The following is a 121,896-nucleotide window of genomic DNA, read 5'->3' on the forward strand; positions in this document are numbered from 1 at the left end:
ATTAGATTTTATCTCGTCAATAACGTTAACACGTTTTTTTGTAGTACATGATGGGTCTGTAGGCATTATTTTTTTCCGTTCTTTTATTGTGTTTTTGTTATACTTTCATATTTATTCACGCATTATTTATTAAGTGCAATTTCCCTGCTAATTGCATTAGTTTGAGTACTATGTAATAGTTATATTTTGTGCGTAAGTCAAAGACGATTTTATGCTAAAAACGGACCATGCAAGATTACCGTTAATAACTCACAACCAAAATATTGTAACATACTCTCCACATTTTACATTTCGTGCAGATATTTTATTAGATAGTACTGTAGTAGGTAGGTATATAACATTTCTAGCGCAATATGTGATATGACGTTTAGATAATATGCGACCTTTAACATATTATCGCGTGCCTGTTTCAGATTAATACCGTAATATTTCCGAGTCAGACCAATTGCCATGCATCAGTGACAGCTATAGATCAAAGCATGTTTAGGGAGAAAGTGAGTATGTGGGCTGAGTACCTATATACCACGCGAAATTAGTATATAAGTACGAGTAATATAATATTGCATAAATATGATTCTTTCACAAAAGTCTCAAGTGGTCGATACGTGTAGCTTTTCGAGAGCTTTTTAAAACTAAAAAAAAATCGTTTAAAGTTAATATTTATCGATTGAAATGTACGAAAAAATGGATTTACAAAGTAATTTACAAATGGATTTCCGTTACAATATAACACTATAATAGTATAATATAATATAATATCATCATCATTATCGATATTTTGTATAATTAATACGTTATACATATTATATAATGCACATTTAAGATATATCATCCATATCTATTTAAAGGTATATTATAATGTTCTCAATAGATTTTCAAACTATAATGTAGAGTTTTAAGATTTTTCGAAGACTTTTGACAAAATTATTATCTATTGTTGTACACGACGTAGTTACCTAATTACATATATATATACATATATAAAAAAAAAACAAAAATTTAATATCATAAAACATAATATACTGATCGATTGTTTGTGATCCGTTTGTACTGTCTATACATTACAATAAGTCATATACATAGATACAAAATAACGATTACCTAAAATATAATAATATATTATGTATTATCGGTCGATGACAACTTGGTGGCTACATCACTATGAAACGCACCGTTGTTGGATTCACACTCTTCTTGCAGTTTTATACAAATATAATATATAAATAACATGTAGATATCAAACATATAAATTTATAAATAAATATACGTCTAATATTAAGATTTACGTTCGAAATTATGCCACAGTGTGTCTCTCGAACGCTGCGAGTTTTACATTGCAGCAAAACGCCATACGCGGCGGCGGCGTAAGTAACGCGTATTTCGCGCAATCAATGCACTTCCTACGTCGTCAACCACAGAAACGTAGAAAAATGTGCGCGTTTCGATATTATTATTATTATATTATTGTCGTGCGGGTAAAAAATGCAAAATAAATTTCCCATTGTATTCGCGGCGCGAAGACGCTCCGGCGTGGAAACATAATATTATAATAACAATGAGGTCCGAGACGACAAATTGAGATTTGACCCGACTCGTGTGCATATACAATATGTATCCACTACATTGTACGTATATCGTACAGCGTACACGCATAATATATTTTTTTGTTTCCGTATATATATATATATTGTATTAAGTACAAAGAAAGCGTATCGGAAATGTATTTATGCGAGCGCGCGTGTTATTGTACGTATATGTATATTATGTGTTGAACCGAGAACGTTCATTGTGGCGACGAAATTGTGTCGTCACGCACCGACTTAAAACGACCATTGATATCATAGACGACTGCGTATACGACCATTATCATTAATACATCGTACCGCACTACACTGAATGATATGACATTATCGTATGTAGAACTATATATACAGACTACTGATGTTATACCGACGTACGTCGTAAATGGAAGCATAGAATGTATAATAGGTATAGTGAAATCTCGATGACGTCTTTTACGGATATACCAGTATAAGTACAAATACTTGCAGTATATTATTATGATTGGTACTGTTCGACGTGATTTACAGAGGTGTAATTTTTTTTTTTTTAAATAAGTTATCCCGCAAAAATTGCTCTAAGACTCTGTTATGTCGACATATACTCGAACAAACGAAATTTAAAATACAAAAAGGCAAAATAAATTGAAAAATAATAATGAACAATTATTGGAAAAGGAAAAAATATATATAAATAATTAAATGTTTAAAAATCAAAGAACATCAAATACGCAGTTATAAATTATATTGAAATATCTCAGATACGCAGTATAAAATTTTGTATTTACCTATACTTTGTAATTAACCTAATTAAAAAAAAAAAATTAGATCTAATTTAGGTGATAAATTGACTCACTACGTATAGGTATATACATTATTGTATTACAATATTATTATACGAGTGTGTGGTTTTAGGGATGGACACTTTTAGACGATAACATACGTATAATAGCCCATTCGGACGGCGTAGACGATTTGTAAACGAGTGAAGAACAAATCGTCGTTTTAATTCGTAAGCTATTATTATTACATAAAAAGCTGTTAGATACCTAATAATATCATTTATGTAAAACGGTGTACTTAAAAACGAAAAAAAAAATTAAACGTCAACGTTACGTTACAATAACAATAAGAAAAAACAAACAATTTAAATTTTATAACCATACAATTGTATAGCGTTGTAGCATTCTGTATATTATATTATAATATAAACGTGTTTAATTATGTACACAATTGAGGAGGGCAAAGGGTCAAATTTTGAAGCGATTCAATCAGTCTAATACTTAAACGTCGTAAGTATGTAATAATTGCAATGACTAATGACAGTGGACACCGTCAATATAATAACAATAATAAAAATAAAACGGTTTTCATAAATCTCCATTTCACTATTAACACGTTAATGTCTTTTTTTTTTTTTGTTTCACGATTCCAGTGTAAAACAGGCAATGATTTATACTTACAAACCGGTAACGAAGACGCGTTGTAAAAAATAATTCAAATTAATTGACCGTCGTAACAATTAACGACATACCTATAATTTTTCGAGCTCGTTCACGACAATCTAATTAACCGTAAGTATAGTACCTATGTATACGGAATATTATGTATACGCGACGAGCCGATGTACACGCACAGCCGTTTAATAAAATGTATAATAGATATTTTATTCATAACATAATATTTTTAATCACCTAGTCTCTTGTGTTATTCAGAGACGAACGCTTTTTTAACTATTTAACGTATTATATGTATACGATCAATATCGTTCCATAATAAAATAATTATCACATATTATATTATTATGTACACGTTGTATAATATTATAAATTATATGGCTGTTTATCGCTGGCCGCAAGTGCAGTTTATATATTGTTTGTACAAATAAAAACAAAACGCGATAACATGTCTTACGGACTTACACACACGATGTTTACATACCTGTGTGTGTGTGTGTGTTGTGAGTAACAAAAAACTGCGTATATGATGGTCGGGAAGGTACCTAGTCGTAAAACTTTTGCAATTTTTAAAACGATGTCCGACGAGATAACTGCAGTCAAGAGTGCGAGACTCTTGTTTTCTACAAAATATATATTATTATTTCTCACGATGTTAATTGTTTTAGACGTAAACGTCGTCGTGTAATCTATATTACATAAGCTTACGGGAAGATTTTGTTGAAAAGAAATATTTCATATCTACCAAAATAAAATATAATATAGTATATACGATAGTACATAAGTATTTGTGAATAGGTACCATAATATGTACATAAGTTTATCTTCGGATCTTGTAGTCACCGCGATAAACTTAAGTTGTAAATAGTATATATATTATTAATTATTTTACACTGATATGAAGTACATACTTGCCATATTAAGTAATATTATATTTGGGATAAAAATTTTTTAATATTATCGTTTAAGGTTTTATAGGTATATGAAAACAAGGGTTTTAAATAAAAATTAAACCATTGTCCTTCGACTTAACCGTACAATATAACCACATTATTACTGTTTTTATTATTTAAGACTGACTACAACAAAATCATTGCGAATAATACATTGATTGGTTATATTAATATGTTTTAAGAAAATGCTTAGTTTTTTATTTTATTATGAATAATTGAAACTTTTTTACTTTTATACGCTTATAATATTATCTTAATAAAGTGCCGTTGTGGCTACTCTAAATCCAGACCTATGTATTTATATTTTAATTTTATAATATGGTAGTTATTGAAATTGTTTAGAAAAAAATTAGAACACTTACTATGATATGCGAAGGATACCTACTGTATTATAATACATAATATTTAACTTAAACGATAAAATGATTTTTCTCGGATCGAAATTTACAGCAATTTATCGAAATCATATTTTATACCTATATATATTAGATATAATAATATAATATGATCCCGATTAAAGCAGCGAGTAAATTATTCGACTCGAACGTAGGCGTGATGCGTGCACGGTTTACCTATTTCACTAACCTGACCTATCGCTGTACCAAAAATTATGTACCTATACTCTACAGGTATATAATCTTATTATAATCATTGTTTTTTAGTTTTTTTGATGAAATTCTATTAAACTGCGGAATATAATAATGTTGAGTAACAGTCTGAAAATTATTATCGTGATTATTTATGATGAAAATAGAATACGAAAATACAACGAATCCATTAGAGTCAAAAAGTTTGTTGAATTTTAGTGGGAAGGGACTTAAATGTTTATATATCAAGCGTTACATTAAATTAGTCAAACATATTTGCATAATCACATTCCCCAACTACTGTTGTTTTATTATATATTTATGTTTCTTTCATCATAAAATTTATATTACTATTGCTATGTATTAAAAAATAACAATACAAAAAACTAAAAATTACAGTTAATAATAAATAACATAATATTTCTATAAGTACTAAATTTTTCATAGGTATTTCATACTTTGAAAAAAGTAAAATATTTTTTTTATTTTTTTTGAGATGAAACAAATATTCGGACATTTTATATTTGACATCAAAATTTGTCATAAGACTGTCCAAAAATAGAACCCTCTAGAATTAATTTCATAATTTTAAATGCATTGCAAAGATCTCATCACCAACGATGTTCTAGAGTTCTAGACAACTAGATGCTATGGATTTAAAAATGAACAATTCTTATTATCAATTGCATTAGCATGAATTTGTAAATTAATATATTTGTATTACATAACACTAAGCAATCGTTGGAATGAGGCATTTTTTTGTATGATCAAGTCCAATAAGCCTCTCGTACTATCAATACCTATGGCATCACCGCACTAGAAACACACCTACCATACACTGGTTCTCGGTAAATACGCAGCTGGTAATTTTTTTTTTTTTTTTTAGTGCCCATGTCATTTTGCAAAACACCAAAACTCTTGCGTAGGTATATATTATATTATATAATAATAGTAAGGAGGTTTTCATATAATATATATTATGATATTTATAATATAAAAAATAGTATAATAATATGTATTATGTTTAGTTATTATTTAGTTTCGCAACGTCGTATCGTATATTATATAGCATACTATTCACTTCTTCTAAGTGAATTTATACAAAAACGGTGTTTTTGTTTTCGTAGTTTTTTTGGGAGAGGGTGGTTTCTTCAACCAATGTGCATTAAACGGTTTATGTACATAAATATTAATATAGTATTAACTATTGATATTGTAGAAATCGACAGCCTGATAGTTTTGTTAAGTGAATTTTTTTTAATAACTTAAAGAGGTCTATACCTAATGTATTACGAACTATGATCCGTGAACTCTAATATTTGCTCAAACTCCATGTTATACGAAACGAAACGCACACACGTACTCGGCGAATTCATACTAAAATAAAAAATCACGTTTTACACCGCACTCGCACATATTTTTTAAGTCTTACCACTGCGAACGTTTTCCCTATATCGTATTATATATTACATTATGATGTTATAATAAAACTTGGTCGCCGGCGAGTCATCGTCGCGCGAATATTAATAATGAAAAAAATTAGGGTTAATATTTTTTTATAATAATATATATATTATTATATCGCAGTTCTATATAATATATTATAATATAGTATGCGCGTATACATAATTTTTTATTATTAACCGAACGACGACGGTGCGATAATCGTTTTTTTTTCTCCCCGGTCGCGGAGAGCCGTTTGTCGCACTACACCGTTTGTAGACACCTATATATACAATATACATATTATATACCATTATGATAATATATTTTTGTAACGGCGACATTAAATGCTGTAACAGTGATCGTATAATATCGCACACACTCATTTAACGAACGCGCATTTGTCTAAAACTCGCACACACACGTTATTATTGTTAAAATCATATAATCATTCTAAATTTTAATATCACGTAAATTATATTATGTATTGTATAATAGGTATGTACTACGTATTATACTATCAGCCCGATATACATATAATATTATTATATACACGACGACTAATCGACCATAAATCCGCGAACAATATTAATATTATTTTTAATGGCCACCCGGGGGTGAAACGTATGCGTGTGGGGGTAGGTATATATGGGACGCGCTTTTTTTTCACTATAGTTCGTCCTGACCGTAATTTTTTTTGTTTTGTTTTGTTTGGTTATTATCATTATTATTTTTTTGTTTGTATATTATTGTCTACGCACCGCCCAATAGGTACACTATATATTATCATATACGACTTACTACGCATATTTAATATCATATACGCGGGGCATGACCGGGAGGGATGAAAAAACAAAAATAGCCCAGTCACCACCATAATGTAATATATAATATACATATATATATGTGTGTGTGTGTGTACCGTCGCGGGCGCCGGTGACAGCGGCAACGCATAAAAAATTAATAAAAAAAAAAAAACAGTTATTCATTGTGCAAAGGGTTGACGATGAGAACCCGGTCCTGTATATGCTATACGGTACTTGGTTCATTAGACCATATACTATTAAGTATATGTGTGTATGTATATAATAATAAATTATGCGTATAATGCGCGTACGGGGTGGTGTGAGAAAAAAAACCCCCGACCCGACCAGACCGGGCTGTCGCGCAAACCGGTCCGAGGGACGCGTTAGAATACAGTATGACGCGTAAAAAACGCGCGCGCGGTCAGAGCGGAATAAAAAATACCTAACCGAAAATAATAATAAAAAAATGTCCACCGTGTATGCGCACTTGGTTATAGCTTTTTTTGTTTTGTTTTGTTTTTTTTTCGTATTTTTTTTTCGTTACGTCCGCGTGATCACCGCGCACGGCCATTGTTTCGCAATCATGCAAATGATTTACACGGTCGATTTTTGACTTTTTTTTTTTCGCGCGCCCGACCCAAATCGGCGCGTAACGATCTCGTTGTTGGTTTAACGCGCGCGTTGGACAAAAAAAATATATCTAAACGAAACAGTGAAAAAAAAACCGACCAGAAAATTAGTACGTTTTGACTGCGATCCGCTGTGTGTATATGTGTGTGTGTGTGTGTATAACAATATAAATTATGCGATGTAATTTTTCAGTTAATTGTCGTGCGACAGGCGATTTGGTGGGTTATACAATATATAATAATATTATTTCCTACGTGAAAACGATATGCGAGCGACTGTAGTTGTTCGAGCCAGTCCTCATTGTTCCGCGTGTCGTTTATTACATTATCATAGTAATAATTATAATTATTATTATTATTTCGTACGTTGTGTTTACATTTTTTTGTTAAATCCAAACGGGCTTACACACTCGGCTATATAATAGGGCATCATTTGTTTTTTTTTTTATTTGTACAAATTGGTATTAGTTTTTTTTTTTTTTTACTTTTTAACATTTGTCAATTTAACGCAAATTATAACAACGTGTACATATTATACTACTACGAATACCGTATTTTACTAGTTTTTGAATTGTGATACTCTTTAAAAACTATATACAATTTAAATAATGTTTTTCCAGCGTACAAATAGTATCCTAACGATTTTAAAGAGAAGTATTGCACAGGTAATAAAAGCTTTATATATATTTTAAATTTTACTACGTTTATAACCTCGCATATGTGTCCTGAAAAGTTTAAAATATCTTCAATTTCGTACTGCGCAGAACTTGTAGTTCTAAAATAATCGTCTAGGATTTAAAAATAATCTTTAATATTAGACATAAAAAATCGATAAAAATATTGAATAAAAATTGAATCCAATATTTAAACTAACCATATTATTTTTCATTGTTTTTAATTTCGTTGATTTTTAGATTTCAATCAAACTAATTTATTCAAAAGATGTCTGTACTATTTTTTTTTAAAGAGATTAATACCAATACTAACCGGATTAATTATTACGTTAAATCTAATAATTATTACAACCATAATCAATATATACCTATATAATAAATCATAATATTTATTTCACTTTGTTACAAGTAAAATGTTTTTACAAATTCATACATTTTATCAATTTTTACAAATTTTCACAAATTTTTATTTCTTTGTTCTGATTCAAACATTTTTATTAATGGATTTTAAAATGTCTATGTATTTTAAAAAATGTCGTTGTTATTTTATTAAATCAAATCAAATTGCAGAGCAAAAATAACATTACATTTTACTTTTTATTTAATGAAAACAATGTACATAAAATTATGCAGTTTGCAGATAATATTTTTTTAGATGATACTGTTCAGTAAAAAAAAACACATCTGAAAGAATTTCGCTATTTATAGTGCCTATTAACACTTACAGTGTGTAAAATAAAATCCTTTAAGGGTTTCATGTTTGATGAATGAATGAATTAAATTGATAAACGGTGCATGTTTTTCATTTAAATGAAAAAAAAAAATAATAATCATAACATCATTTGTGCAAGCGTACATATTATATAATCGTATGGTTGCACTGGTTTTGACGGATAAACGAAAAAATTAGACGTAATATCGTGTGTATGTGTGTATATACTATAATATATATATATATATATATATATATTTCGTTTAACCAATAATAATATTTACTACAAGTGCACTTCGAAAAAATATTTTTGGGTGATTTTTTTTATGATTTCGAGGGTGGCGTATAAACGACGTTTAAACGGCATTTAATAGACCACTATACACGGTAGGTCCCCTCGATGTTTACATACACTGCACATATACGAACGGGGATAATGGAGAAAAAAATAGCGCGGTATAAAAAAATAAATATAATAGAAACAGTGCTGGTCAATATTACCTATATATACATACACAACAAACGTGCGGAGGACGACGTAAACCACACGTCATTATATACGTATATAATATATAATATAATAATAAAATGTATAAAATCGAACAAACAAACGTCTCGTCTGCACTCTGACTACAGCAGCAGTTCGACAATATTATAATAATATCCCTCGTATACAAAATTATTATGTATGGTCCGCACGACGAACGATCGTATATAACGCGCGGTATGGGTTGTTTTTTTTCATATATATATATATACATACATACAAACGTATAATATGCGTTTGCAGTGTATGTTTACCGTTCGTATTTTATACACACAAATAATGTACAGCAATGTGTACGTTTACAAAAACGCTTCCGTTTCGAGTGGACACAGACGGATTTTTTCCCTCGTTATGGGAAAGTAATAAAAAAAAACCGTACAACAACGGACGTTTTATACCTGTCGCGGCAGCTCGTATATGTACACCTAATATAAACACTGTTGCGTAAAAGACGTCTTAAGTTTCCAGCAAATCGTGTGTACGTATACACATGCACGAGAACGCGGCTCAAAACTTTGTGTGTCCCTTTTTGTCGGTCCGATAATAATAATATACACACTGTGTGTGTGTGTACACAGTGTTACGCAACGCGCCGTTGTTTACACCACCGACCCACACAAGCATATATGTATAGGTATTTATATTATGGTATATACCGTGAGAGTGTCCTGCCCGGTCCGTTGTTGCATCTGTTGAACTCGGCGGACACACACGCCGTACAGACGGACCATATGTGTGTGCCTACATATACGCGACAAACATCGCACCGGCACTATACCGTGTTCGATGTACCTATATATAATTTACGGTCACATCGCCGGTGCACTGGTAAAACGGTCGAAAAAGCTGACTTTATTTTTGGCCACGGCGTACGTTCAGAATAGACATTAATCGTTGACGGACCTGCTGTAGTAACGGTCCGTGTAAGTACACTATTATAATACGAGTCCCCGCCGCCGTCCTCGGGGCTCGAGAAACCCGCGATGGCCACAAAAACGACGACGTGATATCGGTTTGATTATTCGAAAGTTGTTGAAATATTATACACACTCGTTTTTAAATCGTTATTCTAGTTGTTCGTATATTGTTTTTGATAATATGCGGTAGGTAATCTCTCGAGATGAAAAAGTCATGCTCAAATTAAATTAGTACAATATACTTACAGACTACAATAAAATATGTGGTGTTTAATTAAAATTCGACTAAATAATATTGTCTTTAAATTGTAATTACCAATAATTGCATTGGTTAATCAAATAATATACACCTAGTCTTTTATTCAATGAAAAAGTTAAAGGTTAGATGTTTCATAGTTTTACGTTAATATTCTTTATTAGACTGAATACTGTTTTATTTATAGGAAGACATTAAAAAAAAACTACAGTACAAATATGTGTGAAACCTTCGAATAAGTAAAATAACTAAAAATTTGATGACATTTGAAAAAATGTGCAACGTTGACATTTTTCGATATGAGATGATAGATGTACAATCCACTGTGAAACGAATTTGTGTCAATCTAGACTGAATTTACAGCTCTCTAAGAAATATGCAAACGCATCAATTTCCATCCCTGGCTATATACTATTAAATCAATCGTACATTTGAGATATGGATAGAGTAAGATAGCGAAACATATATTTTTATATTTATCTGAAATAACGAAAAACAAATGTGATACTACCTATTTGCATTAGATCATTATTGACAATTTTACTACACCAAAAGGTTATAGGATTCAAAAATCAAATATAGGTTTTGGTCATCGAGAATATACTTAAGAGGTGTGGTATGTAATTTTACTTAGCAAATATGTTTTCCGATTTTACTTTCGATAATAAATAACTCAGATCAATTAAAAAACATTAGTAAGTGATATTGTGTTATTATAAGTTTAAGTATACAATTATTTTCAAACGTTAAAAAAACATTTTAAAAAAACTTGTATTTTTAAAAAATTAATTATTTATTGATATAATTATTAAGTTTTTGTGAGTAAACATAATACGTAATACTCTACTCAAAGCAATAAATAAAGTTAGTAATAATTAATTAATAAAATAATATATTAATTAATTGTATGTGTTGCAATTATTTTTTTATTTATTTATTTAAATATGATACCACATAGCCTTTAATTAATTTTTACCAGATGTTTTAGTTTTTTGTAAATGGATTTCATTATTTAATTAAGAACTAGTGAACTGGAGTGGCAATAAATAACAAAAAATGCTGTTATTTTTTCTCTCCCTTGTAATGGTTCTAAGAATCGTGCGAGAAAATCATTGGTTTTACTTCAAGATGTGTTTATTTCCCATAAAACACTCATTTGGTATTTTAAATCGCTCCATAAGTTTTATTATTCAATGTTTTCTTTACAAGCCATGCATTTTATTATGCGGTGGGACCAAGCATTTGACGTATGTGATTTTCTAAGTACTTAAAAATAGGTCAAATTGTCCATTCCTGAGTACATTCGCCGAAAATTTTGAAAAAGAATACTTAAAAACAAGTTGGTCTCCCGTAAAACAAATTCGATTATTACTCACCAAATTACTATCAATCCATAGTTAGGTCGACCAAATAATATACATCGAATTAAATTGTTAACAAATATTGCTCGTTTATATTGAGAAATATAAATAACACTTTTTACAGTGCACGTACATTATTATATTATTACGTATAATATCATAATCCACCTCAAATTCTCATCTTAAGTCTTAACGAGCTATGACCGTCAAACGTCTAAGTTTTTTTAATTCTATAAAATATAACGATGACCTATAGTAATATTATGCATAGTTGACATATCGTTTTCTTCGATAATAATAGTAATAACTGTTCAAAGAATATTATTAACTATGTGGGGATCGTTTCTAATTTTAGTTTATTGCAGCGAATAGTAGATATCGCCCATAAATATACAATATAAGTAGGTATATGTGTGTAGTTGGCCTACAATTATTTTTGTAATATATGCGACATACCCCATCGTAGTCTGGTACGGACGACGACGGCGATCCGCGGTCAGGCCGTTCCGGGTGACAATTCCGCGGCTGTGGGAAACGATGCGATTCTGCGAGGAAAAAAAATAGGGCCGGATGCAATAATAGTAATAATAATATACGGCGACAATACAAAGCGCGCGACGGTGATGCACACACACACACATACATACAGATGAGTTTTTATAGTGCCTCTGGGGGAAAGGCGAAAAAAATCTACTAATGGGGAACATTACACCCCAAAAAATAATATACGTTAAATTCGACCGGACGTTTTTATAATAAATATAATAATAATATATTATTCAAATGCGGCTGTTTATTCAAATAATAGATATTTATGCACACACACACACACGCGCGCGCGTATGACTGGCCGCTACCGGGAGGAAACCCCCGAAAAAAAAGGAGAGAAAAAAGTGTCGGGTGCAGCTGAGAAGGGAAACGACACCGTCGCCGCTGCACAATGCAGACGTTGACCTATAACCTGTACGGCCCGCGAGGTGGCGACCTTTGTGACCAGATGGTTTTTGCGCGAAACGGCAGTTTTTCGCCACAATAAAAGGCGATTGCCTATGACGATGACGTTATATTATTACACTACACACGCACACCATATTATATACATATTTTACTTCCGACCGACCGACCGTTTTCGACTAAAAACCGGAATTTGAATATTCGCGCAACGTCCGCGGACTAGGCGTGCGACTCTCAGGCTATTATATATTGTATTATCTCACCCCCTTTCGGCGTTTCCCGCAAACACTAACGGACCAGGTAAAGGCATTTATACTCATATAATTTATACGTAAATCTGTCACTATTACGGGCTATTTCAAACCGACTACCGTATATCACTAAGCTTATCTGAGCGCATACGGCAATGCGCTAGGCCAAATTCCAGCGATGACAGTGTATCTTTATACGTACCAATTCGTCCTGTTTTTCTAACCCATATATCTGTTTCTTCTTAAGATAAACTTTTGAAATTTAAAACACATTTGAAACTATATTAATAATGTTCATCGGTTTACGAACGATAATTTTACGTGATAACGTCATAAGAAAACATTTATGAAAAATTGTATACTTTTATGAATTTAATAGAATTATTATCACTGCATTATCATTATTTTGTATAATACAAAGAAAAAGCTACCAAAGGTTACATACATGTAATGTCACAACATTTTTTTTTATAATGACGCTTCGAGTTTCTTTATATATGGCTATTTGAAGAACACTTATAGAAAAATAAGTGTTGAATTATTTTAATTTTAAATTTAAATACAAACAATTTTATGAATTTTTAATTACAAAATTATTTGCAAATTTTCGCAATTTTGATATTTTCGTAAAAATTTGAACTATAAACGCTTATAAAAAAAATTATGACTAACAATTTTTGATTTTTTTTAACTACAATAAGGGCAACTCATAAAGAACCTTGTATTATTTTTATAAGTTTTTTTGGACATCCAAAATTTTTTTATCGACACTTCAATAATAAATCTCAGAAAAGTAAAAAATTTCGGTTGTTTCTAAAAGTAGCTCAATAAAAGTCAAAATATTTTGAAAATTTAATTGTTTATAGATAACACTAACACAAACATTTGGTGAAAATTCAAGTATTTATAATGATTAGTTTTTGAGTAAGTTACAACCATATAATTAATCGATTTGTTCGAAAACTGGTTTTGCGTAAAAATTCCCGTTTTTCCGTTATTTTATTTTTGTTTTTCTCGATTTTTTTAAAAACTGTTGGAAAATTGTTTACTTTTTACCTCTATAATGCACCAAGGATATTTACTTTGTCATCCACCTCCGAAGTTTGAAATTGAAGCATTATTTCGACAAGTTACGCTGTAGAAAGACACAAAAAAAATACACATCATTGTAAAATTAATAAATTCATTACTTCGTTCAGCATCTAAAACACTTCCTAAATAAAAGTAACAGAAGAAAAAATAGGTATAACTTCTATCTTTCTACATCCTATAGCTTTTTATAGATATTAATGTATCAATAATATTAAATCGTATTGTAATTTACATTATAATATACCAGTGGTGTCATGTAGGTTCAGTTAAAACGTGTTATGGTAATCACGTAAAATATGCATATAACATATAACATCATAATAGCTTATAGAAAAACAGTCGTTTTAACAAGTCAAAAAATAATACATTATATTTTCTATTACCAATGATTGCTAATATTATAATATTATAGTATAATATATTCGTCACTAATTATCCAGTAAACGGGACTACAGGAGCACTTGGAAATATTGCGTATTGTATTCAATAATACGTATACCTATAATATTATGTTCTGTATTATTTCTTTATTTAACCAATAAAACATATAATTTACTGACTGATGAACTATTGTCGGTTAATTTCCAAATGTTAGTCTTTTATTCGTATCTCGATAAATAATTCCAAGATATAATACAAAGTAATTCGATCAAACTCCCAACAATTATTATAATTATTCGAGCTTTTATAATCGAAAAGTTATAACGCTAAAAAAAAATAATTTGTTTTGAATACAACCCATTTGTACCAAAATAAAAAATGTATAATTTTTTCGATCGCTTATTTGCTCGTTACATAGACGATATTTGACAGATAACTTAGGGTGGCTAACACTCCCAAAGTTTTTATACTATTAGCAAATTTATATTCACTATATTATGGCATATTGACATTCGATAAATCTAGCACTCTCATACATTGAACTCGAATTATGGCTATACTGCGTTGTACAGTAATTTAAGTTAAAATAGTTATCGTTTAAATATATGTATATTTTCTTGATATTATAATATAATAGTTAAATACAATTTTTTATTTTCAAATAATTGTAAATAATACATTGCATCAGTTATTAAATTGTTTATAATTATATCATTGTTTCTGAATTAATAATTATTTTTGAATCGGATAAGTAGTCATATTGTCTTAAACTTAGGAGTATCTTCGTCATGTTACCATTCTACATAATTAAGGTGTAAAACATTATATTTTGTTTTAAATATATTTATATTTATTATTAAAATAAGTTAAAATTAAATACAAAAGCAAGTTTTAACTACTAATTTAAATTAAATCGATTAGGGCATTTTAATTTTTATACTTCACACTTTACCATACGTCTTAAGAAATTAATTAGCCTATAAGATTTACCATTTCTAGTTTGAAAAATCCACGACTATATCCGTGGTTCGATCTAATTAATATAATTATGTAGTGGGATATCATAAAATAAGATTTCGGACAAGTCTACCCACAGTAGTCGATACATTTTTAGTTAGGTTTTCAGTTAGTAACCTTATACTTTTACCGTAACACAATGTAAAATGCCAAGTAACACTTAAATTGCAAACTATACTATTAAATATTAAGATATTATATTTATATTTTTCCAGGGGAAATGCACGTGTAACTTATAAACTAATTATTTTATTTTTTTACGTTTTATAATATCATGCATTTGAATCTATTTGATCTTAAATTTTAAAAATTGTTCGTAATTTCGAAAATATAATAATATTATACTATATTCTAGTGACAGGTGCAGGTCGTATTTCATGGCAAAATAATCATCCTGTACATAATAATGCGGTCTTCTCGCGTTTCCTGCACAATAATATTATTATTATACACATATTATAATAGTGGCATAGCAATATAGTATAATAATATTCAAAGTGTATACGTATGTGTTATTTTTTCTTCGAGAAAACCACATGTCACCGCGACCATATACGCAACGACCACCGTACTATGCAGCCAACTATTACGGCCGCACGTAAACAGTATAAATATCATAATATATAATATAATAAATTGTCGCCTATATTATATTATTATGTATATCGTAACAACGCTTAAGCTCTTCTCCCACCACCGCCATAACTACCACCGCTGAGTTTTCACGACCAAATGGCATAAATGACCGCACTCGAGTATGTATATGCACTCACATAATATACGATATACCGTGTGTGCGTGCGTGTCTCCAGACTTTTCTCCGGGATTTATGAGCCCGAACAACCTGCCTCAGCGACGAGGGTCGTGAGATAGGCTCTATATTATCGTCTACACGACTAATATTCGTCGTCGTCGGGCCGACGCTGCAGCTGGAAGGGAGGACTCTGCGGCGCGAAAGACGGAGTGGATGTGGTGGATGTGTACATATATACATATGAGCAGGAAATGACGCGTATATATTATATTATTATCGTATATTTTGTGTAACGTTATAATGACCCGTTTAAGCGGTCCGGAGGGAAACAAAAAAATAATAATAATAACAAAAACGGAAACGGTTTGCGTCGGCAGAGATATAGTGACAATAAAATTACGAGCGTCGAAGATTATCAGTTGTTAACCATAATATACCAATTCTATGGATATAGTAAAACCGTCGCGGGGCCAATACACTCGGTGCGGTATACCTACGCCTCTCTATATTATAGTAAGATAATATTAATATATATGTATATAGAGAGAGAGGATAATAATATAACTACTGCAGTACTGCAGTGTACGTGTAAAGTTCGAAACCGTTAGAATTTGCATGAAAATTCCCGAACAAAGCTGGTCCGTTTGGATTTTTTCCCCGCATTTTATTGTTTTTTTTTTTTTTTTCGGCCGATCGCAATCTCCTTTTGTACGCGCGTTCGAGAGAGAGTCATGTGTCACCGACACGAGCCCACGACGCACAACAATAGTCCGACGTCGGAGCATTATTTTTATTCAAATCGGCATGTATAATATTATAATGTATATTATGCTATGAACGGGCGCACATTTCGTTTTTGACGCGGGACATTTGACGTGTGTATACCTACCTATATTATACTCGCACTGTGTGTTATCGATCAAATAAAATCGCAGGTTGGCTAGGGAATGGCCAGGGGACACACGCGCGCACACGTTAAACTCCTCTCGTATATAAAATATAAGCTTCATTGACCAAACATGTTTTACCGCGCCTGGTTACCCCACGGGCGGACGACGGCCGTTGTTTTTCCCGTGTTGACGCAGACGGACGTGCGATACCGGGTGCGGTATATATATATATATTATATTAAAATATTATTATAATGCCAGTTCACAGGGGTGTAAGACTGCCGCAGAATTAAATAATATAATATTTGGGTACTCGCAGGGTACCTATCGACAAATTTGACGGAAAAAAAAAACCAATAATAATAAAACGCGCGATAATTTATACATTCAAATCGTCGTTTTTCCGAGTCGATCGACGAGAGTTGTAGTATGTATTAAAATATCGGGTTTCACTACAACCGTCGTCGCTAGGACGTGGCGGTGGTCCTGGTGTTGGTGGCTGTATACCACCGATATTATGATAATATGGTTAGGGCGATTAACCACATTTTTTTTTCAACAGTTATCCCGCAAGGAAATCCGAATAAACTAAAACACCCCTGAAACAACCGCTCGCTGTACGTAATATGTAATATTGCGTTTCAGACGTCAATGTCATCGCTGTAATTATTAGGATTATATGTATATCTTCAGTGCTTTCCACGAAGGACGAAGTCGATACGAATATACATCGATAGGGTTTTCAAAGTAGGTATTTCTATATGCACTTTCTAACTGTAATTATACTATTATTATATATTATATAGTAGTGAATGATATTTTTTTTTTTAGTTTTTACTGTTTATAGCTTTTAAAAATAATTTAATTAATAATTTATTAAAAATTCAAATCTTTCGTTTTAATAATAAATCAAGCCTTTTATTTTATTTATTTTTTTTTAAAAGTGTTTTACTTAATAAATATTTATCTTTCATACGATAAAATTATAATCATCTATGAATTTAAATAATACATTTGTACAAGAGTATAAAATATGCTCAAAATATGACACAATGATACATATTATAATAATATAATAAAACTTATATTATATTGTATAATAATATAATATATACATCTAACATCTATATCCTGTTTCCAATCGTTAAGTGTCTCAAAATTTGAAAAATATATATATTAACTTGTAAGAAGCATAAGTGACTTAACCGAAATAATTGTATTGCGCATTTTAATTTTCCCTATATATAAATTATATTATGTTATTTCCGTTTGATTCTATCATTTGATTAAATCGATGGGCACATCAGATTTATAAAAATATGTTTTGTGCATTTGCTGGTTTTTACCATTATCATTCCTCCCTCATATTCATATTGTGAAAAAATTGGGGTATTTTATTATGCTCTTTGTTGGAAATAATAGCTATTGTAATACAGGCAATAGTCATGACCCATTGAAATCTACAAAGGCTATGGAGGGCTTACTAATTTTTTAAATGCGTTTCGGACAGTACAAAAAATATACAGGCTGTAATTTTAAATTCAAATCAGTATTTATAAAATGTATACATGTTAGTGTAATAAGAAATATACAGTCATAATTGTAATAAATTGAATTTAAATTACACTTTTTGTATAAGAAAATTATAATGTAAAATTTAAATTATTTCATAACTAACTGTGCCGATAGTTTATTATATAAAATATCTAATAGTTTTTAAATTGAAAATTCTCATAATATCTTCTATACAAATATCTGAATACACATTGGACATAGTATTAATATTGTAATCCAATCGTTCTATACCTGAATACTATTCATGGAAATAATTATACAAGTTATTCAACTTTTAAAATTGATTTTACTTCTATTCATTTTCCTTTTCTAGTTAGTTTAAGAAACTAAAAACGAAAATCGCTCTTTTTAAAAATTGATGTTAGAGACACAAAATGTATAGTTAATTTCAATAATATTATAATAATAATATTGATTTCTGATTGAAATAATAATTTAAAAATAAAAATCACATGTCTTAAAAATGTTGAAAGGAAAAAAAATATTTGAGTATCTACAATATAATGTGTGTAACTTTTGAAAAGCCGAAAGATGGTCTATACACCATCTGTTGACTGAGCTATTACAGCTGTGAAACAAACCGAACGTTCGAAAACGGCCATTGCGACGGTTAAGCGAAAAAAATGGGAAAATAGAATGGTAAGTAGCCAACTGTAGTACTAAATAAATAATTCCTACCTAATTGATTTAGCGTAAGCGCTATAAATGATAGGTACTCCTGAGATATTTAATCGTCCGAGTTTCCCAAAAACCATAAATATAAAATCAAACTGCCTCTTATATTTAAGTATAAGTACTTGCAGACAAATGTGAAACGTGCGTATAATATTATATATAAATATAATATGCTTGTTCAAAATTTATGCACACGCGAAAACCGTTCACGGGGACGAGGTCGCAAATAAATTAACGACGTCATTACACGCGCCTAAGTACGCCGCTAGTTTTGGGCCGTTTGATCAATAGGTAGCAATAACAAAACGCGCGCACGCGCAGCCACACAAACAAATGAATTACTAAAGCAGCTGAGTATTACAACTTATGATCCAAAATAAAAATAAAAATATATATTGTTATAAGAAAGCCTAATTAAATTACGAATGGTAATTTTATGTCACTGGCGCAATAGTTAGTTACTGATACACTGTAGCGGTAACCTGCAATATAGTGGCGTGTATCTTAAACTCGACCAAACGATGTTTACCTATATAATAATATTATAATATATTTTAACAATATTACGTTGACAGTTTTATATATATATACAACCGTATAATGTTATTTAGATTTATTTTTAAAATAAATAAATATAATACACCTACCTATTTCCACGTAAATAATAGACATAACAATTATAAATTATACATTTTTCTAAAATATTTAATAAAATGTTTCCTGTTAAACACACATATACGATATACAATGTATTCCATTCTGTAATATATTAATATATTTATTCAAATTTGAGATATTTTTATAAGTTCTTATTAAGTTTCAAAAATATACATGTTTTTTTACAAAAATGTTTAATTATTTGTATTTATTTAAGTTAAACATATTAAAATAAGTCAATCACTTACAAATTTTTCGAACTCGTTTGCTGGTATTCAATTTTTCCGATTTCATCAGTTTTAAACGCCAATAACAGATATCTTATATAGTACTGTATAACCGATAAAATATCAACACTTTTCACTCAAATTTTCATTATAGACTATAAACTTACAGTACAATAATAATATATTAGTGTAATATATCATTTTTTTAATTATTATTTACGATATCCCGGACTCGTTATCTATACACTCCGACAGCTTATACATAATGTTTTCTTTCTCCGCACACACGCTGCACGCTATACATAACATATATATTATATATGTATATAAATACATGCCAGCACAGTTCATTATAATAATATAAATGCACACTATACTGCAAGAAAGAAAAATATACCAATAATAATAATATTATAATGCACTCGAATAGTAATGCGGCGGAAACAATAGACGCTCCGCAGAGTGTTGTCGGAAATTAATTAATCAACGGTCGCCGGCCGCCGTGCCTATAAAATAATAATAATATATTTTTTAATCGCGTGGCGTATAATACGTGGCTAAGATTTTCGGGGGTCCCAATTTCCGGTACTCGTGTACCGTAATATTATTATTGTTGTTGAATTCCGTTCGGGAACAATACGTGAAAATTGGACTATAAACACCGAACTGACGACGGACTTACGCGATTCGAGTGCTGCACATCGGCAGGTAACAAAAGCAGAACGTCATAAAAGAAAAAAATATTAGCGACAGTTTAATAACAATAATATTATAATAACTGCAAGTCCGTGCGTGGGCTTATAATAAATGTCTTATTTTATTTTATTCCGGACTAGGATGTTGCATTATTTACGGGTATTGCATAGCACAATATATTATTATAATAGAATAATATGATTACGTCATTCGGATTTAAATGTAGGCCGAGATTTCCGTGAACGTTAATATTAAATTAATTTAATGGGTACCGGTGGTGGTGACCCATATCGTATCATCGTCATTATGGCCCATTTTACATCGTATCACAGTCCACAGAGCACCATATCCCATAAGCATTTAGTATGCGATAGTGACTATATTAAATTTTTTTAAATAATATTTTTACCTAATTTTATTTATTATTAATTATCTATTAAAATATGACGTATATCTTACGTGTATATTATTATACACGCGATGACGACATATCAGGATAGGTAAAACAATTTCCCCGAAGCGGTGACATCGCGTTGCATCCCAGTTTTTTATGATATATAATGTTTAGGTACGCGGGTAAAAGCGAGTTGGCGATACGGTCGAAAGAAATTTTTAAATGGAAAAATTCTTTCGGAGGAATTTTCATCAGCGATAAAATATTAATAACCATCGCCTGGAAAACTTCAACTTGGTCGATCTATATTCTACACTACGGTATATTATAATATTATCGTTTATCACACTCGCATAAACACAATATTATAATAATTTATACGCGCCATTGTCAAAGTCCAGCGGAATAATTCTATAAACGTTTACCTTTCATTTCGTACAGAATCTATACTGCAACAACGATTAAGTCGCACTTATTACAATTTGCGTGTAAGAATATTGCCATCTACTAAAAGTTGTTCGGAACTTTGACCTGATTACTACTCCCGGATACAAGACGAAATTCGGAACTTTTCAATTTGAACACTCGGAATAGTCTAAAAAGTACCTGATTCAAACACGTTTACGTTGATTATTATGTATTTTGTGGATAAACATATTTTTTTTAAGCGAAACACGTAATATGAAATTATAATAATATTATAATCTTTAAGTCATATATATTAGTCATTATCGAATAAAATTATGTTAGTTTAAAGTGTTAGTTTTTTTCTACATATAATGAGCCGATTACCGACTATTCAAAATCTAATTTTTATATTTTTAAATGCACTTATTATAAATCATGTTTTCAATTTTTTTGTATTACTCTGAGAGAAATGTCCTGTGGAGATACAAAATTCCATTTTTTCAATTAAGAACTCCCTTCTTAATTTAAAATGTAAATTATCAAGCGAATTTTCCATGTGATTTACTTTGCGTGTTATAAATATGTGAATATTACATTGATATATATTTTATGTACAATATAAAGCTAATAATTAGAAAGCAAACTTGCCAAGTCACGTGCGGGGTGTTAATTGCCGAGGTCATCCATCTCTAATTGTTATTATTACTATTATTGTTATTATTATTATTATTACTGTTAATTATTATTAGAAATGAGATATCACAAATTTGTCTTTGTTGTCCATATCGAATTCACGATCGGTGTGTTGATAAGAAACGCGCGTATCACTATATATTATTGAATTACGCAACCCGAAACGATACAATTGTGTCGATGTAAAACATTTTCATGGTGAAATCGCTGATCATCTTATCACACCTACTACCTGTGAGTTTTTTCTTTTATCTTTTCATGTTCACAGCGGTACTCGACCAAAAAACTTAAGATAGCAAAATCGTTATTTGTTATAATATATCATACATCCCGTTCTGCGATTACCAATTTCCAGCACTTAACATAAGTCATATTTCAGATCAACGACGGATCTACTGTATATATATATCTACAAAACTGTATATTATTACATTTAAATGCTATAGCGGTTAATGATATTTTAACTTGCAGACGAAATCGTTTGCACAACATCGATGAGGGAGCCAGTGAATTAATGCATACAATCTGTCGTATACAAATATACTTGCAATCAACTGCCTATACTCCTGTACAATACAAGAACGATACATTTCATTATCATTAAATTTAAAACCGAAAAAAATTTTCTAATATTATTATAAAGTATTTTAAAAACAACAAATATAATTTATAAAGATTGTAATGTCTTGTAATATAGATTATCTTCATTTAATGTGTTATACCTTATTATATTATTTTAATTTAATACAAAGCAGCCGAGTTAGGACTTAGGGCAATATACTATATATTTTTATATTTTTACCTAACCTTTGGAAACCCTTATAAATTACTAACCTATAAATATAAAAATATTTAATACTGTACAGTGTACAGTGATTTCAACAAGACCTTATTGGTAAGTTATCAGGCTTATTATAAAATTATACCTAACGATTTTTTCGTATATTTATTTTTTACTAAAAAATATTTATAAATTTTTAAAAGAATAAAAAAACATTAGTACGTTTTTTTTTTTTTTTTTTGATTGGTCAAAATTGATCAAAAACAAATTGATCAATCAATCAATCACATTGATTTTTATTATCATTGTTTAATATACGGTCATCTGTTAAGAACACGTAATTTAGATTTGGTTATAACTTAGGCGCTGTGGTCGTATACGTTAAACAGTTTATGTCGTATAATATCATGATATGCGTAAATGATAATAATATAATATGCATAAAATCACGACAACGATAATGATGGCGACAACGACGCCGTTTAAACGTCAAGTATCTTCAAAAGCGTCTAACGTGGTATAAAAAGACCACGCATCAAAATCTACTTAAACGATTCAAATTATGGCACTTACTCCGCCTATAACTTTGGGTAATATACCTATATTATAGCATGCCTTGCCGGTATATAATTTATGGCCTAAATAATGAGTCGGACGCATGACTTATACATTATACAACATATTATAATGAATGAGTATAATGAAGAAAGAGGGTGCTTTTTGGGGGCTTAGCACAACAACCCAAATCACGAGTAAAATAATTATTTCCTGTTTTTATGTTAGGTATTAATTGATTATTTTCATATAGAACTTCAGAACAATAAAGTCGATTTTACCTCTATTTATTTGTATTTAATTTCAGTGCATAAACCTACATATTACTACTGGACCTCGCCGAAAGGGCATCAGACTTACGTGTGAGAGTACAAACTTACGATTCATGACTCATCGTCGTTGCTTTAAAACTTAACTTATTGTCAACACACTATATTACCCCCTCACGTTTTACATTCAAAACTATCGCAGGGTATTGAAACTCTTTGCTTATAATATGTATATCATAATGTCTTGTCCGGCTTTATCTCCACAACCTTGTACAAAGAGGCGATATCCACAGCATTTTGCCGATCGTTTTTTTCGCGTCCAGGTGATGGTGAGAACATAATATAGCCACTCGAACCACTCCAAATATAATGGACCACCGTAACATGGCAATTGAACCACGCACGCTATATTACATATTTTATATACCTACATATCTAAATAATATATACCTATACGGGTAAGAAGACTATATACGCGACGACGACGGTCGATGATGCGATGTCGACGACGATAATCATCGAGACTCGGTGAAGAACACGCGACGTGCAGCCGTCGTCGTCTTCGGCTGTAGAATATTTAAAATAAAATATGTAAGTACAATAATGTATAATATTATTATGTTATCGCGTTCAAAAGAAATCCGCTCGAGTGTCCGCACCACGACCGTTATAATATCATTATTATCATATCCTCAGCTCATACTACAGTCGCCGGCCGTCGAGTGCCCTGCGCCTACACAGCGTAATATTATTGTATATATATATCGTATATTTTTACATCGAGTTTATACCGAGACCGTTCTGTATATATTATAACTTAACCTATACGTATATAGGTACACTCGCACATAACGCACGATGCCCCGAATGTGCGCCAAAAACACGTACGTTCCATTGTTGTCGTTTGACGTGCGTTTGACGAGCTCGTAAAATACCGTCTGCGACGTTGACCGTACACGAGAGAGTGAGAGAGATGTATTATTGTGTATGCATCATGGACCGGTGACCAGCTTCCATCATTATGATAAATATTATATTATACGCGAGTATAGGTACCGATTTCTCGACGTGGGATCGTGCGCGGATGTGTGTTGATAATCATATGATATTATATGTCTCTTATAGAAATCTATAACGGCGACTACGCGTATATTTTTGTCGTAACGGCCGCGCCCATTTCAATGTTTCATATTATTAAGCGAGCATAATAATGTATAATATTATGTCGTACAAACGCGTACAGTATTATATTATACGAGCATTTCGAGACGATTAAACAATTTATTATTCAGAAATTTATATTAACCACCGTTGAATTATTATTTATTGTGTTTATTATAATATAGTAAACCGCTATACAATAATAATGTAATTGTGTATAGTGTAGATTAATTACATCAAACTTATAAAGTTTTGATTTATATACCAGCAATTCCAACGTGAATTCGAATTGAATTAACAAACCCTTTCCGTCGGAACGTAAGGTTTGTTTAAAACCAAAATAAATAAATAAAACAAATACAAAATATCAGTTTAAATTTAGATATTCGTTGTTCAAACATGATTTAATAATTATAAGACCAAGTCGCTGGCCATGTTTCAGTTATAAGTTATACCTAACCCACTACTATTATCATACTTATTATTTTCGGTGTGAATTGTCTTATGACAATCATCGTAAATCATGACACAATATAATATGTTATAGGTGTATAGGTAATTTATCTACCTAAATGTATTGTCTGTTTGTGTGTAAAAAAATAACTAACTTTTTAATAAAATAAAATACTATTTAAATGTCACAATATGAAATAATAATATTACAGATATTATAAGATATATAATTAACTATTTCGCAAAATGTAATATCTTATTGTCAATCATCGCTGCATTTAAATATTATAAACATCAACGTGTATAACTACATTTTTTTCTTATCGTTCATCGTACACGACTAAACACAGTTAAAAAGTTTAATTTTAACAATTTAAAATTGCAATTTATTACTTTATTTTATTTTTATTTTCTGCGGTTCTGCTGAATAAATTTCCGACATATGTCCTTGACACTTTATGTGTTCAAGAAAAAATATTTTCTCTATTATGTACTTTTAACCTATATAAACTTAATAATAATAATAATATAATGTACGTCAAAAAAAAAAGTTTAAATATAGATCTCGTTTTGTTAGGATTTTTTTTTCTTTTAAATATGTTAACGATAGTAATATTATTATAATACATGAAAAGTATGACTAATAAAAATACATTGGTAAAGTAATATTAAATACAAAGATAATAAGATATTTTTAAATTGTTCATCATACGAATTTGACAGTTATGTTTTCTAAATATTATAAGAATTTAAATATTTAATAGGTAAGTTAAACAATACATTTTTAAAAATTTAAATTAATTGTCAATAATCTCACGTTTGAGCAATTCTTCATAAAATATTTTGGTACTTTTAGATTTTATTTTTACATTTTTAATAAGTCTCATGCAGTAAATGATTATCACTTATCAGTATAATAAATGTTGTCTAAAACAGTATAATAGTTTAACGCTATAACTATAATAGTATGTAATAGTATAATACCATATAGAATAGTCCTTAATGTAAAGGTATTTAAAGAGTTAAGGTAGGTTAGATTGAGTTTATTCAATACTATTCTAAACAGTTTGTTTAGGACTATGCTATCAACTTTAAACCAGCGTCAATATTTTGCAACTCATATTATAACAATAAATTTGTAACGCCAATTTTGGGACTTATAAGACCCTTCCTACCATTTTCCAGAAAATTCGGTTTTAATTACAAAACAAAATTTTAAAATTTCAATTTTAACCCTTCCACGTTAAAACAAAATCCTTTCTTTTATATACATACTTAAACAGATTTTAAAATCAAATTTGGAACCGAAAATTTAAATTTTTATGTGAAAAATAATAATGTTAGTTAAAAATTACTTATTATTATCTACTCAGTTAATTCGAAATCCTGGAACTCAGTTGTATAGTGAAATATATGGTTCATACCAAGTATGTAGTTGATACAACTATGAGCATATTCTTTAACAAAAAACTTGTTTTAAACTGTTTAGGTACCATAATATGAACCCAACATTTTGAAATCTGTTAAAGTATGTGTATAATAGGGAACATTTAGTCTTAACATAAAAGGGTTGACATTTAAATTTTAAAATTTGGTTTTGCAATAGAAATCAAGTTTTCTAGAATATGATGGGAGAGGGGTGTTTCAAACCCTGAAATTGACGTTTTTAATTGTTGCAATTGAGTTGCAAAATGTTGGCGCTAGTTTGAAGTCGATAGCATAAAGTGGGGGTGCCAATTTCACAGACGTTGATTTTACCTCTGCAGTGACAATATAATTATACACACGGGCTTATTTTCAATTTTGACAAATGGCAATCAATATTAAATGTATATCAATTAGTAAATGATAAAGCGCCAATTCATTATTACCTACCTGTTAATCACGTCGTACTCTATATATAATAACAACACTAAAATAAAAATCGTTGACAGTGTAACGATGTGTATTTATTGTTAATATCACTGAAATTATTAGTATACACAGTAGAAATATGGTTCCGAGTGAAGCCGTTTTCGTTCTTTGACAACAAAATATTTGCACCATTGCAAAATACGTAAATAATAATAAATTAATCATAATTATTATTATTGCGTTCTTTCTATTTGCGATCAAGTTGTACACAATAATAATATAAAACGAAGGATATAATCGTACACTAATAATATAGTATAAATCATTTAGAAATTATGCTATTTTACTGTACCGGGGACTTAACCAAGAATCTCCACACGGAAACGCCACATTTGAAAATTGTGATTAAAACACAGTTATACGTATGAAATTTTCAGTCAAACCGAAATCATCGCTATTATTCTTATTAAACGTAAATTGATATTTTCTGTATTCAGTAAAAATTGAGTAACTTTATACTTGAAAAAAAAAGTTTTATTTTCAATAAAACGAAAATAAAATACTTATTAATCACCTATTATTAAAGTATCTAATAGTGTCAGTATCGTGTTATTCCATATACCTGCAAAATTGCAGGTACTGTTGTAGATTGTATTTTACAATATCAGGTCGACAAATAGTTAATAATACATCAAAAATTCAATTTTACCAATATCTATGTATCACTCTAACTCGTGAATGTATTGATTATTGGTAAAAAATATGCTTCATAAAAGTTTTAAAATTGTTTGCTGATAATCTATATAATATGTCTAGCTTTAATATAATTGTCAGTTAATCTTATTTTTATATAGTGCATTAAACTAGCTAATTTTGATGATATATAAAAAAAAAATCACGAACAAGTCAACTCGACAAACCTTATTAAATCGATCAAAACACTACGTATATCATATTATTATACGTAGACAAGGACAGGGACCTTCTCCGAGAACCTATATAATATTATATTATTATTATACCCAAATAGTAAACCACGGGTTTACCATTCCCCCCTTTCCAACCATTAATGGTCGGTTACGTTTATCGCGAAATGTTTTAGAACCGTAAGAATTATTTATCGACGTGCACGTATAATATTTTATGTTTAGTTGCGTAATATTATACATATTATTATTATTACGTCCCTCGGAGAGGCGCTTGAAACGTTTTATTATTTTTTCCTCGGAAAGATTATATTGCGCGCAAGTGTGTGTATAGGTATTATAATATATTGTATTATATTATTCATACGACAACGGCGTGTCCATCACCTTCGGTAATATTCACACACAGCACGAACAACGCATATTGATGCACATCGATGTGCATATTTTATATAGGTAGGTATGTATAATATTATACGCACGTCCGTGTGTGAGTGTGTTACTCGTCGTATTGAAAAGTCCGGACAGAAGACAGACAGACAGACAGACCGCCGGGTCGAGAGTGTTGGGTTGTGTAGGGGGGGTTTAGGTGTTCGGGTGGGCGATTTTCATGCACAAATTCAGTGTGTATATATACCTTCGACGTAATGACACCATTATTTGCGATTTTTTTTTCTTTTTGACAAGGATCACGACACGGTCCATTGTGCCCCGCGGGCGACGTTAAATAACAAAAATATATCGTCGTGGGATCTTGACCCCTCCGCGGCCCGGGACCGGGACCCGTCAAATATGCCCCGATGCTGCCACAGTCCCACCCCCGTCCGTCTCGGGGGCACCCGTCAAACTCGTCTCGGATTACGCGACGCGTCCATTGAGATTATTTGGAAAGGTGTGATCGTCTTCGATTGTGTATACGCAATTTTTTTTTTTTTTTCATCCGTTTAAAACGCGTCCGATTATAATAACTCACACACACGTACGCACACACCTCGGTAATACGGTTTTTTATCATTATTATTATTGTACACACCTACGAACCATTATTAAAATACACCGCGTATATACATTATGTTATTATACCTGAACGCATAGTGTAGCGCGTTTTTTCCATACAAATAGTTTCGATTCAATACACGCTATAATACAACACATGGCCATCGTATCGAATTACATCACAATATTTTTTTATATATCATTCGCACCGATGTCCTTTAACTATATTATACACATAATAGCACCCAGGTAAACGTATTTTTTTGTCTTCTTATTTTTTTTTTTTTTGCTCCTCTTCTTCATCCAGTGCTGAGACATCAGTGATGAGCAGAACGATAGTACACATTGCACACGTCATGCATACATATATATTGTAGTCGTATAGCGTTTAATGTAATTTATCCTAACGGGTTAGTAATATCGATCTTGATATATATACCTATGTATATATTTTAATTTTAGTATAGTACGTATAGCTGTGAGTATATGCAAGGCTCCACAAGGGGGGAGGAGGTGATGGACCGTGGGTACAGGGGCCTGGCTATTTGAAATTTTAGTAGAAATACTTGTTTTATATTAAATAATATTGTAAAGTAACATTTTATGAAATATATATATATATATATATATATAATATACATTTAGTCATTGGTTAATGATACCTAGTTAATTTGATATTTAACCATTGATTACGCTGAGCTCAAAGCCCGCAAAATAAAATTTTAACTTAAAAAAATATATTAAATATAAAGTAAAATATATTTGTTTTTTTTTTTTTTTAATTTAAATAATATTTTAATAAAAAATAGAAAAGAAATTATTATATGTTGAAATGCTTATAAATCTTGATTTTTTTATAACTTACTAGCTAAACCGATAAATGTTGTTCTGTCTTAACAATAAATATTGAATTTGAATTGATATAATTAAAAAACAAAAATTGTTGTATATATAGATGGTAAATTGTATTTTTGAAAGTTTTATAAAGGGCCTGGACAAACATTTAGTCCGAAATTGTATGTGGGGGGCCCTGAGTATATGTATGTAGATTGGATAATATATTAAATATGATACTAAAATTATATATGATATAGCTACAACTATTAAAAAACTTATCAGTAATACTATCGTGAAGGTACACCTACATACATATATTTATATATATTTATATTTCCTAGACGAAAATCACACATCAACGTACATACTTTAGCATGTTAGATTAACTTAATCGTATAATTTATAAATATTATAAAATTATAATAATCCACACGAATTAATGAATTGCTTTTAATCGCATCGTTCAAGAGGATTTTTTTAACTGTATACAGTTAAACTATCATACGTACTATAGAGTTTTCCTCAATATTTAATAAATTTAATAAATTTATTGGGTTGGCTGCCCGTGGTAAGAAAACACTATCTGAAAAATAGACAAACTTTATTGCTGTATTATTTTACATCCTTCGATTGCTGCGATAAACAGTGGCGCAAATCTAGAGGAGCAGGAGGGACACTGCACCCCTTTTCATACTGTTATCTCATAATGTAAATTATATTTTCTATTTTTATTTGAATATTTGATACATTTTATTATTATTTATAAATAAGTGAGCACAGCGAAAATTTTTTTTTTAATAGGTGGGTATTGAATACTTTTGTTTTGCCCTCCCATAATTAGGAATTATAATTTACGCCTCTGACTATAAACGATGGTTGAATATCGTACATATTAATGATACTTAAGCTAATATTTAAGTGAGATATATATGGATAAAATATTTTAACAACTTTAATATTCCTAAAGTACATTAATAATCAATAGTAAAATATTGTATTTCAATATTTTTAAACTATATAACTGTATCGTGTAAAGTTATTATTCATTGTAATAGTATATTTATTCTAGTTAAACATAGTACTAATAGCCACATCACCGATTTGATGAAAAAAAAATTCTCAGTTGTTTTTGATTCTAAATTATCCACGCTATTTACGATTAATGTATATAACACAGAAAGCATAGAATATACTTCAAAGGCTAGAGAATAATAGCACGTACCTATGTACCATAGCTATAAGTATGTCAGGGAAATCATTTGTTTCATGTGACTTCTGACAGGCAAAAAATGCATTATGTGCTAAAACTGCTATTTGGAGAATTTTAAACTATCCGAATTGGTTAGAATAGTCACATCAGTAGGTATATGGTTTTGTTTCTCGTTTTTTTCATAGCCATTTATGGGTACTTATAATACTCGAGCGTAACACATCTTTGAGATTTAAATAAGGAATTAAAAAAAAAAATAAATAGGTATAAAGAACATATACGCGCTTATTGTTGTTGACACGGTTTCGGATGATAAGGAGTTTAGTGTCGCAACGGTTTCCACCGATTAGGTCATTTACCTGGAAACACGACAAAGAGTTAAGTGGCCGACAAGAGCAGATAAGAAAACTATCGCTCGTGTTTGTCCTCCGAAAGGGTGTGTGTGACTTTGACAAAACCTGGTTCCCGGTGTACACTGGGAGGTATATATAATATGTAGAATCACATTCTCGTAATATTGAGAAATGTTATTGAAAAAATTTCCAAAAAAAAAAAAAAAACAAAAACAATAAGACGGCCAGATAGGGACGACTGTGGTGATGGGCGAGAGAGGCGAGGAAAGCCGTAAAAAATACCGACTCGCAATCGGACGACGGCTTGGAGAGTTAAACACGGACGTCACAGCTGCTCTGCCCCGTTGTTCTATAGGGGAGGGTTGAAGGTTACAGGATTATCTTGGGGGGCACGTGCGTTTGCGTCTTGGCGAGATCGGCCGGTGTGATTTCTGTTTTCGTCACCGTGCGATTCGTCGGAGAAAAGAATAAGGTTAAAAAAATTTCGTATGCGTAAATGCGGAGTGATACGCGTCTTACACACACATAAATATATATATATATATAAACATCATATTATTATATAATAATAATAGTCAAATACAATAGGCACGTATAGCCGGTAATGGTAAACCTTGTACACATATATATATATATACGTAATATACTTAATGTTATAATATATATTATTATATCCTTTTGGCAAATGTTTACGACGGCCCTCCTGTTGCAAGCTGCCATCGTCACCGCTGCAGTGTCTTGGAATCCGAACGGCCGATTATGAGGCCACCCGCTGTCGACGTGACTGCGATAATGCTCGCACAAGCACCTATATATCGTGGCCTAAGTATAAATAAATATAATAAAAAATTTAAAAAAAAAAAAAACGTCATAATAATATCAAATATTGTAGGCACATATATATATATATATATAATAATATGAGGAGTATAAAAAAAAAAAATTACGTGTGTGTAATCTCACTCTTCGCTCGTCGTCGTATATCTCGCGCGCGCGCGTGTGTGTGTGCGTGGACTCGGGCGCGTGTTTGTTTACTTCCGCCGGTGTTTTTCACCTGTCCCCTCGCCAGTATCGCCGCCCCCGCCTCACACCTCACAGCGACACTAAAGCGCGCACACGGTTGAACCCGTAAAAAACAATATAATACACGACATATATTAATACGTATGTGTGTGTGTGTTATTATATCTACGTTCTACGGTAAATATTGACCGGAGCTTATCGCGTGCACCGTATATATATATAATATTATAATATCGTGTACAATATAATGAGAAGCGTCTGTGTGTAATTATTACACAAGTGCGAGCGCGTGCGTTACGATGGGAATACCGCTGCTCAGAAATCCCATGTCGTGGCTGTACAGATAACGACGACGACGACGACGACGAAGACCATAAGCGCGGCGATTGTTACCGAAGGCTTGTAATAATAATAATAATAATATGTAGTTCACGTCGTAATCGTTCGTGATTATAATATTGTAATAATAACATGATATTATACTATGAAGGTACGGGTGGTACGGACGAAAAAAAAGGGTACACGTGTGAGGCTCTATATAGAGTCGGATAATGCTGGTGCTGCTGCTGCAGTCGGTTTGACGAAGTAATACATATGACGATGGTGTACCTATATAATATAATATATTATGTTATGTATGAGAAAGCACTTGGTTCGTTTTGACTACCGATTAAACAAATGTTAAAAAAAAAAATCAAAAATATAATAATTTCAAACCCTATACGTTTTAGGGTAAAATTTATTAATTTATTTGTTTTTTAATCGTAGTGAGGTCCTTTTTGAGATTTTCCATAACACGCAACTTGTTTTTAAAATCTCTCTTCCGGAAAGTATTTTTGAGATTTTTTTAAGTTAGTGTTAGTAGTAGTTACACGTTAATAGTGCAATATTAATTATTAGATATTACACAACGAAGGATTTTGATTATTAAACGTATCTTATAACATTATAACTCTTAATTTATATTTTTAATTTTTTTGATCAGAAACATAATCATTTTCTAAAAACATCAAGAAAGTAAGTGTGGTATGTGAAGAATAGGAGTCGTGACGTCCTGTCATCATCATCGTATTATCGTAACGTTAATAAGGTTGGCAATAAGCATTTTTTTTTTTTTACAAATGTTCCTATTTCTTTAATTCAAAAACTGAAATTGACATAAAATAAAAATAAAAAATATATATAATTGTCACTCATTTTAATTCTTTAACTAAAAATATTTTGAATCAGAAATACTTCTGTATATTATGTCAGTGGGCAAATTATTAATATATGTGAACATTTAAAATAGTTCATACGGTTTATTTTCAATTCTAAACTGCTAATTTAATAAACCAATAAAAATGTACAGTGTACAACTTCACTACCTAATTCCTATCATCCTATCAATACACTTCACGTGTGTCTACCGACATTGGTGTATATTATGACTACTTACAAGTTACAGTCTACAGCAACGAATTATATCGCCATGAGTGTAAGACTTATTTTAATGGCATGCCGATAATTAATTTAGTGCCAATTATTTGAAGCCATAATAAAAATAGAATATAAATTATAATACATTTATTATCTTGTGTTTTTTTTTTTATTATTATTCTAGAGTGTAAAGTTTCAAATACCGATAATCGATTTCAAAGAATGTTATTGAGTCAATTATTTTTCAAAATACAACAGCTGGGGGGGAGAGAGTTGTAGGGTTCAAGAAGAAGTTCAATGTGTTACATTAAAATAATATGTTTATGAATGACGAGGTCAGTGTTATATTTATGGACTGAACTTTCGTTTTAATATAGGTACTCCGACCGGGTGTATTGATAATGGAATATAAAAGGAAAAGGTCATATTAAGTTATCGTAAGACACATTTTTACTATTGCTATTATTGAATTGAAAAAACATGATTAAATTACTTTGAAATTTTTAGTTTTCTCTTTTTGCTTTCTACTTTTACTGTAATTTTAACAAATTATAATAAATACATTTAAAAATATATAATATGCTACATTGTTGTTTGATACAACATAAATGATAAAATTTATTTGATTTACATCAATTTTTTTTACCTATTAATTATTCTATGGACTGTTGGCTGAATAAATGTGTATACAAGAATTAAAATATACAAAACATTTTTGTATCAAATGCATAAGAGATTTGGGTTTTTGTTATTCTATTTCGATTTATGTCGAGTCTTGCGATAATAAATAAGAATAAATAACGTCAATAGCATACTTGATTTAAAAATATCCAATAAATAATAATATTACCATTATTTCATGATAATATTTAGTAAATATTTCATATTATATTTTTGAGTTTTAAGTTTATAATATTATACTTAACAACACTGTTTAAACAAGCAGAGTGATGGAAATTATTAAACATTTTTTTTTTTTTTTATGGCATATATTTTAAATACTTTTATAATATTAAAACGATATATTATTAATTATTATAAACGCACAAGTCGAGGATTCGAGATAAAATTGTCTATTTCAAAACATTTGTAGCATTACATATTTTGCTGATTAATAATAGGTAATTAGTTAAAAATACAAAAGTACAACAAACTAATATAAATTATTGATCGGTAGGTATATAAAAAAATGACACTTAAATGAAAGTTGTTTTGTGTGACAAGATAGTGTATAATTTATAACACTTGATACCGGTCATTGAAATGTTCATGTTTAAAATGAATCAATAAATTGTTTGAACATATCGTAAAACAATTGTAATAATATTATAAAATAATAAAGCAATAGTGTTATAGTGTCTCTTATTACCTAGTTTTTAAATGTATAAAATGTATTTAGAAACAGTATAGTATATAGCATGGAAAACGAGAGTATATAAAACGGATGATTAAAATTGATATTATTAATACAGTGTTTTAAATTCAACTCTATTTAAATAAAATGTAAACCTAATCAATTTTACCTTAAAAATATGTTTTAACAAGTACGATTTTATAGCATTTATACATTGGTTCCTGTATAATATAACTATCATATGCGCTGATAGACGAAATCAACAAATATATTTTATAATAATAAAATTATGATTATAGTTTCTTGATATACTGGTGCGTTTATAAATAATAAACACTAGAACATAAAACAATAACGATTGTTGTTGTGCGCCAAATAGAGTGAACACAGTATTTTAACATTTTCTTTTCTTTTAACACTATTATTACAGGTAGATCCATATTATATTATGTTGTTATTCCGTATTAAATCACTATGAAAAATTGTTTTTGTAGTTTATTTGTACGGCGTATATTATAATACGTGGTTCATTTTTATTGTAAAACTTAAAAGTTTATAAGTGGCGCTCAAAGTTTAACTTTAAAAGTTTACTCGGTAAGTGTCTAAAACCACGAAACACGCATACAGTACTTATACTAGAAAATGTATCACGTTGATGCAATAATTTTAATGAAATATTACACAAAAAATTATTTTTCATGTACCTATAATATTATTATTATTTAATATCTTAAATAAATTATTCTATCACATCACATAACATTGGTCAGTAATTTTATTGTGGCCTCTGAAATAGCAATAATCATGTTCTATGTGTATAGTAAAATAAAAAATAAAAATAAAATATTCAAAAAAACGTTTCGAAATAATATTGCTCTTGTAAAGTAACATAATTTCGTGAACGTTTTCTATGCACTTTTATGCATTTTTACGTATATGTTTTATCACACACTTCTATACCATAAATAGCGGACACAAAATAATATAATACATACATATCAATAATAATATTATGTCCGATACACAGTTACTATTCGAATCGCCAATCATTAGACAACCTACTTTTCATCAAACGTCACTCTCTCTCTATATATATATTTATTATATATTTCTTTTTACTCCCATATTTTCATTATAATATTAGCCAGTCGTTACATATACCTTTCATATTTATACCGAATATATTCTCTCCGAGGCTCAATATACAAACACACACACAAACACATACATATTATTTTATCTTTATACACAATATACTTACACTCCCGTTTCTTTAAGTACGTTCATAGACCACCTAACTCCATTTTCTCTATCTATCTCTCTCTCTCTCTCTCCTATTCACCATTATGTGTATACTACAAATTCTATTGCGTTACATTATATTATATACGTATCAGCATCGTAGTCTCTTTCAACTCTCGTTATTATCTACTTTGGACATTCACTTCACCTTTTTATTGTACCATAAATGCAAGCGTTCTGTTTTATAATAAGACTTACCGAATACCAATACTGCAGTGATCGACGAGTAGTAATTACATCGAGTTCGATTTCGTCTGTACGGTGAACTTTTTAACGCTGCGCAACGCTGTAGCTGGACGCGTGTAATTTCGCACTCGGCCACAATATACAACAATGACCATCACTATATCATAGTGTACTTACATGTGTGTATACAGGACCGGTTGACTCCACAAATATGATCGGACCTAATTATTTCATTTCAATTCGAATTCTTGGCATTACTAAATTATAAGTTAAAAAATGCTTTATTCAATATTATATTAAACGTAATTTCCTAAATTTATAACACATTTATTACTCCACAAAATATTATCTCACATATTTTGGTCATAAAAAAAAATATTAGGTATACGTATAATATGATTTTTTTTATTTATTTATTTATTTTTTTTTTTTTTTGATAGTAAACTGTAACTGTTATACAACATAAATCATCAATCTATCATTCTATTAATTTCGAAGATAAATCACCTACGTAAAAATTAAAAAACTTAAGACAGCTTTCATCAAAAATATCGGTTAAATGCGTTGTGGTTATATTGTTTAAAAAAAAATTAAATATGCTTGTTCAGGTTATTATAGCCCTATTATTTATTGTGCTCAATACAGAACACAAAAATGAATTCAATTTAATAATACTTTTTAACTAATATTAATACAAAATCTTTAGTTTATTTTATTTTCTTATAAATTACCACTTGAAAAATTTCTAGTCGCACCCGAACTCAGTCAATATTATGTTTACAGTTTACCCGAAGAAACTATAGCATTACATGTATTCAAAATTGATCACAATAAACATAAAATAATAAATTCAAATTCATAGACTACTATAATAAAGAAGCGCAACTTAAATAATTATATCACAACTTAAATGATATAATATTATGTATTTGATTTTTTTTAAATAAATAGTTTGTGTTTACATCAATTTGGTTAAGTTAGAGTAAGAGTATGTAAGTAAAAAGTACATTTTGAGATGAACTTGATGATTTTTAGAAGTTTTTTCTCCGTTAATAATATTTCTATATGATGTCAAGGGGAGGATTAAGAATTGTGCGTGTTGATTCGTACATATGGGACATTTTTCGAATACGTGTTTTACTGCGATACGTGTTCAACGTGTGTGGTTCATATATTATATTCGTGGACGATCTTTGCTTATAAGAAAGCAATGCGTATCGAGAGATTGTCCGAGTCTTATTTTATATGACATATTATATTATTATAAATTAATACATTGAACTTAAATGTACCGACAATCGATAGTCGCAGACTCGGGAGAGTCCCATAATCACTCCGGAGCTCGTTCGAACTTAAAATTAACGCATATAATATTATATACGTATACATTATAGGCGTATTATAGTACGCGCGTATATTAAGTACAATGTTAATTTTAATATATTTATTGTAATAAATCGCAACGAACAATGTGAGATCGCATAATTATCCATTACGGGGGGAGCATCGAACTCATCGAGTGGCATAGAAGGTACATTTATATAATAATATATAATATGTATATACACATAGGTAACGTATTTTTATAACGAGATCCGATTTGCCGATATATATTTTGCGCGCACTGTGCGCGTTAATTACGACGGCCGTCGATATTTTTTTGTTATTATCATATATTGTTATCGTTATTATTATTATTATTATCATTATTATATTATACTCGGACGGTCTGGCGTTAGACAATAGCGGCTATATATATATTATAGACGTGCGGCGTACGCGTATATTTTTTACTATTCTTACTATTATCATTATTATTATTATATTGTACAGCGGGCATCGCGTATATATACGTTATAATAGTTGTATCGTTCGACCGCGGTACAGGCCGCCGCATATGCGCGCTCCAGCGCGGCGTGTGCCCCCAAACTGAGATCCTAATGGAATATTTCGATTGATGTGTGCAACGTCAACACGCACACACACACACACACACATATTGTGTATAATATTATCGTCTGACGAGGCGGAGAGGAGGACGCCCAAAGAGTAACGTTACCCTTTTGTTTCGGGTCAAGCCGAAACGCCGACACAAGAGCTGCCGCCGCCGCCGCCGCCTATAGTCTTGAGGAAACAAAAAACAAAACAGAAAAAAAAAATAAAAAAAAAATTAAAATTAAATAAAAAATTTACAGCGTACAAAGACAATGACACGTGCATGTGCGCGCGAGCCCGAGCTTGTGTGTGTGTGTGCATCGCGTTATATGTGTGCCGCACATGTGTCCGCGCGGCGTTTGCAGATATCCTCGATCTATATAATATACACACGTGCAGCTATAGATGACAATAAAAATAATAATGTTATAATTTATGTGTTTTAGTGTTTGTTCAGAAGTATACACGCCCGCGACAGCTCGCAGGTTTAAACTTTAATGTACGCGTAATATGAACAGTATATTAATATTGTTATTGTCATGATTGTAACAAATATCTCGTAGTTATAAAGTTCGAATAGCCAATCATTAGATGGTCGTCAATACATAATGTTATATTCAGTAAACGAATTATTACTAGGTTTGTTAATAACACAAATTTAAATAAAATATAGTACATAAGACGTTAAGACTAATTTAATTATTGTCGATTAAAATAAAATTTGTAAAGTATCAAGAAATTCTAATTTCTAAATTAACTCAATGGTAAGTATATAATATTCTAACTAACATTCAGATGATAAAATCGAAACGAAACGAAAAAACGATTTTTAAACGACAGAGAATTGAACATACTTGATTAACTTATGGGTTTCTAGTGCGAAACATGTGGTATAGGCTTTAAACAAGACATTATATAGTAATCGAATGCCAACGATTTAAACATAATCGTCTGAAAATCGACATGGCCGATAGCCTGACGCTACATTCGGACCCGGTACAAAATTTCAAAATTCTTAACTTCTTAAAATTAAGCAAAATTTAATCAATAAAATATAATTTTGTATGATATATTTAAATGTAACGTATTGTAAATAATCAAAACAATTATAGGTAGCTAGTAATTAAATCACTGTGAGTAATTGCCTTTGTAGCCGAGTTGTTATTGTGATCAGTAAAAAAATATAAAATATATTTTTTCTTATATTATGTAAGTAAAATATTGATTAATTTCTAAATTTAGTCGAGTTGAATTGCAGAAAAATTACTTTTAAAAATTCCACAATATTAGGTGTTCAATATGATAATTCTATAAAGGCATTGAAAATTTAACGATTCGTTTAATAAAGTATACGAAAACAACGAATAAGCGATTCGTTAACGACAAGCGATTCGTGACTTACCGTTCATTTTTATGGTTGTTATTTTGGTAGTGGTGATATTTAAAATATATTTTAGTCTTTAACTTTTTATAAATAATTATAATTCAATATGTCAATATTACTAGTATGTTTCGTTAAATAGAATGAAAAAATAAACTGCGACAAATCATAAATCATAATATAATACCTATGTCCTATATAATAATATGACCGGGCCATAAAGACGGGATCGCGTACCTAAGTAGGTACTTTATTACGAAGCGCCTATAGATTTCCAACTTAGTAATATAAGTTAGTTAGTATCTTTTAAAACGCATGGTACGCACTGCAGTTGATACTTATTAAATGTATACAAGTGTTATCTTGGGGATTTTTTTATTTACATATAACAGTTTATGACATAATTATGTAAATTTCCAGAATATTAGTGTAGATATAACCATATAATATTATTATTCCGTGTGCTTTGGCAGGTACACATATAATAAGATAAAGTGTCATGTTATTATCTATGATTTCATTAACCGCATGACGTTAAGTATTTTTAAAAAACCACTATAGTGTAATAATATGAGTACACACCTATAAATGTAAAAAAAAAACAAAAACAAAACAACGTTTGAAAAAAACTATAGTCACAAATTTGGTGTCAAAACCCTATGCAGTCTGTTTTCAGTGTAAAGCGACCTGATAGATAGGTAAATAGTATATAATATTATGCAACGACCAATTGAATGTATTTTTTCAGTAAAATGTTTCGTACGTATTATTTATAATATTTTGTATTTTAGTTATTATATATTCGGAAATTAATAACGTTGATTAAATAACGAAAAATAAATAAATCGGAATATTATGAGCAGTATATTCTTTAGCCACCGTCGAAGCGTTCGACAAACAATGATTCCGTCCATACGTCGTCCTCTGCAGCTCCACGCAATACTCATCGAAATAGGAATACCTACCTTTGTCGCTTCTCGTCGTTATCCGTTTGAAATCCATTAGTTATATTATTATCATCGCGATTATAAATCGCCATTTATTGATTATATGAGTTGGAAAACTGCACCTACGCAGTACGCAATCCGAACGGATCAACGATCGGTATAACCTACATACAACGATGTATACTTCGACCGCGAGTATTGTCGCCGTCTTGGTAAAGCCGGTCAACGGTTTTTTTTTTACCTTTTTTTTTCGTTTTGTTTTTTACACGTCAGTCGTCCGGATCCGTCAATTAGCTAATGGCGCAGTCCACCCCGATGGCGCGTGATGTGAATTTCAATTTTCCAAATCGATCGATCGCCCGAGGTGAGACACGTATATAATAATACACAGAGGTGTACCTATACTTGTTGTTACATATATGATATTTGTTGTGCGCATCATTTGACACATTAGATATTGTGTAAGAAGTGCGTACTGTGTTATTACCGACCAAGACGACGACGGTTTTTCCGTCGCGACAAAAATATAAATGACGGCCGGCGGACTATAATATTATTATTATTTAGCTGTGACGATGATATGTTTCACCCCCCCCCCCCCCCCCCCGGACGAAAAAATAAAAATTCCTTCGAAACGAGCGGCGGCGGACCACGTATACACAATACATCTGCTCTGTGGCTGCGACGATCGTATGATATAATACTATACATAATATATTATTATATACTACGCGATGAAATCCAACTCTGCGGAAAATCTCGATGGTAATGCGCGTATAAATGCCATTTCCCCCTTTCGGTGATATATATCGCATCTATATATATATATATATATGTGAGTGTGTGTAATATACTACTAGCTCTCGTTAACAATAGTCGTGTAAAAAACGCACATAAAGGGAAAAAAATAAAATCGTTCTACCGACAGCGCGCGCGTGTAAAGAATATAACGGCTTGACCTATTATTATTATTATATTACGTTTCGTCTTCCACACGCACACACATGCACAAGATACGTCTATTGTCGTTTTTGGTGAATACAAAAATAAAAAATACTAAAAAATAAAAGCACGTCTACCTCTTCCACACGCGTTTATATTATTACCAGAAAATATAATAAGGATCCGGCAAACGCCCCCGAGCGAAAAGACTGCTTCTTCTTCTTCTTCTTCTAGTTTCTATATAATATTATACAGGCTTCTCGTCGGCAGCTGTGCGCACGTACTTATAGGCGTACGACTTATACAATAATAATATCATATACAATCGAAGAGCCTGCAGTAAAGGATGCGTTGTCTCCGCGTGTCCTGCAGCAGACTGCCTCAACCCTTTGAGACGCGCGCGTAAGACGAGTATCCTGCTGACGGGATTTTCATTTCGTGGCCCGACCCGCACAACGCGTAGGTACAATGATATTATGTGCGTATATATTATATGTATTATTATGTATAGGTATGGCGCCGTAATTCGACACGCGTGCGCCGTCATCAGCTACGTTTTTTTTTTTTTTACCGAACAAAATATGACAATTTAACGTATATAACGATGACGGTTGTCTTTATTACCGATTTTTTTTTTTTTTTGTTAATTTGTTTAAGCCGCTCTCGATCGAGGATTGAGGAGGTGTACGATAATATTATACTGCTCGTACCGGATAACGAAGTGCTATTTTCATCCTTTTCTTCGCGCGTGTTCCTTCTTGTCCCGGCGTCCCAAATACGATCGTATTACAATAATAGTAAAACGGAGGAAAAGCATTATAAGGAACGATTGATTTGATAACCTCGCGCTTCGTTTATTTGTTAAAATTGTTTGCCGGGTGCACTAAAAGCAGTCCCGAACGAACGTAAAAAATTTAAAGCGTGCAACCCAACACTTTTAAACAGATGACCTGATTATCTTTTCAAATGTAAAATCAATAAGTTGCACTGCACTTTTGTCGAAGAATAAAAATATATTATAGCCGTACTACACGATTCGATAAGAATCATTATCTGAAAGAGTACAAATATTTATAATTAATTTTATTATTTGAGATGTGAAAAAGTTACATAAATCGTTATGCCAGGAAATCACTTATATCGAAGTTTTGTAACCATTTTTAGTTTTGCATATTTTCAATAGCATTTTACATCTTCCTATAAAGTATTGAACATTTTTAAAGTCAGTATAGTGTAATCTACAATAAATTCGACTACATGAAAGTTTTATTGCAACATTTTTACTACTTTTGTAAAAAGTGTTTCTGGCAAGAAAAACACACGTTTTATTGTAAAACCAATATATAACTCGCTGTCTCGTTTCGAACAGAATCTAAATATCTGGTGAAATAACAATAATAAAAAGTTTTTATGATAAAATAATATTAAAACCAATGTCTTATAATATCACTAAAACGCATTTATTAGAATTTCGAGATTGTAATTGAATTGTAATTGGCTATTTTATAACGATCTACAATACGCATTATTATTATTTTTAATTAGGTACAGATAAGTCTTAATACGTAGTTATATTAAATCAAACATAATGAAGATAATAAGTATATTCATATAATAAATTGTTAATAATTATTATCGGTATAACATTGACTTTGGGGATGGAGCATCTTTGTGAACGACATGTATAGTTACAAAACGCCGTAAATAAATAAAATATACTAGTATATACCTATATAATACTTATAATATTCCAAAAGCATTCAAAATGCATAAATTAATTTTAATCTTAAACTACAAAAATATTTTAGTAAAATATTATCTTGATATTCTCAAAAATAGGAGTGTTTGAATTACCAACAATTATCGCTAATATTATAATAATATCCTCCATTAATTATTTCATTCAACCATTAGCACTCTATGATATTTTACTTACTTACAAAAACAATACTACTTCCCACAAACGTTAGTTTTTAAAACGAACGACGTAACGACCGTTACCACACGTACATTTACCAAAAGCATATTATAATATATGATATTATAAGACAGTTGGTTTTAATTTTAGTTTTGGGGATGACCATGTGTGTCGCTATTTCTTCTCCACGACTGTGTCTCCGCATGCGTCCTCCGCACATTATTATCTCATATTCTCTTCCCCGTAACACAGTAAGGGTATACGTCTATTTTGAGCTGAACGTTGTCAAAAAGTACATTGGTTGCAGAAGGGCCACAATGTGTTTCTCGTTGATGTCTGGACAAGATAAAGTATACCAACGCCAAACATTTACGTAACTACCCTGTGAGTTTTCAAAGATTCTTTTGATTTTAAACCGGAAATAGGTTCCGTTCGTGATTTTGGCGTATGTTTCGATTGCGCCCCGTGACATTTTGCAGCGCAAAAGGTATACTTCTTCTTCTTTCTGCATATATTTTTATGACGGATAAAATGTTGAACAATATCATGACGTGTACGGCTTATATTTTCAATACGTCTGTATTCGTACTCAAAATATATTTTGACAACAGTAAAATAACATTAAGAGAGTTAACCAAACCTCTTCTATTATAGAGTCGTTGTAAATTATTATATTTAATTCACGAAATTTCGGGAAAATAAAATAATATTCTACATACTGTCTGTAATTATTCTTCGTCGTACAAAGAATATAAGTAATAATATTTTTGACAAAAAGTACAGTGTTTTTTTTTGGAAATTGCGTTTATGTATATTATAATTGTAGCATTCGAATTTGCGTGTATTATTTTTGCCATTTTTTTAAATTGCCCACAGCCGTAGATAATAATATTATGAACACGTTAATAATACGCGTTGTACTTAGGTACCTACACCGCGCATATTATATTAATTTAATACCGGTGGTCTGCGTATAACGCATATAATGTGTTTCAATATTTAATATTTAATAGTAATAATGTTTTAAACATTGTTTCGAACGAGCGTATAATACCCACAAGACATGACTATACTTTTATTATTTGTATTTTACGCTCCGACGCCATCACACCGTATTATATATTATAATATTATTCCAATGTTGACATTGTGTACGTTTAAAATATGCAGCGTTCACGACGCGTATTCTTTACATTTTTCGGAACATAGACCGTTTTGAATGGTTACAATATTGTTATAATAATATATTAATATTATTATTGTACCTGCGTAGTGGGGTGCCGTACATTATTATACTCGCCTAGTTATTTATATTCGTTATCGACCGGTATAATAATAATATGTGATATCTTATTTTCTAATATCTTAGAGACTTTTGAACATTATATTATACCTATATACGCATATCTAAGTACGTATATAGACGGTTACCGGCATTACTGCAGCAGAGTTCTACCACGTGATTAGGTATTATATACCGCACTACAACGGCCCATAACTCACAAGTAGGTCCACCTATAATACACTCTGATGGGTATACACCTATAATATACGACGGTAAATACGATGTACCTGGTTATATCTTAAACACACTATCATAATATTATTATGCTCACAGTTCGTCAAGAGCGCATGGCGTCTATTTAAAAACAAATATATTCGAAGTGTATACTATATATATAATACGATTTACATTATACTGCTTCGTTACCAATGTGTGTGTGCCTTTAAACGAGAAATAATTCTTTCACTCGATATCTATATATTATAATATTATAATATTATATATTATATTATATTATAGGTAGATATATGATTTTACATATTTTTTCATAATATACCGACGTGTGAATAAAGTACGAGTAGGCAGTTTACGAAAATCGTAAAATTTTTACGATTTATAGGTAGGTATTGTGTATGGGTGTAAGTACGAGTTGATTGATTTCCAAAACGCGCGTTATACAATATGCATATTAGGTTAAGTATAAAACTATATATATACTAAGTAGTTGCGGTTTCTGGTGTTTTTCGGGTTTTGGTCATTAGCCGAACGATGACGTATAATATAAGAATATTTATTATTGAGTGCGGTCTAATGTTTATCGATGGTTGGTCGGCACAACCTTGACTGTTGACATAATACATAATATTATATAGTAAATACAAATGTTTAATGTTTGATTATGCGTTTCTTTTATGATTGGGTAATGGGTATAATGTGCACAACTACAACCGACAAGTGTGTCATTTAACAATTTCTATCGTCGTAAGGTACTATCCACTCGCATTGGTATACTCGTTGTGACAAAAACACGAATTCGAAATAATCAAATATTTGTTTTACTTTATTGTTTTTTTTTTTTTTTTTTTTTTGTAATTACGTCTTATTTTGTATCGTTAATAGTATTTTGGCTTTGGTGGTTATTATTGTGTAGATAACGAATTCCCTTTTTAATGAATTCGTTAGATGATTTTTAATCGGTTGTGTCAATACACGAAAAGTTATTAATTGTCAAACAATATTACAAAACGATTTGTCCCCATGCGGTTAATGTGGTAACTAGGTTAATGGATTGTGTTCGATATTACGTTTTTTTACCTGACCTATGTAGGATAAGCTAATTTTCACCAGGTAACAAGTTTCCTTTGTCGTATAGCTAAATTTATTAGTTGTTAGTGTCTAATATATAGTAAGTTCGAGTACAGCGCTCTTCAGCTTGTTTCTTTGAAGTTCATTAAAATTATATTATATTATATAAGTACAAGATTATCAATGGATTTTTTTGTCTTGTGTTTAATTCAAGGTCAATTTGAATATATTTGTTTCAGTTTGCCACGGTCATCGCGTGTGCAGTACAAAAAAAAAAAAAATAATAATAAAAAAATGACCGGACACACAAAGTTACATAATAACACATTATTATTCATTATAATAATGACGATGTATATTCTACAATTGAATATATTTTTTAAGACGAAATAACTGTGACGCCAAGACTACAAAACCATTTCAATAGTAATTAATTTACATCGCAACCTTATGTTTGGCCGAAAACAAAGTCGGAATACTGTCGTAAGTCGATTGGCGATTTGATGTCGTTTCCTCACCCAAGAAACGGATAATACAATGATATTACAATCACTCGGCGTCGGAAATAAAAATAAAAACTTGGTGCAAAACTTGGCACGATTGATAGAACCGGTCGTTTTCTATTAATTAATTTCACTTCGAAGGGTGCACGCCGTACGAAAAATACTGTGATCCACGGCCGCTGTACACTGGCGTCGATGGTGTTGCGTCGACGACTCCGTCACAAAACCGTTTTGTATTTCAATATTATGTCGTTTTCGTAAGGTTTAGTCGTTAACTCTGAGAACACGAAAAATAGGTTTGTATAAACCAGTTGAATACCTGATGTACCTTGAAAAAAAAAATCAAATTCCAAAAATTCCCTTTTTTGAGTTTCAATCAAAAACCAACTGGCCAATATTAAATCATTCAAAAAGGATTCAAGGATTCGGGTATTTTAATATTCTCAATTCGCAAGAAACTACAGAAGGATTTGAGTGTTATATAGCTACAGCGTTATTGGTGTATTAAACACGTAGTTTGATATATTAATAATTCCGCTGGGTCGTTGGTCGCAAAAACAATTATCGCCGTCGGTGCATCATCGTGTGTTTGTAGTAATTATTATTTTTATTTTCGTGGCAACGATTAAAAAAAAACAGAAATAAAAAAGCAAAACAAAACAAAAATACTCTTCCGACAACTCGGCGGACGCGTGAACGGTCAACAGCAGCTACTGACCGTTCACGTCGTACAATGGTGAACACGATTTAATGATAATAATGACGACGACAATAACGAGTACTCTACAGCGACGCTTATGTATCATTAAAAATATTGTTATAATAACACGGTAACACCGGAAACGGCAGCGACACGTTCACACACATACGAACGTCTTAAACGCGAGACGTTTTAATTAGAATTTCCATGCATATAATATAATATGTATAAAGTTTTTTCCCCCCTTCCGTTCGGGTTCTTTTTTCCATTTCGGAATCTTCCGAAAAAGGAAATTATTAAAAACCTACGACTACACTGGCGCGTTACACGATGCATGTGTGACATACGGTGCACGTCATGTGCCGGTGACGAATGGGATACGTTTTTTTTTTTCAAAAAAAAAAAAGTAAAAACGCCGTTAGAACGTATAACACCATGGACTGAAACTTTTTCATGACTTGAAAATATAATTCATAATTTGAATGTAAAATTGAAATGCTATTTAGTATTTTCCTGCAAAATTTAAATAACAACGAAACCATGTATACTATGTATACTAGTATACTATATCGTACTATAATATTTAACATTCATTTTTTATATGATAAAAATGGCAAACGTAAATACAGTAATTTCTTACTTAAACTAAAAAGTATTCGAAATCACCGAAAAGATCTCAACGTCAAAACGTATAATCGGTTTCATATTATGAATTTCCGGTCCTATTCTGTTCAGTTCCGGTCTTCGGCTATATACGTACTTACTGCAGGTACGTGCGATGGCTGCGTGAAATCTTTCGGATACAGCACACATTATACAATTATAATATCGCACTGAAAAATCGAATCGCGGTCCGATCGGATATTACATCTATATCGTACAGTTAATGTGGGCGACGATTCACACGGGTCGTCGAATTGTAGAAAATGTATAGTGGTGACGGGGGCGCGTCGAAATAAGGAGATATATAGCTAGCGGAGACAAGTGGCGACGGGGTTCGACGACCCTTATTAGTCGGTGGTGGTCGCGGCGGGGGTGGAGGTTTTATATAAAGTATCGATCCAACAATCGCCCCCGGAATGGACGAAATGACCCTCTGCAGTAGTATAATATATTATTATTATTGTGTCTTACATACATACTTTGTGCAGGTACAACGGTCGCGGTGCTCACCGACGATGTTTTTTTTTTTTATTATTTATTATTATTATCATGTCCTACCTTTCTCGTTCTTCCTGCCCGTCACTCTCCGTTCCGAAAAGTCGGCGCTTTCCACCCCTCAACCACCTATACCTTAACCATTCCAACCACCACCACCACCTCCGTAGCTGTATATCGCTATCGCCCCTCTCGTAAGTCGCTGGCGTCCCTTGTTCCGTCGCCGGGCATTAATTTTTGGGACTGGCACCGACCAGCACCGATACGGCCGGGTACACGCGAAAGTCTTCGCCACCGACCACCTTTACATAAATATATATGAATATATATGTACATATATAATATTATTGTACCCGACCGTTAACCGCGAATGCAATGTTTGTCGGCCAATAAACTTCGGGCCGGACGGAAAAAAAGAAGAACGCTACTTCTCCGTATCGCATTGCGTTCTTTTAATATTCGTGGGTAAAACAATGTCATATTATTACACCGTCGTACGGCGCAAAATAAACGATAATAATATTCGTGATATTATTAAATTATCGTCAAATATTCCGAGTGGTATGTATAACGCCGGTCGGCATCGTGAAAGACATCGTGCAAGTGTGTATGTTATATTATCGCACCGACGCCCGTCCGGGTATCGAACACCATAGAGCGCAGCACTTTACGACACGCGGACATCGGCCGCCGTCGTCCAGAGATCACAATAAATTCACAATCGATTTGTTAAAGCCCATTTTTGATTCGTAATCGTTTTATTTTTTTTTATAAATAAATTATGCTAATTTCCACAGTATTTATCAATTTTGGTGATTGCTAATAGGACGTAAATATTATAGTATATTATACTTAAAACTATTAATAGTTATATAAATTATGTTAGTGTTAGTCGTCTGCTATTAATTTGTCGTTCTCGCTGATTTGTGATTAACTTTTCTAGCTATAATACTAGTAGTCTACGTTCGTTAAATAAGATTAATATACTAATGAATTCTTGTCGTCCTTCGCTGAGAACAGATAGATCACAATGTTACTTTGTACAATAATATAATTATGTTCCTAAAACGAAAATATGAGTTTAAAACACCACTCAGTCGTTATTATTTAATGTCATATTATATGAACGCGTTATGAATGTTATATTAATTATATTAATATCGTTGATTTGATTTTGTTCATGAACATTTCGTACCGTAAAATAAACAACTTCGTACTACCGAAATATATGGTTTTATTGAATACGACATTATAATAACAATAGATTATACTCATCACAAATTGTAATTTAACACGCAAGACGCAACCTGCAGAATTTTATGATCGAGTACTTTTGGGACGTATAAGGGCATAACTTTATATATATATACACACTATACAGCCGTTTGATAATTTAATTGCACGGTCATGACGTATTAAGGACTGTTTCGTATATATAATGATACATAGAAGTACCCTACACGCAACAGTGTAAAATTACTTTATATAACTGAAAAACTTTCCAGAAGTTTGTTGCAGAGAAATACGTTTTTAAGGGTGAAAATAAAAACACGTCTCGACGTAATCTTAACATTTTGAATCGACCGTCAGACGGCGTTAAAAAGTTTTCAGATATATATAGCATTATAGCTAGGTATAAGACGCATTGTTAAAAAAAATGTGATTTGAAACATTGACTCGAACATCAAACGTACGATAATGTGTGTATAATGAAATTATACTATGGTTATAATAATATTATGGTATATACGCGTTATTATTAATATTATTATTCTAATGTTGTATAATATAACCATTAATCAATCTATATAATGATCAAATTCGATTTTAATAAATTGGCATCGAAAAAAGTCGTATTTGGTTCGTTTAGTATCTGCTCGACACACTGACTGATCTTTTTTTCCCGGCCAAAAAATATTGCATATTTTATCGATATCAAAAACGAACATGACGAATGCGTAGGTATACGAGTATCATGCATTATTGCTGTAGCACTACTGCCAATGCTGCAGTCTATTACATTTTATATTATTTTGAGAAGTACGATAGTTGTGCACAAACCTTTTAAAATATACACGAGTTGTGATACCTAGAAACGGCGTGTACCTATTAAGAGAATGACTCTAAAAAAATGAAGAGAGAAGTAATCGGTTTTTATACTTTGCACGCAAACGTGCAGCACGTCGTGGATAGAGAAATGCATTGGAAACCTCGACCTACATATAATAGTACTAATAATTTTCGATGATATATAATATTGTTACAACTCAGTTAAAAGGTACAGCCGGCACAGAGTGTTTTTTCGTCGATATATTTGTTTTAATTATATTTTTTGAACATATTGATATGTATGTAGATACTGCTGATTGCTGGAGTAGGTTTAAGTCAAACAAAAAGCCACGGTGATAATATCAATATATTTTTTTCTATTTACATCTAAACTTGAAACATATTTTATTAGACACTCGTCGTATTATAATATATTGTCAATTTAATACTGATATTTAAAAAAAGTACACATACACGTGTTAGGTAGGTGATGGGCTGAACTACAACTTTTGAAACTGTACTTCACGCTTCATAATAGACTATGAAATACTTACATAAAAATATATATATATTTTATGTATTTAATATTTTTAGAAAAAATATTTTGGTTGTTTTCATAGTATTTAATTAAACGTAACAAAGCGTATAGATTTTTACTGAGGAAAAACAAAATTGTATAAGTGTAATAATGTTGCATTTATTAATTTTGTTATTACTATTACGTGTGAGCAGCGGCGTATGTTTGGTTGCCACCAGCACAACGGCGGCGTCCTCCGTCAATAACGATTATTATTATAATATTAATACTATTATTTATTATAATTAATTTCCGTATGCAATAATAATATCACATCGATATACGGGCAATATTCGCATCGTATTGTCTAAACCTATTTTCATGTTAATTGTCTTTCCCTGTCGTATCGATTTATCGCATTCCTACAATAATAATCATATATAATACAGTGTTTGATACTATTTTCTTCGAGTCGCGTGTCAATGTGTGCGCAGAAAAACATTGCTCCCGATTAACTCGGTCGGACTCATAATAACCATCCCCTTTACCCCGTATAAACGTTTCTCGAATGACTGCTCCAAATGACTTTGGTAATAAAACTGTCAGACGCGTAAAAAAATCGTCTATTATCACGAACTTAATCGCTTCGGTTTGCACGCGCTCGTTTGTATTATAATACGTTCGATGATATACATATACAGCTCAAATTCTTTAATCAAGTTTTATAATAATAAACGTCATGAATCCGCACAGGTACACGCGGTCATTTAATAAACTGAAACGATGTTGGTAGGTATTGTGCGCACACAGACATCGAACGTTTCACGAATTTACGATTATATCTCACAGCAAATTAAAAAATAACCGCAAGGTTATAAAACAGGATGACTAAGGGATATGAGGGAATGTAGTTAATCCGAAAAACAATTTGTTGAAGGTTGAAAATCATAATAACCACCCCTTCGTTTCTACACCGTAAAAGAACAAAACTGCAGTTAAAATAATTATCTGTTGAAATTATCTACATTAAATAGAAATAAAAATCATAAATTAATTTTCGATTTTATAGATTTTATTATAATAATAACGTAAAAAGTATTGCGTCACACAACATGTGACTACATTTATAATATATTTTTTGTGGAAATTGTAAATCTAAAATAAATTAATTATAAGTAATATTACAAATTTGAGACGCGAGGGGAAAAGTTTTTAATCTGTTGTAAGTATGTGAATGTGTATCAAATGCAGTCCACGATATTATTATACTACAGTAACGTAGGTACTAACGAATTAGTTATTTTTATTTTTATTTTTTTTGAACTTCATAAGACTAAATAACCATTTGTGTTAGTTTGTCGTTTTAAACCACTATGATCAACTTAAATTAGGTAGTTTATAAAATATAAACAATTTGACTATTTCCTAAAAAAAGCATACGCTGCCATTATGGTAATAATATTTCAACACGACATGTATTTTAAATGTGTATAATATAATTTCCACTTTGTATAAAAAATCTGAATATTCAAAACAATCACTTACAATAAACGAGTACGAATTATTACACGTGTACGTCTTCAACACGATATTGAAGTGAAAATAAAAAAATTAAATCAAACCCCGTTCCGATTTTGTAAATAATTAATTTGTCGATTTAATCGAAACACTTTATACACAGTAACAAAAATATTTTCGTTTATGGAAAATGACGAAAATGTTTTACACTAAATAATATTTAGGTCAAATAGTTTACCAAAGTTTATAGTATAATCAGGTTTTAGTAAAAGAAAGTTTTTCTCTATTAAGAAGATGGATGTGGCGCTTTTGAGTGTTCTAAACTTTATGCGTATCGCGCGCAATAAAGGCGGTTACTGGAGATTATTAAGGCCATCGGAGTAGAACATAATTACGACCGTACCACGCGGTGTACGTACTTCACTGCGAATTACAAACAGGGCGAAAATAGAGAAATACATGGCTAGAGTTAACGCGTTTTGCACAATAATCGCATTATTGCATATTCCTAGCGTGGGTATAATATAATAGATCATAATAAAATAATTATATTAATATTCCGCGTAATACGCATAGACCATTGATGTGACACGTCTGGCCGAGAATTGCCTATACGATTGCTCCTTGTTCGTACACAATTTCAAAGCAATGCAGTAAGTCGCCCGCGGCTGCGCATAACGTTACGATAATAGTTAAATTATATTAATTAACACGTTTGATATTATCGACGACGGTAAGTGAGCTTAAAATAAAATGCATAGGTAGATTTAATGTAAATCGTGTACAATAATAAACGATCGGTATTATTAAAAAATACATTTTATTTCAATAATGTTGCTTTTTCTGCAGAGTCTTGTTGTTTTATTACCTATTATGCACAATAGTATAATATTATTCGACAAGTGTTGAATTGTGTTTGAATTGCATCTTAAAACTATATTTTGCTAATTTTTCAATTGATATTCACTCTCAAACATTTTACCTTTTGCAATCAAGAATAACGACGATTTTTTGACGAGTGCAATCAAATTTATTTTTATTGTAAGTTAACTAACGTCTTACAAAAAAAATAAAAATAAAATAAAATATGTATTATAATTCTTTTCACAAATATTATTTTTTATACCAACTATTGTTATTGAATTTACTATTAAAATAGCAACACTATTATCATATTTGTATATTGTGATTTGTGATTACAATCACAATAATATTATTGGCTATAGTATTTGACGTTATTTTATTACGCAATTGATTCTAAATGTATGTTTCGCCCGATTACACGTAGATCAGGCAACCGTACCGTCAGACATGTGTATGTTAGATATGAACCATTTACCAGGAACTGTCACCTGGTTGGTTATTTACCGAGTGGTGTAAGTGAGTGAGGTACGGGCGTACGGCAAACGAAATGAAATTCATTTTCCTATGAATTTAAATATTTTATCCTTGACTACAACCTCCGAATACCATTTATTTTTGAGAAAAATGAAACGATATCATGATAAATTTATATGATATATTCCGACATAACTAGATCCCAGATTTATATTCTAAAAACTATCAAAAAATACAGTGAAAAATAACAAAACAAAATGTATGGAAATTGATTTTTCGACGTTATAATGCTTTTACAAAATGACAAACATTTTTTTAAAGGTCCTCAGTTATTTAGGCAATAGTACGGTTTAACTTTTAAATTTACATAACACTTCAACTCAACTAAACTTACAAAGTTAGAAAATATAAAATGACTAGAAATAGATGTGATAGCAATGAACCTATTTCTAATCGAAAAATTCGTATATATTTTTATTTGTTTGTATATATTACGAATGAAATATATATATTTAAAAACTATTAAAGCAAATATTTTTAAAATAATATTTATTTATATAACATTTTGAATTTACACTAAATACTTGTTACAAAAATTTAAAAATGACCTTAAAATACTAAATAATGCAAAATAAAAGTTTCACCTTTGAATTTTCTATTACATGAAACGAATTATGTACTTGAAATACATTGCCCTAGACTCTAGGTATTCAAAAAAATAATACACTTTATAATAAAATATGGCATAACTATAATAATCTAAAAATATAAAACAAAATTCCAAATCATAATTTTTATAATGAACGATTAATAATAATTGGTTTTTGAGAGATAAAATATATGAAAAAGTTAAAACATAAACTTAAGTAAAAGGAACAGTGAACACATACACTTTATTTACTACTTAAACAATTTATTTTTTTGTAAATTGTATTTCACAATATAATGATTTGAACACTTATCTGTTACAACAATATTTCCAACATTTTAAATTTATTTTTAATGTTTACAGTAAATAAAAATTATCTCAAATTAATCCATTAAACAGTTAATAGACTAAATAAAAAATTTAGTGTTATCAATTATTTGAATTTGAAATCATATTAATTGTATATGAAGCAGGATAGTAATGCATAAAAACGTAGACATAAAAAAAAATAATAATTTATAGGAGAAATAAGTGTTTTATGTTAAGTTTTACAAAGTTTTAATTTGAAAATAATCGCTACTATAATATTATATATTATATATTTTATACTTAATAAAAATAATATAAATTAAATTAAAGATTAATTAACAATCATTTTAATATTATTAAAATACCTATATCCATGTATAAAAAATGTTTTGTGTCTAAATCCATATCCGAATCAACACTACTTGGACTGGAAATATATGCATGAAAAAGAAGGGAAAAAGATACGCTTAAATTTGTATGCTTTTCATTCGGGGTCGTAAACGTTTATTGTACGGTTTTTTTTTTTTTAATTTTCTTTTTTTCGGATATAGCGGTTTTCTTGAACGCGTGGCGCGAAAAACAAAAGTTTTCCTTGCATATTATACAACTGTATAGTGAATATACGTATCTACTACAAAATTATGCGTCCTTGAAAAGAATAAAGGCTGTAAAGTTCACAATACCCTTGGTTTTAAAATATGCATTTACATACAGACTACATTTTAAATCATATTATAATAAGGTGCCTAAGTTAATAGGAAATTTAATACACTAAAACAAAAAGATACTTAAGTAATGTGAAAAACCCGTAGTTCTTATTTGTGTTAAATGTATTTGTATTACATTTAATTTGTCCATTAAAATAATTATCAGTTGTAGCAATATTTTTACATTATAACTTTTTAATTATTTTATATTAAAAATAACATACAGGTTTATAGTAATAACCCAAAAGGCTAAAACCGTTATTTCCAAAACGTCCAAAACTCTTAAAACCTTTGAATGTTGTCAGGAAAAAAATACTAATCGCAAAACCGCAATATAACATAATTTTATATTATATGTAGATTGTAAATGTTTTAAAATATTAGAATATTATATTTTACGTTCATAATAATATTATATAAATTTGAATATTACTCAATATTTTTCTATATTAGTATTTAACGTTGTATACCTATTGTGCAATTGTGTTAAAGTTAAATCTATTTAACTCTGTAAAATACTTAAATTGTATTACCTAAAGCACTTAGCTATAATATATTAATCAATAATATAACGTTATACTTTTTTCATGAGAGGTTTGTAATGATCAACATAAAAATTAAAAACAATTTAAATAAGACTTAGTTTTTGTGTTGGAACATTTTTTATTTTTATAATTTAAATAATATTTATGGTTAATGATCAGTTTTTTACTAAAATGAAATTTATTGAAAAATATTTTTTGTTTACATTTAAAAATCAAGATAGGATTAAAAAAAAAATGTTTTAAATTATAAATATAATATGATAAATCAAATTTATCTATAATAATATTGTGTAGTTTTACAAATTTACAATTTTTTTTATGAAAAAAAATCGATTATTCTTGTCATCATGACAACATATAATTTCACATAGTTAATGTACATTGTATAATACAGAATACCGTTTTTGTTAAAACAAATTATTTTATGAATAAAATATTTTAAAATTAAGTATATATGAATCATTAAAAGATACTTCAATTTGTATAACCATACAGGAACTTATATACATGGTACTTACTAACTGACAACTGTTAAAATTGGTTTGAAAACGGAAAATTATTGTCATGGGTTAAATTTTAGTGTCGAGTTATTTTCATAAAGTTTAATTTTGACCTGCATAAAACGCTAAGTATATTATATTGTTATTATGTTAATGTCGACAATTAACACGATTGATTATTATATATTATAATATATTTAACTGTTAATAAGTTTTCTAAAATGTTCTCCAATATATTTTGTAAAAGTTGTCAAGATCGATTTAAATTGTTGAGATGTTTCACAATTAAAACTATAGAAAAAAACTAAAATTATTAATTATTACAAGTTACTATTACTTTTACTTATATAATAATTATGTAAAATTATCAATATCAATTTAAAATATAATTAAATTGTTTAAAAGTTAACGACTGTAACAACATGGATGAAGGAGTTATAACATGCATAACAATTTTTGTATCTGAAAAATGTACACATTAATTAATAATATACTTTATAACGGAAAGCTGTTCATATATTTTTTTAACTACTAAGAATACGTTTTATATTATATTTATTGTACTTTTTTATAAATTACAATACAATATTAAGTAGTAGGTCCTTAATTCTCGTGAAAAAATATCCACCTCATTTAGATTGAAGAGGTAAAAAAATCAATTTATACAAACGAGGTAGGAGTGTCACTGAAAAAAATAAATAAGTGACGCGTGTGTATAATATTATATTATAATCAATTTGGACACAATAAATTTAGTTTTATTATTTAGGTACTAATTTACTATAATATTAATAATATTACACACATATTTATATGGCATATTATGTATAGTTTTTGAACAGGATTAAATAGTTGCAAAGTAACATTATATTGCTGTGGACATTCAAATGAATATAAACATCTAGTAATAAAGCACACGACTAAGTCTGTTGTTTGTATAATTTAATGTTTTTCATGATATATATCTTAAAGTTTAAAATGTTAAGTGAAAGAAACACAACTCTACAGCTGCTAATTTGTCCTCTGAAAAAAAAATTGTAGTTTTGAATATTGTATAGATATTTTATCATTACAGCAAAAGCATACTTATAGTGTTAATCGGTATAAGCAAATTTCTAACCGCATTTCGAGTTGTCAAGCTATACAGTGTAAGTATTTCATTTCAGAACTTAGATTACGCTTAGCGGTTTATATGTAAAGTATAGGTGCAAGAGTATGTATTTAGGAAATATCTTTAACTATACGTCATGTACAAAATCTTCTATATATATAAGTTATAACACGCAATATCATCTCCTGAAATCTCTATTTTGAACAAAAGACATTTCCTCTGACAAAAACCATGCACTTACACGAAGGATCGCTAGGAAGTGGGAATAGGATATTACCCATACTAATAATATATAAAGTGTATTCTATGAAATTCTCTATACAGCCATATGAGTGTCATTCAGTCTCGCGACGCCATTTATCTTCTGGAATCCAATAACGGTATCATTTCCTGGCGTCGTCGTCAAGCTTTTGAATCTGGCGCGAATGTATTTTCGAAGAATAGAATCGTTCGTACCTAGGTATAAAATATATATCTACACCTCTGTTCTCTATACATACAAATCTATATATAAGCAATAAGCATTAAGTACACATGTCCCACTCCGCATAATCTTTATTGAAACAAAATTTAAATGCAAACACATATTATAAGTGATAAAACTCAGAAAAACCACGAACCTAGATTACTTTTGTCGTGTTAATATCGTAAAAATGTGTTGTGCGGTCAACAATGTTTTTTTTCTGGTCGTATAATGATAAGTTGTTTGTATTGCATGGCAGTAAAATTTTGTTTTACAAGAAATTGCTAACGTTTTTGATTTAATATAATTTTTCACAAATTTAACAAGATATAATATGTCAAGGACTCACAATAAAAATTGAGACTATACTCGTATTGTACTATTGCAGTATAATATATTATATTGTATATTTATATACCTATATACAAAACCATCAACATTTTGTATTTTAGATTCTAAACAAAGTGCGCGAAGAATGTATTGATTTTACTACGATGTTTGTTTTTTGTATACTTATTATATGTTATATACAAAATCGTCAAAAACCATCAACATTTTTTATTGTAGATATACTAAACAGAACGAAGAATGTGTTGATTTTACAACCATGTTGGTTTTTTGTGTGTATTTATACACATAAATAGTCAAAAAAATACTTATTTTCGAGTTTTTTTTTTTTAAATTAGATCTAGTTTGTACTTTAAATAGGTGAACATTAAAAATTCCAAGTATTTTAATCTGGAAAATCAAACAAAAAATTAATGAAAAACTGAAATTTTTAAGCAAAGCATTCGACTAAATCGATTTTGTTTTATTTTCTTCTGTAACTCTAAAACAAATAATTTTAAACATTTGAATTTTCACCAAATATTTATATTTATTATATATGAAAAAAATTTCAAAAAATTTCGACTTTTATCGAACTATTTATAGACATTTGAAATTTTGAATTTTTTTTAGACATTCCTATAAGTATAATTAAATCTAAATTTTGTGTTTTTAAATATACTTAAAGATCATATATTCAAATTCTTTTTTTTTTATTACTCAACAATTGTGCTAGAAGATACAAACTACTTTTTGTCCAAATGACGACCATTCGCCTCTTTTTTAAATAATAAATTGTTTACAGATAATTTTTCGGAAAATTTTAAAATATAAAAATAGTAAAAAATATTGAATCTAGTATTACATAAAATGTATAGACGTTTTCAAAGCCATTTATAAGAAGCTTTATCCTTGGTATAATTGTGTTACTTTAATGACTAAATAGGTAGCTATTCAATTTTTTAATTAGATAAATCAACGTTTTCAAAAAAATTATCAACTGTATAATTTACGGAAAATGTTTGTCATTTGATTACCTATTTATAAATTTGTGTCGCTACCGAATAGTAGTAGGTACTCCTTGAATAGTACAGTAATTTATCTCAAGAATTTAAAAATGAAGTCTTTAAATACGTTCTAAAATTCCATAAATCAGAGTTTAAATTAATCCATTGTTGTAAATTGGGAGTGTGCATACACTCGGGGAATTATCCTGAAAATAATAAAATGTATGAACATGACGTGAAACGACAAAAAATAATATTATAAATATAACCTATAGCTGGTGTTCGTACAAAACGAAAAATTCAAAAACAAGCAGCTTATGGGGGCGGAATGATTGAGCTGGTCTGATTGTATGTATATATACATATGAATTATACGAGTGGTATATGTCTATATAAGTATATACTGTAGCTCTTATTCGACAATTCTTCCCGGATCTGCTACCTCCGATCCCACACGGGCTCCCTCCGAACATAGCGACGTTGACATAAAGAAAATGCATTACCCACGACCGTCTACGATGCAGAGTAAGTGTACCTACACATATATAATATAAATATACAGATCTATACTATGAACGGTGAGACGGAATAGTTGAGAGGGAGTGAAAACAACGGGGGTTTGACGTCAAAGTGAGGCGCAAGGGACCGACGGGAATGGCGGCGGGACACGTCGAAAACCAAAAGAATAATATAATATATACATTTTGTTATCAATCCCGGGCGAACGCGAAACTATGGAAAATCATTTTTCATTTGAGCTCGGCACTATTATTATTATTTACGCAGTATTGGTTTTCGCTCAGGACTGCGGTCGACGTACGATCAAGCGGTGGACTCGACGACATTTCGGTTTGAAAATCGTTGCTCGGAACTGATAATTCCGTCATCTCCGCAGCAGAAGTTAGCCAAAAACGGCTGCAAACGTGACATATGATGAGTGTTGTATAATATTTAAGAAAGAGCAAAGTGTTCCGTGCGCATTACAAAGTCTTTCCGTCTGGATCCGACCTACAGTAAAATTTTTTTTTAAAAACGCGAGCAATATTTTCGCGAAATATCGTGCCACACACGATCGTCGTGCAGTCTCCGTCTGCGCCGGCCAAATCGCCGTGCGGCGGCGGACGTCCGGTGATCGGTCTCACACGCGCCACAAAGGCTTCGTCGTCGTCGGTGGCATACGTGACGGCGCTCCTAACGTGGTGTGCTGCGTAGTCGTGTGTGTGTGTGTGTGTGTGTGTGTGTGTGTGTGTGTGTGTGCGCGTGTGTGTGTGTGCTGGGCGCGCGCACACCGCCGTCCACCCCCGAAACAAGATGGCCGCCCGGGCGAATTGAACGAGGCCGCGCGCAGTGTGTCGGGCGGCGGTCGGGGGTGGCGGCGAGCTAGAGGGAGGCCACCGCATCACATCACACGCACACACACGGCACGGGACAACGGGCGAAAATCGATCATACGATATGTGTGTGCGCGTATATTGTTTCGCTCTCCGCCGCCCAAACGTATATATGTATATATTATTACGTGTGCGTCGCTCAACGTGACCTGCCTACCCCGTGCGCGTAACAATATATTATAATATATCCGCGAGCCGGTGCGGGTCACGGGGACCGTCTGAGATGGATATCCGTACCCCGGTGCAGCGACGTAGGTAGGTATAGGTACATAATAATAATATTTGTAATAATATTTGTGCAGTGCCGCCGACTCGGACGAGACGCACTTAGGCCGGTAAAATTGCAGTGTGTGTATGACGCAAACCGTATCGTTGTACGTTAATAACATCACGGATACCTACCTATGATAAAAAAATACGAATATATTATGGTCTGAAACGAAAAAAAATTTACACGAAGCGCTTTTGTGCGGTGACGATTGCCCGTTGTTTTCGGAAAACGTTTCGAATAATAACATTATCGTTTCGGATATTACAATACATTCTATATTGCAGCGATACGCGCGAGATACGTGTAAAACGTGTAAAATTCTATCACAAACACTGTCCATGTGCGCTCTATAGTTAAAATCCATAATTATATAGGTAGGTATATAATGTGTTCATCATTATTGATAGTATAGAAATTTTTTTATATTGTGTGTCACAATCGTGTTGTATCCGCACAAAAATATAAACAATCGACAATTTTTTTTTTCATTTTTAAACGTATTATTGATATATATATTTAATATTATAACGTCTTACTGTTGCAAGTAGGATTTTATTTATTATATACATACATAAATATATCAAAAGGCTTTCGACCGTCAGTCTTTTATAAAAGTCTTTTTCATTCAAGCGACACTACGGGCGTCAAAACTAATTTAATATAATATTCCTCAAAGTAATATCAATCGTATAATATAATACGCTTTCATTATTAATGTTTGACATATTTTTTATTACCTGTTCGGCGCGTACTTAAAAAACTTTAAAAGTCATTCTTGCAAAAGTTTGCGTGCACAATACAGTTAGTGTCGCTAGTGATATTATTCGCACATTTTACTATATATATCAGGGGTCGGCAACCTTTTTACCTACACGGGCCATAATTTGTTTCAGTTTTTAATGGAGGGCCGCATACAAAATTAAAATATTAAAAAATATAATTTTAACAAATAATACTAATATATTTACAGATAGCAACAAACATATTATGAATTTAACATTGCAGTTGTGCTTGATAGGTTATTATAAAACAGTTGAAATTTAAACTTCACGTTGGAATGTTTCGAAACGAACTGCACTAAGCCACTAAGGCCATAACCAATACGTATTTGTCGTAATCGACGATATATACATTACATAAGATAGATTACGTTTTCGATCATAGCTTATCTCGCATTGATTAAATATTATTTATATATTTTATAATAATTTAAGCTACAAAATTAAAATTTTAAATACCATGAATTATATTTGGAGGGCCGCAACAAAAAGTTCCGAGGGCCGCATGCGGCCCGCGGGCCGCGGGTTGCCGGTGCCTGATATATATATATATAAAATAATATAATATATTATAATTTTTATTTTTTATTACATAATATAATAAAATATGTATATGTACCTATACTGTTAAACATTTTAGGTACACCGAAAAGTCGCATATTTTTACATTAATGGTTATACCACGAGATATTTTATTTTGTAGCAAATTGCAATAGCGAAATGAACCAAACGTCCATCATTCTTTTATTACTATGTAATGCCGATGTCACGATGAGAGATACATTCTTTGTCTTCGTTTTCGTGGCAGTATAATAAGTTTATTATTTTTCTGTTACAACAAAACGTGCATTAAAAGGTGGTTATTCACAATTATACAGGTAGCACAATTGGAAATTAATCAAAATTTGTCAAATATTATATTATGTAATACATAGCATACTTTTATTATACTGATAGTTTAAAAGAAATAGTGACACTACCAAATTTTCTCTTATAAAAACCATGGTAAATGATTTATAAAATAATGAACATTTTTTTAAACACTTTAATTAATGTTTACTTATAAGACAATATTTTTGTGTAGGGAATACTTGCAAATATTATAGTTATGATGTTAATTGAAACAAAATGCATGTGTTTATTCTATTAACTCTATTTTTTTATAAAATGTATTTTGTTTTATCTTTGCGTTTTATATTTTAATAATTAGGTTAGATTAGGTTAATATGAATAGTATACTATTTAATACCTATGCTCAGATTGAAAGTTAATATTTTATAGTTTACTAAAATATATTACTACCTACTATTACTGATTTACGGAAATTTACTATCAACTATAAAATATAATAAAAAATATCTAATATCATAATATCAAAATTATCATTTTACATATATTTCCACAGTGACGAACGTAGATATTTTATAATATTATGCTCTTATACCTACCTAGTATGAAGTTACAAAAATCATACGCACGATTATTTATCATATATCATTAAATGGTATAGGATCCGCTACAACAGTCACCGTGGGAAATGCAAATCTCTGTAGATCTCACCTGCAGCATACAATATTATATTATTACGCGTACGATAAAATAGTAGGTACCTATAGGTACCTACAATAATAATCAATCGCATTACCATCGTCACCGCCGCCGTCAATCAATCGGCAACGATTTCCTTTTGTGAATAATATATTATAATACATGTATATACTTTACTCGCCGAATACTGTAACCCTTTGATGCTGCTGTCCGGGCCACCTGGAATTAACAAGACCCAGCCGCTCCGCGTTTATATTCAAATATTATGCGCGTACCGATTTGCGTAGGTACATATTATACTATAATGGTGTATTATGTACTTATATATACCTGACACGCGGTCCGCGGGGACCCGGAAGGGATAAGTCATAGAGGTACGTGAATCGTAGATGAAGGTACAGTCGGTTGAGATCGCGGAGAAAATTTTAATCTGAGAAAGCCTACGGAATAGCGTAGTATTATATAATATTATAATGTTATATAGTGCCGGGCTCTTCTGGTGCAGCTGTGTCGTCGTCATGCTAGAGACGGAATTCTATATAATATTATAATGTATACATTGTATACCGAAGCCACAAAAGGATTTAAGGTATCCTTTATACATATATAATAATATAAGGTCGCGGTTGCGTGTACGTATATTATTAAAAAACGTGTCCGTTGTCAGAGAATACAAGGGTATCCGCCGAAATTATTATTATTATTACTGTTAACTTGATGCCAAAACGAGAAATAATATAACGTGTAAGCTATCTATAATACGACTGTGCGAATTTGTACCTCGGCAAATTATTACTCGACCCTTTTAAAACACTTATTAACTGTGTTAAATTCCCAAGCGCAAATATCGTTCGCATTATTATATTATCATATATTATTATTAACACGCATAGTGTACCTATATCGTCTGCATCGCCAATAATTTGCAGTTTATATTAGCAATTATTATTATAATTGCCACAGACATAATAATAATACATACGAGAAAATATTTGTCATTATAATATATTATTTCAATAGATTGCAGTAATTCATATTAATAATGTAGTTGTAAGACATCAAATATTCTGCGACGAGACATCAATTTAGGTACTCTGTAGACTATAATAGATTAGTATACATACATATTTATATCACATTAGTTGTTTGACTCGTACAATAGTATTAATAACTCGAGGGCGTTTCAATTGAAAAGCACTTTATTTTTTAAACTCTGTATTTTTACTTTGTTGACGCATTATCCAAAATATAACTTTTAAAACTAAACAATTTCTATAACTATTACTTTACGTTTATTAAACAATAAATTATGCTGAAAAAGCCATTTTAATATGTTATAGAAAATATTTAATTTTGGTTTCGCACATGCAGTTAAAACTGTATGACAGTACCTATAAGTTGAAAATTTTAGAAACCCATATCATATTAAATAAAACGTATTGTGATCAAATGAATAACTTTGATCAGTTTCTCGAAATATTATTTGACGGTATTATAATATTATACAGGAATATCCATTAATTAAATAACCATTTTCTTGTGCCTATAAAATAACACATCTACTTATGAGTTATAATAGAAAAAATAAATAGTAACAGTGGTAATTATTTCATTATACTGTAAGGGTACAACATTTACATTAAGTACTTGTTACAGTTACACGGAATCGAAATAATATTATTATTATTACCTATTATTCAAACATATTATTAATAAATTAATTAAACAGTTTTCATGCACGCGAAAGAATTACTATTTACTGTAATATTGCTTTTCGATAGAGTAGGATAGACTTAATATTGAATATGATAAAATATCTAATTGATTTTTCTCATTTCTCATTTTAAAAAGTTAAAAAATTTATGATGTTATTATATCCATTACATTTATTGTACCATTGAATATAAATTACAGCCAAATAAAAAAAAAAAAAAATCAGTGAATACCAGAGATAGTTTATCCTTTTGTCATTTTTTGGTGTAATTTCAACAGCACAATTATCATTTGCAAGCTTAAATCATATAATAAATCAATCTAACGTGATTCGTGGACCTCAATGTTTCACAAAATATCAACAAGAGTATAAAAAATACTTGAGTCTTTTAATTTAGGTCAAGGGGGAAAAGAAAATAAATCTTAAAAAATGTGCTAAACATAATCATTTAACGAATGGTGGATGAAGGCGAAAGGAGGAGTGCTTTTGTGTTTATTATTATTACTGGCAGTGTTTTTTTTATTTTTTATCGCGTGCCACTGCACTAAAGACCGCGTGCAATGTCGGTAAGGGGAGTGTTGAACTTTTTTGCGTTCTTTTTATTTTAATTATGACCTTGACTCATATTTCTCTCAAGGCCAAATGTTTTAACTACCCTCGCCGCGAGGAAAAGTTTCTTACTTTTTTATTATTATTCTATTGCACCTCGCGCCTCACCCTACCACAACGCCGACGCCGCTGCTGCCTTCTTTGTTATTGCTGTTAAAAGAAGTAATTTATCCATCCCCTCAGCCAGCGGTGGCTGGATTTAATTTGCGTGCAACAAGTGCCATAAATATTTATCGTCGATTAAAAAAAAAAAAAGAAAACGAGAGAAGAAAACAAAAACAAAAACAACAGATTAAAAACATTCCAGACGTTGCATTTTTTTACGGCAACTGTACGTAATCAGGAAATAACTATTTGTTTACAGATTTTTCTTTAACACATGTTTTCACGTTTGTCTATAAGTCAAAACTTTTTAAATTGTTTATATAAAACATACATCATTATCATATAAGTTCAAGTTATCTCAATTTTGTAAAATTATTCTGTTTTATACTAGTTTTGATTTTACTTCAGATTTTCTAATTAAGTTATAAATACTATAAGATATATCTAAAATATATTTTTTACTGTTGAATTGTAAACCTTATTTAAAACTTAAAAAGCGAAAAAGTTAAAGCTAAGGCATGTAGATAACTATAATAAAATATACATTGAAGTACTTCTACTCGGTTGCATAAAAATTAAATGTTTAAAATATCACTAAATATTTATTAAATAAATAGTAAGAAAATGGTCTCTTAAACATGATTTTAGTAGTACGCGCGTGATTGGTATACATTAATATCTTTTTTTTTATGCAATTGCAATGTAAATTAAAATGTAAAACGATTAAAATGTATGGTTGTACAGTGTACACGTATAATACTAAATTATTATGATATAATAGGTACTATCAGTAATTAAAAATATCCATAGTGGCATAATTCAAGTTAATAAATATTTATAAAAAGTATCGGCACAATATTATTTACAATATTATATTTTATCAACCTTCAACTGCTAAAAACACAATATCCAATTGATAATATAAGTTTGATAGCTAATATATTATGTATACCAAGTTCATATAATTTCACTGATAAAAGAAAAAAATTACATAATATAATATAATACTTGTGTCTTGTATACAACATTTCTAATAAATACACTATACGGTATACACACATACGACATACGTATATAAATTATATTACGTATGACGGTGAAAGATTCTAAGAATAATTCTAAAAAAACAAAATTGACTATATATGCTTGGTATCAATTTCTCATGAATTATTTTCAATTGATGTCAAACAACTCAAAGAAAGAAATAATAAAGACACATTTGTTCACGTTTATTATATGGTATTATACATATCTAACTAGTATACACAAGTAAAACTATATTGCTCCAAGTAACATCATTATTGGTGGAAGACAAAAGCCAAAACGAAATAAGAAAATATAAATTGTATTATTCATTTATTCATAAACGCTAATCTATACGTACGTACATGCTTTCAATAATCTACGAATAAAGACGATCTATACGTATATGAATTTAGTTTAGTAAACCATACAAACATAGATTTTTACTATTCTATATTATGGATTATGTATTGATGATTTTGAAATAGATATACCAAATATTAATATTGGCACAAATTACTTCGTCGCTTATGCCAAATAGCCGTCGTTTCTTGCAGCAACGTCGTAAAGGAGCTAGATATATAGAAATATAAAGGATGCGTTCGTTCATGTACAGTTTCCTACGAGTTAGAAAATGTTTTACCTAATACGAGCCAACTATATTTCTGTAATCATGTGCCTATATGCACGTTAAAAAGATGAATAAAATAAAAATCCATAGTTATACACAAATCGCAACTATTTTTTTTTCGATACACATATTAAATATAGTATACTTCACAACATAATATAATGGATACATATTATAAGCTTGAAAGCACCGATTTTGACGAATCCGTATGATTTTAAAAACGCGAGTGCGGGTTCGTCGATCCAGGTGCATTCAAAACGACAGTACCTACACCTTTATTACACGCATAGTATAATAATAATATATAATATGCATGTCTACCTATATGTTTAATAATAATAATAAAAAGGGTATGCAAATTTATGCGCTCGATCCTGGGAGGCTGTGTTCCGCATTCGACGTGCTTTCTCGCGGGGAACCGGTAGCGTGGCGCGTGTATATAATATTATAATATATACAATATACATATAGGGTATAGAAGGGCGCCGTGAACGGGTGTCGTGACGGGGGTTAAGGGGATACAGTGTGAAATAGAGTGTGTGCATGTGTTTGTGTAGAAAAGAGAGAGAGTAACAGGAAAAAAAGGCAAATTTAGATCGACGTGGTTCAAAAAACACAACCGAAAGGGTTAAACGCAGAAGAGCGCATATTTAAATATTACTAGTCAGTAGTCGACGGCGGAGGACATACGGAACGCAAACGAAAAGCGGCACTCTAAAATCACCGGTGAGTACCTACCATAATATTATAGAATTGTAGAATATTATTATTGTTGTCCCGTTCGTCCGCAGACGTTTATTATTATTATTTTATTATATTTTGTTATTTTTACTGTAAAACGCCCCAAACCAGTTTAGAACCCACAATGCGTATAACACACAAGCCGCGCATGCAATCTATTCCGTTTTGGGGGAAGTTTCGCCCTCCCGAACCCTTGACCTCTCGGCTCTTCCTCCGCCCACAATCGGGGCTGGCTTGTCCAAATATATTATCAATAATAATAATAATATTGTATTATAATACATCACCAAGCCAACGAAGCAAGATGGTGTATAAAACATACTATATGGGGTACTATAAATATATACTATAATAATAAATTGTACTGCGAAACAATAATATATAAATACATTTGAAATAACGAATTTTTTAATTGTACTATCGTTAAAAATTATAAAAAAACATGCATTTTAAACATTCATAATTTTTTTCGTAGTATCTTAGAATTATTTCTACCTTACCTAGCTATAAATCTAATAGCCCACAAAACTATGTACACATGCAATAAATTCCGAGTCGTATAAATTATATATTAAACGCATATTATAGTCAAGCGATTGGAAAATAAAATTAATTGTTTATGTAAATCGGTACATTTTTTAAAATAGAGCATTTGAAGTTGACAATTTTAGTTATTATAGTTTATTACGCTTAATAATTATGTATATGAATATCAGATACAAGTATATTTAAATATAACATTTAAAACTATACAATGTTAAAGTACATCTATAAGATTCACATAGAATATTTAGGTGAAATTCATAGAAAATATTACTACAGAAATATAGAATAATAATATATTGTTTTTAATGTTGAATTGATAAGATATTATTTGAGAATTAAATTGGAACAGATTTAATGTTTTATGAGAAACTGAAAAATGTCATAAAGCTAAATGTTTGCGTCTATATTTTAAGTATTGTTTTATAAAATTAAAATTTATAAGATAACTTCTATAGGGATTCACTATTTATTTAAAATATTCGTTTATAAATTAAACATCTCTATAGATTATTGTCAATATTATAATCCGATAAATTTAAATCTATATTTCGTTTTACATAGCCATACACATATTTTTCTTGAGATTCAGATATTTCCATATTTAAAGACAAAATATATTTTTATTTATAAAGCATGTTATGAACAATTATATACAAATATGGATAATAATACTGAAATGTATTTTAATGGATTAGGTACTTCTACTGATTAATAACGTTGAAATTCCTAAATTTGTAGATTTTGTAAATATTGTCTTTTTTAGTAACTGCATACGGAAGACTAAAGGCAATGATAAATCATTATTAAACATTTTTGCAGACACATTTGAAATAATCAATTACATGGTATTTACTTTTTCCTCCTAAGCTTCAATTATAAGTAAAAAAAATATATTTGCTTAATCTTTAATGATTTGAATGTAAAACATAGTATAATAAATTATTCTTATAAGTAGGTAATAACTAATGATAGATAGTATTTTAAGTGTGGGATATAGATATATACCTTATTTTTACTAGTATAATAATTATACATTGTAATCATAGTATCATCATAAACTGCTAAAAAGGCAAAATACCCACTGAAATTAAATTAAAATTTCTTATAGTACTAATAATTATACCTAAATACCTAATACTAAAAATTTTATTATTATAATATTATTTCACTTAAGTATTATATTACTATTATCTTGTCAATTTTCTTCCAATGAGAACATTTTTTAATTGATGAAACATGTATTTTTTTTATTTTTTTTATTATTAGTATTACACTCACATAGACATAGTCTATACCACGGTCACATAATATTGTTCATTTTGATTTTTACCTATATTATAACATAATACCTATTGTGAAATAAAAAAAGTTAGTTTTATAAAATTTATTAGGAACTTACCTAACTTTATTCAATTTAATGAGTAGGTATATTATTGCTTTTAGTTGTTTCCGAACTACCCGTATGGCCGTATATCATTTTTTATTTTATTTTCACATTTTTGGATTTTTGTTAATAATCTTAACGAAGCATAATAGCTTGAAGATACTGACGAAATTTATTTTACAAACATACTTTATAAGTACATTAAGTATTTGAGTATAATTAATAGATAATGTGTTAATAAATTAATTTGTAAATTTTAAATAAATTAAAAAAAATTCTTGCATATTTTCTACTTAACCTATTTTTATGATTTGTACTACAAATATTACGTGGCATATTTCGATACTTTTTAGTGCATAGAAATCCGAGCGCTAGTAATGAGTAAAATAAATGATTTATATTTATTATCAAAACTGTAGGTGCCTATTTATTATTATAATCATTACCTAATACCTTTAATTATATTTTTATTTTTCTGTTTTTTTGTTTTTCTCTGATAATAATTTAAAAAGCTATTACATAGTCACATGCCTACATAGGTATCTATTTTACAAATCGGAAATAATGGTTAATACCTACTATACAAATTATCATTATACATATAGCTAGCCGCTAGGTATACGGTAGGTAGTAAACCACAACCGTAATAATTTTGTATTTTAAAGAATCGAAATTGAAATCAAATAATTTTTTATCAGTGTTGTGTTATCGGGCAAACAATAAAAAAATCATTTCCGTTGTATATAAGCTATTTATTCAAATATATTGTGTTACTAAAGTGAGTAGAATAAAATTCTTTTAAAAATTAAAACCGTATTAGTAAGTACCTACCTAAATAATATATTGTAATTTATTATTATAATTATTACCTAACATTGATTATACTATGTAAAATACTAAAATCAATGTTAGTAGATACATATACAAAGGATAAAATGTGGGCGAACATGCTTGGCAAATCATCTTATTTAATGTGGGATCAAAAGGATGTTAAAATACATTATGTTATTTATATTATATTAATAAGAAGGAAGGAATTCCGGCACTCCGTATTTAATCGAATCGTCAAGTTGAAAATCACTGTCACGCGTACTTATATATTCGGTGGAACGGCGTAGTAGCAGCAGTGGTGTCAATGGCAGTGAACAATATCAGTGATAATCAAAGGAGAAAACAAAAAGGGGGAATCCTCAATAGTAATAAGTCGGTCGATTATAATATTATTATGAAGAAAAAAAACTGTTTACGTGTATTTTAATGGACCTTAAAGAGAGTACGAATTACTGTAACATACATGGCGGCCTGTTGGTCTAGGGGTATGATTCTCGCTTTGGGTGCGAGAGGTCCCGGGTTCAAATCCCGGACAGGCCCAGACAAATTTTTTGCACTTTTTTTCAATTATTTTTTTTTTTTACATTCCTCCTTCGAACCGGTCTCGTTAGTAAGCCAACTCTATTCGATACCTTTCACTAGCTTCTCGCACCGTTCTAAATGGTGAACATTAAATTACACTATCACCGCGGCCTGTTGGTCTAGGGGTATGATTCTCGCTTTGGGTGCGAGAGGTCCCGGGTTCAAATCCCGGACAGGCCCAGCAAACTTTTATTTTTTTCTATAATTTATTTTTTTTTTCGACTTCCAGTTCGTCGATAAACCGGTCCGTTTGATCGCGAGTGAAAGGAAATGGAAAGTCACCAACAACCGATCGTTCGCGTTAAGCCATGAGCATTCACGTTCAACATATATCGCGGCCTGTTGGTCTAGGGGTATGATTCTCGCTTTGGGTGCGAGAGGTCCCGGGTTCAAATCCCGGACAGGCCCAGACAAAATTTTTGCATATTTTTTTCATAACTTTTTACTACTGGTTTTTTTTTTTATGTTTACTTTTTAATCACGCGTGCTTGTGACTAAACGACAATCGTTCGTGTCTTTCTCTCACCGCGGCCTGTTGGTCTAGGGGTATGATTCTCGCTTTGGGTGCGAGAGGTCCCGGGTTCAAATCCCGGACAGGCCCGAAACAAAATTTTTTTGCAATTTTTTTGCATTTTTTATTTTTTTTTTTGTTTGTACATTCTTTCATCTAGTCACTCGTGCTAGTGGGAGAAATTCTACAGTAGTTAGATCATTTCATGGAGTGACCGTTCATAACATTCACATATCGCGGCCTGTTGGTCTAGGGGTATGATTCTCGCTTTGGGTGCGAGAGGTCCCGGGTTCAAATCCCGGACAGGCCCGAAAAATAAAATTTTTCGAAATTTTTTGTCGTTTTTGAGTGCGGTTTTATCGTTGCCATTATATTTGAACGAATAAAAATTTTAGTTTTATATAGATAATAATAACATTGCTTTTTTCACTTTTTTTTTTTTTTTTTTTTGAAAACGTCATGTCAAATTATTACGGTATACTGCAGGTTTATACCAGGTATACAAACCACGTTTACATGTATATTATACTATGCAAATTGAATGAACACCAACTCACAAAAACTACCCACCATCGTGAAGCTGTTTGCATTTGACGGGCAGCTACTATATTTAATATTATATATATATATATTATACACGCTAGCAAAATACATTTCAGATACACGACTACGCGATTAAAATATATACACACAATATATAGGTATAGTACTTATGTATAGCGAGTGTATACTATTTATATTGTATATATATATATATAAATACATACATTATATATACAGCGTGACGGGACAAAAACAATACAGAAATTCCATGTTTGCGTTCGGAACTAATTTACGAAATACCCCTAAGGGTTTCCAGGGCGTATATATATAGATATATATATGTTATAAGTGTGTGTGTGTGTGTTGTATACTGCTACGCGAGGCCGCCCTTGGTGGCGGGCCGGCAACGTACATCAAAGGCACCCTTAACCCTTTGCCCGTCTGTGTATAATGTACATATCCGCATGGAAGCCGTTCCTTAAATCTAAGGAGTTACCCCGTCGCAATTAATTTCACGCCAGTCGTATATGTAAGACGTGTATACAACGTACACGTATATACTTATATACGTATGTATATTTTATGTATAGGAACATTATATATTTTAAGGCGAGCTTTCTATCGCTGCAGTGGTGGTGCCTAGGGCGGAGAATACCTGCGCAGCCATGAACAGGGAGGTTCATTATTGTAAATAGGTGTAAATCATATACACGTGTGTGTACAATATAATATAATATAATATTACTATAGATATTGTGTTTGTAACGTGCCCGTAATTATTTTTGAATTCAGTCGAATGGATTCGCAAAACAACGTTTTATCTCGTCTTCTGAATTATGGACGAATCTAATAAATAATTTTAAAAATAATTATGGAAAGTTATTAGGTACTCTGTTGAAGTCTTATGTCAATACGGTCTTACAAATGCATTGAATCGCCTATACTCAAAATATTAATAACAAAATTTTATTAAAATTATAGATTATAAGAGTCGATTTGATAAGTAAATTAATGCAATTATTATTTTAAAAGTTTAATTTATAATATATAATATATCTGTACATTTTAAAGACTGTAAATTTCCTACAATAACTATAATAGCCTATTGGATGTATATGAGGGAACATAGTAAGACACTCTGTGCGGCTGCACAATATGATTGATAGTTATAAATTTACTATAAGTATGTATACCATTTTTGTTTGTGGTAAATCCATCGGCACAATAGATGAATAGATTTTAGGTAGTTTAGAAAAATCGGCTCAATTGACGAACACGAATAATTTTTTGGAAAATCTATTGGTTTTTTACAGTATTCAATTGATATTTCAGTATTTCGTTATGTACCAAATATTATGAAAAAATCAAGTTAAACATAAGATTTTAATATTTAATATTAATTTTATGTGTGAATTAGGTATAGTAAATAACTTTTGTTCAAAAGTTTGAAAATTACGGTACTAATTCAATACATTATTTCAGTATTTTAATAAATTTAAGTAATCATATTCCGCCAAATTAATTTATACATTTTAAACATTAATTTTTTTTATTTTTTTAATGTTTTCATACATAGATTACAAACATAACATTATTTTCCGTTATAAATTTATAAGTTTATAACAATAGCATATTATTATATAGAGTTTATTAATCTGATGAATAAGAATAATATATAATATTACTATTAGGTACTATTTAATTTTTGATTTTTATTCCATGATGTGCAAGATACAATACTAATGACTATTGCCTGGCTTTAGATAAAGTATTTATTTTTGTTCAAAAATTAGGTCAATCCCTGTCTTACGTACCTATAATGGTATTTGTATTTTTCACTGTAAATTGAATTTTCTTTGTTTAAATTTTAGACTAGTTTCCTCAAATGATTCATATAGCCTTTGAAGCCTTTTACTCAAATAATTAGTTGCAAAGCTCATCTCCCCTCTAAGGTGTAACGATTTATTTTCTTATAACCTTCTTGGGCTAATTACTAATTACTGTTCATAAAACAGGTTACAATAATGCGTTTTGCTTGTTATAATAACACGTTTCATAAATAATATTATTCCAAAATAGTATATAAATAGGTGTATACATAATTTTTTTAATAAATTAAAAGCAACTATTATTTTATTTTGGGTGTGATTACTAGTATACATCAACAATAATCATGAAATTATTTATTTATATTTTACTTATGTTGAAAAAAACAATTACCACAAATTGTTACACTTTATTAAAACAATGTATTATTTTCATTATGATACTATATTTCTTATAAATAATAAAAATGTATTTTGCTTTTATTTTATAGTTGGAAAATAATAATTTATTTTAAAATCATTTTTAAACTTAGCCAATCGCTACAAAACTAAAAAATATAGAAATTATATAATATTGTTTTTGTATTTCATTGTTAATAAATTAATAAAGTCTAGTGTTCTGTGGAATATACTAATAAAATACGTCATGGTAATAATATGTCCAATTATGTCATTTTACCATAAAAATAAATAACATTTTAAAATTTGTATTTTGCATACGTTATCTTAACGTAACAATATTTGTATAGGTACAGTATACACAATACCTATACACTATATTATGTAATATACAAATATGATTTATATTACTTCTATAAAAAAATTTAATTTTTTGAAAATGTCGTAATTATTGTGCAATATAATTTGCACTCTCATCAAAAAATAAATATTTACTTAATAAGGAGAAGTAACATTCGTAGACGCATTATGTTTTGAAACAAAACTAGCAGTTGTATTAATTCTTAACAAAACACATAATAGTATGATGTTTCTATTTGATATTACTGCAATGCAATTCTACGTACAAGAATCATTTTAATTTACAAGTAGAATAACACGTTTTAAATGATAATATTATTGAAATTTAATTCTTTAAAACACTATAACCTGTTTTTGTACGAGTTAATTTTAACCATAATATTTTTCATTTCTAAAACTGTTTATTTAACTATATTGACTGATTGTTATTATCAGCTAAATATTGTTTTATAATATTATGATAGACTATCATAAAAATTTATTTTTCAGTCATACTGAAATTAAAAATACAATGTATATTAGATATTTATTGTTTTAAGTTAGATATTATCTAATAACAATTTAATTAGTTTTTATTAGATTCTGGGCGATGAATATATTGTTGATTTTATTATGTTTTTTTTTTTTGTGGATGAGTACACGATAAATTGTCAATAAAATGCTTCAATTCTCAAAAATGGAAGATGGTTTAAACTTTATAGTATTAAATTGGATATTACAGTATATCAGAAGCTTTGCATTAAATTATAAAAATTTTAGTCAATATTTAAAAATTAAAATTTTCTTATGTATATAAAGTAGATTAAAAATAGGAATTTCGAAAATTTAATACAAGCTTCTTATAAATGATTAATTTTTGAATTAAAAAATATCGTAATATCAGAATATTAGAATATTATTTTATAACCGGATAAAGCTGGAATTTTGATAAATTTCATGAAAATGACGAAAATTAGTAAATTATTTTGTAGTTGAAAATTCATATATATGTTATACAAGATTTGTCATCATTATTTTATACTAATACCTATAAAATCTAAAAAAATGTATAAAGATAATTATTCTTTACAGATATATTAGGTTTCAATTTGGACGAAATTAGTTGTATAAATGATAGAATGGATAACAACATTTCAATTATTTTGTTATAATTTAAAATCATTATTCGTGGAACTTAACTCTTATGAATTTTACTATACTCAAATACACCTAGAACAGTGACTACATCTGACCCTACATCGTAATGCACCTACAGCAAAGCGGTACCCACTGACCTACCTTTTTTAATTTAAGTATATAATATTTTAGATGAAAATGTGTATACAATAAAATTACATAGCATTATAATATTTATTATTTCATTAAATTATATTATTTTACATTGATTTCTAGCTGTAAATTATATAAAGCGAAATCTCTCAGTTCACAAACACGTTACAATAATAATTATTAAAGTTTGACGGCGGTTATAATTGGTTCCTGCCCTCTGCTTGTAGGCTGTTGAAATCATATTTAATTTAAAATTTAAAACTGCTGAATAACGAAAAAACTTAAGTTAGTTATGGTAACTTAAATTTAATCAATAAATATTCTTAAGCATTACCACTTATATAAGCAAATTTCGATAAAACCACGATAGACTTTATAGAGGTCATCGAAACAAATTCATGACATAATTATTAATCATGATTGGTAGAATAATAATACTACAGAAATAATATTACTTTTATTATTTTACTGATTAATATTACATTTTTAATATACAATAATACGTTTCTGTACATAACAATCATATAATATCAACATCATGGTTATTACGGCTATAAAGCAAATACTGTTGAAATTTATTTTCCTATTTTACCTGACTAACATATTAAGTCCTAAGTTTTACAGTACACAACTATTTATGTACTGATTTTTTTTTTTTTTATCGAAACTCGTATTATCGGATAAACACGCATAGAACATCATATTTTATTATTATGTAGGTACATAAATACTGAAATATGTGTTCACTACTACCATCCCCTATTCCGTAATCTGTATTTATTCAAATTGACTTATTATTGTTGTTGTTGTTTCCAATACGCCAATTAACCGGTGCACCGCGGACAATGGACGCATGTACAATGTAGGTGCCGGATGTCCGGCGCTCGTGTGCTATAAAATGACAATAAATATTTTCGTCGGCCGACTTAATGTCTCGTGAATAATTCGTTGTTGTCGTTGGGTCGACGGTAAGGAAATGATTGTTATTAATGACTGTCCACCGCCGCCGTCGCCGCGATGACCCCGTCGTCGGCCGAGTGTTTATGTGGATGTGTGTATCCGCGATGGGGCGTTGTGTTGTGCACACGCGCAAAAAAGGTTTCGGAGAAAAAAAAGGGTTGACCGCACCCGGCCAAGGGCCAAGGGTCAAGGGTCACGCCTTGTGTGCTCGTGTATTATAGGTACCGGACCATTGACCATTAATAGGTTAGTCGTATGTATGTATACAATATAGTACGATATTATAATATTTTATGTACCCGTATATTATACATATACATGTACTTACCTATAAACTGCTCGAGCGGGGTGACGTGAAATTTATTACTCCCGGACCGCGTGCGACACGTAGTGGTACGCAATTTTATAATATCGCTATTAGCGCACATACACACATAATATATTATTATTATTATATGAATTGAATTAATGACGTAGTAGGAACACACGCGCGCAGGACTTGCGGCAGGACCCTCCGCACCGGCGACGATATTATATATTTGCGAGTATATATTGTCACAGAGATCATGCACGAAACCCTCTCGGGAAACAAATTCGAAACTATACAAGTATACCTATATTGTACTGTTTGCTCGGATGTGATATGCGCGTATAATATAATTACATAGCTGAACGGATGACGCGTGACGAAAATCCTCCTATTTATATAATAAAATAATTAAGGCCTGTATGTAAATGCTCTGAAAATCCTAACCCAAAAATGCGATAATGCTCATAAACAATTACCCGCATTTGTTCGATAGTCACAGGACAGTGAAAGGATAATGACGGTTAACTTTCGACATCGACTCGAAATGAACGCGATCAGGATGTGATCTTCTAACTGACCACGATTATAGTTGTTATTTTTTTGAGTAATATAAGACATTATACCATTATAGCATGTTCATATTTGATAATCACCGCAGATAGCGATTTGCATTCATAAATACAACAATATTGACATCTGCGGTACGGACGAGAAATACTTAAAATCTATTATTAAAGCACAATATATTATGAAAATATTATATTTCTCGATATAGTATTCTAGATTGCCTAGTTTATACTAAAAACTCAAATATTGTGCTAATAAGCAAAAAATATTATTGAATATTAATAAAATTGACTGGAAGTTCTTGAAAATTCAAAATAAATAAAGTTGCACAGTTACATTTGTTACATGAAATGTTTGAGTTCTTGGAATGTATTTTATTACTAGAACAGCCCAATGTGTCTGTTGTTGGTCATTCGAATATCAGTACAACTACCACAGTTGCCAATGATTCTATACACAGTTGAATTTAGATGTGCAAAAATTATAGTGATCAATAAGTATAATACCTATACTAAAAAGAATTAGATTCTATTTGGGTATACCTATTACCTATATATTATATCTTATGGGAATTAAAAAAAATACCGCACCATACCTACGACAATAGTTATTACTAATCTAACCGAATTTGGATTAAAAATAAAGAGTTTTGAACAATTCGAGAAAAATCATATTTTATTTAGTCATACTAAGTTGCAAATTTAAAATGATGGTTGAAAAAATTGAATATAAAATTATTCAAAATAATTTATGTATACCATAAATAATAGTGTAGTTTATTTTAACATTGAACAATAACTTTTATTTTATAAATACTATTTTGCACCATAATACCTATATTGTTATTGGTACCTAGGTATATTATATACTAACATCAGTAAAAAACTATACTTATCTACAATAAGTAACCATTAATTTGACGTAAACGTTGTATTATAAATTTACCAACAAAATTGTACCATCCAGGATAGTCGAATTGCACTCGTTCAATAAAGGAGTTAAAATTTAAGGCGAGTTCCCACTATGAACGTTAATGTGTACGAGTAAACATGTCAAGAGCCGGACAACGTGTTAGTGGAAACCTGCCTTTAAAAACGATAAAAATATTACGAATCTCACGTCTAACTCACGTAAAAAACCTTTAAATGCATAATTATATTTTTGTTGAAATATTTTTATTTTTTTTTGAGCCAAGTGTAGTCGACTATTACCTTTTTTAAACCCGAGTGCAATTCGACTAAAACGAGTGAAATTCGTCCATACCCGCGCCATCGTTGAACTCTGTGGGTAAACGTCGAACAGTATACAGCACCACGCGTAATAGGTCATATGTTATGAGTATGGATCCTTTTACTATGATCTAGACAATAATAATATAGTATGATACCTTATATAGTATCGGAAATACAAAATATGCGTTCAAATTATTAATTCTAAAACGTGTCTATGTATTATATTTTACACGCTATATATTGAATTATGATGATATAAAATTGTGGTTTAAGGCGTATATTTCTAAGAATACTTTTCTTGAGAACAACAACAATCTCGTCCCGTAATGATATCGTTGGCGATATATGCAGGCTGGCACGTATGCCGTTTTTCGGATATAATATGTATATAATGCAGCATTCACCCCCGAAGGACAATCCGCCGCCGCTACCGCCAAACGCGCGGGCGGGTCCCGGACATTCGTCGACTGCTGCTGTTGCCGGTGCCGGGGCGCGTGCGAGGGTGGTGACCATGGCGACGGCCGTACGCCGTGCGCGTATTTTGACCGCGGGGGATGGCGGCCCGCCATTTTATTTTCCACCACTTTCGCCGTCGCCACCACCGCCACCGATGAGGACGACAACATATCCCGTACGTACCTATATGATCTCTGCACTCGCCCGAGGTCGTCTCCCGTTCAAAAATATCGTAAATCGGAGTTAATTATTGTATATATGTATTATAATATAATATTATATATAATTGATTACGTTTATAACGCACATAAAGTTTACAAGTGCATCATCGCCGCAAGCACGCATCAGAGACACATTTATAATAGCGAACGCGACTGCCGATGAGCCAAAAACGGCCAATTTTTTATTCCACACAAACGAGCTACTTTTTTTTCAATTATTAGGAATTCGTTTTCACGAGTTACACACCAATATTTGTAACCGATTTATTCGTTTGAACTCAAATCTGCAGAAACTATCTTTTAATAATAATTATTATTCTACTGACCTACAGAGTGTCTGGTAAAATAGCACGAATAAAAAATTTTGTCTGCAATTTTTTGTCGCTCACATAAAAACAATATTAAAAACTTGAAATAGACAACTTCTTAATCGTATTATTTATTTTTATATATACAATATTTCTAACGTAATTTATCTTATTTCATTATCATAATAATGCACAGAGCTTAACAAAAATGACCATTAATTATCATTTATATATTACCTATTTTTTTTTATTATTATTACACACTCAATGCTTTTAGTGACTGTGACTTGAATATTTCGATATTTTTAATACATAGATGAACTCTTATAGTTATACCCAATTAAAGGATATTATATTCATGGAATAATTATATTCTTCTCTTACACAGGCCAAGTTTGAAAAATCAAATTATTTATGAATACAAGGAGTAAATTGTTCAAAGTTGTTCAAAACGATTGATCCGTTTTCAAATGCATATGCATTTTTAATTTTTGGTGCTATAGTAATATAATATAATAATATAGTAAAACAAAATAGTAATATTTCGAATTTATTTAAAGGTACCCCCGCATAAAATATGTTCTAAATGCGGCTTTCTTAAGTCCCACGAACAACATTTAGTTTGGAACTCAAATAATTATTCATTTTATACACTTTCGTTATTATTTACTCGGTTAATTATTTAGCATCACTTTGCTTGATGACGTTAATAATAATACGTTTGCTATCTCTAACCTATCATGTATCCCAAAAAAAGTAGTCACATCATGGCTAAGCTGATCAAGTGACTCCTAGAAAGTCAGTCACAGATGATCGAATGGTTGAGTATCTGTGTTTGTATAATATACTATATTGTGTATATTATAAAAGTGATATAAATGTATAATGATAAATTATAATTTTTTGACAATAGTTTATGTATTACAGTCACATAATAACGGTATAATTTTGTAATACGCATATTCGAACATCACTCGACGACGAAACGTTTCTCGAAAACGGTCGTTCGTCCGCCTACAATCGTCTCCTCCACAGCTCGTGATAATTATATTATTATTGTGACAGCATCATCGACGCTGCATCATCATCGCTGTTATTATTATTATTATTATTATTATACTTTTTCCGCGTTCAACACGTAGTTGTTGTTTCCACTTTCCGTTCGCGCTACTGCCTCCACGGCTATCGCCGCCGTCGCCGTTTGATGATGGCATAATTTCGCTCGTCGAGCGTTGTTATTATTATTTATTTATTTTTATTTTTATTTTTTACTTTTCCTCTCTTATTCGTCTTATTCTTCTTCGTCTTCTCATTTGCAGCCTAACTGTTGCACATGCCAACGCGCATAATTTAGCGTCCGAAATCTATTCACAAAAGTTCTTCGTCCGCCACTCTAGAATATATGTATATACATAATAATATATTATATTTTTCCACGAGATAACTTTTTCCTTCGCTCTTCGCCTATAAACACCGCTTTAAGTATACACACGTATGTTTATATCGTGTAAAATATAATATAAGCATGTTATAAATTATTATAAATATTATTTATGGACCGCGTAAACCGAGATTAGTGTTGTTCGTTTATTACTTAGTTGTACTCTTGATTCACTCCACTCGTACAAAATAATAATATATTATTGAAATGTATGATTTCGTTTTGCGACACAATGACTTACGATATTTTTGAACTCACGACGAAAATATGAATCACACCGCAGAGGACAGGACAAAGTGTCGTTCATTTAAATACGATGTTATTATTATTACTGCTTTTTATTTCGTATATATAATTATATACGCATACGCAAAAATGTCGTAAACTATACATAGTATAAGATCTTATCAAAATTTCAAAACTGCCAAGATATGCGGCCATCAATTAGGGGGGACAGTGTACCATAAAAGCCATACTAACTTACGCCGTGTGACGTGAATTAATTAAAATATCGTACGTGATGGAATTTTAGTGCGTTTAAAATCGCATTATGTTATATATATGGTAAAAACGACCGCCACAGGGTAACCGTGCACAGACGAGGCCGTTAAAACTCTCTCTCTCTCTCTCTCTCTCTCTCTCTCTCTCTCTCTCTCTCTCTCTACACACACACATATAAATGTATGGCGACGATAACACGTGTATAGCGGCTAAAAACAATTACCGTACACTACAATATGTGAGGAATCTGCTATTAATTACGAGCGACGGGGTTGTTCTCTCTGTCACACACGCTCAGTTGGTCGCTCTATCTCTCTCTTTCTCCACGTATAATATTATTATTATACATCTAATGTCGTGGCGTAATAGCTGCAGGCATGAAAGGGCGAAAAAAAATAACGGTATATAATATTATATTGAAAGGATTTATAACATGGTAAAAACAACGTTGCAGCGAATTCTCATAAATTATAAGTTGTATATACGGCGTATTGTCACTCAGAACACTATATACAGTATACTGCACAGTATTTCGTAGCTGTTGACGAATTTAATCAGTGTCCGTCGAAATGCAGTACCTATTCATTAAGTTAATATATATTATACATAATACGGACGTTGTGCAAATCTTACGATGAAGTTAAATAGTGATAACGCTGATAACTCAGTGTTTAATGATTATTTACTACCGAGAAGACAGTTTAAAGTCTAAACATTTTAGGACTCGTTTCGTTTCATTTTTTTTATAGTACCTACCTATTATACAAATGTCGAGATTTTACGTAAAATTTCAATTCGATTTCGTTTAAATTAGAGTTTTGATAGATTTTTCTTACTTCTAATCCATCCCAAGACTTATGTACAAAAAATCAATCATAATTAACTGTTAATCGAAAACTTAAAATTTTTTAATACCTATTTTCATTTTTAAACATACTAAAACTATATATGTTAGCGCAGTACCTGCGTACTGCTATTTTTTTCATTGATTATGTAATTTTAATCACATACAAAACTATCCCCCATACTTAAACCGATTTTTTTTTTTAATTCAATTTTCAGTACATACCTATATCATACGAATTTCTGCGACATAGCATTACACTGGCCACTTCAACAGCATATATTTTATTATTATATATACATTGTTCACACTGAAAACTTTTACTCGCGTAAGTCAAATGGAAACCGGTAATGATTTACTGCTACACATGGTATACATCAGTTGGTGTAAGCCATCAGTGTAGAGACATGATACTTAAGCGTTCGTCTATATTAATATAATATTATTATGATTGCATATCGCAGCACTTGAAATGCGATGATGGACTTAGCGGGCGACGCAATATAATTACAACGTATCACGTTATATATACCATAACGAGGAAATTATTATTATTATCACATGATTCCATACAAAGACTAAACTGAGGGGCACTGGCATGGATGTATAGTGTATCTACAAGTGCTCGAAATAAGGTGCGAAATAATATACGACGATCAATAGTGTCAAAGCGACGACGATGTACACAGAGGATGTTTATCGGGTGTACATAATATTATATATAAAAAGAGTCCACCGTATTTTCTCGTTTTATCATTTAACTAATGCGAGTGAATGGGAAAACGCGGTAATCGTTATGTATTATGATATTATATACCTATTTAATATGAATGCGCTGTGTGATATTTGCGATCGCGTCGAGATTTTACGGCTTACATTATAACTACCTATGTATATAATATTATGTTCACCGCGTGTATAACGCAGAAACGTATTTTATCGATTTTCAATATATTGTATACAATATACATCGCGAAATATTAGTCGATGAACTACGTCTATAATGTCTGTAATGTTATGCAAAACTTATCTGGTCAAAATAACATCATTATATACGTTTAAAGAAAAAAACGAAAGTTAAGAAACATGAATCATTAGTTCTTATAATATATCATAAATGATAAAAGCAGTATTTATAATCAATGATACAATAAAGGTTTTAAGTACAATGTATATCTGGTTCTGGTACATAACATGGATTATATCACTGTAAGGAAAAGGAAAGTAATATAGTAGATATACAGTTTTAAATCACTCGAGTATCAAAAAATAAATTAATAAAAATAATCATAATATTTAGTGATCAAGTCGAACGTGTTGGAACGTATACTAAGATAACTTTTTGTTTTACGAGCAAAACATAAATATACGTTTGTGATAGATATAATTAAATTATAACAAATAAAATATATTTATTTGTTAAGTAGGTACATGATAACTATATAACGTTAATTTATGAGAAGACTCTAATAATAAGCCATTGGAAAATGTATAAATGAATTGATTGGGGGATTTAACACAATATATTATGGTACTACATCGCATATAGTTTGGTGCCGATTATTTCAAAATATCTGAAAAATGGGTTTTATTTATAAATTTTCTTTTTTACGAGAAGCTTGTATATTTTAAGTATCTCATGTTAATTTCGTGTGATATCGGTTTTCGCCAATGATCTGCGCGTCTGCAGCCCGTGTGTTCTATCGTACACGAATATATGATATTTTATAAAATAATATTCATCATCCGAAACGACGCACGCGCGTTAAATCGTCGTAACGACAATATCGTTTGCAGCCGCCCGTTCAAATAATAATATATTACTATTATTCATTATGTACAAACCGACGTCGGTGGGGCACCACCGTAGTCGTACCTATATAGTACACATCATCGCGTTACAATGTTAATAATCGGCGTGGAAAACAAAAAAAATTAAAATAAATGAATATAATATAAGACAATAAAAAACGGAATTATGAATTCGGCCGTTTTATCATAGAAACAATGTACTATATATATATATATTATATGTATCCCACGTAGTATATATGGTGGCATAGTAATAATAATAATACGCGCACTTTTCGGGAAGGGTGTAGGGGGTGCAAATGAGGTCTGCAGCGTGAGTTTCGCAGCTCGCGTATTATATAATATTATATAGCCGTACACATAGTCGGGTCGCCCGGCAAAACAATAGAAGTTGACTGCCATTGGTCGAACCCGGCCACCGGCGGCGCAGCACTATGTATATATTATATCATACACTCTGGCGATAATGTACATATATATATAGGTATATACACATACACTGGCTCAAATGTATATATACGGCTCCCGTACAAAAGGGATACCCACGGGAGAAAGGAAAGCCAGTCCAGCCGTCAGCTAATTAAGGGTTGCGAATGTATTGTGTACGCGGGCGAGGCGGGTAGACTCGCGAAGGATAACGCGCTCCCGAGTAAAACAAAGGACAGCCTTTACCGCCGCCAACCCAATCCCCGGTCGTCCTTTGCCGCTCTTCTGCCGGCCCGGGTCCAATACATATATATAGGTACGTGTATATTATTATACTGTACCTACTCTAATATGTAAATCGCACGGGCGCGCGTGCGTGTGTGTTACACGCGACCCCCGACCCTGCAGCAGAAACGTCATCGACTCGAACGCGCGAGCATAATATTATAATAATATACGGCCGTTTACGCGTTTGGAAGTTTGGATAGTATATGCGAAAATAGGTTAGCAATCTATCGTCCTATAGGTAGGTAGGTGGTGCTGTATAATATTATAACTCGCTAATGGATTCGATTAATTATCCATAGTGAGAGATGCGCTCCTCGTCCGCAAAGGCCTAGTAACCGTTTTCGCCGACTCCGGACGTACAATAATATATTAGTGCCGTGCGACGCTAAGTGTATATTGCTTTTCGAGTCAAAAAACAAACAGTAGCTGCATGTATATATTATAATATTATGTCTGCGTTAAAATGCGGGTAAACAACGAGCGCCACCCGGTTTACAATGTATATAATATTCTACGACTATATACTATACTATACGTACCTTACCTGCTAAAATAACAATAACAATATACGATATTATGGTCTCGAGTCTCGGCAGAAAACTCGCGTAGGTATATAATAATCCCGTCTCTCTCGTCGGACGAATTTCGTTAACGCCGACTTGCACTGCGCAGCGAAAAAGGTCGAGCGTTATTAATACATTAATAATATCTCGTAATAATAATAATAATAATATGTGTTCGTCGTCGTCGTTGCCGTTATCGTGAGAGCACGCGCCGTATCGCGTTACTCGGAAATCCTGTTCGGCTCGTTGGCAGAGGATTTTGAGAGTTCGCCCCATGTAAATAACCGTAATCAGAACCGTCGCGGATTACAATAATTATCGGGTCTTAACGGCGAATATATTATAATAACGAGAACGTTTTACCCGCAGCGATATAATGACGTGAAGGGATTGCAACACTGCCAATTAAGATATGCATTAATATTAATAATAATAATTATTATATTCGTACCGCGTCGATAATGGATGTATGTTACGAGGATATCTTATACCATAATTCAGTCAAAGTTTAGGACGTGTGCCAACTCAAAGCAACGTATAGGTAGAGTGTTGTTTTAGAGCAGAAGACGCAGCTTTTAAGAAATTCAATAAATTTAGACAAAATCTACAAAACCGAATTCAAATTTATGTTTCTTTAGTTACCAGCTACTGTAATAAAAATACATTTAAATTTCATAACTATGGTGGTACCCTATGAATATTATTGAATATTATTACATATTACGCAAAATATTATACCTACGTATGAAGTTGTGATATTTCATTACAAAAAATGTATTTATAACTTTTAAGACTGTTGTATTCGGTACTATTATGTTATTTTATATGCTGGTCGATTATTATATATAGGTATTATAACACACGTACAGACGTCATGTCGACTCTGCAGGCGAGTACATCGAATATCGTGCAAAATAATATTTGGTATAATAGGGTCAGCCAGACGTCGTAATGTATGGTTTACGTTTTTGTTCCACATTCTGTCGCCTTTTACCCATAGGTACACACTTCGCACAGACGAACAGACGCCATACTATAACACGTACCTATATATAATTATAATGTATAGGATATTCGTTAATCGCATCACGATCGAGCACACCTGATCGCATTCGCACGGAGGACGTACAAATAAAACGTAGGTACCTATATGTCAACCGTTGTAGCGCATATTAACAATATAATAATAATTACAAAACGCGTACGTGTGTCTTAAGTCCTTACCCCGCGTACATTGTAATAAATAATAAATGTGGTGATATTGTCGCGTCCTTGAATTCACGGGTACCGGAGACATGATGTCGAGCTCGTAAAACAAAAATGGTATATAATATATAAACTGTATAAGACGTAATAGTAGCCACACGCTTGTGCTTCGATCCTGAGTACAATATTATATCTACCCATGCTTGAAAAAAAAAAAGTGGCGAACGATATAAAATCACTGTATCGCCAAAAAATTGATCATATACCTCATATATTATTAATATAGTCTATACGAACCTCGAAATCTCAAGTCGAAATAACGAATGCGATATGTATAATATTATATAAAATATACATCATGATAATATGCGTGCAACGATGACGAGTACACAGGATCGCGTTGATATTATAACGCTGTTACTACGACGTTATCGCATATATAATATTATATTACATAACATTATATAGTATAGTGCGAGACAAACGGAAAATCGACACATCCACTCCGTCAAATCGACGAAAAATGACCGTCTTCAGCATGACGTCGTCGCCGTCATCGCTCTTATATTATTATATACATAATAATATTAATAATAATATTATGCAGATACGACGACGAGGAACGAAAAACGTATTTGTCATTTTCTCCGCACGTGCAGTGCACGCATACATATATTTATTATATTATCGTCTAATGCGCGCCCGATGCATCAATTTTTATTGACACTCGGAGTGAATAACATTTCGAAAAATAAAACGCTCTCAAGTCGTATACATATATATCATATACGTATAATAGGTACGTATAAATATACACGCGCATACATTACACATCATATATGTATGCATTATACTCGCGGGTGTACATTTCTTTCCCGTAGAGTATACGCCACGTATATATATATATATACACACATACATAATACTCCACCGAGCTGTATCGCCGCTGCCGTCGTCGTCGTATATGGACCGTATCCACGCGAGATAGAAACACATTATAAATAAGGAAAACTCTCCCCCGAGAACCCGTCCGGTGGCGGTGCGGTGCAGCGTTCGCGGGAAATGCTCGGTGGCGGATGAGAATCGGGCTGGCGATGTACGTATATATACCCAGTGGTGGCAGGGTGTGGGGCGCAGGTTGCGCGGGGCGACACAATGTGCCGAGAGAATTCTGCCGGGTCGTTTTAATACCCGTAAAGGGATTTCAAGGAAAACGTCGATAGTGTTTTTCCCGGAGTTTTATGTGTGCGTTTTATATACGTATATATTATATTGCGCACGCGATGGGCGGAAAGGAAAGCGCTCTTCGCCGTTGTCGTTGCGATAAGGGCCGATGCCGTTTATAATGGCTGCACTATTACTATGCACGCATTTATATATATATAAATACACATTACTAGAGAGCGAGAGTGTGAGAGAGAGAAGGAGAGAGTGAGAGAGAGCAAGAGGGAGAGTTAGAAAGGGAGCAAAGTCCCTATATATGGTCCCTCTTTCAAAAGGACCCTTTTTCCTTGGACTTTTTCTTTTCCCGACCAATGACCCGTCTCCCCGGCCTTAAAGCTCCCGAATACAAGCGCACACGCACACACACACACACACCCGGAGTGGTTTCTACGACGGGGGCGGTTTATGGAGCGCAGAGTTTTTATGGTCGTTCGTTCGTTTTTTATTATTATTATTATTCCGTCCGTGTGGGGTGGATAAACAGGTCTGCCCGCCACTGCCGCCGTCAATGTCTCGGACACATTTCGATCGAAACGCATAAAAAGAAATCGTATATACGACACACGTTTTTTTAATGGAAGTGCGTATGAGTCACGAATCGCGATATACGCTCGTCCGCCTCCACGGGGGTGAGATGACAGGCAAGTATGGGGTAAAAGTATAACACGTATATATGCAAGCGTATATGATATATTACACACGTTTTCTGGAAACGACCGTCTCCACTGAAACACATTGACTAACAGCAGACGACGTGATCTGAAACGCTTTTTTTCTCTGCATACTCCCGTACTCTCATACATTTTTTAAGTGTACATCGGTGAAATTTCAAAAAGGCGCCAAAACAAGAACAGAGAAAAAATCGTCTGCCATGCAAAAATTCTTAAATTACTATACTTGAAACGAATGCGTCTTATTATATTATACTCTTCAAGTGTAGATCGGCATCAAACATTTCACAACGCGATGACGCACCATTATAATATAATATTAAATATGCACTCGAATGGTCACATCTTAATTTAGTGCTAATAATACTCTTACTGACTTAACACAGACATTATTATAGTTTGCATCTGCTGTGAAAGTACCGTCGTGAAGTTGGCGCCCACGTTTGCCATTTTATAATCTTATGCGAATTTGCATATTATACATTTTGGGGTACCACGACCACGAGGAAAACGAATAACTAAACAAATTTTTACATGCGATTCGGACGAATTATTGCACTATGCTATTACAATATCACACAGATCCAAGTCGACATCACTTACTAAAAAAATACATTTTTTTTTAAAATAACCATGATACGAATAATGTCGATATTCGGATACAATATACCTAAAACTTCAATCGAAAATAATTATAAATAATTATTTAAAAATATATAATATGTACATATTTGATTTTATTAGGTAGCACATTCGACATTTTTATTTGATTCGTACCATACGATGCGTAAATGACACGATAAAAATATAGAATTTAAGAAATAAAAATACCTACGAATACAATTTAGAAAAATCGATTAGGCATAATATTATATTATTGTTGTATAGGTGGGTGGTATATAGTCCCGGAAGTAGCTTTCGATATTATAGTTCAAAGATCTTTCGGGTACTACAAAACGAATTTTTCGGAACTTTGATCGCCAACACTGTGGAGCTCACTATTATACTAATATAATATTATAAATCTCGATGACGAATACGTGTAGTAGAACACGCACTGCGGGAAGCGGCGCGACTTTTTTGATTAACGCGCGCCCGTCGCGAGCTGTCATTTACCAAATAATATAATATTATTGAAAAACGGCGACGAACGATTTTTCGATAACATGCAGCCGCCGACGTGTCTGGGCTTTGCGACGTCCCGCGGGCATCACCAAAAGAAAACAATAATACATCTATTATACGACTACCGATACGTCCGATTCTGTTTGCGTTCCGTTTATTATTATTATTCCTATTGAGCCCCCTTTGTCGCGTCTAGTTCGCGATTTTAATATTATTTCAAACGTGACGTTGACAGATATTATTATTATTTCGTCCGTTTAAAATACATTCCTACGCAACGACGTTCTAACGTTCGCACGCGTGTTTTAACGGCGTCATATTATATAATACACCGATTTGTTTTCTTCCTATAGTCACAAGTCACAAAAACAATCAAACGTACACCCCTCTCTCACGAGAAACCAAAATACTGCTGTTGCAGTCGTCGTCGTCGTCGTCGTCGGCGTCGGACGAATTTCTAAAACAATATTATTATTATATTATTATTGTGCTTGTGCGCACGTCGGAAATGTCAACGTCCGAGAGTCGGCATTTCCGTGACTACGACAACCCGGCCATATAGCATACATATAGTCTGTATATTATAATATCGTGAACGAATCGTCGTTATGAACGATGGTTGTATCGATTGCGAAATGTCGACCCGTAATTTATTATAAATATCAGTATTGGAATAATCGGAACCTTCAGAAAGTCGTTGTCAAACCATTGTATTTTGATTTTCTCAGGGTACCGAAATCGAAACCATTGCCGTTAATCGATATAATATTATAAAAATTCAGATTATTATGGTCATTCGGTTTTTATCAATTAGAATTTTATTTTTAATATTTATATTATTAGTTTTTTGGGTATGTTAGAGAAGAGTATTAACTCATTTTGCTCAACAGGATGTGTTAACTATTAGGTACCTAATAGTTAATAGCATAATAAAGAATCTTATTTGAACTGTGATTATTATCGTAGTTAGCTGTAATATCATAGAGCAATATTACTCAGTGTATGTGAATAAACATTTAATTTTAAACACATCAATATTTGAAGTACCAAAACAAAATTAGTGAAAATCGTAATAATATTGTGAATATTCCAGTCGTTAGTTATCTTGTGGAAAATCTTTTTTTAAACTAAGATTTGTAAAAACTAATATGAAAACTGTGCTAAACACGCGGAGTCTGAAGCTATGATAGTATTTTTATACGGAAAGAATCAATATCGCAGATAAATTCCAAAAATGTTATTGATGACTGATGAATTTAAGAATTTACATCCTGATCTGTTTTCAATTGAAGATTGTTAGACCTTATACTTATACATTTACACGTCGATAATTTTTTTATTCCGTATTATGTAATCGTGCAAAACTAATTGTATTACTCGAATAGTAATAACATATTGTTACAAATATCTACGCAACACCATCCAATTTAGAAAATAGACATTACCTATTATATTGCATATACTATCTATATTTTTAAAAATTATCGAAAAGTCTATACACGAATAAATTTATATTTCTCAGCAATTTATACGATACGTAGAACTATTTATACAGTTATAATATATATTCATTGATTAATGTATAATACTTTATGTATATATAAAAATAGATGGTAATCGGAAAGATTTTTGTATATCTTTGGTAGTTCTTTATGTACAGCTGACGAAATTTATTACAACATTAAACTACGGTAACTTTAATTGATTTCGGAGTTTGAAACAAAAATAGGTAGTCATGGAACCTATATTATACACTTATCGAGTAGTATTCGGGCCGCTTAAATATTTGCAATGATGGGTTGTACCCTTCACATTCAGCTTGATCGCCGATTTTGCAAATACGCTGAGTGTAGACGAGCATTCGCCGAGTGCGCGAATTAAAATAATTATTATTCCTATGTAATATGTATACATCTCCTACTTATATTATGTATATTATAATATATTGTATACAATTTTATATTACAATCATCGTTGTGTGTTGTATAGAACTCACCCGAATCACGTTTATATTATATTATAGTTCGGGAGCGATAATTTAATCGCGTTTCACGGGACAATAAACATACGACGTATATATATGTATATATTATATTATATTGCAAGTTTTCATCATCTCGCGTAGGAAACGATATTAATTTATCGGAAAACATATTTTGTATAACAATGTTATTTTATAATAATATAATATTATGCGTGTGTTACTTTGTGTAGGTATACCAGTAACCATAGTAGGTATATTAGATATCAATATTAATAATCTCTGCAGTTGTATAGTCATTTCTTGTGGACGAATATTAATTTTTGAACCGTTTATACGATATTATTATATAATAATATATTATAGGGGTGTACGCGTCTATAATAGCGGCATCCGTGGAGTCATAATAATAGATACATTGTAGTTGGTGAACGGGTGCGTTTTGATAAGTCGCACATACCCGCCCCAAAAGCATAATATTATGTGATAATATTATTACATCGCATTCATGAGTTACTTTACAAACTGCGAAATATGTTCGTTTTCATACTTTAATATAAATATTATTGTAAACGGACCATCTCATACGAAAACGTAATTAAATAAATAAAATAATATTATGCCGGATTTAATTTAAAAATACGAATGAGCTGCTTATGTACGTTGTACATACATATATACCTAAGTATAAAAATAATAAAATTGTATATTATAATGTACACATGGTGTTGAAATTATAAAATAAAATCTATCAACGTTACAAAACATATCACATTATCACATACCTATGCGTGAAAAATAATTTATTTTAATTATTATAAAACCTTGTTTATAAGACGTTTAAAAATCCAAATAACTGTAATATTATTATTGGAATTCATATAAGTTATGTTATTAATATAATTTTATTTTTTATATTCCAGGATAATATATTCACAAAGATTTTTGACGTTCTACGATGGTTTTAGACTTTTAGTATCTGCTGCTGTGCGATTAAACAATCAGATTTTTTTGACTAGATCAATTCATGTTTATTATATTTTATAAGAACAGACAAAGGATATTTAATTCAACACGGGAATCACTTATTTCAAACATCCGTTTATACTTATACTATCGCCATTCAACCGGAAACAAAGTTCAGAGTCATAATAATAATTATTATAAGTAAGGAGTTTAAACGATACGATATTAAGTTAATATACATATACTTTTTGTTAAAACTCAATGTATTAATGTGTAAAACTATAGACTTACTTTTTATAGTTTTAAACATAATTTGTTTGTATAATAATACACAAAATCAAAAAAAATAGCCATGTATTTGATGAATTTTATATTTCATTAGATAATATCACTTGGGTGTTATAGCCACTATAGGTATTGTAAGCTTTTTAAAGCTATCCCAAACAGTAGAAAAGTATACTGCTAAGAGTGTTAAGACCAATATTCACATACATTACATATTATATGAATAAATATTAATTAGTATTATGATACAGTGATCGCAACTAAGACCATTTTTTGGGGGGAGTGGGACTATAGCATGTAACCCTCATATTTTCTTTTTATTGCTCTGTGTGGATATTTCTCCTACACCCTTCTACTAAGTTAGTATATTTGAAAATGGCTGGTAATAAATATAAATTATATCAATATTTATGTATAATATATAATATTTATCCCAGCATGAGTCACTAAGCATGCTACTTCCATTTTTTCCTTTAATAATATTATGTATTTGTTCAATTTCTGATTATTGTAATTTTAAATAACACTCAAGCACTAAAATATTAATGTATGGTAAAAAGGATCACTATCGTTTGAAAAAAAAAAACGTTGGTATTGTCACAGGACACTTTTAAAAAGGAACAAAAAATCTAAGCGTTTGTCAAATTTGAGAAATAGTTTTGAAACATACGTCTTATTCGTATCCTATTGTATGCGTCATCGTAGACGATTTTGTAACTTATTATCCGATGTATACTTGGGGGAATAAGCCCCTCCTCCTCTATGAACCTCGCCTAGCTACGATTCGGACTCAGTGAACGTATTAGCACGTAATTATAATCCTGCATATGCATATTGGTTATTGGGCACTCCAGTTATAGGTCGTCTAACGGAACAAGCGTCCTTGTTCCACGCATTCAACATAATATCATGTACGTTTTCACTACATGAAACGAGAATATCCAACTGGTATACTTTAGGGGAAATAATTATTATTTATAAAGTGTTTATTAAGCACGTACGGAAGCGCGAACGAAGATCGTATATTATACAATCGTTTCGATGTTTTATAAGTCATTATAACATTTGTATTACACGCCCTACGCACAATCCGCGACAGTGCCACTTCTTCATCCCCACACTTTATAATAATATATAAATACATAATTTTACACAGATTATTTATATCGCCCGCGCGATACAGATGAGCAGTGTAGGCGGCGGCGGCGGCGGCGGCAGTGGCGGTGGCGGCGGTTGAGGTGGCGTGCGACGTGCGTACGATACGGAATTTTAACTAGCAATTTAGCCTTATGAATGGGAGAAAAAGTTTTCCCGCGTTTTTATTATTATTTTCCCTCTTTCCCCTCACACCCTTCATTTTCCATCATCACCACCCACCGCCGTCCCGGCCTTCTCGCCGTTTATCATTCCGCCGCGTTCGTTTCAAGTTCGCGTATAGTCGTCATCCTCATCCTGACCTACCGCTACTATATAATATTATTATTATTATTATTACGCTGCATATAATATTAATATGTATATATATATATATTATATTTTGTCGACGACGACGAATCACGAGGTAATTTATTATTATTTCAACGAGCTCAGTTAAAAAATAAACGAAATTGACGACGAGCGATATTTTTTTTCCGTCTCGTTTTTTCATTCCCGCGACACGCCACCCCAGGACTATATATATGTATAATTTATATTTGTTTTTTTTTTTTGTAGTACTATATTTTTACACCCTGACGTCTTAACCGGTATATATATATGTACATAAATACTAATTTAAAACGTTTATAATGTCTTCAACAGGTTTCTCGTTTCATGGCCACCGAACGGTGTGCTCCCGTTACCGTTTTTCGATCTTCGTCTCGATCTCGTCTCGCTCGCTATATATTATATATTAAATCTAAATGTGCATACTCATTCCATAGAGCTCAGCTAGTGATGTTTCGCCGTTATAACATATAATATTATTGAATCGCTCATTCCAATCGCGACGATGGCTTTGGACCGTTTTGTAATAAATTTAATTTGTATTACTATTAGAATCGTGTTGTTTTCACCTAACCTAAATAAGGAATAAAAATATTTTAGAATATTCATTTTTCAAATCAAAAATTGTATTTTTTTTTACGAATCTTTAAGCTATATAATAACTCGTTCGTTACAGTTTCGTATAAAATCTTATATTCTTAACATTTTTAATTCGTTGAACAGTATATTATACATATTATGGTTATATTATTATACCTTTCTCGTAAGTCGTATTTCATAGTTTTACATTTTCCTTGGAAAATTGTGCTTGTACAACAGCTTAAACTTCGTGTACTAAATATTTTGAATTGTTATGGTTTATGAACTTTATATTCATAGTATACAGATCATTGACACTTTCATAAATAGGTATGTGATATAAAATAACAACTAGTTACTGTTGTTTCTACATTTTCATGCTAAACGGGGACAATTATTGCACTTAAATAAACACACATGATATAATATAATATTATATTATACATTGTTTGTTATATTTTACTAACTAATCATTTGGTTGGCTTAGCTCATTGATTCGAATGTTTTAAAAAAATATTGTTTAATACCTACTAACATTTATGTATAAAAAAACAGTTCTCTGAACACTATCAGTTGACTTCATTTATGTAACCGTAAACTGTATTGTGATGGCTCGTTACGCGGTATTTTTATTATGCACAAAATATGAATACTTATTGGCTAAAGGGTTTGTCACCTAACGAGCGACTCTATGAAAATATAATACAACATCCCGTAGGGATGAAAAATAATAATAAAAATATAATGAGATACATAGCACAGGAAAAAAAAGAGGGCAAAGAGACAACTACAACAAAAAAACAAAATTCACCCGTAGTTTCAAAATATTTCCGGTCTAACGATGCAGTGTGTGTTTGGATCCCGTTGATCTTTTTCACACTTAGATTTTTGCATACAAAAAAAAAAAAAAAAATCAGGGTCGACACATAAAAAATGGGTCCTTCCCTGGCACCGTTGTATCCGATTTCCATTCACTGTGAAAAAAAAGTACAATAATAACCTAGTTATCGTATACAACCCTTAATTTTCAAAACACATTCTATTCAAATCGCAGCATCCCTTTTAGGTAGTTTATATTAACATACTCCTGGGGGTCGTGTGTGTCATGCATGCATTTTTTTTTCTCCCCCCGGTAGTCTCACAGCGTATATATAATATGTATATATTTTATGTAACCCTTTCACGGGATGTGTGACAGTGGCATGTTTTTTTCTTCTCAAGGAAGACAGGTTTTTTGTACCCTCAACCCTTTCATATACATATATTATGTATAAAATAATATCCGCACACACACAGTCCTTTTTTTTTTGAATAATAAAAGGTGTGTGTAGTAACGGTCCGTGAAAAAAAAAATCGATTCCTTGGCGAGAATGTTAATAAATAATAAAGGGAAATAAATATTGAAACCCTTTCGTGACTGTCTGTGGGTCCCAGGGATCGGCGGCGAGCGCATACAATGCCAGTTCACGTTTTATGGAATACCCGAAATATAACAGCGTGTACGAGAACATTTGTATTTTGGGTTTCCTGTGCATTATTCATGCATATGTAGGATATCCGGGATGTCAGTGCGTGTGTGAGTACGCTGTACACAGTATTACGATTTTATTCTTTAGTGTCTGATACAATCGAACGTCAGTTCAGTTGTCGATATAATTTAATGGTGTATAGAATATTATAATACCCAAAGAGTGCCCTGATATTATTTAATATAATAATATTATATCGTGTTGAAACCGGTGGCGTTTCAGAAAAACATACAACACTGACGAACATACGATATTACTATTATTATTCTTACATCAAATACGTATATAGTACATGTCAAACCAGGATCTTTGTGCGTAATAATTCGTAAGTATTTAAATGCGAGGTAAGTTCAAACTTCGCTGATTATAGCTCAATATTTTTACACTCAAGTTACAAAAAAAGATATTGTCGTAACTGTAGGAGTCAGGTTTAAAAAAAAAAAAATTAAATACGATTGCACTAGGACCAGTTGGTGTGTCAATACGTCTACCAAATGATTTTATGAAACTTATGGTCTTGATCGAAAGTGCAAATTTCTTATTTTATCATTTTTATGAGTTCTGTATAAATTTTTATTACCTCTTAAAAAACTGACATAGCCACATAATAAAAGTCACATATTATACTGATAAAGATTTAAGTTGCGAAGTAAAATGTCGTTGACAAAGTTAAAAATAACAGTTACTATCGTAATTTCAAAGCACTTCGCAACTTCATACATATTATGATTTTAAGTATAATAATATAATAATAATAAATTTATAGGTGTGAAGTAAATAGGGAAATTAATGTCTACATAAGTTGGTGTATATTACAATATACTAAATTATAATTTTTTTAAAAAATCATACCTTTGTTAAATAAAAACTATTTAATCGCTCAGAGCGCTTTCGTTTTCAGATGATTCCAGTTCAGTTTAACTAATTTATTTAAAAAAACAATAATAGCTTTTATCATAAGCTATATGCACGCATGAATCTGCCTCTATGTATTGCAGTTTTTCAAATCACGTCTTTAGTTTTTATTTTCATCGTTTGAGCTTGTAACGAAAAACTCAACTAATCAACGGCTGACCTACTAAATATTGTGCTGGATTGAGTGAATATATTATAGCTTAAAAAAAGTTTGGTTCCTCGAATTGCAGAGACCCAAACACAATGTCTGCGTTTATGAACGTACTTATTATACTCCTATACCGTGGGGTATAATATTCTGTTTATGCATTCGTCGGAATTGCAATCGAGCTAGAAGAAAAAGGTAAAACCGTTTAGCAGCCGTCAGCTACTTTGGCGCGTCAATACGATAAAAAGGAACGACGGTAACGTGTGGCGCACACTCATCATATATATATATCTACTTTCTGAGCACACACACATACATATATATATATATATATACATAAATATAGGTATAAACCGCTGCTGCACGCGCACAGTCCTTTGAAACAATAACGGAAAATTTCACCACGCACATTATTATTTTCTTGAATTATTCATGCGTTATAGCGCGCGGTCTGGAAATTGAATTCCTCCACCACTCCACCCACGAAAACCCGTCGACTACCCCTAACCTGACGTATAAAGCGCGCGTGTGGCCGGTGGTGGTAGCAGTGGTATGGTGGTTGTATAATATATATATATATACGCGTATACAACACACAGAGAAAGTTAAGGGTGACGTGTGGGTACAGCGTGTGCGGGTTGCGGTTATACGTGTACGTGTATGTATATATATATACATATATATTATATATGTATACACACGCCCGAGGGATTGAACTTTCCGATGGCTTCGGTTCCGGCAAAGGGTCCGGCCGCCGCCGTAGTCATGGAAACGCGCGCGCCAGCGGAAAAGGCCCCGTCGTATAAATATATATATATATATATATATGTATGTTCGACCGGTGAGAAATGCTTTCACCCCCGAGAGCGGCCCCCGTTCGCCCGCCCGCCAGCGTATGTGTATGCGGGCGCGAGTGCGTGCGTAGACCATTCGGCTTTTGCCGATAAAGCGAGCGCCACCCTCTACTCGCCGACCCCCCGACCATCCTGCCTTTATAGGACCTCCGGCCTGCCTTTACCGTCCGCTATGTACGCGCGCGTATCTCCACCCGAGGCACACTTTTGGCCGTCATCCAAGCAATAAGCCGCTCTCCCTCGCGCCCCTCGCTCACACTCGCCCACCATCACACGCGTCTTCCGACTCGACTACGACGACGAAACCTCCCCGCTATCCACCCGCAAGGGTTGCCCGCCGCGCACGGACTTTGTCTCCGCTCCATTCTCCCGTCGTCCCTCTTCGCCGTCCGCCGCCGCCGCCACCGACACCGCCAACCCCTTTGCTGTCCAAATTTGGCTATTGATTTTCAACCACAAAAGTGTCCCTCGCCCCCGCGTATATATGTACTCCGGTGAATATATTATTATATTTTCACCTTCGGCGTGTGTGTATAAATATAGACGCGCATATACGCATATACCTACCGCACATATATTATATTATTCCGTTCGCGCCTTCGTGGTAACCGAGTTTCCCGTAACCGCCAGAAAATGCGAATATAGGTATATATAATGGATAAAATTAACCAAATATATTATGCATGGGATCTATATATAGCTGAGCACAATTATATACGACCTTATATATTAACGGAAGTGCTGTTTTTGGTTCAAGTCTAACGACGAAGAGCTTCTAATGTTGTTATGTTATAGGTATACATAAACCTATTTATACGGCCGTGAAATTATGTGTATAATATATTAACAGTTGTATTTTATTATTATCACAGCCGACAACTCGATCGATATATTTCGTGTGTATATTTTGTACTTATAATATATAATTTATTAAAATTACGACCAAACAGACATTTTTTTCCCCGACCTACCGTATTAAATACTTGCAGGGATTAAATATTATAAAAATATACTGCATCAGATAATTATTTTAATGTTTAGTCGGTTTATTAAATATCAATTAATTCCGAAATAACCATGAGACGGTATTATAGTGATAATGTAAGTACGTTGTTGTACCGAACGTTTAGAATAAATAATGAACTTTACGAATAATAATGATTACCGAATAAATTATAGTTAATAAATACATTTCGTTAGAATCGTGATAATGGCATAACATCATGATTTCGTTTTAATATTACTGTGATATATTTTATGATCACCTGCAAAGTGAAATAGTGAATTACGAATGTTTTATGAAACTTTACGTAGTTATTAAAACTCCATAAATGTACATCGACCGATATAATATAAAGTCCATTGCAACCGACGTGAAAAAAATATTTTATGCAAAGTAAGATTTTTCAACGAGTTATTATAATTTAGGTTTATTTTTATTTTTGTAATCTCTAAAGCCAAACTTTGATATCTTGAATTTCGTTCTCTTTAATTCGCGTCATAGAATTATGTAATAAAAATAATTATTATTATTATTATTATTATTATAATAATATTATACCTGAATCTGACACAGTGTATGATACAAACTCGACTGTAACAATAATATTGTATTTATATATATACAGGTATCCATTACGGGCGTTTTAGACATTAAATAATACAAAAACAACAACAACTTTAATAATAATAATATACCCCGCAACTGCCGAACTTGCTTAAACTTTATACTGTTTAAAACAGTGCCTGCTGCTGCAAGCGAGTGACGGACGAACACACACGATTTCACCGTTTACCGTGCTGTGTCTCTACGTGTGTGCGTATATAATATATGATATGTGTGCATATACGTGTATCACGTATTTATAGACATAATATATATATATATATGTGTGTATATCTAAGACGTAAGTGCGGAGTGGTGGAGGAGGAATGTTTATAATATATAACTATCACCGAACGTCTTGTCTCTCGTACGTCCATCATCGCCCCTCCCCCCCAAAAAACCCCTTTCGAAAACTACCCACGGCAAGGCCTGTGAAACGCGCGCGAAAACAATAGTTTTGGTAGGTGAATTATTCATGTGCGGCTTTCGACTTTGACAAGCGGAGCGTTCTTCTCGCCGGCAAACCGAGTCCCCAGATGGTGCGTGCTTGCGCGCGCGTTCTCGTGTGTGTGTGTGTGTGTGTGTGTGTGTGTGTGTGTGTGTGTGTATGTGTGTGTGGATATATGTGCGTTCCCTTATCGAAAGCTGCCAGCTGTGGCACTGAAGGGACCCAAAGTTGGCGAGGGGGTGCTGAGGCAGGGAGGATGAGAAACCTCGATTATGTCCCGGCTCCCGGCCGCTGGGTAGTCTGTTTTCACGCGGCGGCAACGTGACAATTCATCATTGTCTCTTAGTTTTCCATCTCTCTTTCTCTCTCTCTCTCTCTCTGTTTTCACTTCTCAGGTCCCTCTCTTGTCTATCCGTCTATCTGGGTATAAGTTCTATCTATTCTCATGACGACCATAGCGGTATAAATTTCAACGAGAAACTTCTCATTTTCCTTATACGCACACCCTTCTTCTCTACTGCAGGCGTTTCGCGCGAAATTAACAGCTCATAGGCCCGACGTGTTACAGCTGAAAACTTCAATATTATAATATTACGCATGATACACGTGAGATACGCACTATATTATATCAGATATTATAATGGTGTGCGTATAAAGTACGAGTGAACTGTAATATATTATGAACAGTATTATGCCTCCACGAAATGCAATTACATTTTGTGATGTGATTTTATGGCAATAGTATTTTTTTTCTTAAATTTTCACCTTATAATTTGATTGAAAAATAGATAATTAAGAGGGACGTTTATAGAAAATAAAGAGATGACGTAACAGCAAACAACAGATATAATAAGTTAGGCTAGAAATATAATTTATATTATAATTTACGAATTATAATTACATTGTTATTACTAATAGATATATAGGTATTAATTAATATTATAACTAAATTGATTGGATTGTCACTAGATTTCTGGTAAAATTCCTACGATTGTCATTTGTGCTTTAATTTATAATCGCAGGATCAAAATTAAAATAATGTTTAATTTTAAAAACATGCTTATATATTGTCATAATAAAAATAATTTAAAAAAAAAAAATACTGCAATAGTTTTAATATTCAGCATATAATGACGTATTGAATCAAATTTACTACATGAAATGTATCGTATAAATTATGGTATTTTTTAAATAAAATAGTATATTGTTATACACGTAGATATAGTCTATACTACAAAAAAAAAAAAAAAATATATATATAGGTATATTATGATTAGTATTTAGTATATAATACTGTGAACAAATTGATGAAAAACAAACGTTACACAGTGGTAATATTATTCTTATTTAATTTTTTGTTTATTATTATTTATGTGGTAGTTAAACAATCAATCTTTACACCATATTATGAATGTATTTTATTTGAAAATATCGTTACAAAGAACCAACCATAATGAAAAGTTCAAATATTGCAAGAAAAATTCTTTAATAAATTATGTTCAGTATACCTACCTAACACTAGACTATCCGAAACGCGTGAAGTATGTATTTAATATTACCTATATAATATATGGTACGAACAATGTCACTGTGATTATTGTATTCATGCATTTTATGTATATTGGCTTACTATTCACACTCCGATGACGTATTATACGATATAACACGTCATCATATTGTATGCGGCATGTTGTGTGCACGTCGTTAAATCCTGAATAAAATAATTCAATAGTTGTTTGACGGAAAAATTCGAAAAGATATTTATACTTATTATTTTTGTATTTTGTACCCGAACAAAAGGTCCCGTAGGCATCATTTTGACTCGGCGTGTGTGTACACTGCTGTTATATATTTTTATTGTAAGGGTTAAAGATGAAAATTTGATGAGGATGTTTGCGGTCGATGAGCAGATAAAACGTGATTTTTTGGGGGCCACGGCAAAATAAATCACGCAGTGTACCATTGTGCCGAGTACTTGGCCGTACCGCGTAAAAGAGAGAACACCTTTTTTTTTTATTATTACCGCTGCACTACATACGTATACAGACCGTAGGTATATCTGACGTGATATAGACCGTTCGGATTAACGGGGGATTAGGTATTGTATTGGGTGTTTTTTCGGTCTGGTTATGCCGCGGAGGGTGCAAGACGAGTACCTACTGAACGAACCTATAGTTGGCAGATAGGAAGTAAATGTATATATAGGCACTCTAAACAAAATCGCGTATAATCTCGATGTTTATCTTAGGTCCTCGTTGTTATTGAAATTACAATTCCGGAGTTGTGAACCGAAAATTTAATTGGCACTCACACGCACGCATGCACACACACACACACACACACGCACATCTTGCACTTGCAGCATGCCGGCAAAATTTGTTTTTATCTCTACGTGAATATTTCTGGATAATTCATCATTATTATTAAACAGCGTACGTCACATCGTGCCTTACCTACCTAAGCCACGCCTATGGCATTTAGATCGTTGGAAGTTTTTTCGTTTTAAGCCCATTAACAATACGCAATATGGTAATTTTAATTCCGACGGTTAAAAGCAAACCCTAACTAAACAACACTACGTAGCTGCTGCTGCAGCAGCGTTCTATGTAAATCGTTATTGTTACAAATTATAATATCGAAAGCAATCAGAATAATATAAAATTATAAACATTACTTTTTTATAACATAACATTACATTACAATCGTTATCTTTTCACTTTTTTATGTTTAATGATAAATTATCGGATTATTATTATACATATTTTTTTTTTGTTCAAAATGTAAATATTTTATGTTTATCATTACAATTATTATTGATTTTACCTGAAGAGTATTACAATCTAGTTTATAACGATACTATTGATTGTAATTTTGTAAATAAATAGTAATTGTAAACCAAATACAATATTATGATCATGGATTGATATAATATGAAAACATACATTAAAAATTAGATTAGATTTTCCGAAAACCAATTTAATATCACTTAAATAGGTGCCAATCGGCAATTACCAAATATTCTACATAGAACAATAAGAATATCAAATATTTTTTAGATTCTGAACGAAGTGATGAATGTATTGATTTTACAATGATGTGTGTGTTTTTTGTTTGTTTGTTTTTGTGACTGTGTACAGTATAGCTATTCGAAATAATGCTTCAATTTCAAACTTCAGGGATGGTTTCTGACGGCAAAGTGAATATCCTCGGTGCATTATAGAGATCAAAAGTAAAAATGTTCCAACAGTTTTCAAAGTTAAAAAAAAATCGAGAAACACAAAAAAAAAGTGACGGGAAAACGGAAATTTTTAAGCAAAACTAGTTTTCGATCAAATCAATTTTTTTTATAGTTGTAACAAAAAAAATCGTTAGTCACAATATTTTTTTATAAGCGTTTACGGTTCTAATTTTTACGAAATATATCAAAATCACAAAAATTTGCAAGTTATTTTGTAGTTGAAAAATCATAAAATTTTTCGTATTTATATCTAAGGTTGAAAAATTGCACACTAAGTTTGCCATAAGTTCGCCTTCAAGTAACTATAGCTAAAACTCGAAACAATCATTATAGGAAAAATTTTAAGTGCGTTTGAATTTTAAATTTTTACGAAATCGCGTAACAATAACTATTTATCATCAAATAATTTTAAATATTTGTTATTATTCTAAAAGTATAAGTCATAGATACATGAAATTTCACTTAACCACTACTTTTTTAACATTATTACTCAAAATAAATTGTTGTTTAATAACCCGTTCTTTAACAGATAAAAATTCTTCATTAAGTTTTTAGTGTAGTTTTTATATAAGTACTACCACCTACCCGTACCAGTACTTAAATATTAAAACTGAAACTTACATTAAAACTTTTAAAATACCTACTTACATCATTTAGAAAAGATAGTTTAAATATTCAAAAGTATTTAATTATACCATTTATTTTTCAATGAAGTTTGATATTTATACAGAATACACATAATCAAGTATTAACATATATAAGTTACAGCTTAATAATAAACAGTAAAAAAAATTTAGGCTATCTATATCGAAAGCAATTACTTATTAGTTATTACTAATGAAAATCAACATTATAAAAGTATTCATTTTTAAAATTATTTATTTATTTGATGAAGCTGTAATATTATTATTATAATTTATAATTAAATACCTATACATATTATCGAGTAGCAATAGTAGGTACCTATGTAGCTTTATTTTTCATCAAACTATTATATTTTATTAGTATAATTTAATAGTTTAAACGACGAGAAATTCGTATTTCATAATAAAAATTATCCAAAAAATTAACATAATTTTTACGATAATTTACAGTTATTTTGTAAATTTGGGGTTTTTTCGAATAAAAAAATTATCATACATCTCTATAAAATAAACGTTTAAACTAAAGTTATTCGTTTACGTATAATACTAAAACTTTAGATACTCAAATAATAAAAGAAATGGATCTCAAATAAATAATAAGGTTGAGAAACGATTTTTTTCAGCTTAAGTACCCCAACGCGTATTTCCAACTACATAATTTGCAGAGCTTTCTAAAAGCACGAAATCACCGTAGTTTCTCTTTGCTATACTTATTTTGTATTTTTTAAACCTTTGAATTTCACTTCAAGGAAACCCGAGTGGCGCGCAGCCCGAAAGTCGTTTACATTGAGAAAACATTAAAGTCGTTGAAGTGTTCTTTTGTACCAACATGCGATCATTCCTGTTTGTTTTCCATTTCGCGCATTCCATTCCCTTGAGTTGCTTTCCTATATATATATTATATATCCACCGTCATCACTCTTTCTCTAATTTCATTCTTTGCACCCACGAGTTCTAATTCTAATCATTAATTTCGAAAGTGCTGACCATATGCTATCACAGTAATATTATATAAATTGCAATTATGTCATATTTATATTTTTTACTACATTGGGAATTAATTAATAAAACAAAGTACCAAAACCTTATAACAATGATTAGATATATAAATACTTTTTAAAATTATTTATAGTGTTATGTTTCTATCTATAGCGTACGTCCCGAACGATTTTTGTTGAAATGTACAACGTTATTTTTTAACATTATCTAATATAAATATATTTATTTTAAAAGTATCAGAGAGCACAACTGTTTCTTAAACAATAAAAATAAACTTTTTATTAATTAATAATTGATTTGAGTTCATAATTAAATATGTTTTTATTACCGGGGGAAAAAAAAGATAATAGAAATATTATTTTGCTACCCTGGCACTTAGATGACATAAATATAATATGACGTATAATATTATATAAATAAATAAAAAATAATTTAATATTAAACTGATTGTCATAAATTCTAAGTTTGTACTTAATCATTAAATACATATTTACTATTGTTTTTTCATTTATTTTAAAATATTCATCAATTTGTATAGCTATATAATAGTGGTCATATTAAAATATCCAATAAAAGTATTTTAATAACAAACTGAGTGACGCGGTTTTTATTCCAAAATACAAAATCAATATATTAACAACACTGTTTAATACATAATTGTACTGAATTATACTGTATTTATAGATTTTTACGTTAGGACGAAAACTAAAAAGTTAAATTTAAAAAATATTAAAATTTGGAACACATTTTCATAATAAATCATTTATAAAATTCAATTTATCAACACGAATAAAAATATTATGCCAAGCAAATATTATATGCACTTCATACTTAATAAAATTAAGCAATAAAAAAATTTATTATTAACATTTCCATTGTCAATTGAATAGTTGTACTAAAACACTATGTTTATTAATTTATTATAGACCACCTACAATTTTTTTTTATACTTTGTTTTTATGTACATGGTTTTAATACTTACATAATATTATATTTAATTTGATATTAGCTATAACTTATAAATTATAATTGTTATAAATATTAGTATGTATTATATATAATGTAAAATTAATTTTAACTGTACATACCTACATACGTTACTATTCTGTTGATAATTGCAATCAATTAAATCAAAATACGACGAATACCTACTCTATAATAATAAATTTGATTTATCTACCTATTACGTAACATAATATTGTCGTACTTAATAATAAACACATTTTTTGCTTTGCTCTAAGTTTAGACATTAACTAGAAGATCAAAAGTTGTTACAGCAGGCTAAGCTAGAAATTCGTATAGAATAACTAGTTTAAAAACGAATAACTTAAAACATATTTTTTATACATTTCGACAGTTAAAAAATAAAACAAAAAACAGTTTTTTTGGTTTATATATTTGTATAGATAATTACAATTTTATAAAAACAAATTAACTTATTCATAGTATTTTTTTAATTATTAATGTTTGTGCAAATTAATAAAGATATAAACTATAAGTAAACTTCATAATAAAATCTTGCTTTTGTTATAAGTTAAAACACGGTGGTTACAAAGATAAATCATTATTTTAGTCCAATCAGTTTTTCATCATTTATTATTTCATTAGTATCAATAGTATTATATAGTTACTTTTATTAAAGCAATAACTTAATCATTTACTATAATATACTTGATATTCCATATGTTACCAACAATTTATATTAGTTTAGTTTTTTTTCTTAAATTTTGAACATTATTTTTAGACAATATTTTACATTTCAATTTTTTTGTGAGGATATTTTTTTATTGATTTTAAATTTTTAACTTCTACAACTTTCAAATCCAAGTATAATAATATTATAAATATGTACGCAAACTATTTCAGTAGTCATTCGAAGAGTGGCAGATGGGAAAATGTCTTTTATCATTCGTGTCATTCTGTCAATGATAAGAAGGTTATGCAACATGAAGGTTCGTAGTGAGAAGCCCAAAATGCGATTAGTCCAGTGACAGGAAAAGCCGAGGGAGAGAAGTTTTGCCCGGGAACAGCACGAAGAGAGAAAATTTCTGTTTTTATCTTTTCAGAAAGGGTGGTGGCGGTTTAGGCAACATTCAAAGGAGTATATGCAAACTAATGGTGTCCGGGTTCGGGCGAGAGGTGGTGGTGGCGGCGGCGGCGGCGGTGGCGGCGGAAAGGGATGGAAATAGCATTTCGCATCCCTCGCGGAAGAAACCTTTGTACACACATACATATACGTAAGTACGTGAGCATGCGCGCACGTACACACGTCCCTGGGCTAGCAAAGAAGACCCACACACGCACCCACACACACTCATATATGTATACTGTACATAAACACAAACGTGCACACACTTGCACGAGCACATACACACACATAAATCAATAAAACGACCGGAGGGATGCTTTCTAAAGAGCACACATACACACACACACACACACACACGATAACATATACACACACACACAAGCACACAATCGGCACACCCCCGCCGCACATACCACCCCCCCGGAGGCATTTGTTATTTACCGTGTGCGCTGTGGGTGAAACCGCCCTCAATCCCCTCGTCGCCCTCGCCACGGCTTTAACTCCGAGACCGGCGGGTGGTGTCCGCCGCCCATATATCATCCCTCTCAGCCTATTGGGCCCAGCGTTCCCGCCAATCGGCTTCCTGCTCCATAACATGTACACGTACGTATATATGTACTATATAACAGTATGTGTGTGTGTGTGTGTGTACACGACCTACACACATACGTGGTCTCTCTTTGGCAGGCGGGCGTTCGAATTCTAGGAAATTGGTTTTGCCGTCTCCTCTGCCGCTACCGCCGCCGTCCCTGTATAGCGCGAAAGTAACAAGGACCGAAAAAAGGACCGTAAAAAAAAAAAAAGGTATTTTTTATCTTTAGCCGATTACACGTCTTGCAGAACTCCCGGAGAGCGCGCATGACGTGTAATAAAAATAAGGAAAAAAGCCCCTCTCCCACTGTTAAAAGCGTACATGTGCGTGAGCATCTCAAAACGCGTGACGCGAGCTAGTCCTACAATATTATAATATATATATAAATGGGTATAGTGTTGCGTATTGCAAGAAAGGAAAAAAAGGAATAAATAATATACTTTGGAAACTAAACATCAGAGATCCAATAGGTACATATATCTTATAATTTACATATAATGGCTGTAGATTTTATTTTTATGTTACATTATAATTGTAGTATTATTATAGCAGAGAATTACAAAATTGATAAGTTATCGCGACCAACTGAATTGTTATCAGATTTTTTTTTTAATTAAGCGTATTGTAATTACAAAGAAACGCCAATGACTGTTTTGACAGAACCATAATAAAAATGTTTGCTAAGTAGCAAGTTAAATAAACGGTTTGATAATTAAATTATTATCTCCATAAACAATTAGTCAACATATTTTATACAAGGAAATCAATAACAGTTTCTCAAACGAAAGTAATAATAAATGCTATATTTTATAATAGTAACAATAATCAAATTAAGTCTTATAAATCTTTAAAACTTTTTTTATTAATATCGTCACTTGAGTAATATACAGGTACTTTAAGTTATAACTAGGGTTATAATAAACTTATTAGAAAGTTTTTGATTACACTATACAAACTAGATCTAAAACAGAACATTTATTTTGTGAATATAATTACCTTTGGTGTTTTGTAATGATTTTAAATAGGTTCATGTTATAACAAAACAATTATTTTATAGTGTTTTTACCAATATTTACTAAATTCTTATTTTAGAATTTATCCGTTTAGTAAAGGTAGTGTTGAAAAACTCACAATTAAATTAACATTAAATAAAGGCTCGTTATTTAATTATTGTTCTTGATAGAATTAAGAAACAATGTTTTGTAAAGCTACGTTCATATTTCACGAGTTTTTTTAAGTTCAAACAAATACGAAATTAGATAATTACATGTAAAATAATGATTTCTAGAAATTAAAATTGTTTTATTTCTTTTTTTTATAATTCTTGGTAAACATTCTTTAGCTCAGTCAAGACATTTTCAAATTTAAGACGAAGTAGGTATAAGTTTTTTGTAGTGATTCAAAAAATACTCGTAGTTAATACGGACATTTATTTTTAGTAGTCATTTTTAAAATGTTTAAAAAACTATTTAGTTACTTTGTAATTCAAAAGATGTTTTTCATATTGAACTAGGTTCTTATAATCGCCATTACATATTATTACTACTATACTATGCACAGTGAAATTTTCAAAAGGTTTAAATTAATTATCAGCTATTTAAATCACAAACCTAGATGTATAGGTATGGTTATAGTGGTTATACGGAACTTCAGAATTTCATTTGAGTTAATAACAGCTAGTACTATAATATGAAATAATATTATAGTAAAACCTCTTATAACGGTTCCCTTATAAATCGGAAATCTCCTTATAACGAAAAAATCAGTTAGTCCCTAGTAAATCCGTCATAAGGAGATTTTACTGTATAGGACGTATTATAATAATATTGATGTATATTATATGCAATTCATCTTAGGTAAAAAATAGTCCGATTTACCTTATTAATAATAAATGAACTCTAAGTACAGTTTATTTTTCAATAATTTATACAATCATAATTGTCTATAATTAATTTAAGTTAAAATAAGTAAACTTAAAAATATTTAAAAACAAATAAAAATAAATTAGTATGATAACAGGTAAGGTATAAGCATTAAGTACCTAATACACAACGATTAATAAATTATACATAATATAATTTCTCTAACTTCAATACTTTATCATAAACCGTCTAAATAAATCAAAATGTATATCTAAAACTTTACAAATCATCAAACTGAAATGATTATGATGATTATTTATTTAATAACAATAATATTTATAAAATATTAAATAACATGACCTCGAAGCAAATATTATACATCTCAAATATTAAAAGTTAGTTTATTATTTTATTTAGATTTACATACTATAGAATATATATGTATATTATTCATTTTAAGTTTCCGTAAAAAAAAAACTTTTGAACAACATCAAACTAATAATCTAATAATTTTTAATAAAAATAAAAATAGTTGATTTTAAAAAGAGTGACACTTTACTGGGTACTTACGTTTGTAATTCTGTAATGAATATGTGTAATTTATATTCACGTTGCGCTGAAGTTAGTTTAAAAGTAGAATAATTAAGAAAATTCAATTCCAAGTAAGAGTATACTATGTATATGTACAGAAAAATAATGGCTGTTCAAATTCAAAATATTTCACACCATGTTTGTACTTCGTAAGCGGAACTCAGAGTAGCCATTTCTTCCAATATTTTTACTACTACGAAATTCATAACAACTTTGGATTAGTCGATTAGTGTATAAATTTTATAATAATTCCGTTATATTGTGACTCATTTCGAAGTCGATATTTTGTTTTCGATTGTTAATTACGGTGTTTCGATTAGACAGCTACATGCACTTAATATTTGTAAGTCACACTCATACCAAAACATGTATGACGTGAAGTTAATCATCAGTACATTATATCGTTGTACCTACGAACGTTGTTCTACGCATATATATGGGTTTGCAAGAGCGAAAAAAAATAAATAATAATACGAATCGTAAAAAACAACCGACCCTCAAACGATTAAAAACCGATTTACCGTCGTCGTCGGTGTATTGAACCCGGAAATATATTATCGGTGCAATATTATATTGTATACGTCATGTACGACGGGGCATTGTCGTTACGACAATATAAACACGATTGTACTACACGAGTAACCACCGAGGAGCGTATGCTCGTCTATCTGCATATGCGGTGAGCATGTAGCATATTATAATATTGTCGAGTATAATAGTGTGCACACTCTCGATCGAGAATGACCGGTTTGGCGAGTTAAACGAAAATTAAAAAAATCGGTCGTTCGGCGGCGATCGATTGGGGTGGGCACGTGGCGGCGACGAGGGGGTGGGAGGGCGCACGAGCCGTTTGTCAGAGGCGTCTCCGATAATTGGGTGGTCAACCCGGGTGTACGCGTTATGTGTGTGTGTGTGTAACGGGTATATGATGGTATACGCGAGGGAGAAAAATAAAACGGAAAAAATGTATCGATCAGGGTCAGTGGTCAGCGAGTCCAACTGGTTTCTCGGCTGCAGCGCACCGGCTGGAAAATATCTTGTTCCGGGCGCGTCGCACAAAAGGGCTACGAAGGGGGGCATGGGTTTGCGCCCGGAGATTTATGGCGTCCAGTTCCGCTTCCGGGGGCCAAAGGGTTAAAAACAACAGTCATAAACATGGGCGCAAATTGATATTGAACACTTTTTAATGGACATTCGACACGCGATTGTCGGCGAGCGATCGGACAATATAACAATATATCGTGTCCCTCCTTGCGGATGAATAATTATAATAATAATATTTCAGTACATAAAATATACGCGTGCCCCGGTCGAAGCGAACAGCAATAAAATATACATAAATATTATAATATTATTATCTCGGTCGAGAATAGTAAAAAAAAAAAAAAAACACATAACAACTAGTGTATGATGCGTTGTAGGCAAATATATTCGTATAACACTAATTTTAAATATACGAATAATATGTACTTGCAGTACAGCACGGATGTGTACAGATATTTTTGTGCACATCGGGAAATGTAAAATGTCGCTATATACTCGTATGAAGGCTTTCACTTGTTATTAGACATTTCATGGGCGTAGCCGCGTAGGTAAGGGGTGTTTTGAGTGTTCAAACACTCCCCGAAATTAAAGATAAAACAATTTTAAAATAAATACTGTGAATTAAATTTCATGTACATCTAGACCGAAACCGCCTCCGAAAATATCTCCTACCTACGCCCACATTTTATATTCTCTAGATTTCACTAAAATATAAATGCATTTAATAGATAACAAACTATTTTCTGTTCAAAAGTTACACGTGATAGACTTTTTAACGACATTTATATTTATAATAAAATTAAGCAATAGGTATTACACAAAGGTATATTGCTTAAACAGTTATCATAAACATGTATCGATGCAAAACCGAAAACATATTTTCTCGTCTCGGCTCTTATAGTTATAATTAACATTTCTGAGTGTTATAAACGTGGTTAAATGCGTTACACGTACAGTGTTTTTAGAATCGTTTATAAATTATTACAACCTGCTATAATACTGTACCAGTTTTCGAAATGTGCACTTTCGGATTTCATGAGTGACAGCGCAACACGCGATTTGTAATTTAGCGGTGCAGAATGACTATGAAAAAGCAAAATAAGCCGTGTTCGTACAATACTGGTTTTGACCAGATGTGTGTTTTGTTAACTTGGAAAAAATAACTTGAACAAAAGAATTTTTTTTTCAATAAAAATCAAATTGTTCATACAAATCCTTATTACGTCGATTATATTACTAAGAAAAAGACGTAAACAGTCGTATTTCCTTAAGGTTTTTTTTTTCCTCGTTATAATATTATATTTTAAGGTTTCGAGTGTCTTGGAGGCAGAACGAGTGATAAAAATATAATATTTTCTGCATTACGTTACGCATGTTATGCAATTAGTGCGTCGCTGAAGACAACGATATCGTATTTTGATATCCGTCAAATAAGGAGCGATGAAAACAAAACGTAAAAAAAATATTCTTTTGACTTTTCGGTCCACGTAGAAAAATTCCGAAACATCTCTCCTCGCCACGTGTAATATTATTATTACAATAATAAGAGCTACGCTCGTATTGTACACCTTATTAAAGTCGTTTACCAATAATAGAGCGTTCGCCTCGCCCGCGCACACACGAGAGTACAACTGCAGCGGTATGTGTGCTTTTATTTTATTTTATTTTTTTTATCTCTCCAGTCTCCGCGCGCACACACACACACACACACACACACATAATAATATACTAACGTAATAATATAATATAGACGTACACATACACGTGAGCTATCAAATTTGAGTATCGAAACTGACATTTTGATAACGAGCGGGAGTTTTTTTTTTTGCCTCTCACCCGCCAGCTCCTACGACTCATCTGCCTCGAGTCTCTCAGGACGAAAACGTATATACTTTCGTGTTTTTTTTTTCTCTCACGAAAGTAAATTGTGTTGTTATACGGTACAGGCACACGGCGCGCGAGTAAATGCAAAATACGAATGATATATATATATAAGTGTGTGTGTGTGTGTGTATTCATATATACTTAACCTCGCGACTTTCTCGCCTCCGGCTACCGCCCCAACCGTTCCCAGCGTAGTCGTCGTCGTCGTAGTCGTCTTCATCTCCGCGTCAATTTGTCTCTGAAAAGACAAAACGACACGACGGCATCCGGTTAGACGCGCGTTTGTGTGTATATAATATACGCTCTATACACGTAGGTACAAGCGGGGACACGTACGCGCTTTTATTATTATAACAACAATAATGAACGCTCTGGGGAGACCTCTGACGCGCAGTGCGAGTCTCACTTTTATTATCGTCACGTCGAGGTAAATTAACCGTCACACTCGCGACAAAGGTCTATACTAATATAATATATATACATATAATATATAACAATATGTAATATACGAATTATTATTTCTCGGGCGCGGTATCTCGAGAGTCGCAAATAACTAGTTACATAACGTTATGTGTATAGTAATGTATATGCGTTTGTACGTTTGATATGTATGTTTATTATGCGTTGTGTTTTTACTTATTGCGTATTATATTACGCGAACCGTGCAAAGGCTCGAAGATTTCATTCAGCTTTTACGCCGAATCGTCGTAGGCGGGTATTGTTACGGTTACCTATACAGAACGGTCATATCATATTATTATCGTTGCGTAGGTGTAAAGTACCTATATCGAAGCAGTCGTTACCGGGTGTTCAGAGATCATCCCGCCATGTATGATCAAATAGTTATAGATGCTATAAATTATTACATTTTTTTTCGTAGTAATATAACGAATATATCATTATATGATTTTAACAAGTGCCCACTGGAAAAAAACCCTTGGTTAGTTTTTTATATAAAATATACAATGAAACTTCGATAACTCAAATCGGTTGGGAGGTGAAAAAAAAAATTCGCGTTATCGAAAATTCGACTTACAGAAAATATATAACATATGTATATATTGTGAGACAAGAGCCAAGGCATTCCTTCGAGTTATCGAAAATTTGACTTGTAGAGGTTCGAGTTATCGAGGTTCCACTGCAGTATAAGTATATAAATATATTTATTAAATAAATGTTAACTAAAACAATAAAAATGAATAGGGCATAATGAATTTTAAATAAAATCGCTTAATATAATATAATATCATCATTTTTGTTCATAATACTATTGTATGGTATTTATTGGTATTTAATTTTTCTAATATAACTTGATCTATTGTTATACGATTTTTTATCAAATATAATAGCATAATATATTGAATTATATTACTCGGCTATAATTCCATGCACGGTATTTATTTCTCAATTTAAATTAGGTAATTATAGTAAACAATAATGATGTATATTGCATATATACCATTAAAATAACGTATGATGATGATGATGCGTACGATCAAGCGTGTGCCTCCGCAAACATTATACTATGCATTATACATTTATACAGGCTATATATAAATTATTATCATCATATTATTTGTCTGGCACATTACACTATATTGTTTTAACAATGTATAACGCAAATACACGTTGTATTACTCGTATTATATCATCAAACGGAATAATTTATAATCTCGAACGATAGTTACATTTGCATACAAGTACAACAAGTGTATGTATATTATGTTAGGACTTAGGAGTACATATAATATAATATATTACATTATATATTGCCGCGCAAGGTAATAAGCATGGAAGACTTCAAGTCTTATGTCACAATTATTATGTAAAATTTATTTTAATCTACACACGCATTTTGTCACTTACTTTGGTAACGTACACAAAGTTTTTAAGAAAAAAGTTTTTACCGTCTCCGATACTAAATAATTATTATGGAGTTGTCTTTATCGTGTCGCAACAAATAAAATATTCTCAGACATCTATTATACAAACGACATTTGTTTAAACGAAGACGGTAATGTACCCTTAACGGTTCTCATTACTTTCGACATCCCCTGGCTTACATTTATACTACCGTCCGTTTGTCAAATTCATTAATTTGGCTTTACGTTATCCTTAATTCCGTTTAATAATGTTTTCTTGTTTTTATAGGTACCTACTCTTTCAAAACGTGTTTACATTTTAGACTTTTCATAATGTTCACTTAACGAAAATTGAGCATTTTAAAGTCTTAAAAAAACATTTGTAAACAAAAAAATCAACAGTGTGGTACACACAGATTATTAAACTATCATTTTTAATTTGTTTTCAGATATTTTACACTACAGAATACAGACCATTGCAGTCGATTCAGAATTTCGACGAAGAATAAAAACAAAACAGATAAAATAAAATTGTATTGTTTAAAATAATTTATATTCATATTTTTTGAATATACACAATTATTTATGAATATAACTTTCTATCTTTTATTTTCTTTCAGCTCAACTGTACCTCCTATAAAATAATTATTATTTCAAAGTAGCAACAGAAATCTAATAAAAAATAGTTTTAACGTATATGAAACTTGATGAATTGGAAGTGTTAAAACAAAATCAATGTAAAACCAGTTACAACTTTTAAGCATAAAAGATACAATACTAATATTTATAAATGTTAGACATCATGATTATATTTATTTCAACTTAAAGCATTAGATTTGTTTTCTCTACAATGTGTGTAATAAATTAAATTACCAGCTTTTATATCACGGCACTTTTTTGTTCTTTTTAATCTTGTAAAATCTTTGAAATATCAAATAATTATTGACTCGCACTTAATAAAATATTGCTTATACATAATTGTTTAAAGAAGTGAATTGTTAAACTTCTAAAACTCAAGCTTTATGCACTACCGACAGATATAACTAATAGATGATATTATATTTTAACAGTTGAAATTTCGTTTTAGTAAATTTTTCATTTCTTCGAAAAGTTAGAAATCAAATAGAAAAATAAAAACGATTATTCCATTCATTTAAATCTGTCCTACGTGTTTTAATATTAATGTGTTGAATTCCCAATTTCAGATTACACAATATATGTATTATTTTGAACACTTATCAAAGAATTTTATGTTGTTTGGGGGGGGGGGGGGGGGGTGGAGCATTAAAAAAAAATAATAATAATAAAAGATAATTAAAATTAAAAACGGACGAATTATTACATCCATATTATAATATAGATTGAGTGATTTAGCGTGTACACTAACATTAAACTATATGTACGAGAATTCGACGCATTATATATAATATCGTACATTATGCCATTATGGGCTGCTTAATGACTTTTCCAATACGGCCATTATGGGGGAGGCGGACGCCTGCTATATTACGCTATACACAGTATATAACTACGTCATTTCATTACACATATATCGAAGCTTAACTGTTTAAGGTCGACGACGCAAGCCACTTAGCCACACCAGATGTGCATAATTGCAGTTCGAGTGAAGCACTATCGTTTCAATCGGAACACCCTTTGACCAAACACCCTACGATAATGCTTTCGATTAGTGATTCGTTGACCAATGGTGGCGGACGTCCGAATGTATCGTAAATAGCATACGCGTTATTCGTATATATACCATTCGGTTCATGACTACTGCAGTCACATATCAAATTCACTTAATATTTCTTTAAATTTCTACCGAACGCAGACACCATGTTTGGTTGTGTTGAAAGTCTTATGAGGTACGGATTGCTTTTTGAGAAAGTCGACTCCACTTAAATATTCCCTTATGTAAAATTGACTTCGAGATCCACAAACGAAGTACCCGATCATCTGTTCCTTTCTACGTTCTTCCCAAAATCTCTAACTTTACTTAGGTAACGTCAACGACTTCAAAGGTTGGGTTATTTTTCTTGTTAAAACGTCTCAGCTTTGTTAATATTATTAATATTATCGTAACGCCTTAATCAATTTATAAAACATTAAATATATTTTCAAATTGCTTATAAAATAAATAGTTATTGATAAATAATTTCAATAGTAAATTTGAAAGGTTTGTAATAATTTATGGCCTATCGTTTACATTTACATTTCCAAGTACAACTATTTGAACTGTGTGTGTATAGACATTTAGGTTTATAGGTACTAATTATACGCTCAGCCGAGATTTGAATATAGCTTAATGTTAGAGCATCACATTATGTTATGTATATATATAGTAGGCCATGATTTTGTTTGCTCGAGTTTTAAAACCGAGCGTTTTCAATAAGACGCGCATTAGGGGCAGGCTGCTGACAAGAAACGCGTTTAACGTAAAATCTCGTATTTTATATTCATAACACGTACGGCGTACCTATACCGAGAAAAATGAATAAAGCTGCAATGCCAATAATGATTATATCATCGCACTTGAACATCACGAATAAATATATATATAGTGCTGGGCAAGTGCAGTGAAACGGCTGATTTAAAAAATAGATTATTGTATTTTCGTTGATGGCTTTGCCTAAGAAATGAGCCCACACGTATCCGACGCGATACAATTATCGTTTTGCGTTGTATCTACTCCTCGGCGAGGCGTTTATAGTGTTCCCGATACAACGTTAATGTGCTCGATGGTACGAAACGAACTTATTATGTATTATAATATTACATTATTCGATAAAAAAGTTGTTTGAGATTCGTGTATGTTTCGTGACTACTCTATAACTTCAAGCAAATCTATAGCTCTAGGAATCGCGTTTCACGATGAAAAACCAGAGGAGGACTTCGAAGATAATATACTCTACAACAACAACGTGGAAAACTTTTAAACCGATTAAAATATAAATAAATATGCCGCGCGTGTCGTATTTTTTCATAATATAAGGCAATGGCATATAATACTCTGCCGTCTTGCAGTGACTGAACAGTATCGATATTATATTATTGGCTTCATTTCATGGAATTTAAAGGATTTTCTAAACACATAAATGGATGTCATACCTTAAGACGTAAATATGCTGTAATATTGAAAATAATAAATTGCGGATAACCCGGGTTAAAGGATTGTGCGAATGACACGAGGTACTCGTGGTAGTAAGTATAGATGGTTAGGTAACAGCTGTTGCAGGTATAATATTATAAATGGAAACTTATACACTTCGAATTTCAATATCTATACACTTAGTTTAAGCTCAGAACTAAGTGAACAGCTTAGCCATGGTTTTGAATATTTCAATCGATATGCTTAAGTATAGGTTTCTATAGGATGATAAGTAAATATATATATATACGCTCACATTCACTTCGGTCTTATTGTTATCCTATGTATATCATTACGAATAGAACTATTATATTACCGTACGCAAAACGAGTGAGTGGTTTAGATATTTATGTAAAAAAAATACCTATAAGTAAATGTTGTACAAAATAAATTTAAGTGTGATAAAAGCATTACGATATTTAACTATTCATGTGACCATCTAGACGGCCAGATATTGTGAAAGTTGACTGTATCATTATATTATTGTACACAAAGCAAATTTAAAATAATTTTTATAATTACATACTATATAGTTTTGACTTATTGATATAATTTATAGAAGTAAGATTTAGTATTGTTTTTAAAAATATTTAGGTGTGTTATTTATTTTTTCGTGAAGTAAGTGCAGTAGTTTATCATCAGTCGACCTATGTTCTAACAGAAAATTATAAATAATGTTTTATAAATGTCTAATCCTTATTTTAGTATACCGATCCGAGATGACGCAGACGGACTCTTTTTTCATTACTTTATAGTAAACAATGTTCGGAATTTTGTATAACAAAAATGATGGAAATCACGTATGAACCAACATAATCCCCACCATTTTAGTCTCACGTAATTTATAAATCCCTGTGTATATATACGATATTAATATTATAATATAATAGGCAAAGACGTGACTTGGACATATAATAGTTACAACGGCTAAAATCCTTAAATTAAAATTCGAAATAAGCCATAAATTAAAATCTCTTTCCCCCTTACCACTAACAAAAAAATAACACAATAATTATTGTATTTTTTCATTGTAAATGTCTGTATGCTTAAATATAAATGTTAATAAAATGGCATATGTGTGTAAACAATCTATAATATAGTTTGTATTATAATTAATAATTTAGCCTTTTTTACCCAATTATTTGAACTTTTAAACCAAATACTTAAATTTTGAATTTTAATAAGGGTTTTAAACATACATTTGTTGGATCACAAAAAATGTAATGTTTTATTTATTTATATAGGGTTCCCATAGGTTAAAGAAAACAAAATAGTTTTTTTATGATTGGATGTAACTTTAGATCTCTATTGTTTCAAAATAATAAAAATTTTATAATAACTACCATGTTAAAAATCTGTGCCATTTAAATTTAACGGAGTTTTATAAAGCGCAAACTCACGGGCATTTAATTCGTCACGTATTACGCCGAGCAGGATCAGTAATAGTACATTATTATATTGTAATTATCAATTATTTTCCGAAATTAACCTCCCATGACAATTTTTCCTACAGGATTCGGATTAAAACCAGGAGGGACGAAAAAGTAGAAACGCATAAAGGGGACTAT

The 121,896-nt window shown here is 31.1% G+C and overlaps 1 long non-coding RNA gene and 5 other non-coding genes across 6 annotated transcripts; all 6 read left to right on the forward strand.

Annotated features, from left to right (window-relative positions):
* The first annotated feature begins 68,849 nt into the window (after positions 1-68,849).
* LOC126550117 (uncharacterized) lies at positions 68,850-117,826 on the forward strand. The gene is made up of 3 exons (XR_007604165.1): positions 68,850-69,155; positions 94,481-94,724; positions 117,627-117,826. It is a non-coding gene; the product is annotated as an uncharacterized LOC126550117 (long non-coding RNA).
* On the forward strand, positions 72,400-72,471 carry Trnap-ugg (transfer RNA proline (anticodon UGG)). Its single transcript has one exon. It is a non-coding gene; the product is annotated as a tRNA-Pro (tRNA).
* On the forward strand, positions 72,622-72,693 carry Trnap-ugg (transfer RNA proline (anticodon UGG)). The gene has a single exon. It is a non-coding gene; the product is annotated as a tRNA-Pro (tRNA).
* Positions 72,850-72,921, forward strand: Trnap-ugg (transfer RNA proline (anticodon UGG)). Its single transcript has one exon. It is a non-coding gene; the product is annotated as a tRNA-Pro (tRNA).
* Positions 73,043-73,114, forward strand: Trnap-ugg (transfer RNA proline (anticodon UGG)). Its single transcript has one exon. It is a non-coding gene; the product is annotated as a tRNA-Pro (tRNA).
* Trnap-ugg (transfer RNA proline (anticodon UGG)) lies at positions 73,263-73,334 on the forward strand. The gene has a single exon. It is a non-coding gene; the product is annotated as a tRNA-Pro (tRNA).
* Positions 117,827-121,896: the final 4,070 nt, after the last annotated feature.

Source organism: Aphis gossypii, chromosome 2 (genome assembly GCF_020184175.1).
Source record: "Aphis gossypii isolate Hap1 chromosome 2, ASM2018417v2, whole genome shotgun sequence".
Lineage (NCBI taxonomy): Eukaryota > Metazoa > Arthropoda > Insecta > Hemiptera > Aphididae > Aphis > Aphis gossypii.